The sequence below is a fragment of the Scleropages formosus genome, chromosome 21 (assembly GCF_900964775.1).
Source record: "Scleropages formosus chromosome 21, fSclFor1.1, whole genome shotgun sequence".
NCBI lineage: Eukaryota > Metazoa > Chordata > Actinopteri > Osteoglossiformes > Osteoglossidae > Scleropages > Scleropages formosus.
The window spans coordinates 22,995,200-23,136,526 of record NC_041826.1 but is presented as its reverse complement, the minus strand read 5'-3'; the positions used below and the strand labels follow the sequence as shown (position 1 = coordinate 23,136,526).

Below are 141,327 nucleotides of genomic sequence, written 5' to 3'. Positions count from 1 at the left end.
TCCTGGCTTTTCTTCTCCTTTCCTCAGTCTTTCCGTAATCTGTCTGCAAACAAATTCCCCGTGAAAAGGGGCCCTTTTGTAAAGGCCCTGTCTGCATTTTGTCCACCGATAAAGACACAACGGACGAGGGAGCGGGGATGGAGTGTGTGCCTGCGTGCATGCGTGCGTGGGTGCGTGTGCGTGTGTGTGTGTGTGTGTGTGTGTGTGCGTGTGTGTGATGTTCAGATTAAGCAGGGGGTTCTGAAGCCTCGTATAAAGGAAGGTCTTCGGTTAGTCGGCGATGGTGACAGCGGGGCCGCGTGGGGCTGGAGGGTGCGGGGGGGGGGGGGGGGGCTGCTGTGGAGAGTTGTTGAGATTTGCAATACAAGAGCGCAGCGGGGGGGTGAGGGAGGGAGGGGGCTCCGAGCGGGGCCGCAGGGGGGCCATTGTGACATGATTAGGGAATGGGACAGGGAAGAGTCAGTTCATCAAGGAGCCACTCGCCTTCCTCCCTTTCACTCGCAGATTAATTCAATACGCTCGTAGGCACGCAGATACACACACACACGCACACAGAAACACACAGAGAGAATAAGCAGCTCCCAAACATCGAGTCACGTGCGCACGCACCGTGGTAAACTGAGCGAAACGCCCCGATGGACATGAAGACGGACCCAGACACATGTGTGCCTTTCAGAATTCAGCTTCCTCGTGACTCTGTGTGTGTGTGTGTGTGTGTGTGTGCGTGTGTGTGTGTGTGCGTGTGTGTGTGTGTGCGTGCGTGTGTGTGTGTGTGTGCGCGTGTGAGGCCCAGCAATGAGCTGGCGATCAGTTCCAACGACTCGGCCGTGTCTCCGGTCCGTCAGCTCTCCGGAGCTCACCGTTACAACGTCTCCTGCGCTCGTTCCAGCGCTCTTCCGCTTTACCTTCATCCATCAGCGGACGTGATCGCGAGCGCCTGGAAAAACACAAACGCTTTCAGACGGCGCCGAGTCGTGCCGAGGTCAAAGGTCTCGCCGAGCGCTAATTATTCCTGGGACAGTGTGCGTTCTTGGGCTTTCTCTCATTAGAACTCCATCTGAATTACCGTGTTATTGCCGCCGTCTCTCCAATTACCTGCAATTACACCATTCAGCTCATTAAGGCCACATTTTGGATTGAGGTGATTATATCACTGTCTTTATGTCTTCTTTATTAATGTGGATAATGTGCTCGGCCGCCGCCGCCACAATAAAAACGTCGCTTCAGCTTTGCCGCTGCGAGGAAGCGCGGTGTTTGTCACGGCGGGGTGAGAGGGATCGCCGGCTTCGGCTCCTCTCTCCCGTTCTTCACATGTTCTGTGCCGCGCGGGTCTGCCGGTCTGCCGGCTCCCTGGCCACACGCTCCATGCGATCCGCACAGACACCCCTCGTCGCCATGCCTCCTCGGGCCAGCAGCTCTCCGCTGAAACGCGTCACAGCGACAACCAAAAATCACATCACAGCATCTGAACCGCTTGTCCCATACAGGGTCGCGGGGAGTCAGAGCCTAACCCGGCAACACAGGGCGTAAGGCCGGAGGGGGAGGGGACGCACCCGGGACGGGACGCCAGTCCGTCGCAAGGCACTCCAAGCGGGACTCGAACCCCAGACCCACCGGAGAGCAGGACCAGATCCAACCCGCTGCACCACCGCACCCCCCGACAACCAAAAATCATTGAATACTAATTGATTAATAGCCACTAAATGTTGGCTGTTGCCCTGTTTGAATGTGAACATTTTGCGAATGTACCTCTCATTCCACGAGCTCATGGAAAGGCCCTGCAAGTGCCGTCGTATCGCAGGAAATACCCAAGAGGCCTGTGACGGAAATGTATCCGTCACGTCTATTGTTGCTGTTATTTATTCGTTTAGCTGACACTTTTCTTCAAAGTAACTTGAAGCGATAAGGCACTTACACCGATTTACCCATTCATAGAGCCGGGTAACATTTACTGTGTCATTTCACAGTAAGTACCTTGATCGAGGGGACAGGACAGCGCTGTACGAGCTACGCTACCTGATGGAGAGCATTCTGATTCATGACCTCTGCCGTTATCTTTGGAGCCGTTGGCATCATCGGTATCACGAAATAATGTAATAATGTGGTTTATTACAATTAATTTCAGGTGTCGGTACAAAGGCATCGATAGCGATTAACTAAAGGCTTTAAATGAGAGGACCGTACAACGTCAGGAACGTTGCTTGGAGCGTTATGTAAGAAATGAAAGCAAAGTATTTTGGCTTTTTGCTTCAAGAAAGAGGCGGAAGAAAGAAAGTTCCGTGACATTTCACGTGCGGTGGGTAGCCTGCTTCGAAAGCACGGTGTTTTTCCGGCAAGGTCATATTTTTCATCTCTTGTGGCCCTGACAATGCGTGTGTGAGCGCGGTACCTGGGAGTGGAGAGGGAGAGAGAGGGAGGGAGAGAGAGAGAGGGATGGAGAGGGAGAGGGAGAGGGAGAGGGAGGGAGACAGACAGAGACAGAGAATGGGCGAGGTATTTAGACAATAAATCAAGTTCTAGTGTTGCCTATTTAGCATGCTCTCGCCATCAGCCTGTCACCGAAACCGTTAATTAATGAACTGATTCCACAATGAAGAGTTTCTGAATGAGCCCATTTAGGTAATTACGGCGAGGGGCCGTTTGGCCGAGCCGTTTGCCGGAGCGCCGCAGCCTCGGTGACAGCTGCGATGGAAACAGAGCCTGACCCCGGCGCACACCTACAATGGAGCAGCGCAAAAAGCCCCCATCTATATTTACATACTTGGACGCATGGCGCATATAGTGCGAACGCACATCCACGTGTGTGTGCGTGCGTGCGTGCGCGCGCATGGTCGAAATTATGAAAGTGCTATATTTCCATATTCGGTGCTTTTCGCATTTCTCGACGCTTAAGGCAAATAAAGCAAAATTCTGTTTCTTTTTCCAATAATAAAAAGATTACAAAATGATTATGATGTTCGGTGCCCTTTCCAGCATTTCAGATGATGGGATTACCAATTATGAGCAAACTGGGGAGGGGCCGTTCGCTAAAATACTCGGCATCTACGACAAGGTTCATTTCAAAGACAATAAAATGCTAAAAAGCATAAGATCCCTGCGCTCTTTCTTCCTTCGGGATGCGATTCTCTCCCTTATCACCGATCAACAGCCGTATCTTCACACATGATTCTCCACATGTATAATTGAATACCCCGCTTTCCCCCGTAAACCGGGAGTCTCGTCGGTCTCGGCGGTGCGTCTCAGCGCGAGGAATGCAGCTCGTCCCGCTCCTGCTCCCCGACAGGTGAGTGACAGGACTCCGGAGCTCCTATTGATCCAGCAACCTGACCAGAATAAACTGGAGGAAATGCAGGGCAAACCTGGCTAAGGTGAGGGCGACCACAGCGCTCCGCCGGGTGATTTCCAGCTCCCAACTCCGCCTCCACCTACGTGTGCAATGAACTTCTCCCTCATTTTGGGGGCAGAGCGAAGATCTGACGAAGATGTAATAACATCGAATATAACATTGGCACGATCAATTACTGACAGTTAAGGGGCACAAGAGCAGCAGATTTTGGCATCAATGTGTCCGTGAGCGCAGGGTGACAAAGGGTGCCGCTCTCCCAGGTGACCCACAGAGAAAGGCTTCCCAGCGGTTGGAGAAGAACGCTCTTGCTGGTTCGAGTCCAGAGAGTATGCGACCGGCACGCAGCAGCGATGGCTAGAGCACCGGGTCGGGATGGGGATTTGATAACCCTGGGTGTGGGTTCGAGGCTGGCTCAGTATGAGTAAGGGGCTCCGGTACAAATATTGACCTATAAGGGCTACATGGGGGCCCAGTGGGTGAAGCGGTGCCTCGCAGTTCCGGAATAGAGCGTCGCACTCGACTCGACGACACATCCATCCAAGGGTTAAATCCTGGGAAGTGATCTTCAACAAAAGCATGAGCTCAGCAAATAATAAAAATCGGGAACATTTTATGCTAAATGCTCAGCTGTACGGAAGAGTCGCTCTGGATGAGAATAAAAGGGTCTCCTTTTGGTGACAGTTGTGCCGTACGGATGAAACAGGTGTGACGGCGATGCTATCTGACACCAGTGCGCCACGCGCGTCGTCTCCTCGCTCGCGTCCCATTGCTGATCTCGCGCATCTCCGACTGCAGCATCGAGACGACTCGTCAGCTTCGGCCCGATAGCCTGGCGCCGCCGCGGCCGTCATGTCGAGCCGCCAGATTGCGCCGATAGCGTTTGCGCTCCGACGGCCAGAAAAGCTGGGCTCCCCCTTCGCCTCCCGGGCAAGAGCGCCGCAGACAGGGCACACTGACCACGCGAGAGGCGTGGAAAAAACCAAAGACCAAAAGCCGTACAGCACAGGCTTGGGTTTGAGAGCCTGTCTGCTGTGGTTCCAGATTAAAAGTACATTTACATGTATTGATGTAGCAAATGCTCTTCTCCGGAAACAAAAGTACAGTTCGGGGCGGCACGGTGACACAGCTGTAGCGCTGCTGTTTCACAGCAGTGGTACGAGAGGATGTGGGTTTGATCCCCGTTCAGTCTGTGTGGAGTTTTACATGTTCTCCCACTGTCTGTGTGGGTTTCCTCCGTGTGCTCTGGTTTCCTCCCACACTCCAAAGACATGCTGTTCAGGTTCCCCTGTGTGTGAGTGACAGAGTGTGTGTGTGTGTGTGTGTGTGTGTGTGTGTGTTCCACCGACCCATTGTAAGTAGTGTATCTAGCAGTGTAAGTCACCATGGTAAATAAGGTGTGTGGGCTGATAACACTACATAGAGTTCATTGGAAGTCGCTTTGGAGAAAAGTGTCTGCTAAATAAATGCAAATGTAGATGCGCACGGGTGATGTCGACACATGGTCAGAGGTGGTGGTGACAGATGGTGCCTTTTTATGTACCAGTCGGGAGACAAGTGTCTGTGAAGAGATGGGTTTGAAACCGTTTCTTGAATGCTGGAAGGGATTCAGCAGCCCTGAGGGACAGGGAGCTCATTTCACCACATCAGAGATGAGAACAATTGGGCTTTTGATTTTGGACTCCTTTTCAGTGGGACCAGTAAGGGACCAGAGGTGGAGGAGCACGGCACTCTTGCTGGGGTGTAGGGAGAGATCGGGTCATGTAGGTATCCGGTCCAAATCCATTGATGGTCTTGTTGACCGTGACCAGAATCTGAACTTGACACGGAAGCCAGCGGAGAGAGACGAGGAGGGGAGCATTACTTTCTCAACCAATACTTTTATTCAAAGTTATGAACAATTTACCCACTTACCAATAATTTACCCATGTATACCACATATATTACTGCAGCGATTCAGGCTAAGTGCCTCACTCAGAGTGTAGCAGTACGGTTTCTTCCTGGGACTTAAACCAGCAACCTTCGGATACAATCAGTGCTCACAGCCACGGTGCCACCAGCGAAACAACAGTGGGGAGTGTATGGTGTGTGGACCCATGATTGGAACGATGAGTGAAACTCACAGTGTCCGAGAGGCACAGGCTGCTCTGGACTCTTGCCTACCGGTGCGCAACGCTGCCGCGCCGTCCTCAGCGTCCCGTCCCGTCCCGTCCCCTGGAGCGCCAGCGTCCCGTCCCCCAGCAGTCCCGGCGCCACACCAGCGCTCTCCGGGAGAGGCGCCACGGCTCTGTCGCGTTCAATTTGTCCCTGTTAGAAAGCAACACGCCAGCGCGGCGGAGGCCTTTGAACCCGGGGGTGGCAGCTGACTCGGGGTGAGGGCGGGAGAGCCACGAGCTCCGCAAGCGGTGTGTGTGTGTGTGTGTGTGTGTGTGTGTGTGTGTGTGTGTGTGCGTGTGTGTGTGCGTGCGCGCGTGTGTGTGTGAGCGGAGGTTCGAATCGGGGGCATGGCGGTGTCAAGCCCCGGGTCAGCGCCCGTCAGGCCTCTCCCTCCAGCCCAGTTCCATTCACCTTCCTCTATTGACCGCTGCCACACAATGGGACTCGACTCAATACGACCCCACCTGGGGGGGATAATGAAGACGTCCACAGCGCCTTTTCTGAAGTGGCCCCTGTCAGTATCACTCTCCCTAGAGGGGGTGAGCGCCAGCAGCGACATTAGCAGATCTCATGCATAGCTAAGGAGGCGCGCGGTGCCGAGGGAGGTGGGGTGGGGCGGGGCGGGGCGGGGTGGGGGGTGCACATCCCGCTCCGGTGACACAGTGAGGAGAGATCGCCTGGAGAAACCGTATTATCACACTCCTCCAAAACGTGTTCCTAGTCACGCCGCTCCATGCATATATCTGCATTTGGGTGTGTGTAAGAGTGTGAGCGTGACAGGGGTGTGTGTGTGTGTGTGGGATCCTATGTATTTGGAAGCGTGAACATGGGGCACTTATTATAATGCTGCATCATCAGTTTCCAGTGACCCAGCAGCGCAGCGAAATGTGGAACTTGTACAGAAAGTGCAGCTGCTCCTCATGCTGAATCCGGAGCGACAAAACACACTTTTTACAACGGCCGGTTCGGGAAAGATGTCATTGTTACCGAGACGTAACAGTGAACTCGCTCTCTTGGAGCAAATTACACACACACACATTTTCAGAACCGCTTGTCCCATACGGGGTCACAGGGAACCGGAGCCTACCCAGTAACACAGGGCGTAAGGCCAGAAGGGGAGGTAACACACCCAGGACAGGACGCCAGTCCATCGCAAAGCACCCCAAGCGGGACTCGAACCCCAGACCCACCGGAAAGCAGGACCGTGGTCCAACCCGCTGCGCCACCGCACCCCCTTGGAGCGAATTAACTTCAGGGAAATTTCTGAGCAAAACCTGCACGTTCCTGCCCTGCTTCCGCACACGTTGCGAGGAACGCGCCCCACGAAGGGTTAAAGTCCGGGGGTGGCGTCGCAAACGGATCAATTAAGCCGCGTATTACCGTCACACACTTCCACGCGCCCCTGTGGATCGGCTGGCACTGCCCTTGTTACAAAGACACGCTGCGGAAGGCGCAGCGAAGGCCCGAGAGCCACTAGGACACGAAGAGGGTGTTCATGTTCGCCCGCAAACCTTTAGTTACTGGGGGGAAATGTTACTACGGTAATAACCATTGCCCACCAATGACCACAATGGAAAAATCCAGAGCATGAGGACTATAATGGACGAGTCTCTGCTCCGTTGGCCTTGAGGAGTCTATCGCATTCCGTCATCCGCGGTCGTCTGCGCCATCATTCACTCTCGCGGAGGTCATACGGACACGCGGGTCGGGGCCGAACGGACGAAGGCGGGACCGCATAAGCGCGGTACGCTTTGTGATGGTACCACGGTACCACGCCTGTAAAGGGCCCCTCTTGGAACCATGATCCCCTGTCCTACTCCTCTTGACTCGTGTGTCCAGTCAGTGACCTCCTCGAACCCTGCCCCTCCCTCTCGGGGCTTCTCTCCACCCGGGTATCAAGGGGAAATCAGGGGAGGAAGAAACGGCGCTTGTCTTTCACAAGACGCCCTCCTCGTCCGGCAGGCCTCCCTCCCTTCGCTCTGTGCCGCAGTCACTGCTCCTGTCTCCTCGCACCTCCCTTGAGCTCCTCCCGCCTCTGCCTCCTCCTCCGCCGCCACGGCTCCGGCGCTCCCAGCGAAGGGCAGGAGGACGATTAATTACCGGAATCGGCCGTTTTAAATCACGCAGAAGGACGGGCTGTTGTTCCATCGGAACGGGATCTAATTAAAGGAGCCTGCCTCCCTGGAAAAGCCGTTTCGTCAGCGTCCCACTGTCCCCTCGCCTGATTGAAATTTATGGAGCTGCTTGAGAAGAGCCGCCGCAGCCCATGCGCAGCCGGCCCGCTCCCGGCACTTAACTCTTCGTGGACCGTAAGGCGACCGCTCTGCCTGCGGTTCCCTCTGGGTGCAGAGCGGGCGCAGCCACTCTGCTCGGCCACGAGAAGCCAGCAGAACCCAGGTGGTTAACTCTTTGTGTACTGTATGCGCCCCCTACCCATCCTTACCTATGTCTTTCCATTTACACGCACACACACATATTGTCTGAAGTTGCTTGTCCCAAGTGGGGTCACGGCGAACCGGAGCCTAACCCGGCAACACAGGGCGTAAGGCTGGAGGGGGAGGGGACGCATCTAGGATGGGACGCCAGTCCGTCGCAAGGCACCACAAGGGGGACTCAAACCCCAGACCCATCGGAGAGCAGGCACAGGCCAAACCCGCTGCACCGACGCACCCTCCTTTTTTTGCATTGATAAGTCTTGAAATAACACAGTAAAAGTGAAAATGTACATGGTCTTATAGCATTTTTAGGTGCAACTTAATCCCATAAGCACAGGGTGGTGAACTAGGTACATTCTCAATGAGGCCATAGACAACTTCATTGGCACAAACTGAGCTGTAACATTTCATATTTACATTAATTTATTTAGCAGACTCTCTTCTCCAGAGCAACTTCCAGTGAACTCTATGGAGTGTTACCAGCCCACACACCTTATTCACCACAGTGACTTACACTGCTAGATACACTACTTACATCAGTGGAACATACACACTCTCTCTGTCACTCACACACTATGGATGAAGCTGAACAGCATGTCTTTGGAGTGTGGGAGGAAACCCACGCAGACAACATGCAAACTCCACACAGACTGAGTGGGGGATTGAACCCACATCCTCTCGCACCACCCAGGTGCTGTGAGACACCAGGGCTACTTGTTGTGCCTCCGTGCCGCCTATCACACGAATAGCTGTATAAAACTTTACCACAATATCCACGATTCCTGATCACTTTTCTAGTAATTTTTTTCTGAGATACATAAAAACATTTATGTTACAGGAGTAGTTGTGTAAAGGTTCGTCTGAACATGATCTTAAAGTCATAGCGGATGAACATTTACACCTTACATGAACTGAAGACATGATGGGCAAAGCGAGTCTGGAAGAGGTGAGTTTTCAGACCCTTTTTAAATGTGGACAGAGATTCAGCAGTTCTGAGTGAGAGGGGGAGGTCGTTCCACCACAACGGAGCCAGAACCGAGAACCTTCCTGCTTTACCTTTTGTGCACTGGACCACCAAGTGGGCAGATGTGGAAGAGTGTAGCAGTCTGGTTCAGTTGTAGCGGATGATCAAGTTAGTTTAAATACTACTAGAAGGACTAAGTTTACTAGGTACGCAATGCAGGACATATTGTTTGCAGAGGTGCCACATAAAGGTCAGTAAGGTCACACGTACAATGCGAATACACTGAACAGCCGGTATGTTGCTTTGTGTTTTTTATTGCAGTTTTTCGAGCGTAACTTTTGCTCAGAAGAAGAGTGTGTTGCATGACAGCTTTATGACGAGTCAGGCAGAAGCCAGAAAGCTTCCAGAATAGTTTTTCGAAATCATTTACTCAGTCGGTCAGTCCGTTTCCTTCTTAGGGTTAGGTTAGGGTCTGTCTATCTATCTATCTATCTATCTATCTGCCCGTCTGTCTGTCTGTCTGTCAGACTTATTCCCACGTCCCGTTTCCAAGTGACAGTGAAGAATGTGCCCGCTGGCAGGACTTTTTCTCTTGTGCCCAGGCTACTGCTAACCCTTCTCTCACTGGCTACTGTCCCGAGGGTTGAGGCAGTAGCCAGTGCCAAACGGTCCCCCAACCTCAAGCGTGCTTTGGCAGCGCCACCCAGACACACTGCCCAGGGCCTGGGACCTGAGACAGCTGAGTGTACTGCAGCACCACTGGGAGCGAGAGGCAGAAATAGAGCGGGCGATGAGTGGAGAGAGGGGGCGTCGGGGCCTCCTCTGCGCCGGGAAGGAGCCCGTCGATGGCCGTGCGAGTCCCGGCAGCCTGGGCGCCAACACACTGGGACTTGGGCCATGAGATCTGGACTCATTTCCCGTTGCACCCGGAGCAGAAAGCGAGGCTCCTCTCACCGCACCTTCACATTGAGCTCAGCGACCGCAGCGATTCATTCTGCGCCCGGAGTCGCGTAGCTGATGGCGTCCAGCAATTTCCCCTCTCGCTTCCACGCGGTCCGACGTGCTCCTGGGCGTCGGCGCTCGGGCCGCATTTCACCGTCGACTCCTTCAGGGATAGTGTGCAGAAGCCGGTTTTCGGGACTTTGTCACTCAAATCTCTATCAAGGCTTCATACCTCAGGTCATGTCAAGAAAAAAAAGGAAGGAAATTCCTCTCATCCTGCACTTGTCTTTAAACCCCCCCAGTAAGTAAAGCGGCCATGACTGCTCTACCACCCCGGGATACCTGTCCACAAAGCCTTACCACGGTCCGTCGCAATTTTTACACTTCAGCTGTCCCTTGTTCTGCCGTCATCGTGGCCTCCCTCCATCCTTCCAGCCTTCCATCCATCCACCCCTCCACTCTTCCATCCCTCCATCCCTCCACCCTTCCACCCCTCCACTCTTCCATCCCTCCACCCTTCCACCCTTCCATCCTTCCACTCTTCCATCCTCCATCCTTCCATCCCTCCATCCTCCAACTCTTCCATCCCTCCATCCCTCCACCCTTCCATCCCTCCACCCTTCCATCCCTCCATCCCTCCACTCTTCCATTCTTCCATCCTTCCATCCCTCCATCCCTCCACCCTTCCATCCCTCCATCCCTCCACCCTTCCATCCCTCCATCCCTCCACCCTTCCGTCCTTCCACTCTTCCATCCCCCCATCCCTCCACCCTTTCATTCTTCCATCCCTCCACCCTTCCATCCCTCCATCCTTCCACTCCTCCACCCTTCCATCCTTCCACTCTTCCATACCTCCACCCTTCCACCCTTCCATCCCTCCATCCTTCCACTCTTCCATCCCTCCACCCTTCCATCCCTCCACCCTTCCATCCTTCCACTCTTCCATCCCTCCATCCCTCCACCCTTTCATTCTTCCATCCCTCCATCCTTCCACTCCTCCACCCTTCCATACCTCCATCCCTCCATCCTTCCATCCTCCACCCTTCGATCCTTCCACTCTTCCATCCCTCCATCCCTCCACCCTTTCATTCTTCCATCCCTCCATCCTTCCACTCCTCCACCCTTCCATACCTCCATCCCTCCATCCTTCCATCCCTCCATCCTTCCACTCCTCCACCCTTCCATCCTTCCACTCTTCCATCCCTCCACCCTTCCATCCCTCCATCCCTCCAACCTTCCACCCTTCCATCCCTCCATCCCCCCATCCTTCCATCCCTTCATCCTTTCTCTCCCCTCTCATACTTCAGTCTGAATTTCTCCCAGTCCCCCAGTTCTCAGCTCTGCTCACTCGGCCGCCTCAACCCCACCCCACCCCATCCCACCCCACCCCTCCCCACCCCTCCTCCCGCCCTCCATCTCCCTGCGAAGCCCTCCCTCTCTCCCCTGCTCTCTTTCTATTTCCCCCGCACACGAGATTTGCCTAACAATGAGTCACAGCTCTGCCCAAGGTCAGATAAGGACCAGCAGCCAGAGAAGCCACTGCTGGCTCCTTTTTTTTTTTTTAACTCCACTATCTTTCCACCCCCCTCCTTTTTTTTTCCTCACCGCTTTCGAATTATCTCCGCGGCACATAATAATAATTACCCGGGACGGCAGCTTGGAGATAAGGGAGCAGGCGGGGAGGCGGCACACCAGCTAATTCAGTGTGTGCTGCGGTGCAGGAGCAGGGGGAGAGAGAAGGAAAGGGGAGAGACAAGAGCGACGGAGGAGAAGGAATGGGACGGCAGGAGAGAGATGGAGAGGGAGGAAGCGAGGGCAGGGAGAAGTGGAGGGAGGGGAAGGGAGAGGTGATGAGAAGGCAGGAGACAGGAACTCGGAAAGGAGGGTCAGACTGAGGTAGGAGCGAGAAGGTGGAGATGGGGGGAAAACAAGGAGAAGTGCGGAGAGGGGGACAGGGACAGAGTCGGTTCGGGGACGTCAGGGCAGGGAGGAAATGAAGAGGCAGGGGCCAAACAGCGGGTCCGATGGAACCCGGGAGAAGAGCAGAGGGAGGATGGAGGGATGAAGGAGATGCTGGTCTGGCGGGTGTCTGTGCGCCAGGGATGAGCGTGACCCTCGACCAGCCTTTGAGGAAGGAGCTTCTCCGTGGAGGAGGCAGAGCGCCGCTGTCTTGGCAGGTACGGTCAGAGCAGCGGTGAACCTTCTCGCCTCGTCCAGTACTACAGCAGCGCAGTATTGCAGCGCCGCTGTACTACAGTACCACGGTACGCTGCCGATGCCCAAGTTGCACACAGATTATTTGCACCTGCTGAAGGCTGAAGAATGGAGAGTCACGCTGGGTCTGGACATGCGAAACACACAACAGACCGTCTCAGAAGCTCAAAGTCTTCATGCCACCGAGTCGAACCTCATTTGAATGTCTGATGAAATTACATACAAAATTTCAACTTCCTCTGAGGTTTCGCATCTTGAACCACCTCCCACATTGTACCTTCATGTTACTGACATCATCTGTGCCCTTTAATATAGAGTCCAGGTCAGGCAACGCGCTCAACGGTTCAACCGGCAAAGCTCAGACCACAAGATCTAAGCTCAGGCTCCGTCTCTGGATTGACCTCTGACCTCCGTAGACCCTCAGCTGCTCCATCTAAACTTAAAAGTTTATTTTTTCATGCAACAAGCAAAGAATCTCAAAGATATGGAAATTTAAGCTGCTTGACTTGGCTCATGAGTAACTGGTTGGAAAAAAACTAACAATAATAGTAACTTTACACCCAAGAAATTTCTGCCAGCATGATGGTAAAGCCCTAGTAGCAAAACAAACCGTCTCGTGTGGCGTCAAGTGGGTGCAGTGGACCGATATGATTTTTATTGAAAAACAACCTTTTCTAATCACTGTTTTGTCAGGAAGACGCTACGGCCGACTTCAGCAGCTGCCAAAAAGGAACAAATGCGTAGTTATTTGTCGCAAACGCTTTATTCATAGCAGGGCTGTCATTTAAGAACAGTGGGGGAAATCCTGAGTAACAGTAACAATAACAATAACAACAAGAGTAATAATAATAATTGCAGTACCAACGTGACGGAGGGCCGTCAAACTGCGCCCGGGGAGTCGCAGAGCTACAAACGTGCCGGTTACGGCGATCTTTTCAAATGAACAATCAATTTTCACAGATTGCCTACGGAAAGCGCGAATGATGTCTGAACTGTGGTAAGTGGCCGGGGGGGTGGGGGGGAGCACTCCTGCACTGGACAGATATTTGGAGGAGCAAAGATGATTAGGAAAAGGCAGAGCGAGGTGGTGATCATTATCAGTGTCGCATTATGGGCAGCGAACGCTGCGAGATTAGAGCCCAGCACCCCCCCACGCAGGCTCCCCGAGTTCCGCCAAGCATCGTAATTCCCAGCTAAAGCCGCCTTATCTCTGAGCTCAGGCTCTGTCTCTGGGTTGACCTCTGACCTCCGCAAACCCCCAGAGAAAAAGATCCTCTTTATTTGGCCCACCGGGTACAAGCCAGGGCCGAGACATCGGCCCCCAGCATCCCTTCGCCGCCCCAGCGGTCCTCCTGCCTCCGTCCCCACGGTCCCCCCCACCAGGTCCAAACAAAAACCCATTGCTATGGAAACCACTTAGCAGGCACTTGTAAGCGAAGCGACTCACACCGCTACCTGTTCTACACTTTATGCGCTTCCGTATACAGGCGCTTTTATTAAATCCGTTCAGGTTAAACGCCTTAAACTCTCCTGGGTTTTGACCTTTGAGCGACACTCATGTTCTAAGCCAGAGTGCTGCTTCTTGTGCGCAGCATCACGTCGTTTGATTTGATTCATTCACCCAGCTGATACTTTCCTCCAGAGAACCTTGTGGTGTTAAGCTACTCGCACTGATTTACCTGTTTAGACAGATGGGTAATCTTTACCGTTTTAGTTCAGTGTCAGTGCCTCGATCGGGGCACTGCAGCGGGATGCGGGATCCGAACCCGGCCCTTCAAATCCAAAGGCGACGGTACCCAGACGGACCTTGCGGCCCGACACCGCGACGCGCCACACGGCTCCCTGGAGCTTTCGACTTTCCAAGTCACATCAGCCAGCGGTGGGTGATGCAACACAAACGTGCACAGTGCTAAACACACCTCCCGACACGGGTTTACTCTCCATCCGCCGTGTAATTCTCTTAGAGAGACCCGGCTGCGGCTGCGCTTTTTATGCTCTAAATCTGTGTGCGTATTTTTAATAAGAACACGACTCTCATCAATGGAAGAGCGAGGGATGAATGGGATGAGTCGCTCCTTATGCCGTTCGGAAAATCCTCGCGGGCGCTTTAAAGGAGGCCACCGATTGTGTCCCGCCGCCCGGCTAAAAGGAGCGCGGCGTCCACTTGTGGCGGCTCCGACAGCCGCGGGGAGAGCGCCGCCGGGGGCGGGGCTGCGAGCGGGCGGGGGTCCCGCTCCCGCTCAACGCGGGTCACCGAGGAGAGGCCCGGGAGAACAATGCAAACACGGGCCTTTGAAAGGGAAGATGGGAAGTCGACATCTGTTGGAGATGACAGCGATTGCTGTTAAAATGCAATCTGTCTCCGTCCCCAGCGGCGTATTCAGCGCGGCCCACGCCTTTTCACGGGAGCACAATGTCACCGAGACACTCCCAACTGTCACGGCCGCCGCTGGCCGGCCGCCTTTCGCCACACACGCGGCAGCGTACACACACACGCGCACGCACACACGCATACACACACACAGACAAAGAGGAGCCCGCGGACCCGGAGTGACCGCGACTCCCTGGCGCGCCTACGGCTGCTCCTGTTTGTTTGTTCACACTTTATAATAAAGTGAAAATGAGTCAAGTGTTTTGAGGAAATCAGTATTTGCCTCTGACTCTGGCGTCTTACGCCTGACCTCTGTCATCAGTGCGTCCGCTGTGTGAGGGTTCCTCTTCTTGTACCGGGGGCCTTCGTTTACATTTCGTTTCATGCGTTGCGAAGGAGTTAAAGTTCCTTTTCAGATGATGCATAATGGGAAGCTGAGTTGCAGTGTCGAGTGACTTGTACTGTTTGACTCATTTGTGCAGCTGGGAATTATTTGTAAGGTATCAGTTCAGGGTAATAAGTATCTTGCGTGAGGGTAGGAGAGCGGGGGGTGGGATTCGAACACGGGACTCTTCAGTACGAAGCAGCATTTGTAAGCGCTGCACCCCCTGCCGACACTGTGGCCTCTCAGGTTGCCGGGAAGTATTTCACAGTACAGGCTTCCCTCGCTTTTACAACAATATTTCACAAACAGCTTCATTTTACGAACAGGGTGATCAGTGTAAGTAGTGATAAACAATAATTACAAGTATTGCCTTGTTAGGTAGCATCACAGCAATGATAATAATAATAATAATAATAACAATATATTAAGGAGTTGTGAGACACCTGCTGTGCCACCATGCCCCCGCCCATGAAAAATAGAATAAAATAGAAAAGAGAAAAAGAAAATATTAGTAATATAAACAACGAGTAAAATGATGAAAGCGGATGGGAAAAGGAGCACACAAATGTATTCTGGAGAAGTGATTATGAACATGTGGGTCTTAAGCCTGGATTTAAAGGTGTCAAGAGCACTTCTGATATTCTGGACTTGATTCTGAATGAGACGTTTACTGTGTTGAAAAGATAAGACAGCAATTTTACACGTTCGGTGAAAAAATAGGAGAGAAAATCTTTTGTGGCTTTGAAAGGCATTGGCCATTGTTTCAATTTAAACTGATGGTAACGAATTTGTAAAGAGTTGGTTTTACGAGAATTCGCTTTACAAGCTGATCGTCAGGGACAAATTTTCACTTGTTACGCACGGGAAGCCTTCGTTAAGCCTGTACAACGAGTCTTATGTCCCTCCGCAAGATGTCCAGCCCAGACTTCCTCCAGTCGTTTTCGGCTTCTGATTTCGTACCTGGGTGCGCGTGCCCGAAAACCTTCTACCCGGTGACTGTCCGGCATGTGAGTGTGTGAGGACACGCACCGAGCGCGGGCAGCGATGCTACTGTCTGTCCCTCGGAGTCAGAGGCTGACAGCTATCGGTGGTCTCCATGTGCCACCAGGGATAGATAAACGGGGCTTCACCGGCCCCTCTGCCAGGGAGCAGCTGATTTATTAGCTCGGATTAGCTCCTCTCGCTCACTGTCGCTCGCCCGCTCCCCTGCAGCCCATGTCTCGGCTGTATTGATGGGAAATTAGGGCTGTCTGGGAGAATGATAGAGATGGTGGGGCAGAGAGACAGAGAGAGGCGAGAAGCTGGACACTGCGGAGGCCCAGGTGAGGTGGGGACAGACTGCTGTTGCCCCCCCAGGGACAAGGAAAGGTGCTTTGGAGAGGGTCCAAGTGGGCACAGACAGTATGGTAAGGGGGGAACTCCAACCAGCAGAGCTCAGTTCTACAAATGTGGGCATCATCGCTAAGCGCAACCCAACCCCCTACACACACACACGCACACACACACACACACACACACACACACGCACACACACACACACACTGCTCCGCCATCCACACTAACCATCCACACCTGCGCAGGCATGACGAGGGTGCTAGACAGAGGGAGGTGCAGTAGACCCCATAAATGGGGCGGTGGGGGTTATATAAATATTAAACAGAGTCCTCAGCCATTGTTCCCAGAAAGGTGTTGATTGTTTGCACAAATTTAGGTAGACAACATTTGTCCTCTGCCATTAGCCTGAAGTCCACCAATGGGGTGAAGAAATCCTTCTCCACAGTCACACACAGATCATGTTCTCATAATATACACCCAGCAGGTATTTAATAAGGACCCATGGCTACGATGAAGCACAACCATGGCTCATTAAAATATATATGCTATTTTCCTCAAAACAGGTTTATTATTCAGTACAACGGCTTTTTTGCCTGGTACGCTCTCGTTTGACCGTCACAACGGTATTTTATTGTGCGAAACGGCTTGTGTCGGACGTCCTTTGAGACACGCGCGCCCGTCTCGAACCCAAAAGGTTTTTCTCCTCCACTTAGGTTAACCTGGCTATTTTCTAGCTACATCTAATGCATTATCCTCTACTTACAATGGAAACAATGTTCATCTCCTCCCTTAACAAAACCAAACATGTGCTTTCAAGCTCCTATTTCCTATGACGTGGACAATCTCTGCCAACCGGAACCACTCGTTAAGGTGCATGCAGATCATTGCTTAAATTATTATTCTTTCCAAAGCAGCTCACTGTGTTATGCCACTTCTAGCTAATTATCCATGTACACCTGGATAATTTTACTGCATCGGTTCAAGGTAAATACCTTGATTAAGGGTACTACGGCAGGAGGTGGGATTCAGAAATGGGCTTTTTCACATTCTTATAGAAAAAGCAAACATGTAAACTATTAACAGTTATTTAAACCATGTAAACAACTTTCATAGTACGAGTACCCTAACATTACAAAAGCCTTAAAGCTGGTGAAATGAAGCTCATGTACTGTGGCATCAAACATTTCTTAGCAACACGACACGGCACCCCAACAGCACAGAGTGAGAGACACGGGATGTGATGTAAAGAATTTTATTTCTGTAGATCATAAACAGAGGCGAGATAAATCATCAAAATGTCTCAGTCAAGGGTGCCCTACGCTGGATGTCCTAGGGGGTTTTGTCCTGGGGGTTCGTCCGACACTCGCACCCTAGGCTGGATGGACTGTGGACCTTGGCAGCCCTGCATTGGACAAGTGGTTATTGATAATGAAGGGAAGAAGAAAACGTTACTTGTTACAAACTCGGTAAAATAAGTTGGCGTTATTTTTGCTCTTATTATTATTCTGCTTAAAAATATCTTTTATTTTGGGTTTTTAAATCAATTTGAAGAATTTTTCCCCATAGCAAATGATGGTAATTTGACCACCTCGCGACGGGAATTCATTTGAAACATTAGTGAGGGGCACACGCGCGCCCAAACGGCATTATTCCTGCCGACGGCCAGTTCCTGCAACTACGCGGATGTTACCGAGTCGTCTCAGCCTTTAGTAATGCTCACAGGGCACAATGAAAGCCGTTGCCTGCCATCCTCTACTACTTGTAAGATACTGACAAAAAGAATTAATAATATTGTTTTCTTCTAGAATATGTAACAATATGTGTGAGCGGACAACAAAATGCAATAAGCAAGAAGGTGATGCCTACGCTGCAGCCAAAGCTGCAACATTGGCAGCGGTAAAAATGATGATCCGTCTCATGTCGCTCATCCCCTCCCCCCGTTTTTTCTCATTCCCCTCACAGCCCCCCCATCCCACAGCTCAGCCCAGCCCAGCTCAGCCCAGCCCAGCTCAGCCCAGCCCCCCGGTCTGCCCTTGTGGCTAGGAGCCCGGGGCGCTAATTGCATGTCACACTAATTTCTGTGGAGCAGGGGAAAGGCCAGCCTGGGCCCATCGCTGTGAAATTCCAGCATGCTGTCACCTTTTAATTACGTGAGATAATGAGAGCGAACGCTGGAGAAACCGAGACAGATGAACGAGAGAGGAGGGGACAGGACCGCGTTCGTATTAACATTGCAAATAGAAGCGAGCGCCACGAGGAATGGAATGGCACCTGCATCGGAACCGGAAACGGCATCTGGGCTTGGTCCGCCCGCCAGCAGGGCCTCCTGTCACGCGTCGTGTCAGCAATCGGATTCCACACAGTTCCTAGGGCACTTTTCTCACATGGACCAAGAAGAAGACAAATTTACATTCATTCGTTGACCTGACTCTTCTCTACAGAGGGACTTACACTGGTATTTACCCATTTATACAGCTGGGAAATGTGTACCGGAGCAGTTCTGGGTAGGTACCTCAATCGAGGCTTTTACAGGAGGAGGTGGAATTCAAACCCGCGAATCCAAAGGAGTCCAAAGGAAGCAGCTCCAGTCACTATTCACTTGCCACAATCTGTCTGCAGGACCACAGTCAAGGCTTTTGAGAAATGAGCCTTACCCTGTGCTACAACTCTGCCATAGACCATCAGTGCCATGACCTGTCCCTGCAGAGCTCACGCTCTGACATCGGAGAAAGTGTCAGAGATACGGTCGCCTAGGTAGCAAACATGAGACCGAGCGACGCTTTCCCCTTCGGCTTCTTCTCCCCCAGCGCATCCCTCTGAGGTTGCCGAGGCTGGAAACTCAGAGATATTACCACGGGATGGTTGCGTGACTGTTACGGACAGCGTCTCAGCCCGTGAAGACTGGCAGAGCGGGACGACTCTCGGCGCCAGGATTCGCTGTCGCTACAGTGTCCGTGGGGAGGCGCAACAGGGTGCGACGGTTCACTTCGGGAAGCTCCGGCGGCACTCGGCTCGCCGTTTACAAGGCACGCGGCTTCGCTGCCTTTGCCTTGGCGCTCAAACTCGGCACAGGGCTGAGAGCGACTGCTGAGCGCACACGTGACGAGCCCCGCTCTGCTCACGGGGCCACGGGGGGCCGGAAACAGGGAAGCAGCCGAGCGGGAAGACACCCGCAGCTCAAAGCGTGAGCCAGCAAAACACCGCGTGGCTAATTTGCCATACAGAATCCATTTGTGGTGGGCTTTTTTTGGGTTGTGCTAATTATTGAATGCATATAGATGAGCGGAGGGGGAGTGGGGGGCTTAGCACTGTCGATGGCAGTCACACAGACGGATCAGGTGCTCTGGTTTCCTCCCACAGTCTGAAGAAATCTGTTTCGGGTGAACTGAGGGTGCGTGTGTGTGTGTGTGTGTGTGTGTGTGTGTGTGTGTGTGTGTGTGTGTGTGTGTGTTTCGTGGCTCTGCTATATCAACATGTCAATGACTGTAGGCACTTCAGTGCATTGTGTCTGACTGTAAGTCGCTTTGAACTAAGGATTTGACTAAATACTAGTATAATAATCACTGATATTCGCTTTGGAGAAAAACATCAGCTAAATGAATGAATGTAAACATTACAAAGAAAATCACAAATCACTCAAAGAGACAATATTATAATTTATGTAAATGTAAATATATACTTCACTGACAAAACGGGCTTTTTTTTTCTATAAAATGACTATTATTTCTAATTCAAAAACAAAAATATTGTTTCTGTCTTTTAGTGTGACACTGCATCATCATGTTACAAATGATCACATCAGTAATATTGGAAGATATGGATATTTTTTCGTTAATTTGTTTCTTTCTGTTTATATTTTCTTCACTTGTCTATTTTCAGATGTCTTGTTTTGGAGGGAATATCGTCGACGTTCCACATCCTGCCACTAGTTGGCAGCAAAGAGCCCCAAACAGAGTCACAGTGTGGGAGCACCTGCCTCCAACTCTCGTCCAGTGTTCACAGCCCACGTGCGAGGTTTGTGGAGCTTGGTCCATAGTCAGTAACAAAAGGACAACCGCTGCCTACTTTCAGAAAAAATCTTCATTAAAAATGAGCTCGTGAAAATGATGCATGCATTTTTTAAAAGTAGTCTCAATTGTAATGTAGCTTGATGTTAACGCAAATGCTGCAAGACAAAAATTTGTATTAACGCCTGATCTTTAAGTGTTTTCCGACATGGGGAAGCACGACGGCTCAGCAGGCTCTGTGGCTGGGCGGTCCTGCACTGGAAGGTGACCGTCCTGAAACACCACGGCGCCGCCCACGCCTCCCCCGCACCTTCGTGGGAACAATAGCCCGTTTAGCTGGTCGCGTGTGTAGGCGTGTGGCCCGGCGAGTCGGAAAAACACAGCCATGCTTCACTCCAGCACAGCCCGTGTCTCCGCAGCCCTTTGACACCACGGATGTGAACAAGCAGCAGATGGAACTCCTGCAAGAGCTCTGCAGTGGGCTGGTGAGGACATCTACGACTGCCATCACTTCTCCTAGGGTGTTACACACACACACACACACACACACACACACACACGCATGTCCTCAGGCAGTAAGACAAGGTGCGATCTTCAGGAGGGACTGTGGACAAGACCTGCAGGACGAGGGCTTAGGGATGAGGGCCGCCGCGGCCAGGCCAAACACACGGCCGCTGCGCGCGGACCAAACCATATCTCGTGCCCCAGGCCTCACATCTGCCATAATTACCACTTATTAATTTTAAATTACTGCTTCAATGCATTGCAAGGTTTTAATTCTGGCCATTAATATTAAATTGGATGTGATTAATTTGGACGAAGAGGGAACGGACTGTGAGCCGCACCCCTGATGGACTCATTAGACAGCAGACACTTATCACGCTCGCGCACACCGCGCCGGACCAGCCGCATGGCCGCACTCGCACGGCCCCACCGTTCACGCGCAAACGCACGCGACACGCGTCGGTCACGCGTACAAGTTCACTTGTCCGTTGCAAAGTCCGCGAAAGGAGAGCGGACACGCATTCGCAGCAGAGCACACACGCCTCGCACGCAAGCCATCCGGTGCGCTGCTCTTGGCCTCTTTTGTTAAATGTTTCTTGTTACTCAAAAGCACAAAACGGCACCGTGAAACTCGTGAAAATCAGTCTCCGGTTCCGCAGCCGACGGAGATGCGCGCGCACGCCGTGCCTCTACTCCGCTTATGCTTTCCTCAACAAATGTCTGCCTGGAACCTTGAGCCGGCGCCGTGCGTGCGCCCAGACGCCGGCGCTTTGTCTGATCGCCGGGCCAACCGTGACCGAACACGCCGGGAACATGTTAGAAGAACACCCCACCTAGTGGTCACCTGGCACAATAAATCACATGTGCGCTGGACCGCTGCTCTGGGAGGAGGGGGGCTGGGAGGGGCCTGCTTATTTTAATAGGGCAAACTTTGTTCCGTCCTGTTGCGTACTCGTCCTCTTTTCTCGGGGTGACTCGTGCCCCGTGGGACCGTGGCCTTATTTCGACGGCACAACAAGTGTCCTGCCTCAGATCGGGCGAATTCACGCGACTTCACATTTATGCCGTCCAAAAAACGACAGCAATCGACTTGTACGGCAGGTGGCGTAGCGGTTGGCGAGCTGGACCCACGTTCAAATCCCACTCCAGCAGCGGTACCCTTGATGAAGGTACTGACCCTGAATTGGTAAGGTAAAAATTACCCAGCTGTGTAAAGGGGTGAATCGGTGTAGTACTTTAACGCAATAATTCCCTTTGGAGAAAAGTGTCAGACGAACAAAGTCAATAGTGTGGGTTTTACAGCATGTTATTGTGGCCCTAAACGAAACCCGTCCGGCGCCCCCTGCACCCCCTGTTTTTAGTGTTTCAACTGTACCGATAAGCTTTATGAGTGCAAGTTGGAACAGTTTGTATTGCAAAATATGTCCGTTCTATTTACTGCAGAATTTAAATCCTGTTTAATTTTTAATAAGAATAAGAGCAGGATTTGATTCTCTGCTGCTGCTCTAGGACATACTGGGCGCACACTTCGGAAAAGGAATTGCAGGGATGGAGCTGTAAAAACAGTGTTAAAACAGCGTCGACATACCGCGACGGGCAGAGCGGCATGGGGGCACACGAGGCAAGGCTGTGGACAACCATCAGGGAAGAGGAGGCCCCCACCACACAAAAACATACACACACACACACACACACACACACACACACGCACACAGCCTTTCAGGAGCCTAAAGTGGCGCTTGTGAACATGTGAAGTGTCTGCAAATGCACGGGATCCAGTAATTCACCAATTTCCCTCATAATTAACACACAAAAGGAGGGAGGGAGGGAGGGAGAGGAGCCTGGCATGGGTGGTCCAGGCCTGGGGACAGCAGCAGGCGGGGGTGGTCCTAAACACACGTATACAGATAGACGTGAATAGATGGTTAATTGCAGGTAAACGAAAAGCGGCACCGACAGCTCGGCTGGACTGGTCCACGGGCTCCGGGGACACAGCGGGACCCCAGAAGACACGGCGGGCGGCGAAGCGGCGGCACGACCGAGGGGACGTGTGCGCCGCGGTCGGGCTGTTGGGTCTCGTCTCTCAATATCCTTTTTCTTTCATCTGCCTGACCTTCATCAGTCTCCCTTCGATTTCACTCCAACGAGGAAAAAGCCATAAAGTAAAAGTACAGAATGTGTAAAATGCACAAAAATTGCTGTGTCAAGATGCAGGAATCTGATAAAGACCTAAATAGACCGGAGGCTGTAATTGCTGCCAGTGGTGCCTCTACTCAATATTGACCCGAAAGCGCAAATACGTACTTTTGCGTTCAGTCATTTTTCACTTATATTTGTAATTAACTCAACATTGATTGATACAAATGTATTTTCACTTTTACAGAAAAGTAAAATTTTCCTCACGATCAGGCTCGCAAAAGCCAAGTGGAATCTATTGTAATTCAACTTCGTAAAACAACGGAACACGAGAAAGGTGCTGTTCGTGCATGGATGCGTATATATGAAATGCTTAAATATGTTAAACTGCGTATGGACAGTAACGGAGGAACGTTAACAAATTATTAAAGGAACTGAACTGTTAACTGCTCCCTAAGGCATGTAAAAAAAAAAAAAAAAGACTTTTAAATGCAAGAATGTAGGAAAACGAGCATTCCAAAAATGACAAGCTGATCTCATGACAAGTCCATAAGCTGTTTACATCGTCTTGTTAAAATCACAGTATTTACGGTTTAACGTGCCGCTTTGGGTGAGAACATGTGAACATTTTGTTGAATTCTGCCCAGTGAATGGTTTTGCCAAACCGCTGGATATGCTTGTACTCTAATTATGGAATTAGTTCATCAATGTAACTTGTACATTTTTATGCAATTGTGGCGTTCCCTATGTCGGCAGTTGATACTCTCAAGTGTAAAACAACAGTACATTATATTACTGTCGTGAGATAAGGCTCAAATGGGCAGCAGTGTTTGGTTGCTAAGAAAGACAGAGATGGACAGAGGGGTCGAGCCTCTCCAGGTGCCGTCCAGTAATTTTCACAAGGCGTACCTGCTCTCCGAGTCCCGACCCTACAAATGGTCCACCCCGCTTAATTTATTTACTCCAGCAGAATTGAATTCATTTAGCAGCAGTAAAGGCATGCAGGGTTTTCTAGAACTTAATCACTTGTTTGTGTGAAAGAGTAACCGTCTCCCTCCATAAAGGCTTCCAGTAAAAGCAGAAGGTGTGTGTCCAGAACCTGAATCCACATTTAAAATTACACTGTTCCTTTAAATAGGCCCCCCACTCCTTGGCGGGGCCCCTCCTTCCCATTCTTTTTTATTCTTTAATACAACCCGAATTTAATAAATATATGCAAATGTGTGCAGCGATACATAGCGACTGTAAATCAGGCGGAGATGAGCTTTGAGCGGCGCGCAGATTGAGGCGGAGAGCTGACCCCAGGTTAATCATTTTTTACTTCTCAATCACATTCAATATCGCTGTGCGGTTGGGAGAACGTGTGTATGTGCATGTCAGTTGCAGAGGAAGTGCACAGCACGTGTGTGTGTGTGTGTAGACGTGTGAAAATGAGTGTGTCTCAGCTCGAGCGCGAAACTGAGAATATGTGGATGTGCACTTTTATTTTTTCTGCGCACTTTCTATTTTTTTCTTCTTGTATGCGTGCCATGTTCAGCAGCGCATCTCACTCCAACTGCTCAAGGTCCCTGAGATTCGCTCACGCTGCCCCTTGGACTGGCTCGTGCCACCTTCGGCACCATCTGCGCCTCTTTTTACCACCTTCGCTTCCACGAGGACACTTTCTTTTCCTCCATGTGCCATGGCTGAAACCCTATGCGGATGACCATATCTTTTCCACAATCATAATTTATGTCATGGCCAATAGGGTCATGTCCCAAGCACTTCTCAAAAACACTAATTCCGTCCACAGTGTTTTAGAAAAGTTTTCTCGGGTTTTTCGTACGTTTAGTTTTCCCCAAGATTTAAAATAAAGACTTCGGCCCTGTATATAATTTGCTTACTGAGCGTTTTCATCCCAAAGAGACATGAAGTACTTACAGTTGCCACAGGTTCTTTCGTGAACAAAGCTCGGCACTTGCAGAAGCACTTCAGGGAAAGTACCACGTTGAACAGTGCAGCTGCTTGTTCCCTCCCGATTTCAACAAAGAACCTTCCGGTCCCAAGTCCAGCTCACCGGATATATAATACCCCATCTTTACTGGATAGTTTTGTCGGCAAGTAGCACTTGCCATCCATTACCGTGTACGTGAAAATTTCCATACGGAGGTGTACAAGAGCCACACAAACATCTGCAGTCGTGAGATCTCTCTGACTTGGGCCTTCCGTTCATTTCACTGTAATTGTTCTTCAGCACAGTGGGAGCATCTACGGTGATGGACCAAGACGTGGACGTGTCACAGGACGCCTGTGGGCTTCCAAACCAGGACCAGCATCCAGCAGAACTATCAGGCACGTACAGCACTTGGATGGGTTATAATCGTGGTTCACTGGGTGAACCTGGGAAACGTGTTTTTTATTATTTCTGTCCATTAGGTTAACAATTTTGCCAAGTAGTTAGTGATAGAAAGAAATACTTCCATACTGAGTGACAAATAAGCACTGATTGATATTTCTCCCTTTCGCTTGGTGACACAGCGTTCAGACGGAAAACGGCGAGTTTGGCGTTCAGCTAATAATCAGAATTATCCTCCAGAGACATCAGTCCTTTTTTTGCAGTATTTTTTACCGCAGTGAGATTCAGACAGCAAAGCAACGGGCCAGCGGTCGCCTGAGAAAAGGTTCGACTACACCTGTAGTGTGCAGTTACTTTTTTATCCGTTTGTCTTGCGGCACTAGTGACATGAAGGAGGAGGAGTAAGGATTCGAGGGAGACCAAGGTGAGCAGAGATCTGTGAAGCAATTGCGGAGAGCAAATAACATCATGGAAGGGGATGGAAAAAGCTGCCACTGTCACTGGAGTCCCCCAGGGAGCAGAACAAGGAGCTGAGCTGTGATTGAATGCCCTCCCTCTGCCCCTCAGAACTGCTGAATCCCTCTCAACATTCAAGAAGGGTCTAGAAACACATCTCTTTATGACGCACTTCTCTCCAAACCTTCTAGCCGCTCGATGAAGGTACGTTTACAATTTTTAACAAATAATGTCTCTCTATCAAGTCTACATAGAGCAACTCATGCAATGTATGCTGGTAAAACAATATGAGACACGATGCAAACTACGCTCTAAGAATCACGGGCGATGGACAAGAGAGCCACAAAAGCAGACGCCAGCGTATCACTTATTCACAACTTGCTTGGTATTGTAGCTGCACTTGTGTGATGGCCACAAGCTATAGCCACGACATTTGAATTTGTGTGCTATGACACACGTACAACAGGAAGAAGCTCTGCAGTCATACTATAGCTAAAAACTTCAAGTACGCATGTGCCGCAAAAACAGCTTTCGGCATTGATTTATTTAGCGGATGCTTTTCTTCAACGCAGCTTGCGATGATTTAATCATTTATACAGCTGGGTTATTTTTTCTGGTACCAATTCAGGGTAAATACCGTGATCATGTGGTGCAGTTCGAACCGGGGTCCTTATATTAAGCAGAGAGGAGCTTTATAAACCCTGGTATGCTTCCTCGAGCTATAAATGTTGCAAATTATGTTCTGCTGAAGGTGATGGAGCAGCAGGTGGAACGGTGCGTAACAGTGGAATCTGGAGCACTAGCTCACGCCCCCTAGAGGCAGATGCCTGAATTGCTTCTGCTTTAAAGCCAACTGGTCAAATACACTGCGTTCAACTGAGCACCATGAAGGCAGTTGTGGACAGAACCATCCGTTACCATTTTTCCTGGGCAGTACGGTCCAGAAGAGGTTGGACATTGGCAATGTCGCTCCACTCTGCGCTGCGTTTAAAGGGGAAACCGATGTGGTTCGGATAGGACCGCACACGGTTTGATGTAGGCGTTCTGGAACGGTACAAGAAGACCAACTGAGGAGCGTTGCGCGAGGACAGCAAACATGTTCGAGAGCACCGCACACCGGGAGAACAAACACACTGCGCGAGTTTTAATGGTCAGCAGTTGGCGTAGTGCTTGGAGCTGTACGTTGCAGTGGGAAGGGTCCTGGTTCGAATTCCCTCTCCGTCCAGTTGCTACCTGGAACTAATATAGTGAAAATGACTCTGCTGTACAAATGGGTAAATGAGGGTAAGTCACTTAGGAGAAAAACATCAGCTAGATGCATAAACGTCAGTGTGTCCATTCCTGCAGCGATAGCGAGTCTGTGATTTGAGCAGAGCAGGTGCTCTTCGGTGCTTTGTCTCCTCGGGTGGCGCGTGCGAGGACAGGTCAGACGGGAAACGCGTTCTCCAAGTTGGGCCATCGAGGGACACTTTGGTCACCTTTGTCCCCCGGCTGTCTCTGTCCCCCGGCCCCGTTCGCCGCCGTCCCACACGCGCTCACAAACTGCCCGTTCGTTCCGCTATATCGGCTCGGCGTGGCGGCCAGGCCCTGGAAATGGCTTTAATCATACGTGTGCAGGATGGGGGGTGGTGCTGAAGGGGGGAGAACGGGAGCCTATTTGCATGGAGAAAATTGGTTTCACGCGAGGCCGGAGCGTCTCCCGCCGCACGCAGCCAAGCGGCAGCCATTAAAATGCAAAGCCTGCTCACTTACGGAAATCTTGAGCGCCAACCCCAGCCCAGCCCACCCAGCGAATCCACTTCGGAGCGTGGACATCGACGCTGTCCTATAGCTCCAAACCCGAGCCGCAGCCTCGCAGCCGGGGACGGTCGGTCCTCCATCCCGCCCTGCGACAGTCCGCCGGGCTCCAGGAAGTCCACCGGATCGCTCGAACCCTTGCCTCAGGGGTGGCTTCAGGTTCCTTGAGGTTATTTCTCCTGAAGCAGCCCGAGTACTTTTGTCTTCATCCCTCAGCTGGAATCGGTTTTGTCCAAAATGACACACACTGATGGTCCGAGGGAGAGTTTTGGTGCAAGATGCACTCGTCTGAACTCCCTGCGCATGTATGTGTGTGTGTGTCACAGCATCTGGACAGTACAAAAATGTCACACAAACACGTGCGCACTAAGGGCGAGGTGGAGTCGCCAACTCTCCTTAAATGCGCGTTTGGGAGGAAACCCACGCAAACTGAGCCACGTTCGAACCCGCAACCCAGCGGTGTGAGACGCCAGCGCTCCCTGCGGTTCCTCACTGCTCCATCTCTCCAGTTAGACGCAGCATGTGACAGCTGCACTGGTCAGGGCAAAATGCTTATAGAAACAGGACTACAGTGAACACCCATTGTGCGCACAACACACACATAAAAATCAATGCACGTCACACACAGTGTGTGCTCACAGATTTCAAATTTCAGACACCACACACACACACACACGCACTCTCCAGGCACAAAAATCTTGCACACGCAATATCGACACACGCCAGTCCTTCAGATGCTCACGCACGGGTGTCTTGGACACTGACACGCTTACGCTCACAAACACACACACGCACACACACGCGGTTCTGATGGGTTCCTCTCCGCGGACGCGCAGCCGTCATGTCGTCCTGCCATAGAACCGATCTCCCTCCCTCTCTGTCCGCTGCACTGACAAAAGGCCTGTCTCTGCCCGCCTAAATGATTTAAGTTCTAATCAAACATCATTTAGGCTCCATCTCAGAACGGCCTCCTGGGAGCCCCTCCCACGTGGCCCGTCGCCCAGGCAACCACCGGCTCATTTTAGAAGTGTCAGTTTGCATTATTGTCTTCACGCTTCCCAGTGATAACCTCAGCCGGTGCTGCAGCCCCAGAGAAACTAGCTCTCTCTCTCAACCCCATCCCCCCAACACACACACACACACACACACACACACACACACACACACACACCCGTGGCTGCCATTTCGTTGTGATGGAGAGAGAGCTACGTACAGATGGTCTGACATGTGAGCTTTGCAGTAGCGTCACTTTTCCGGAGAATTCCCTACCTCTGTATGTTAACTAAGGGGTGTGAACCCCCTGTAGGCAACAGCTGTGTGTCTGTGTGTGTGTGTGTGTGTGTGTGTGTGTGTGTGTGTGTGTGTGTGTGTGTGTGTGTGTGCGTCGGGGGAGTAAAAGCAGGATGGAAAAGGTGTGCAAAAGAGCTGAATTAGTACAAAGTAAGGAGGCAATCTGGAGCAGGGCATGGGGCCTTCATTTGCATATTAAAATGAGGACCGTGCTTTGTGTCCAGCTCCAGGTGTACAAGGCGACCTGTTGTTCACATGGCCAGGTACACTATCTCCCTGCCGCACACACACACGCGGAATTTCCGTGTGACAGTGCGAAAACAATGGCTGCGGCCTCGGTTGCCACGAGCAACGCAGCGGAGGAGCCGCGGCGCCGCTGTGCAGTCGCAGGTGCGCCATTCTCACCCGGGACAAAGTCGGGAAGCAGAGTCGCTCCAAAGCTGGCGAAATCGTCACGCAACTTCACAACCGCCAGCTGCACGCGATGCGTCCTCGCGCGGCGTTGGACGCGACACACCGTGCCGGCGAACATCCAGCACGGAAAATTGAACATATCCAATGCTGTTCCACAATTCGAGATCATTAGCACTTTCGTGTCATGTTGATACCGCTCGCAGTATTTGATTTTTATATGAACTTAAAAAAAAAGAAGTGCACTGATTTTATCAGAGCTCCTTATTTATGAGGGGAAAAGAAAAGTAAACAGAAATACCTTGTTTTGACGGGTATTTACGAGATTTACTGTCCTCTTCAATTTACGATCTTGTTTCCAATCCGTTTCAAAAGATTATTTTAAACATTAAAATATTAATCCGAAATTCAGAGATCGTATTGGGCTACTCTATGCTAAATTAGGATAACCGCAACGGTCCCAACTTTCACACTGCTACACCGACAGGCCGTACATACTTCCTTACCGGGTACCTGCGCACACCTCCGTCGAAGTGCGTACGGACAGTTTCCGGGAGTTGGGCATGTGAAATATCGAATGAAACGTTGTCGGGGCAAGGAAATATCGTTAGAGTTCGTCGTCAACGAATCGCGAGACGTGCGCCCCGGCGACCTGCCTGCCCATTAGGGGCCGAGTGGCGTTTGTCCCATTAGGCTCAGCGGCCCGTAAATGAGAACGTTTCCGCAGGCGTCTCGCACACGGTCCGAGAGCAACTTGGACGCGAGCGAAGAAAAAGTGTGAACGGTGTCATCCGTTGGCAAAATGACGACGGTCATCCGGAGGATCGCCTACACCCTCATCTCACGCACCGAAGTCACTCTTTGTTCGCGGACACGGTCCCGCGGGCGAAGTCAATACCCTAGTTCCCATTCCCCGAATCCGCGCCGGGCCTTGAATTTGCGCCTTTCGGCATGTTCGCGTTCACGTGTGCACCGCTCTTCGTTTCCACGCGCTGCTGGCACCGTAGTAAGTTCCGGTACCAGAGCTGCCTGCTGCTATTCTGAAGGACGTTTTTCACAAACGTTACAAACAACGTCACGCGTTCCGCTGAAAGGTGTCGCTCGGCACTAACGCACCCCCGGGTCTCCGTATCCTCAACCTCGTCCCTCAAAAACCACGTGACATGAAATGCTCAGAGATGCTTTTTGTGGAGGATCAGTTTTGCCAAATAATCCTTATTACATTTATTTAGCAGACACTCTTGTCCAAAGCGACTTCCAATGAACTCTATGTAGTGTTATGAGCCCACACACCTTATTCACTGCGGTGACTTACACTGCTAGATACACTACTTACACTGGGTCACTCATCCATAAATCAGTGGAACACACACACACACTCTCTCTCTGTCACTCACACACTGAGTGAACCTGAACAGCATGTCTTTGGAGTGTGGGAGGAAACCAGAGCACCCGGAGGAAACCCACACAGACGCAGTGAGAACATGCAAACTCCACACAGACTGAGTGGGGATCGAACCCACACCATCCAGAGGCTGTGAGACAGCTGCGCTGCTCACTGTACCACCGTGCCGCCCTATTATTATCATCATCATTTAAAAAAACAAACCTTAATTAGCTCAAGTATCGCAGCACCTGAGTAAAACATCAAATTTGAATTTAAATTCCAACTTTTGGGAACGGATTTCCCTCGGCTTGAGCAGCCACAGACCGCCATCTTTCAGTTCACTGAGGACGCGAGGGTTCGAGGGGTCGCCATTCGAGGAGGAGCCGTGATTCCGTCCACTCCTGCGTCCCACTGTCCTGTTCGCTCTCCAATTGTAGCTTATTAAGTCTGATTGAGATGTTGATTCAATAACTTTCATAACTGAGCTGCTGGTTAAATAATATTAATAACCTAGCGGATGAGTCGATAATTCAGTGAAACTTCAAATTAAAGTACGGGCTAAATGTAATGCGAACTGTGTCAAACCGCATTTGTGTTGCGTGGGACACTTCCAGCAGCTGCATCAACATTAGAACATATTTTTCCTTCCGAAGAATGAATAATACAGTGGTTATTATTTCACCGAGTTACAGCTATGAAGAGCTTCGTCTGTCCGTCCGAACCGCTCGCCCCATATAGGGCACGGGGAACCGGAGCCTAACCCGGCACACAGGGCATGAGGCCGGAGGGGGAAGGGACACACCCAGGATGGGACGCCAGTCCGTCGCAAGGCACCCCAAGCGGGATTCGAACCCCAGACCCACCTGAGAGCAGGACCAGGACCAACCCGTTGCGCCCTCGCACCCCCTTACGAAGAGTTTTGTACCTTGTAGAAATTTTATATCGGGGAAAAAAAAGGAAACACGTTAATCCAGATGAGGCTCGGTAGCGATTTACTCAGTTTTGTCTACATTTCAGAGGTGATGAAATTAATTAAATATCTTCTGTGCGACAAATGCGCCTCTTCGATCCTCAGAAGGTCAGTTTTGGAGAAGTGAGAAAATCAGGTAATTTTCTAAGGTGATTTCTTTCAAAATCTTTGAATCGAATCGGTCATACAACAAAGTTTAATCAATGCGAATGAATGAAGGAGCGAGTTGTGTCAAAAAGCCACACACACACACACACACACACACACACACACACACACACACACACACACACACAGGGGTCATCAGGGCCAGATGTGAAAAGGCCCACCACTGAGCTCCAGTTCTCGTGACGAGGCCTCCTTCCTCCCAGGGCTGTTGTTCAGAACAAGGGACAATGCAGTATTCTTACCGTGGTACAGAACCGAGTACTTTTACTGACATTTCGACACCTTTCCATTGAGAAGCGGAGTCTTACCTGACCGATAGCAAAGGTCGCTGCTCATTGCCCAAAATGCCAGCGTAAACAAAAAATCACTTCTATTTCCATTTAGTTGCTCTTCTCTGGTTAATTTTTAAAATATATTTAATAATATCTTTTATTTTATTGCAATAAAAATATTTTCTTTGATATATTTCTTATTCTAGTGAAGAACTGACCCCAGGAAACACGTTTTTGAAGCCCCACAGCCATTATATTAGAAAATATCGTAATGTATTCCATTCCATTTTCCAATGCATGCTGAATGGAAAAAAAATCCATGTAAAATACTGTAAAATAAGGTAAGCAGCAAGTAATCAAAAAATGAACGCACTTCTTCCGAAAACATTATTGATAGGGGAGAAATACGTAGGTTTTTTTAGAAATATAGGTTTCGAAATAATTGGATCCCCTGTTTCTAATACTTAGTAGAACTTACTCTGGACCAGACAAGAGCACAAAGCCCTTTACTGGAGGATTCGTCCATCGGGTGGCGTCTCGGACCCCGATTCCTCCACATCGACCTTCTCCAGATCCTCAACGTCCTCGGGTCTATGCTGCTCAACTACCCTCTTCGGATGGGACCGCGGGTTGTCCGTGAGGTTTAATCCGGCGATTCCGACGGCCTTTCCAAAGCAGCGATTTGGTTTTCTGCCAGAACTTTTCTTTCTTGGCTTTGACGTGGCTTTTGGATCAACTGGAAGGTCCACCAGAGTCCAAGCTGGAGCTTCCCGGCTTTCGGTCGCTCGGTGCCGGCACTTTGCGGAGCTCATTACGCCATTGATTTTGACATGGGCCCCAGAGCCGGTGGCAGAAGAACAGCTCTACAACATCAGCAAGTCTCCTCCATATTTCACCGAGGGCGTGATGTGCTTTTCTCGAGCGAACCCCTCCGCTGATGCCGAACACAGTGATGGAGCGGCAACAAATCAGGACGAGTCTCGGATTAAATCGATTTCGGACCAGAAATTCTTCATCTCGGTTCTTCGTCCGCGTCTACAAAACTGACCCTTGGTCTCGTGGCGCAGTCATTAGTTGGAAGCACACGAGGAGCATTCACACCGATCCACATACACACACACACGAGCCACAAGATTTGACTGCAACATCATGTTTTATGTCGCTCAAGCCGTCAGTCCCAGTTTAAAACACAAACACCTCCAAACTTTAATGATGTAACTGTAAATATGGTTTGCAAGTGTTGGCTCAATCTGAGGTGTGAAAGCAGTGTAGATAATTGTCAGTTACTGTACTTCACCGCTCTTACTCACATCCACTATGTCTTACAAGTGCAAACACGTTAGACCTGCCACCGAACCTACTTTGTTGCTGCCTTGCTGAAGAACGTTCATTTTGGAGTCGTGTCAGCGGAGGATCTCCAACTTGGGTTGTTGTGAAAATGTGAAGCTACTTACTCTGATTTACTCACTTCCACCGCAGGGTAATTTTTACTATATCAGTTCAGGATGAGTACCTAGACCAAGGGTATTAAAGCAGGAGCTTGGATTCGTACCACCGATGTAGCGCAGAAGGTGCTTGTCGGCGTTTTCCTGAGTTCGGCGCGATGAAACACTGCAAGCCAAACTGGGGTCAGAGTTGGTATTAGGGTTACAAAAGATTGGGAAAGAGGGGTAAAATGTACCTTGGGTGTGACTTAGCTAAATTCACTTTTAACTCTATTGTTCGTACTATAACCACGGCTTCCCACACTAGTCATTTTTATTAGTTTACACACACTTTGTTGACTTGGGAAAGCATGCTGGGTCCTGATATTACATATGCAGGAGTTATGAATTTTTAAAGATACAAACATTTTTCACCAAATTAATTTTTCCCCCCACTTTTTTTTTTTTTTGTTTCATTTTTACTCCGTGGCTCAGTGATGGCAGCCTGCTTTTCCGTGCTCGGCCATTAGTTGGCAGCGTAGCACCCGAGAACATTTACATTTCTATTTATGCGGTATTTGTTCATTTAGCTGATGCTTTTCTCCAAAGGCGACTTAAGATGTTAAGGTTACAATTATTTTACCCATTTATACAGTAGGGTAATTTTACTGGAGCCATTTTAGGGTAAGTACCTTGCTCAAGGCTACTGCAGTCGGGGGCGGGGATCGAACCTGCGACCTTTAGATCCAAAGGCAACAGCTCTAACCACTAAAAGAAAACAGCAGGACTGTGGACTACATTCATCCAACTCACTTCTGTGGTGTTTATGGTTTGTGTCTGGCGTTCAATAACACCAAGGTAGTGATCAATAAGAAGGTGAGGAACGTTCACCTTTCACTCAATAATCAGCATTTTTTACTTTGGGAAGATACACTCTGGTTTCGGTCCTTTTCAGTCAATTTTGCTTTAGCTCAAAGTTAATGAAAGTGATGAGTCTTACGGCATTTCGTGTCCATCATTGCTATATCTGAGACTTTTACAGAACCTACTTCATAAATAAATTGAGGCCCATCTCTCCTATTACCTTTTCATTGACGGCGTGGATAATGAAGACGGCCGAAAGTGGCCGGAAGCTGACAAACGCCGCACGTGTTTAAGAGATTAATCAGTCAGAAATCAGCATTTAATAGGTCTTGAGCACAACATATTTTTCATATTTTATCATTTTAAAGTTGACCTAATTGTAATGTTGTTTCATCCTAATAAAACACAATAAACTGTCAGCTGTGTCTCCGGCGCTTTCAGGACAAAATCTGGACCCGCACCGGACGAGCGTTTGATGAAAATTGAATAAAGTCAGAGTTTTTTTCCAAACCTATTACAGCTTTATCTGAGGTTATTACAGAATATAGCGAGTGAACAATTTGAGGGGCGTTTGTATTATTAAGCTTTTATTGATTGTGACATAGTGGTAAAAGTGGACTTAGGAACAAAAGACTTTCAGTGTGTGTGTGTGAGAGAGAGACTGGGTGCCCTTCGATGCACTGGTCTCCTGGAGGTGTACCCTTCCTCGCAGCCCAAGCTTCCGGGATGGACTCTGGGCCGCCGCGCTGCGCCCTGGACAAGCGGTTATCGACAATATACGGATTAACATCAGTGTAAGATGCACACACCCGCCGCGTGCAACTGCGCCTGGGCGCGTTTCTGCTGCAGACCTGCCGCTGCGGCGTGGGCCTCCTGCCCGGTGCCGCCGGTCAGCCGGTGGACTCCTCGAACCGGCAGCCCGCCTCCTATCGCTCCCGTTCCTCCCTCGGCCGGTGATCGATAGCTCCCCCCGTCAGCCGGGCCCTGACAAATGTAGCTGATATTAATGAAGAGCAACAAAGCTCCGCGAGCAGCTCATATAAACCTGCCGCAGCCCAGAAGGTTAATATTTGAAGGAAGGGGCCATAAATATGGAGAATGGGACTTTTAATTAAATAAGCAGCCTTTAAAAGGACTCCTGGGCCCAGCGCTTTTGTTTAAACATGATTGATTGAGTGCTATCTGGCGGCACAAGGCCATCCGTCTCCCTCCTCACCCCCCCACCATCGCCACCCCCGCCCCGCGCCGCCGCCGCGCCCCCGGCTGGCCCGTCCCCGTCAGCGCTCCCCCGGCGATGTCCTTCCCGGCAGGCCGTGCCGCCCGCCCGCACCCGTCCCAGGCGCTCGCTCGCGCCCCGCCGCCTTTGTCTATTGTGTGCCGCTCGCTGGCCGAACGCTGAAGCGGCGCCGCCATATGCTCATGTTTAAATATGAAGGCACTTCCCGAGGCGCGTTCACACGTGTCACCGGCACGGACACTCGCTCGCTTGTAGACGCCTCCCCCGCGTTCGCACCGCCGTGCACGAGGGGCGTGGCCCGCTGGCGGAGTGCGGCGGACACAAAGACGCACACTGCCATCTTCAGGAGCGTCGGCAGGGGAGCGCGGGGGGGGGCGATAGGAGGCGAAAGCACACGTGGTAAAGCGCGGAAAACCGTTTCCACGTGGTGCACCGGTGGACAGGGGTCACAGGGCAGAAAGAGAAGGAGGAGCAGGAAGAGGGCAAGACGTGTCCAAGACAGGAGTGTCGGCGATCGTTATTATTATTTTTATTATTATCATCATCTCCCAGTGAGAGTGTGACGGGCTGCCCCTCCCACGGCTCGGCTGACAGGTGAGAACGGTCCGCCACCCTGCCCCCGGCATGCCGACGTGCTCGGATGATTCCTAGCTATGAAGTGAGAGCAACGGGAGCCTCGCCACGGTAACGGTCTCACCCCCCCAACCCGGCCCGGCGGCACGCACCCACAGCATCTCATTTGTTCCCATTTCCATGCCCGACAGGGGGCGCCCTGGAGCCGACACTGCCCAGCGACCCATCCAAGTGGAACAGATCACCGCCAGCTGAGCTGCCCCTCTGTTTTGGAGCAGGCAATGAGAGTGTGTGTGCGTGTCTGCGTGCAGCAGGGATGGACTGTGTTTAGGATGAGCTGCCGGCGAGGACGAGAAGGAGCCGAAGGCCAGGCGGCCAGGAGCCGGGTGCAAGATAAGGGAGGGCCTCCACGCACCATGGTACACAGAGTAAGAGCAGAGGGATGGGGGGGAGGGGGCAGGTAGCACATGGGGCCGTATTAAAAATGGAGCAGCGGGGAGCAGAACGGGGATTCGCTGTAATTAGATGACAAAGTGGCGGCGGTGGCGAGCGCAGGGACCCGCTGGAGACGGCACACGGGTCACACTCGGCCCCGGTGCCGCCGGGTAATTTGTAAGTGTCAATCACAGCGCCGCCGGGAGGGCAGGGGAGGGAGGGAGGTGGCGGCGGAGCGTGGGGCGGCGAGGCGCGGTGATGAATGCCGAATGCCTTCGGACAGGACGAGGTGTGAAACCCACACAGTTCGGGTGGGGAGGGCGGGGCCACGTGCACCTACCCCCCCCCAACACAAAGTCGCTGGCAGAACTGTGAAGAGGCGCAGATGTGTTTGTAAACAGCAGGCCTCCGACTGACACCCCCCATTGCACCCGAGCCCACGTGACAGCTATATTGGCAGCGCTGGGTGCTCTTGCCCCCCCAACAGGGGCGCTGCTACGGGGGGGGTCACGCTCAGAGTGCCCCCTCCACGGGTCCCCGGTGAAGAGCCTTCTGGGGAAGTGGAGTCCAACGGAAAGGCCTCGTGAATCGGATCAGGTGGGAACATCTTCTGCTGCCACTGCTGTGCAGTAATGCATTCCAATCCTGCTGGAAGGAGAGAGAGAGAGAGAGAGAGAGTGTGTGTGTGTGTGTGTGTGTGTGTGTGTGTGTGTGTGTGTGTGTGTGTGTGTGTGTGTGTACTACACACTTACACCCAGCACATTGTCTCTGAACAAAGAGTTGCTGTGTTGCTCTGCAGTGTAAACCATGTGCTTTTTGTAATGGCCAGCAGGTGGCGCAGTGCTTAGAGCGACTGCCTTGGACCCAGGTTCGAATCTCGCCCCCCCCAAGTCAGATATCAAATAGAGGACTGACAGACACGCTCCTGGAGCTGTCTCGTACGTTCTGAGCTCGAAACTTGAGATTGTAACCGGAAGGCTGCAGGTTCAGATCCCAGGAAAGGGTCCCCCGTTGAACCCAGGGACTGAACCGGAGCCGCTGTCCTAAACACAGTTCATTCGCAGGTCACCCGACACTCCAGGGCGTCACAGTATTATTTTTAAATATATTTTCCGGAATTGTGTGTTTTTAAATGGAGAATAAAGAGAAAATGAGAAAGAAAAAAAAAAAAAAAAATCAGCAAAGTGGAAGACAAATTATTAAAAACAAATATTTGAGTATCTCGAGTGTTTCCAAGCACACAGCGGTAAACACAGTAGTAAACAGAGTAAACAACGCACAAACAATACAGGCCCAGGATTCATGACATAATTGATAAGAAGCTGGCAGAAGTGCTTTCTATGCATATTCTTTTTTTTTTTTTTTTTAAATCAAACATGTAATTTACATATTACAGGGTTACTATCATGTGGAAATTTTTTTTTTTTTTTTTAAAAATCTGAATTATGATATGATGGAATGAGAGAGGGGGGTGCAGTGGCGCAGTGGGTTGGACCGCAGTCCTGCTCTCCGGTGGGTCTGGGGTTCAAGTCCCGCTTGGGGTGCCTTGCGGCGGACTGGCGTCCCGTCCCGGGTGTGTCCCCTTCCCCCTCTGGCCTTACGCCCTGTGTTGCCGGGTAGGCTCCGGTTCCCTGCGACCCCGTAAGGGACAAGCGGTTCTGAAAGTGTGTGTGTGTGTGTGTGGAATGAGAGATGAATGGATGGGAGAAGGTGCACTGTACAGTGTGGGGGGGTGTAGATGTCACTGGGTTTGTTCAGTGTTGGGGGAGGAAGGGGAGTGTGTGCTTGTGGGGGGGGGCACACAAACAAGCACATAAATCAAAGAAACACACATCCGATGCAGCACACGCACAAACTCCTACTTGCGTGGACACACTCTTTACACGTGCAGCCTGCGTAAACATAAGATGCCATGTACACACACACGTATAGAAAAACAAACAGCTATATTCATATAACGATATTTACCTACATACTGAGCTCCTTCAACACAGGGCTCAAAGCGCTGCACCACCAATACTAAATATAATGCAATTAATAATTTGATAAAAAAACAACATGCAGACACACACGTAGACGCGCGCACGCACGCACATGCACACACTCAACTGTGTTCCCTCACAGGGTGTGACCGCCCCACCCCACCCGAGCGAGAACGGTACGTGTCGAGGGTTCGAATGGCGCGCGTGACGTCAGAGCCGCTACCCCGCGCGTCCGGAGGTTGGCGAAGAACGCCGGTCCGGGGGCACGGCGGGGGCAGGGCGGGGGCAGGGCCGCGGGGGGCGCGCTGCGCGAAATCGCTCTAATGAATTCCTGGCGACGGCTCTGAGCGAGAAACAACATGTGTTGCCGCAGCTCTTTCGGAATCGCAGAACGGGGGGCGTCCGCACGAGCGCGTGTCGGAAAGCGCGGCGGCAAACGCTCACCCCGGCAGCCGCGGCAGGACTCGGGGAACGGAACGTTGCTATAACGTTGGTGCGGCAGCCAGTCGCAGGTAAATATAATATCGCAACCAGAAGAGCAGGTTCGCGACAGTTATTATTCATCTCCGAAGCAACTTACACCGATTTACCATGGCATCTGCGCTGCTGGGTAATTTTTACCGTAACGGTTTAGGGTACATTTACCTGACGCTTTTCTCCAAAGTGGCTTGTAATTATTTACCCATTTATAGAGCTGGGTGGTTTTACTGGAGTAATTCAGGGTAAGTACCTTGCTCGAGGACACTACATCAGGAGGGGGGACTCGAACCAAAGCACTTTAACTGCAGCGCCGCAGCTGGTGCTGCTACAGCAGCCCCACAAGGTCGCATCGGCATCCAGGCGGTATTGCGAGATGCGGTAAAGTCTCAGTGAAGGCAGCAGGTAGGATGTAGGGTTGCGACCCAACGCCCCAGCAGGAGCTACGGGACTCTACATAGGCGCGCATTGCTTCGCCGGACGAAGGGTGGCGGAAAGCGCCGTGAGGGTAAACCCTCTCTCTCCGCCTGGTGGCTCGCACGGGTCTCGAACCTCAGGCCACCGGACCACCTTTCTGGAAAAGCTGGCGGTGAAACGAAACTCTGGACCCCCAAGCGAAGCCTCGCTGGGAGAGGATCCACAAATCCTCTTCGGCCGTACTTTTCGAAAAGGGCAATAAAGTGAGGAAAAGTGCCCACGCAGCTCTTAGAGCTCAACGCAAAAAGACCGATCTGTGTCGCTTCCCACATAATTGAATACAAAAAAAACAACAACAAAAAAAAAAATTAAAATGTAGCGCATCCAACACCTTTCAAAATCTCTTTTAATTGCCAGGAAATGGAGTTCCCATCACCGCGCTGTTTTGTTTACCCACTAACCTCATCGCGAGCTCCTTGACCGAAGCGCCGCGCCTCGAACCCGTTCCGCCGTCGGCCCGTCGAGAAGCTTGACTCGGCCGCTGGGGCCCGCGGAGGAAAGCGGCGGATGCGAACTCCTCCAACTGGCGCTCAACAGCTCTCCAACGGCTCGACTCTGCAATAATGACTCATGCGGGGAGCGCGCGCACCGTCGTCGGCGCTATAATTACGCCCCCCGATCTACTAAATGAGGCGTACACATGAGCGTAATCAATGCACAGCGAAATTAATTAATCGAAGATTGGAAGTGCAATTGACGAGTGCTCCAGATCCTTCACGTGGCGGCGCGATGCCGAGGGAGAGGCGCCGGCGCGTTCGCTGTAGGCCCGTCACCTTCCGCGGTCGAGTTCGGAGCGACCGCAAACATCTGCGGTAACCTGGCACTTTCCCCCGAAGCGACTCGCGGCGTTTTACCCATGTTTACCGCTGGGCGATTTTACCGGAGCAGTTTAGGGTAAGTACCTTTCTCAAAGGTTCCACAGCCGGAGGTGGGATTCAAACCTGCAACCATCAGTTCCATGCACTACGCCATCAGCTGCCCCCAACTGAAGCTTAATATTTATGCCTTTATTTGATGCTTCTTTCCAGAGCAGCTTACAATGTTTTACCTCTTTAGAGCTGGGTAGCTATTACTGGAGTGGTTCAATGTGAGTACCGCGCTCAGGAGTATTACACCTGGACATGGGCTTTGAACCTGGGAGGGAAACGCATTAATGACTGTGCTGCTCAGCACATCCGGAGTAAACTGGTCACTCGCCTCCGTAACTTGAAAGGTGGATCAAGTCAAAATCTTAAATTCTTTCGAAATTCTACATTTACGATAATGCATTTAACTGAAGGGCTGCGGTGGTGCGTCAGGTTTGGTCAAGTCCCGCTCTCTGGTGGATCTGCGATTCGAGTCCTGCTTGGGGTGCTTCGCGATGGACTGGCATCCCGTCCTGGGTGCGTCCCCTCCCCCTACGGCCTTGTGCCCCGTGTTGCCGGGTTACGTTCCGGTTCACCGCGGCCCTGCTTGAGACGAGCGGATTCAGACTGCGTGTGTGGCACAGTGCCTGGGTGGTGTGAGAGGACATGGGTTCAATCCCCGCTCACTCTGTGTGGAGTTTGCATGTTCTCCCTGTGTCTGCATGGGTTTCCTCCAGGTGCTCTGGTTTCCTCCCACAATCCAAAGACACGCTGTTCAGGCTCCCCTGTAGTGTGTGTATTGCACTGATTTATGGATGAGTGACCCAGTGTAGGTATTGTATCTAGCAGTGTAAGTCACCGCGGTGAATAAGGTGTGTGGGCTGATAACACTACATAGAATTTGTTGGAAGTCACTTTGGAGAAAAGCATCTGATAAATAAATGTAAATGTAGTGTGTGTGTGTGATTCTTCACTCCAAACTGCTTCCCTAGACAGAGCCATCGTGTGCCAGGAGGTGATTAGATCACCTTCGATCCTGGATGTGTGCCTACGATGAGGCAGCGCGACATCCAAAAATTTCGCAGTACTTACGCTGGCAGCCGTCCCGAAGAGCACAAAGGAGCCGCTTCTCCACATTAGCGAACGCTCGGCAAAAATCTCCGCTCCGACTGCGTGCTGCTGGTGGGATTTGCGGAAAGTGCCGGAATAAGACACTTAAAGAAGCAAATGGGATTATGTGGGCTCCACGTCGGCGCCGAGGACTACAGGAGATGTGGGACGTGCATAATGGGATCCTCGGACCCACCGTGGGACTCCAGGACAGATGGTGACCATCAAAGAGCTTGGAAAATCAGCAGCAGACCCCCCTCCCCCCACACCAACACCCTAAACGGGAAGACTGGAGTGGACCGAACGACAAAGCCGCCCTCGCTCCGAGCCAGAAACGGAGCTCTTCTGAAGAGAGCTCAGGAGACGCGGCGGAAAAGGAGGATCGTTAGAAATATGCGACTTCTGTTGAGTTCCACAGGCCTTCTGTGTATCCCAGCGTAGTAAAATAAAGTAAGCATTGGTAGAGAAGATTGGTGGTGTTCATAGCTCAGGTTGTGGATTCAGACGCTCGGGTGTTTGCCGAGCTCGGCGCTCGGACCGCAAACGTTTCATCGCCGGTCGAGGTGCGTCACTGGTCGAACACCTGAACATCTCAGTAGAGAACAGGTGTTAAAAAAACCAAAACGCTCCTCTCGAGTGGACAACGGTCACGCTAGATCACGTCCGCAGGTCACACAGCATGCGGAGAAGCTGCGGAACCCTGGCGCCGCGGCCGGCCGGCCAGCCCTGGGGGGTCCGAGTGGGGCGGTAGAGCCCTGAAGGTGGGAGGGAGCTTTTGGCCACAGCTGGATTGACGGGTGACAAAGCGTACCAGATCGTGGGACAAGGGGACACTGGCCTTTATTGAGGAGCTCTTAGCTTGGGTGAGGTGTTGGGAGGCCCTTCTGTCTCTTGCAAAAATGGGGAGTCATGGCAACCGGGCGTTTGTCCCCGGTATCGAGAGACTTTTCTCGTGTAACCTTTCCGGTGCAGCGAGGAGCTCCAGCAACAGCCTACGACCATTCGCACCCTCTTCCCTCCGTCACACGACTGAGGTTTTTACCTGTCGCGTCACCGTTTTACCTCCGCTCAAGGTGCGGCCGTGGCTCGGGACACAGCCCTCGGGGTCACGAGAAATCATCGTTATGAGGGGTTTCATTTTATACGCCTATTTTGATTTACGAAGAATTTCTCGTCATTTAAGAGGAACAAATTTGGGTTCCGCACCAGAACCGCCACGAGGTTTATTTTGCAGTTAGAGTTTGACTTGTACTGTGTTCTCACTCCCATCCCCCCGTCCCTTATTTTCTAGTTTCGCCTCTTACCGTCTCAGCGATCACGACCCCAACTGGACGGTCCGAACCATGTCCGCTCGTTCACCGAGTGTGAAATCATCTTCACAGTTATCACTGATAGTAAAAGATGAAGCAAAAATTCAAAAATGCTTGCTTAACAAGTACTATAATATGTCGATGTTATTGCCGTCATGAATAAGAATGCCTTATTTTGCTCAATTTGTAAGCAACTTTTTTTTTTATTACACATTTATTCATTTAGCTGATGCTTTTCTCCAAAGCAACTTACAATGTTAAGGTTACTATTATTTACCCATTTATACAGCTCGGTAATTTTACTGGAGCAATTTAGGGTAAGTTCCTTGCTCAAGGGTACTTGAGCCAGAGGTGGGAAGCGAACCCGTGAGCTTTGGGTCAAAAGACAGTAGCTCTAACCACTACACTAGCAGCTGTTTTTGTTGAGGAACCTCTTATTTTCCAATACCAAAGAACGGTCATTTGGTCTCGCGAGAGGAACCTCCCCAGTGGGGTGACTTTGTGGAACGAAGTAAGACCGTTTAGTGAGGGAAAGACGTTGATCCTCAACACCAGTGACTGAAAGTCCTCAGTTAAAAGTCTTTCAATCTCCACCACAACGTACAAATAAAGGTACAACAAAGTAACTTAATTACATAAAATATTATTTTAAATACTTCATTACTAAAATTATGAAGCTAAAAAAAAAAAAAAAACTGCACAAATACTTTGACAAATATCTGTAGAATTTCAGACGGCTGCTGTGCGAACATGTGCTCGACTCAGACATTTACACCCAAAGAGCAAAACGAAGGAATCAAAGTGGATGAGAGCGACCTGTAAAAAAAATGACAGAAACAAGACACAGCTGGTGCAGAGATGTGGAGGACGCCTGGGCAACTGTGTGGGGAAAGCAGAAGTCATCACGCCCCATTCCTTTACATGGCTTCGGGTCCATTCTGCATGACGCGCTCGATCTCCTTGCTCCTGTTAGCAGCCCAGTTCAAGCAGACGTTGCCTTTCGTGCTCGTCTGCAAAAACGTGAACGTCCGCGGAGAGCACGAGCACATCGAGAGGGTCGATTCTCCTCCAGAGAGCGACACAAAGCGAGCAGCCATCCGCCCTGAAAACGAGGCCAGCGTCTCCTTGTTCAGGCCTCCTCGTTCTCCTCGCCCATGTCCTCCAGGATCCCCGCCTTCAATTCAGACAGCTTCCGCTTCTTGGCTGCATCTGCGAGCGCAGGAACGGAAACATGAGGAAATGCTCTTTCTAAGTCAACATCCATCTTCTAAACAAACTGCCGCAATCCAACGAGAAACTGCCACCGCAAACAAGCGCCGGTTGCGAACACCGTGGCTGTAGACGAGCGCGAAGGAACCCGGCCGTCACGTCAAAGCTCTGGAGCGGCCGAGCGCGAGCCTCAACCCCAACCCAATGAAGAATGTGTGTGAGGACTTGTGTGGTGTGGCTCATTTATGGTCCCCGTCCGACTGGACGCAACTTGAGCAGTTTTGCAAAGAGCCATTGGGCAAAAAGTGCAGAGTCAAGCTGTACAAAGCTGACAAACTTCTCGAAACAGACTGGAACAGGGGGCTGTACTTACTGCCAACGAGCATTCTACCGAATACTGAGCTGAGGGGGTGAATACTTACTCACCCAAAGGGGTGAATACTTATGCAATTGGTTATTTTATGTCTCATGGTCATCATTTGTTACAACGTATTTGTAAGCATTCTGTTGATCAGTGTCAAAAAAGCCTATTTCACTGTGGCTGAATGTTGTAATATAATAAAGCTCGAAGTTCAAGGGCAGCGGATACTTTGTAGAGGTACTGTATTTTCAATTATCGAAACCATTATTAATAACATGGGGAAAAAAGAGAAGCCTGACTTTCCACAGACTTTATCTGCTTATACAGCATTAGTTTCTGTCCGCTGTCCTGCTGAAACGGGTTTTAAAACGGCCAACTTCCAGCGAGAACGAAGGACAGGCAAGGAACGTCTAGCGGCATCTGCCTTATCTTGTTTTACGGCTTGCAATAAATCAACAAACGTGCCAAAAAGAATTTTTATATATATATATATATATATATATATATACACACACACAAATTTATATAAATGTTTCTCAAAATGTAGAGAGCGTAGCTGGGCTGAGACGACAAAGGGGCTCCGCGCAAAGTCAGAGCTGTGCACCGCAATAGGGGCAGAACACACCACTGTCTTCTTTTTTGTCTGTGAAATCAATAAGCAATAATTAGGTTTGATTTTTCTTTTCACAGTTCGAGCGGCTCCTCTCCCACTCAGGAGAGCTGGCGCGGCAATCTCATTTGCTTGGCGGTAATGAATAGGCGTGCGGCCGCCACAATGGGGCCGGGAAATTGGATTTGAAAAGCAGTAATAGGCAAACGTCTCGCACCGGAGCGACGGGCCGCGGCGCGCGCCCACTGAATCCCTGCCATCATTAACGTCAACAATAGCAGCCCGGTGGGGGACGTGAGCGGAGCGGGGCGGGGGGGGGGCGGCAGTACTCAAATTTATTTTGAATCTTTTACTCATCTACGCTGTGGTCCATGTTGAGTGGCGAGTGGAAGGGAGCAAGAGGCCAATGAAAACCCACCTTGACATGTAGGAGAGCGTAGGACAGCGCGTCCCCTACAAGCAGCCCCGTACGGGACAGCGGGACGAGCTGGAGCCTCAAGGGGGAAACCCCTCCACGAGCCCTTACGCACCCGGACAGGTAGAGACAAGTCCGCTGTCCAACAGCAGTCTAAGGATGTTCTACAGCAAAGATGTGACATCCAGAGCTCAACAATTACACCCGTGTCTGTTCATTCCGAGGCACTTTTTAGAGGGATTTACCCATTTCCACAGCAGGGTCATTTTTACTCTATCGCAGCACATCAGTGGGGGAGGGGCATGCGTGCGGACCGCCGCGTGTCACGAGGGGGCTCGTGCTTGACGGCCACGTTCATCTTCGCTCTTTCGACCGCCTTTCCCGGTCCCTCGTCCCTCCGCCGGTCTCCGCCGTCCCTCGCCGGAGAGGGGGAAGGGACATCGATTGCGGCCGAGGAGGGGACGCGCAGCTCGGTCCGGATTGATGGAGGAGCGAGATGCAGACGCTCGCTAAACAAACATGCGGAGAGGGTATTGAGCGGGACTGCGACCCCACACCCCACCGCCCCCAGGGTGCCGACCGTGACGCAGCGCTGTCCCGTGCAGGTGGATCGGTACACGCATACGCACACCGTGACAGCGAACGGACTTCGTTCCTCACCCGAACCTAGAAACGAGGAAGTCGCTTCTATTATTCTTCGTTATTTCTGTTATTTATCATAGGAATAACAAGATGTTCCACCGACAGCCTTGGAAAGGCAGCCGAATTTCACCAGGATAAACGGTGGCAGAAAAGGGACGGGTGGACGCCCAACAAGTAAAAAAAAAAAAAAAAAAAACAGAGCAAGATGACAACCAACAAATGTCGCAAATTACTTCACTGTAATGTAAAATAGTATTAACACGGTAAACTTTCACCGCCATGAAGAAATACAAATGAGACGTGAAATAAAAGACATAACAAAAGTACATAAATACTAACGGCTATAGGATATTAATAAACAGCCGTTAACTGAGCGGTTACTGACGACGAATGAATGAAAGATGAACTTTAAAAGACAAGGTAGGAATAATTTGTTACGCTATTAAATACTACGCCGTTTCTTCCGTAAGAAATGAGGGTAATTTGAGCCCCTCGCAAAAAGGGTTCTCCTACCAGGGCGACTCCACGTGACTAATCCACCCCTTCTGTGAGGAAAGGGCGAGGAGACAAAGAGCCGCACCGCAACGGCCACGTGCCGGTGCTGGAAAGACGGGCCGCGGAGCCTCACCGTGGAAGCGCTCGGCGGTCTTCCTGCGTAGAGCCTCGATCGTCTCCTCCGAGTCGGCCCACTCGAGGACGAGGCGGCGGCCGTACAGGTGGGTGCTGTGACACAGGCTGCCGAACGCTTTCTGCGTTGGGGTGGAACACAGAGTGGAGTGAGCAGCATGTCTCCCGCTTTTGGACCGTGCACAGAACGTGAACCATTTTAAACATTAACACACCTCGCTTTTCAAAATAAGCCTGTCCTACAGTCATTTTTTTCTTTTTTCGTACTGGAGACAGCATCTACATTTACTTTATTTATCAGATGCTTTTCTCCAAAGTGACTTCCAATGAACTCTGTTGTCAGCCCACACACCTTATTCACCGCGGTGACTTACACTGCTAGATACACTACTGACACTGGGTCACTCATCCACACATCAGTGGAACACACACTCTCTCTCTGTCACTCACACACTATTGGGGAACCTGAACAGGATGTCTTTGGAGTGTGGGAGGAAACCAGAGCACACGGAGGAAACCCACACAGACACGGGGAGAACACGCAAACTCCACACAGACCGAGCGGGGATCGAACCCACGTCCTCTCGCGACAGCAGCGCTACCCGCTGTGCCACCGCATCTGCCGTCACTGAAGAAACTGAAGAAAGACGTTAACAGAACAGGCTCTGCGCGCTGCTATAAGGACAACTCAGTAAACACAGTTGAAACATTGAAAGTGCAATCTTTAAAAACAGGTGAGAGACCTTCTCTTAGTGCTTCGGTGTGTTTCGTCTCCCGAGTGTGTACGTACTACTGCTGATTAGGTCACACACCCCACCCTGACCTCGCAGGGCAGCTGTACCAGCGTCCCCATATTCAAAAACTCTTGTTTAAAATGAGTAAAGGGGATAAGAGAACCATTTTCCCCGCAGGTTTAACACGGAGCGACGCGTCGTTTGCTTTTCGGCCTCTTTATTTCACGTGAAATCGGTCAAAGGAACAAGCCGAGCGACTCGAAGGCACACAAAGGCGGTTCTGGGGCAGACTCTTCATCTCCCCTCCTAGGGGTTCCCCACCTCCTTCATCGCCCTCAACTCGCCGTCGCTTAAAAACGCGGCTCTTACCCCGTTTCCCCAACGCTGCTCTGGATTTTGTCAGCTGTGCTCACACACCACATTACACTCTCCTTTTCGATTTGGATTTAAAGTGTTTTCCACATCAAGCTACTCATAAATCAGCACCGACTAATGAGCATATCTTAATGCGACTATTATACTGTATATTTACATATTAATATGACTGTATTAATATGTAACATATTAATCTGACTATTATTATATATTAATAGGACTGTATGACTGCAGCACTTCCATTGGATACACATATAGCTTTTTTGGGAAATCTCATATATATATATATATATACAGTATATATACACCATATTACATACACACACCATTTCTCAATTAAGTGTTTGATCCAATCGCAGCACTCAATTACTTCATTATTTTGATATTGCTGACACCTGTTTAATGATAAAGTATGTTTGAAGACTGCGCTATTTTAACCTGCATTCAAGTATCTAGCTATTACAGTTTTTATAGGGAAATGCATAAGAGCACAGATAATTAAATGCTAATTACAGCAATTATGCAGCTGAATGGGGCTGAATGAAAACCAGGAAAAAATAGTCAGTCGTCAAAAAGAGTCAATTTTATAATCAAGAGCAGCGAACGCCTTGCACGGAAAATGGAAACCGATGTATTATTAGCGTTAGTCGTGACGGCCGCAAGTGACGCGCAGCGTGCGTTTCCGAACGGCGACACACACCGAAGGGAGATCGGGATCTTTTTCGGAACAGTCACGTCGCGCACCAGTCGGCGGCCTGTCGGAGAACTCCGGGAGCGTATCTTGGCGTGCGTCCAAACCGCGACGCAAGGTCCCGGCTTGGATACGAGTTTCAAAAAAAAGGAATTAAATAAAATAAAGAAAAACGGTGCAGGATTTCGCGCTTCCCCGACCCTCCGCTCCGCGGCGGCGCGGGCGTAGGCGTCTGCCGCCGAACCCCTCGCACCCTCCGTGGGCAAAGATGCTCATCTATTTGGTGCTACCGGTGAAGGTGCCACTTTACTTAAAGAAAACAGCAATTAGGCACCTAAACTGCTGGCTGTTTACAGAACCTGACAGCAGCGTGTGCTAATAGGGGGGTGGGGTGGGGTGGGGGGGCGCTTGACAGGGTGCAAACGCGGCGAGAGCAAACAGCTGTCGCAAGCTCATCCCCTCCGCACGCTCGCTCATAAATAATGCACGCGGGAGGGCCGCGTTTATCTTGTCGCCGCGCGTTCGTCAATAAGCTTCGATCGGCGGACGAGGGCCGGGGGCGCGACGAGCGGCGTGGCGGAGCGGGCCGGGCTCGGCTGGGTTTTCCTGGGACCGAAAGCCACGAGCTCCGCCCGCTCCTTCCAGCTGCCGCAGCAGGACAGAGGGCAGGACTCGCGCTCGCACCCCAGCACACAGCACCCCTCGCATTCAAACATCTCTACGTAATAATCGTGCGAAGGAAGCGCTGAAGCTGGGAGGGGCAGAACTGAGCGATCCGCACCTCCCGCGGCTACGAACGTGTCCTTTTGTTTAAGGAGCCCCGATCTGGCAGACAAAAACATGGTGTTTCACGGTAACCCCGCTCTTTACGCCACACGAGCACTCGTGACCCGTGCCAGGGGGCAGCTTTAATTCCGGCTCCGTGACATCGAAACGGGGGTGCGGCCACTTCCCGGCGGGGTCAGCGGAGGACCCGCCGAGAGCGAGGCCACGGGTGCGAGGGAGACGAGGGCGACTCACCTTGGCGTCTTGCTTGGTGAGGAAGTCGACGAAGCAGAAGCCTCGGTGCGCTCCTGTGCCGCTCACCTTCTTGGGAAGGCGCACGCTCTTGAGCTCCCCGAAGGTGCTGGGAGACAGAGAGCGCTCGTCAATGAAACGTGCCAGACGGCGTCCTTCACATCCACAAGCTGATGGTGATTTTGTCAAAGCTGATGAGTGGATTTTTAAGAAATTTGAAGAAAAGAAAAGAAAAAAAAAAAAAACACCAATGGAATGTCAGTCTGAGCTACATTAACCCAAGATGAACATCCCTTAAGATTTACCACGCTTGCACCTGTATGGATTTAGAATCGGTGCGAAGCGGCAACCACGAGAACCCAGGGATGCGGAGATTTAATGAGCCAATTAAAGAGCTCTACGAGACGATGAGACAAAATGCAACGTTTTCTTACGAAGCTGGTTGTCTGCGGAGTTCTGTTTTTGGCTAATAAACACACGCAAGTGTAAAATACCACGTTGGGTTCTGAGACACGTGTCCTTAAGGACACCGTCCCGGTAAATCAAACTCCTTAGAAACACCTCAACCGTCCTACAGCTAACTTGTCCATTATGTGACAAGAGGAGGGTTCATATTTAAGAAAAACTTCTATGTGCCGCGCGCCAACAACAGACACTCTACACTCAACTGAACAACGCTCCCCAACTGCACCTTTCCTTCTAGCTACTTGGCACCACAAACACGGCGAACGACACCTGGAATCATCCACTGCATCCGTCATCTCCGTCTTTCCCGCACACATTACTGACATGGTGGTTTTCACCGCCCCCTTCATGAGGTACAAGGGAACCCGCAGGTCATCGACAGACGAGCATCTTCAGCAGTACATTGGTCCACTTGCACTTCTCCAAGGACCTCTTAGTGCCTGAATGATGCTGAGCTATCTGCACTTCTTTATCCATCCAACCATCCATGCATCTGCTTACTCAACTATCCATCCATCCATCCAAAGAACAAGGGTGTTAACCATCAAGAGGAACCTGGCAGATCTCCTCACTAGACATGATGTTAGGGAGAAAGGACAGTGAAAGGGAACACCTTCTCTCTGTGTGTTAACGTAGGGAAACATCAGATGCACAGAGATGCCACCTCCGTGAGGTGGACCCGCTCGGGAGAAAGACACCTACATGATGTCCTTCGACGGCAAACACGACATGGGCAAACTTCACACGCGCTACCTGAGCAACCAGCTCTCACACCTCTCGGTCGCGCTCGTTTCTACGCGTAGCCATGACGACAGAACACGCACAGCTATGCAGTACAGCTGAATGCGGAGCTCTTTCTGGGGCAAAAATGCGGTAAAAGACAACTACAGGCCAGCGGTGCGCACACTCTGGCCTGGTTCTTATAAAGTGTTTCCGATTTACATTTTCTTGCGGGTCCGTGGAACATCACATTAGGCAGGATTACATTTCATACGCCGACGATCCGCCCGCCCTCGTTTAACCCCTCAGGCCTCGGCGCGCTACTGGAGGCTCTTCCTCCATTCGGGACCGTTTTGCGAACGCAGGCAGAACGCGCTCGAGTGTCCGAGTCTCTGCTGCAAGACATCCACCGCTTTGCACCCACAGTAAAACAAGGTTTATCGAAGGTTAATTGTGGCCGCGCAGCCAACGTACCGGGACACGGCGTCCGCAACACGCGCGAACAAATATTCGTGCGAAAGCTGAACGAATAAGTCGATTCGATACCTCATCAACGTAACTATCTTTCGGCACATTTCTAGGGACTTGGGGGCAGCTGCCGCTTTGCACTCAAAGGAGGCTGGTTCGAATCCCACCTCCTGACGTAGCACCCTCGAGCAGGGTACTTACCCTGAGGTGACACAGTAAAAATTGCCCAGCTGTGTACAGTATATGGGTAAAACAGCGTAAATAGCTTAACACCCCCTGACCCCAGGCTCCAGACTATGCATCACGATGAAATAAATGAACAATAAAGAAAATTAAAGCATGAAGTGCATCTCAGTCTACGTGTTGGGGCTCGGATCGGAGGCGGCGGACCGCATAAATAGTAGTTTGAACCTATTAATAACCGGTATTAATTATCTTGGAACGGACGCACAAACGCAGGATATCCGGAGACCGAATCCGAAGGGGGTTAAGAGTACTACGAATGATGAGAAATATTAATTAATTTTGTCTGTATGATAAATCCAAACGAGTGTCCATTAGAGGCGAAGCTCCTTCCGCTCACAACCCCGGCACGTCACCTGTGTGTCGGACGCTGTCGTACCCGCACGCCCGCAATGCTGATTATCATTTCCATAAAATCAATTTTGTTCCCCTTTAATAACACCTGCTTAGACGCTTGTTAACTAAACAAACGTATGGAAACAAAGCAGTAAAATACGCAAAAGTGTGTACCTACGTTTCTGTGAATTTGGACTAATCCCATTAGCTAGTCGGCACGGCTAAGAATTAATCCGTGTTCGAACGCACGGGTAATCTCTGTTTTGCCTGTCTGTATTCAGGGTCGCGTACACACCGCAAAGCTAAGTGTACGCCTGCGCATGATGCGGTAACAGCAACAACACAGCGACAGCCCCGGCCACGCCCCCGAATAGCAGGTCACGCCCCCTTCATTGTAGGCCACGCCCCCTTCAATCGCCCGGCCACGCCCCCTCGGACAGCCCTGCCCAGAAGTGCCTCGTTGGCACGATGAGCACCAGGTGCGGCCTGTTGGTCTGAAAGATGATCTTGGTGGTTTTTGTTCGTTCTTTATTTTAACAGTTTAAGAGGAATTTAAAGGACCGACTGTGTCTGTGCCGCACAGATACTACCGTATGCTCATCATTTCTGTTCCCAGCACTACTGTACATCGTGCAAAAAACCAAACTCCAAAATCAGCCTTAATAGCGGAAATTATTTACAGGCCACAAAGTAGTCAATACGCAACGTCCTTTAATTATTATACAGTTAAATTATAATTCAAGGTCTTTATCACAGTGCAACTTCATTCTATGACAAATTAGAAGGAATGTGCATCTGCATTTTCATCCAAACACACTGCTGTTTGGTGCTCATGCCTTTCATTTGCGACATTATTCTCAATATTTTAATTGTATTACCTAAGCCAGCTGTTGCACACGAGCACCATTTTTTATTTTGTTTTTTGTAAATGCTTTTTAAGTGCTTATTACCACTGAAGAGGTGACTGATGTGATTTCCACACTCATGGGCTCTTCTCATGTATTTAAGCTTGACTGGCAGCTGGTCCTCAACCAAAATGCACCCTTTACACCCATTCCTTGGATAACGATGCTCTTACCGCCATTATTAACGACTAATACAAAGGCACAAATGCAGCAGCGTATTATTTCTAGTTGGCGCAGCGCCGGTGACTCAACGGGCCGATCACCTCCACATATTAAACTAATCTTTCTGTTCCTTTCTTGACGTGTGGAATTTCACTGACTAAAGATTTCTTTTGTGAGCGTTACAATTTATCTGTAATTCATTTAAAGGTTGTTTAAATCTACTCGGATCATATCAACAGCGTACCTTTCGTTCCCTCCATTAAGGCTCGCTAGATGGGTCAATAATTGTTTACGATCGTATAAAATATAGACTCGGATCAGATTTGTGTTCTCCTCATATTGTACCGTTCTCTTATAAACCATGACGCTTTGACTCAAACTTAACAGTTTGATAAATAAATGTTTCTCCAAAGCGACTTCCAATGAACTCTATGTAGTGTTACTATCAGGCCACACACCTTATTCACCGCGGTGACTTACACTGCTAGATACACTACTTACACTGGGTCACTCATCCACACATCAGTGGAACACACACGCACTCTCTCTGTCGCTCACACACTATGGGGGAACCTGAACAGCATGTCTTTGGAGTGTGGGAGGCAACCAGAGCACCCAGAGAGGACATGCAAACTCCACACAGACTGAGCGGGGGATCGAACCCATGTCCTTTCGCACCGCCCAGGTGCCATGAGACAGCAGCGCTACTCGCTGTGCCACCATGCCGCCCACTTCGAAACACAAGTGCAACCGGAAACGTGTTCATAACTCAATCCATCTGTTACTCCTAAGTCACTTTTACCACGAAGTCGCAGTCAGTAAAAGACAAATAACACAGGTGTCACTGCATTTAACAACAGGTTAGGTCATGCGAAACCTGAAACAACATGAAATTTAAAACTGCTTACAATACCGGAAAAAATCATCCATGTCCAAATATTCCACAAGAGTGAAAAATTTTTCCCGTACAAAGTGGTCCAGTGTTCCTCGGCCACTTTCTCGGACCACTTTGAGCTTTTCTCGCACGCGTGACCAGCGAAAGCTTCATCCTTCTTCACGGACCCTCATTATGGGTCGACTGGAGCGCTTTGCGCTTCCGATAACGCGATTCCCACGGCCTGCTCTAACACTGCATTTTCCCTCCAGCTCACCTGGACGCTCATCCATCCAGCAACAGCGGCCACGCGGACACCCGCCCTGCCGGGAAACACACCGCGGACGAATCTCGCGATACCAGACTGACGACGAGGAGAGCAGGCGGAGATCAGGCCAGTAAGGCACGGGCGGCCAGAAGCAGGCACTCCGGGGCCAAACTCGCAGGCGTCCCTTCCGCGGAGAGCGACGTTCGCGTCGACCACCTGCCCCTCCACGGGAAGCACTAGGGGGCGCTAATGAGCACACTGCGCTGTACAAAGAGGACATGCTGCAAACAGGTAGAAGCGCAAGGCAAACGATGAGGACATGAACGAGCTGCCAAAGGGCACCTACGGAGAGGGCTGCGTGGAGGTGGGGGGAGGTGTGACGGTGCGATAGCGGCTTTCGGAAATAGCACCTGCGCCTCGGGTTCCTCGGTACCTGCGGGGGTAGCCAGTTGTCACGGAGACGGCGTGCAAAGCAGATGGGCGGCGGACATGCGGACGGGGGGAGTAGGGGGGTCCCACCTGGGGAGGTGGAGGACGACGGCCGGCGGACCCTAAACCTCGGCTTTGAATGCACCTGAGCAAGGAGAGGGAGGAGCTCGGGCGGTGCCGGCAGCCAATCGCGTGTGGCTTTACCGCAATTATAATTTATAACACGGAACCATCTGCGGAGCAGCTGAAGGTGAACAGAAAGACGAGACCGGTTTCAACAAAAGTAATTAATAATACAATTTTTTCTTTTAAGATATTTCATGCTCTCATTGATTTTACGAGCAGCAGAAATGAGAAACGGCGATGTAACAGACACGAACAGTCACGGCGGCCCATATCCCTGAAAAAACATATTTATCAACTTACACATGTATGAAATTCACCATCGTGTGGGTCATTAATCGGCAGAAAATCCCACGAAAGCAGCGAAATAATAACCGGTGGGCAAAGGGAAATGTACCGGTTCAAAAACGTCAGAATCGAAACTGTAATTCTGTATTTACACGACGAAAGAGTCGATATGCCTGTATGTGGACTTCATACAGACCGGCAGAAATGGAGCCCCCGTGCACTACAGTGATGCGTAGCCCCCGCGACACGTGCTGCACACGTGTACAGGTGAGGCGGGAGGGGGCAGCCAATGGCTGAACCTGCACGAGTGGGACATGAGCAGGGAAGGAACGGCGCACCCGCCGCGGTAAGACGAGCCGCTCCGATGGCGCGTGACACTCGCACCCGGCGCAGCCGCAGAACACAGCACCTACCCACCTACCCACCCCTCCCTCCAGCACCTCACACCTTTTGCTGGGTCAGGAGAGGCACACTGCCCCCTGGTGGTGAACCCTCAAACTGCAGGCTGGCTGACATCCGGAGCCCGGGCTCCGCCGTGAACACCGCGCTCCCCGGACACCGCGTCGCAGATGACGAAGAAAGCGGGAGATTCAACAAAGAGCGAGCGCAGTCTCATACTGAGAACATCTGCTACAACACGTACCTGAAAGACTGATCCTGAAGCACTTCTCCCAGTTACAGCTGCGCAGCCATGACCGAGCAAAGGCGGACACCAGCGGCAGGAAGAGAGACTTAACCCCCCCCCGCGTGCGAGTGCGCCGACGAGGCCCATTAACCGGTGTGCGGCGCAGAGGCTCAGCCCCATCCATTACGCCACGAGGCCCATCGGGCCCGGCCGCCCTCCGCCGACGGCGCGCCGCACACGAACGTGACGAAGCGCTGCCCCGCATACGGCCCTGCAGCGCCGGGAGGGTGCGAACACGGAGCGGAGCAGCCCGTGGCTCACGTGAGCAGCGTGTGACAGCACATACACACGAGCAAGGGAAGAGGAACATCGGTGCCACGCTGTATAAGTGTCCCCCTTCGCCCAATAGAAACATACATTACTGATATATAACTCATATAAGAGGATTCTGTTAAAACGAGAGTTTATGAATACATAGGAATGCTTCAATTTAATAAATTAGTCTGAACCTGAAACAGGTGTAGATATCAAAATTTTGGATACCGAAAGCTAATTTCTCATTATTTTAAATGGGGAAAAATAATAATGGGTTCCCAGCCAATCCAAAAAAACCCTAAAAATTTCCCCAAAAATCAGAGGAACGCTGCAAAACACATAATCAAACCATGATTTCAGCACGATATAAACACTAACATTTCAATTTACATTTGACAATTCAGCAGATTTTTCTCCAAAGTCTCACACTTCTCAGAAAACAGCACAAGAGCGCAATACACCTGTTGGCTTTGATGTCCTGCTTCCAGACTGTGGTTGGAGAACTTTCTGGGGTTAATGCCCCAGGGTATTTCTTACTTTTCTTTTTAACTGATCAGCTCTCTGCAGGATGAGCAATAAAGTAGGCAGGGATTCATTGAGCATGCTGTGTTAATTGTGAACATCTTCCTAAAACTGCACAATGCTGCTAAAATGCACAAAAAAAAATCCATTAAATGAAATATCACACCCGCTATGCCGACAGACACTCCTGTGGAATTTCACACACTTACCGTAATGCTCAACTCTCATAAAGCAACACACTCATATTCCTAAAACCCCAATAGACAGAGAGCACTGGACGGAGACACACCAACTGCTCACCGCACTTTGCTTCACTTGCACGATGCACGACTTGCTTTTTTTTGGACACGCTTCAGATTAATTTTGTTTTACAGGTATTTCTTGTTCTGTAAAACGAAAGCTGTGGAGCCAAGAGCCACTGTACTGAAATTCTGGTTAAAGAGAGTTCGTAAATTCAGGGATGCTCTCTCCTTTTCACACAATGAGCTTATTTAGCAAATTTGGGCCCATCGTATTCACAAGGTGTTCAAAAACAGCTGATGTAAAAATACCAGTGACTTCTGGTCCATCTTATTATTCCAGCCAATGGAACAATTCGGTCCCAGAGCAGTGCATTTGCGATGAATCAAGTGCCTCCTTGTTAGGAGTTGTACACTTGGAAATCACTTTAAATATTACATTTTTTCTTTTTTTTTTTATCTGGGTTTCATTTTTCATTTTGGTTGTCACCCGCGGTACGGTCATGCACAGATAAACCACATTAACTGCGTGTGTCTATGTGTTTGTGTGTGTGTATGGGAGAAGATACGTGGGGTGAGCTCACCCAAACAGCTCACGGAGCTCCTTCGCAGTGGCCTGGAAGGGAACGTTGCGCACCAGGATCTTGGAGGTGGTCTGCTTCCTGGCCGTCTGCTTAGTGCGTGCACTCCTGACAGCTGGCCTGGGGGGGGGAAGGGGGACACGACCGTCCTGAGCGAGAACCATAGAGGATGGGCTGCTTCCCAGCGAGAGATAAAAAGTAGCACGCTGCGCGCCTACCTGGTGGCCCTCTCAGACAGCTTCAGCTCCAGCTGGTGGTCGTCCACAGTGCAGTGCTGCAGCAGAAAGGAAGAACCAGGGTCACCAACACACAGTCACACAGGACAAACCAGGGGCAACAACAGTCGCGTCCAGAGCAGCTACAACTCCTGATGCTAAATGATTAAGAGCTGAACTCAGCCCTATTGGTGGTACTAATTTTGTTGTTCATTTCAGAACGAACAAATGGACAAAAGGAGATTAAAAGACAAGGTAGAAATAACTTCTGCTTCACAGAACAAATTAACCCTGTCATGTGCGGAAGGGGTCCGCATGGTCTGGAACAATTATACATTTGCAATTCACTTCCTCATCCAACCCAGAGGAGGTTCTACCGTACAACGTTCTGCTAAAGGTCCAACCCAATGTACCCAACGGTGACTAGCGGTGTTGTTCTGGGGAGCTGAGGCTACGGTGCTGGATCTCCTGTCATACCTGAAGTTGCCTCAGGGCCTTCTGTGCAGCCTTGGGGGTCTTGTACCGCACAAAGCCGTAGCCCATAGAAAGGAGGTCACCTGGCAGGAGGAGATAAACACCGTCACCAGTTTCCGGCAGGAGACCCAACACACACTTGGAACACACCCGCACTACGACAATATGACCGTACCGCTTCTCTGCTTCTTCCTGGAAACGGTGCAGGTCTTCAGAGCACCGCACTTGGAGAAGACCTGAAATGATGGCACATGGGGGGGGGTCACTACACCAGGCCCTGCACATCCAACTTGTCCTACAGAAGCAGAGCTGCAGCAATGCAGGCGAAGCCACCTCAGCCAGGGTCTCCTCGCTGGTGCTGAAGTTGAGGTTCTTGACAAAGAGTGTACATCCTGGCACACTCTCCTCCTCCTCCTCCTCCTCATCGCCGCTCGCAGCCGCATCAGCACGCTGCTCCTGAGCTTCTGATGTGGGGCGTTGGGAGCAGGACGAGAAAAACGCTCAGGTCAAACGCAAGCACACCTTCTGGCTCCCGCTGGAGCTGTACGCCGTTACACTGCACTGCGCACACACCCTGCGTAAGGCCACTTTATCGCACACTTATTGCTGGAAACGCGCAAGTCTTACGCCGACGACGTGACACTGCAATCTCATCCTGCTGGAGGTCACAGTGCTGCGGCAAAACAGCTGGATGGCGCAGTACCGAGTAACCGGGAGCAGGGGAGCAGGTGCGATTACCTGGGTTGGACTCTGCAGGGGGTTTTTTGGCCTTCTCCTGAGGAGGGGTGGAGAACACACCGGCGGGGGCCCATTCCAAATACAGGGGCACGTGCTGGAACTGCAGGGCGAGAGGGGTGGTGCGTGACCCGTGTGCTCCACCACCACAAGCAAACGTGACACTTCCTCAACGTACAAACGTATCTGGGAAAAGAAATCTAACTCCATTTGCTGGTAACTGCAACCACTAAATCCCCATCAACGAAAGCTTAAAAACAAAGACGTGCCTCCATTTATCATAGGGAAGTTCGTGTAAAAACTGCAGGTAAAGGTGTCATGAATTAAACATGTGCTGTAACACCACATTCGACCCATTTTCATCAAGCTCGCCCTATACGGGGCTGCGGGGTTCCAGAGCCTACTCTGGGAATAGAGAGCGTGATACAGGGAACGGGAGCTGTGCCGCTCACCTTGGTGTAGGCCAGCCGGGTGAAAGCCCTCTTGGCCTCCGAGAACTCCAGGAACTCGACGATGGCCGTGAGGCCGGACGGCGGCAGGAGAACGCGTCCCAGGGAGCCGTGCGGGGAGAACACGGCCTCCAGCTCCGAGACCTTGACTCCAGCCGGAAGGTTCTTCACCAGCAGCACAGCGTTACTGCGGGGGCCCGCAGCCTGCAGACCACACACCGTGATGTGGAGGGTATGGGTGTTGGGGGGGGGGGGGGGGGCCCAACAAAGCAACACTGTTCTATGTAACTATCGATGTAACAATAAAATACATAAACAGGCTTCTCTTGCTCAATCTAACAAGCACGATACAGATGCTGCTCAACTTACGATTTTTTTGGCTTTACGATGGTGAGCTGGCGATAGACATTCAGTAGAAACTGTACTTTGAATTTTGATTTTTTTTTTCCCCCCAAGAAAGCGATATACGGAGCGATACTCTTTCGCGATGCTGGACAGCGGCAGCGATCCGCATCTCCCGGTCTGCCACGCGGTCACTAGTGTACTCAACCGATACTCTACAGCGTTCTGTGTTGCCAGCGTTTTCTTGGGTGCCTCCTCGTATCTACGTTGTGTTTTGTGCATCCATCATGTCTACGAAATGCCCGTCTGTGTCTCCTGCTACTGGTGGGAAGAAGAAGAGGAAAGCAATAACTGTTAAGGAGAAACTCAAGGTAATCGGCCAGCATGAAGGCAACAAACCCGTAACGGCCATGATGTTCGGTAGGTTTGGTGTATGGAATTCATTTTTTACTTATGATATTTTCGACTTACGACGGGTTTTGCGGAATGTAACCCCATCGTAAGTCGGGGACCACCCGTATTTAAAAAGCTATTAAGTCATACTTTCCGGAAATGCCTAAGAAGAATAGAATTTTCAATTTTAGCTCTGGTGACATTGAGTACCACACAAATCTCAGAATTTTTTATAATTTCTAACAATAATATAAAACAGTTTTAAAACTGGAAAAAAGGTAAAAAATTCTCATCTATCCACTTTAATCCTAAAGCAATAAACTACACAGAATTCTCTTGAAAAGCAATATCGTGACAAATGACTCGGTCGGTTTTATTATTCTTTTGTCACAAATGAAAATATGAATAGATAGCAGAGAGGAATTACAAGCATTAAGAGGAACTCCAGTAATTTTGAGAAGTCTCTTGTTAGGCAGCGTCACAGCAACGATCACGTCCACTTTACATAGCGATAAAGTAAATAACAGCAAATTACGATGGAAAAAAAAACACAAACAGGCTACAAATGTAGTTCACAATAAATATTACGTTTTTAAATCTTAAAAACTCAGGCAGAAATGTTGAAGGAAAAAGGGTGAATCATCTGTGGCCCAGAAATGCATCTTGTTTGCCCATTTTAATTATTGTTAGCTAAGAATTAATAATTTCTCCGTGAAATTATTAGCTACCAACAATTAATTTTCCGACAACTCGGCTTGCAAAGAGATTTTCGGGAACAAATTTCACTCAATATGTCAGGGAAGCTACAGCTGTGTAGCACATACTAGAGTATCACCGCTAAGGTAGTAAAAATAAGTGTGTAGAGAAGTGAGCCACCAGGAGGCAGCAGTGAGGGGGTGTCATGTTGGAGCCCATCACCAAATACCATACCTGGCTAAAGGAGTCCAGGCAGATATGGTTGTCCAGCAGGAACTGCCGTGTCTCCTGGACAATCTGGGTCTCCCCCAAGGCCATCCTCACAGCCAGACTGCCCTGGGACTCCTACAGGAGAAGGGGATGATGGGAACAATGGTCAGGAGCTTTATGTGAGGCCCACTGCACAATAGTGGTTAAAGCTCACCATGGCTACAAAGCCACAGCGTGCAGGACGCACTCACGTGGTCGAGGACTTGGCTCTTGGTGGTGCTGTACTTCTCGGCAATGGCGTCAGCCACCGCGTTCGTGCCCAAGAAGAGCGTATTCCAGTTGTGCGAGCTGGGTGGAAAACAAAACACTACTGCGAGGCTCCACAAACACGCCCAGAGTGTGACGTGTTCCAGTCAAACACATCACTGGTCTCACCCCACTAGTCCTCCCCCACTTCCACACCCTGGGAGTGTTTTGTTTTCCTCTCCTCAGCTGCTGGACAGCTCACTTTCGGTTTTTCCACTCACCGAAATACGTATTTAGTTGTTAACTGCTTCATTTTTCTGCGCTACTGTGTGTCTGTTGGTTGCAGCACAGGTTTAACAAGGATTGTCATCAGTTGGTTTTCATCCTGCAGGTACCTAAGCACTGGTTTATCAGCTAAATCAAGAACGCTAATGGTGGCTGAAGTGATACTCCTGGGGACGTGGTCACATAGTGGATTAAGCTGGTGTCTCAAAGCTCCTGAGCTGCTCGGTGGGTGTGGGGATCAAGTCCTGCTCAAGGTGTGTGGAGTTTGCATGTTTCTCTTTTTGTCTGCACCCCCCCCCCCAGTTCACCGCATTATCGGAGAGGTATGGTCACGGTCTCAGTTTTTCTTTTTGGCACAATCTTGTTGCAAATAAAATGTTTTAACAAACAGAGCGGGCGCGGTGGCGCAGCGGGTTTGGCCGTGGCCTGCTCTCTGGCGGGTCCGGGGTTCGAATCCCACTCGGGGTGCCTTGAGACGGACTGGCATCCCATCCTGGGTGTGTCCCCTCCCCCTCCAGCCTTGTCCCCTGTGTTGCTGGGTTAGGCTCTGACTCGCCACGACCCCGCTTGGGACAAGCGGCTTCATGTGCGTGTATGCAAACATTTTAATGCAGCATTTTCTGTGTTGTAAATGTATATTTCATGTTGAATGTACTTGCAAATGCTGTTTCATTCCAAAATCCTGCCCTAGGGTAAAAACGACCAACACTATTAGAGAGGTGGAGGAGCCTGGTGTGAAGAACACAGCGATTCCTTCTAATTCTGCATTTCCACAAAAGTTTCATTTTACACGCTGAAGACCGTATGCTTGAAAATCACTTTAAATATTTAAATGTGCTTCATATTTAGCTAAATACCCAACCACTTTTTCTGACTATTTCTTTGGAACATAAAAACAATACTGTGACCCACCTGGTGCTGCCTGCCTTCTGCTTGGCATCCCTCTGCTTCTTGAAGGAGGAGGACCCGGGGCCCGAGGGATCCTGCTCTGCCTTCTCCTTCTTCAGCGTGGAAGGCAAGATATGGAGCATACGGCCCTGCGTGCACGCGCACACACAAAGTCAACATGGATCATCACAAGAGGAACCGGCGCTCTTCATCGCTGTGAACTCATCACGCTGCATCACAGAGCCGCTCGGCATCCACACACACGCGTACGCGCAAACACGCACCTGGAAGACGTGGCCGTCGAGCTCCGCCAGGGCCCGCACCGCGTGCTCTGGGATCATGTACGTGACGAAGGCGAAGCCCTTGGGTTTCTTGGTCAAGCCGTCGATGGGGAAGTGCACCTCGGCCAGCGGCCCTGCAAGACACACGGCGTCAGTGTCCGTGCGGTCGTCGCAGGGACTCCCGGGCAGCGACGGGGGGCGGGCAGCCCTACCGTACTGCGCAAAGATGTCCGACAGCTCCCGTTCGTTGCAGGTGTACGGCAGGTTCCTCACGAAGAGACGGCCCGACTCGGACACCTCCTCTTCCTCCTCGTCCTCCCTGATCTGCCGCTGGAAGCTCCTGTTCTGGCCGCCCTTCTCCTCGGTACAGGGGGCCCTCTTGCTGCTGCCGCCGTCACCGCTGGCCTGGAACACCTCAATGTAGCGCCCCCCTGTGCACAGAGATTGTCACTGCACTTACCACCTGTCTCTCCCACAGTGTGAGTACACAAAAGAATAGAAAAGGAAAGAAAAAAAGAAATATGGGAGAAACCAGGCTAATCATCAAAGGCACCACGGTAAGTTCTATAGCCTTGATTACTATGCTGGGCCACATCCTCCAGTGCAATGTGGAGACTTCCACCCTTTATACTGGGTATATAAGGAAGGGTAACTCCCAGGGTTGATTACTACGCTCCTCCCACTTAGAGTGATGCAAACAAGCGCGCCCTTATTATTTCCTTTTCTGCAAAACTCACCTTCACTTTACTCACATCTACTGACTTATGAAGAAGCAGCGTGATGCACAACATGTGCAGAATTTCTGCAAGAGCTCACTTCTTTGGATTTGTGCACCAAACAATGGCAATGCCAATAAACCCGAAAATATTCATAATTAATCTTAATATTATTATTATTATTGCTCTTACTACTTTGCTAAACCAGTGTCTTTGTCCAAAGGTGAAGACAGAACTCAAGAGTTTGTTGAATAGCGGGAGTGTAGTGGGTGTGTAACAGCAATCCGCCCTGCCTACCCTACACTACGTGTGCGCGCACGCATGCTGCACCTCGACAGGGTCCGTCCACCCACCCATGTAGTCTTTGTCCTTGCGGAGGGCCTTCTCCACCTCCTCTGCGGAGCGCAGGTCCACAAACACGTAGCCTAACCACATCCAGGGGTTGGGGAAGAGTTATGGGTTATGTCATCTCTCACACAGGCGTCTCCAGGTAGCATCGACCATCGTCAAACACACTCTCTCCTTGTCTATACCATGCTTTGTGTACCACGCACAACACAGAACGACACAAACGCACCGGCCCCTCAAGTTGCAAACACCCATGTCAGCACTAGGTCCAGGACGGGACGCCAGGGGCATTTAAAAAAAAAAATAAATAAAAAAATAAAGCACCCAACACTCAGAAGCCGCAGGGCGCCCCCTCCTGGTCATACACGTACCCGTCTTGTTGCCGTAGGCATTCCTCACGATGCGGATGGCGACAGGCTTCAGCGGGGTCATGAACTCACGCACTTGTTGCTTGCAGGAAAGAAAAGTGTCGGTTACACAGCGCAGCAAAGCGGTTAAGAGGCCGGACTGTCGATTACAAGTCGCAGGTGGGGCTTTGCTGGCGGACGGGTGAAGGTGGCTCTGGACGAACACAGCTGCTAGGCAACACAGGTGCGTTGTGTCCCCACGAAGGCCCCCTTCCCCCGGAACGCCGACTTCTCCACGAGCAGAACACGAGTTCTGGGGTGACCCTGTCAACGAGCAGTGAGCGAGGCGATCGCGTGGAACTTTCCACCGACCGCAGCAGCGGACTACACTGGTCACTCACCTCGGTGACGTTGAAGGGAGCCCCCCGCAGCTTGACCGTGAAGTCCGTGGTGGGTTCCACCTGAACAAAACACGCAGTGAGAAGGATGAGGTGGAATGCTCAACGTCACTCTTCCACACTGTTTATTAAGTCCACATGTGCAATAGAAAAAAAAAATAAAGTTTTACATTTAACTTCTGTTAAACATAAATAAATGCAGAAATTGTATAAAGAGTTGCTTTTTTGGGTCTATAGATAAACAACTGTGCACAGAAACTTAATTTTCATGAAAGTTCCACATGAAGGATTTAGCGCGCCTAAATAATTTTTTTCAAAAATGACCTCATAATGTAAACTTACTGTGTGTCAACTGACTTGAGGACGACAAATAATTCAAAAGAAGAAGCAAAATGTTGCAAACAGAGGATGTAAACACAATAGCGTCAGTGCACACGTGAGACCGTAGAATGCTATACACAACTGAGAGAGTGGGTACACAGTTCCCACAATGCACCGCATCTCACGGTCTCTCTCACACAGCCGCTTAGCATGATTTTCGAATACGGTTTATCGCAACGAGATGAATGTCTCAGAAGGAACGAAAAGTGTTACGAATGTCACATGTGGACATTTGAGAATAAACAGGCTATGGGGACGCTGAGTAACAGGAGATGAGTGCATTTCTCTAACGCTGGTGACAATAAACAGGGGAAATAACTAAGAAAGAACCAGGGGACCCCACTGAAGACCAGACACTCCGACTGGACGCTGTTAAATCTTCCCACAGTTATTTTCCCTCACTGGCCACAGTGATATGGGAACACAGGAACGGACCTCTTGCTTTTTGTCCATTTCACCGTGTTTGTCCTTCTTGTTGCCTCTCTTTGCTTTGGCCCTTTGTGCGCTGTCCTTGTCCTCACTCTCAGAGGCACCGCCAGCCTGGAGCTGCGCGAGCAGTTCTTCCTTGGCATCCTCGTCGCTGTCCTGGCCTTCTGCGTCCACGCTCGAACCCTTCACTGACACCACCTTAGAGCGCAGGTAGTCCATGTCAGAAAGGCTGCTCTCGAGCGCCTCCTTGGTGGGGCCTGTGGGAAGCGACAGAGGATGTGCAGCTGAGCATCAGAGATAATGAGAATGCCAACAAGAGAATGTAAATTATTACTATTTACAGCTGGTTATAGATATCCTTTCATTTACAATGTCTCTTTATGCAAAATTTCCGTATAACAGCTCTTGACTTTTCATATCCAATCTGTATCTAAAAAACTTGCAAGTTGCACATTGTGCCAGAGAAGCAGTAGTACAGTAATGTACTGTCGTTGGCACGTCTGCATCCAGATATCGCCGTCTTCAGGTGTGTTATGAATGCGAGTGTGCTGCATGAAGAGAGTGGGGCATTATGGGAATGCCTCGCGATGCAATTCCATGGGTATGTCTGTTGACCATATTTGTTGCATTATTTAACCGAATTATTGCAGAGAGAGCAGAGCAATTAGCAGGAAAAAGTCAGCTGATGGTTTTTCTGGTATGTATCTACATTTTAGCAGCAGTGTGCAGTTTTAGAAAGCTGTTCACAATATAAATGCAACATGCTCATAGATCCCTGCTTGGTTTATTGCTCATTCTGTGGAGAACTGATCAAATAAAAAGTGGGAAATACCTATAACTACATAAATGTGTTTTATATTGTTCTTAAATCATGGGTTGATAGTTATATACGTGTTTGACTGTGTTCTACTGGAAAATTTGTTTGGGGTTTTTGGATGGGCTGGGAACACATTTTTTCCCCCATTTAAAATAATGGAAAACAGGGTTTTGGTATCCAAAATTTTGATACCCACACTGTTTTTGGGAACGGATTAACTTTATAAATCGCCTGTATTATTACTGTTATTATTATGACTACTACTAAACAAAAGCCTCAAAAAGCAGGCTACTAACGAGAGCTGGAGAGCAAAAACAGTTCGGCTTTGTACCTGACCAGGTAGTTATTTTCATTCTGCTTCCAACAAAATAAAACCTTATACGTTCGCAATTAGCAGACGTCTCACGTCTCCGTTTCGGACTTAAAAATAGCACATTTTTCATAAACTACTAAAAACGCCCGTTTTCCAAAGTTTGAGAGACAACAAGAAGAGAACTCGACACGCAAGTTTTCAAACACACACAACGCATATAATAAAGATGCCGATTACGCTACTTTCAAAAATTCCCAACAAAGTATTGCACAAGTGTGTACATTTTCATGACTGCTGCATGAAGAACTCCTGGACACTCACACTCGTCCTCGTCCTCCTGGTCCTCCTCCTGCTCCAGATCTTCATCGGACTCATCGGAGTCAAAGTTGAGGTAGTCATCTTTCGCGCCTTTGTGTTTCACCTTGTCCTCCTGCCTCTCGTGCGGCGCAGGCTGTGGGTTCGCTGCCCGGGTTGGGGTGTCGTTGGCCCAGGTGGGAATGTGCGCTCGGTTCTGGTGCACGGCGAGGAACTCCTGGAAGTTCTCGTCCTGCTCCAGCTGCAAAAGAGCATGCGAGAGGGACACTACAGACACCTGGGGGTCGTGAGGGACACCGGGCTGAGCGGCGAGTCCCCACCAACTCGCCCGGTGAAACACGGTAAGCGTTCCTTCCACACTCTACAGGGTTCAGCGAGAGTCACAACCAATGGGAAAAGGTCTCAGTTACCGCTCCGAGAGCCGAGGACTCCTCCTCCTCCTCCTTTCTCTTCTTCTTCTTCTCCTTCTCCTTTTTCTTCTGCTCCTCCTGAAAGGAGAGATTGAGCCGTCAGCAGTTTTGCTCAATGAGACCGGAGAGAAACACGGTACAGCCGCGCGGCGGCTGCGGTCGCTATCCGGCAGCACTACCTCCTGTGGCTCCTCCTCCTCCTCAGTGGGCGTGGCCGACCGATGACTGCGCCTGCTCCAGGCCCTGGGCTTGGTTGGGTCTCCGAAGGACTTGCACCGCTCCACCTGCAGCGCGGAGTCAACACGGTCCCGGTCAAAGAGCAGGACGGGACACTGCGCGCGCGCGCACGCACGCACAGAGGTCCCCAAGGGAGGAGGTACGAGCGCGAGCGGCCCGGTGGCGAAGGCCGCTCTCACCGAGATCCTGGACGTGTCCACGAAGCTCCTGTGGAAGTGGCGCGTGGCGCGCTCGGCGTCCTCCTCCTCCCTGAAGCCGACGAAGGCGAAGCGTCGGAACTTGCCCTCTTTGGTGAACTTGAGGACGCAGTCGGTGAGGGTGCCGAAGGCGGAGAACATGGCGCGGAGACGTTCCTCCTTCATCTGCACACAACATGGGATGGGGACAGCAGGGTCATCCGGGGACACAGCGGACAATGAATGTGGGCGATGCAGACAGTCACACGCTGGATAGTGCAGAGACACACTGCGGACACACACTGACTGGACAGTGCAGAGATACAGACAGACCCTGGACAGTCACTGCGTGCTGCAGGGACACAGTGGACACACGCTGGACACGCTAAACACCTAAAGTCCGTCCCAAAGATCTTATAACAAAGCGACAGACATGATGATCATCATGACATGTGTCTCGGCAACAACATTAGTGATTAGAGATTAGTGAGTACACATACACACAGAGTCAGAGACACACACGTGACACGCGCGCGCGAGACCCAGAGACTAGGGCGCAACGCGCGAGCACCGCACTGACCCCGCTGGGCAAATTCTTCACGATGAGCCTCGACATCTTCCACGCTCCGTTTCGTCGTCACGGCGAAAGAACGGACAGAAAACGCGCAAATGAAGCAGCGTGGGAGAGTCAGGGCGCCGCCATCTTGTCCCGTGCACGCGCGCGTTACATGACGTACACCGGCGTGGCGCGCGAGCGAGTGCACGCCAGTACGTGGCCTGCGTCTTACGTCATGCGTCCAACATTACGCGAAGGTACGGCGTAAATACAACGCTTCAAAATTTAAATACAGAGCAATATAAATATACAAATACCCTCGATCCCGCTGCAGTGCTCTCGATCAAGGTAGTTCCCCCGAACAGTAAAAATTACTCAGCTATATAAATGGGTGAATCACGGTGACTTTGAGCAACGCTGTAAATCGCCTTGGTGTGACGCTGCACTTGCGACTGTTTCCAGCAGAGGGCGCCACATTCCACAGAACGCAGCAGTGCGCTCCCGCGGTCTAGCCGTTGCCATGGCAATGACCTAACCGTCGCTCGAAATTTACTCCACGTTTCAGACAGACGCACAAGGGGAAATAATAAAATAATCTTTAATCTCTCATTTTCCCGAGCAGTGTGATCAATAAATAACCCACGTCGTTTCAAATACTGGTTTCTTTTCACCATAGAATCATATTATTATTATTATTATTAATATTATTATATATTTTGAAGCCACTTAATGGGCAGGAGGGTAACAATGCCCACTAACTGAGCTGAACTGTGGTACCTGAACTGGAACACCATGCTGATGCACATGAAATGTCATAATTTTGTCAGCGGTTCAGTGGGTCGTACCAGTCGTGAGAGCTCTGACAGTAAGAACTTTTTATAACAATGTGTCTCACTGGGCTCCTCCACTTGTGCCGCGAGATCCAGCGCCCTGCTGGGCCTCCAGTCTGGGCTGCGACAGGCTGCTCACCTGGGGGCGCTAGAGAGCACAGGCTGAGGACACACAGGTCAGGGCAGGACAATGAGGGTGTGACTCAGCTTCTCTTGATGGGAGAAGAGAAGGTCAAGATGACGCAATATACTTTGATGTATTGCATTAAAACACTGAAAATGCCACTAAATGGCACCTGGGTTCAGACAGGGCAATGGGGGAGGTGAGCTGTTAAAACCGGGCCCTCAGGGGACACTGTCTCTCTGGGATCCTACCAAACGTTTTTTTTTTTTTTCCTCAGGGATCAGCCCACTGAAGGTGTCTGGTTCCACACACTGTCCAATTGGACAGGTAAAAATTTCTCCATTCATCATTTCCGATGATTTAAATCTTTATTCAATAAATAAATGAATCCTAAAAACTGTCATGGGGGGAGGCGTGGTAGCACAGTGGGTCGGACCGGGTCCTGCTCACCACTAGGTCTGGGGCTCGAGTCCCGCTTGGGGTGCCTTGCGACAGACTGGCGTCCCGTCCTGGGTGTGTCCCCTCCTCCACCAGCCTTACGCCCTGTGTTGCCGGGTAGGCTCCAATTCCCCGCGACCCCGTATGGGACAAGCGGTTCAGAAACTGTGTGCGCGTGTGTGTAAAAACTGTCATGCCAATAATAAAATCTAAAATAAAACAATAAGAATCAACAAGACCAGCTAATATAAAGACTGCATGACAGAACCTTTAAAACGCTAAAAAAAAACACACCCCAAGGCTTTAAAGCATAACTAATTAAACGGAATTTACCTGGTAACTTCACCGCTCACTAAACATAAAATAAAGTGAGTAAATTAAATGACAATAAATAAATGAATTAATACAAGCCCATCACACACATAGTCATTTACAAGTGACTACTTAAAAGTGCAATAAATTATAAAAATGTGCAATTAAATAAAGTGACTTATAAAGGATTAAAAACCCCTATACCTAACATAAAACACATGAGACGCCACAAAACACAACACTTATATTCACCAAAAATAGGGGTTGCGGTATTTTGTAAGTGCGAAAGGACGATCCTACCAGACTTTAAGTGGAGTAACTGCTTTACTGGAGTAACTGTCTGCACTGTAAATCACTGCAAGGTGGGTTTCACCAAAAAGGGATGGGCTACCGGTTAAGGGTTAGGGGTCACAGTTAGGGTTAGATGTTTGGATTAGGGTTTGAGACCAGGGAGAGGAACACACAGGGCAAAGTGGACCCTTTGACACACCGTCTCTCTTCCGGTTCCTCCCTCCCAGTGACGCCGGCCTTCCTGCCGTCTCTCCACACCGAGGCAGCTGCTCACGGAAACGTGATACGACGCATCGTTAAAATGCTGCTGACTCACGGCAGCGTCCTGCCAGCCCAGCTCCGTCCGTCCAAGGTGACCTCCTGAGGACCAGGAGCAGTAAAAATAACTCCAGAGGTGGAGCTCACCGGCCCGATCCGCCGCTCTTCGGCGTGACCCTCACCGTCTTCGCGGAGACACTTTGAGTTTGTGCTGTGGTGCAGAAGTGGAAATGATATTTTTATGCTTTGCTTTGCCTTCTCTGGACCCTGTTTGTGTGAGGTTCTCGAGAAGCTTAATGTCTCCGAAGAGCTTTTTTTTTTTACAGCTCTACTCGAATGAAATCTGACCCGTATAATGGGCAACAGGGGGCGCAGTGGTTAGAGCTCCTGCCTTTATGCTCAAAGGACCCAGCTTGGAATCCATTCTCCCAGCTAGCCTTGATTGAGGTGCTTACCCTGAACTGATATAGTAAAATTGATCCAGCTCTGTAAGGAGCAAGAGGGGGGTAGAGGTTAGAACCACTGCCTACATGTTCAAATCCCACCTTCTAATTTGGAGCAGCCTGGATCAAGTTACTTATCCTGAATGCTCAAATAAAAAATACCCAGCTGTGTCAATGGGTAAATCAACGTAAGTAGGCTAACATGAATTTCTGTGCAGAAAAGAATAAGGCAAGTAAACGAAGGTGAGTTACACATGTTGCACATTGTGTTATTGTGTCACAACAATATGTGTGCATGGAAAGGAGATACACTTATCGACACAATATTTTGTTTCTTAGCTGATATCTGTAGAGTTAATACAGTAAATACAGCGTGACAAGGATAAACATGTCACATTTGGGTTAGGATTAGGGTTGGGGGTTAGGGTTAGCCACAGTGTACCACATGGCAGAATATAAAATAATATTCAGGGTGTTGCAGAGTCATCAAGCTCATTGTGCAAAGGATGTGTGTACTGTGTTTTCACCCAAAAAATACATTAAAAAAACAGAACACACACCCAACTCAGTGTAAGAATCCAGTTAAGTCCCTGCATGTATGTAAGGGTTATATATTAATGACATATATTTTAATGTGTTCATTTACACACATAATTCATTGTAGCACTATAAGGATTTCTTTGTAAGTTTGCGCCACTGTTTTACCTCGTGGTGCTGTTAGTCCATTAAGGATGACATCATTTCGTTTCATATATGATCTCTGAATGGTACACGTGTCATTGTTTGCAGGATATACAGGGATGCTGAAGAAGGCATCTGGCCGAAATGCATCCGTCACATTACAAGGTGTGTAAGTACGCATTTCGAGAAGCTCAGGTGTGCCCTGCATCCTTGCTTCCGTTTCCACCCAAACAAATAATTTTTCCATTATTAGTCCACACATATTAAGAATCAATGTCTGCCCCCATCTGTACACTTCCAACCTGCAATAATAACTGAAGCGTTTGGACAGTAGCTGAGCAGGTACTCAAGTGCAGCGGCTGAAATAAAAAAGCACACAACGCCCTTTCGACGCCCCCATCTACTGATGCTCCTCCTCAGCAGCACAGGCAGGGACACCGACACCTGACAAAGTGGACACACCTGACTGACGGCTTTCCGAAGGGGAAATAAGCAAATAGGGAGAATTAAGATCGCAGCGACTGCGAAGGTGCCGACTGAAGCGTTCTGCTGGAGAAACGGCTGACTGCTCTCCGCTCGCTGGTCTCCGGAGACCTCGGCCTGCGCCTGCCAGCCTCCCTGCCGCAATAGGCTTTCCGTGCATCAGCAAGACGCAGCGTGCCGCACAGATACACACGTACACAGCGTGCATGTGTACACACACACCACATCAAAGCTCAGATGTGAGAACAGCTCACTTCTACTTGCACAGTCAGTGATTACAGTGACAAAAACAGGTTTGCTACCTCTCCTGGGCAGCTGTTTATGTGCAGCAATCTCCACCAATTCATAAATCGAATCACTGGTATCAACATTTGATAATAACTAATATTGTCACCATGGAAACTGAAATAACGGCTCATCTATAATCGTTTTGGTTCACAATCCTAGACGGTCGCAGTCTGGTTTGGACTTCTGAGCAGAGGAAGAAGAAATGGATGAAAGTATGGCGCATGGAATTTTGGAGGGAATAAACCTTTGAATGACTGCCCCTAGCGGTGGCAGTGCGCACTGCAGCAGGTCGCTCCTCACAAGACATGTATTAATTATTACGCTCATTCATTTCAGTCGAATAAAAGTGAATAAGGATGGGAAAAAAGTCGGTATTATTCAGTGGCGACCACGGCAGAGCAGGGTAAAATAGTGTTTGTGCGTTAATGTACCCCAAGCACAGGAATACGGGCTGTTTGGCGGGTGGAACTCATTTCATTGTGTAAATGTTTATTCTTTTGCTGTCGGTGCCAGGGCCATTTTCTCCATAAATGTGCTTTAGAAAATTACCCTGCACAGGTTGACGGGAGCGCGCGCACCGACTGAAACCGCTTACTTCTTTAATTCTGTATGAACTGTGATGGATTAATATTTCAGGTCGCTCGGTCATTGTGAAAACTGTTGGAATCTCCTGACTGTCGACGTACTGGGAGACCAAGAAATGACTCTGTCATTATTTCGGTGCTCAAAGATAGACCATTATAATTATTATTATTATTATTAGCGAATTAAATATGGAAATTATTAATTTTTGAAGCGAACATTTTGGACCAATAAGCGTCATCATGATGTGTATCGCTCAGTGGAGTTAGACACTTATAGGAGGAGACAGGGAGGGACGGACGCTGCCCCACGGTTACAGCCTATGTGTATGACACAGTGACATTCTTATAATTATTCTCATTAGTATTATTGTTGTTACTGTGACGGCTACTATTACCGATCTTCTTCTTCTTCTTCTTCTTCTTCTTCTTCTTCTTCTTCTTCTTCGGCTGATGCAGCCTTTGTCCAAGAGCCAGCTGACGCCAAGAAGAGCGCTCCTCCGCGGAAGAGTCCGGGCGGCGCAGAAAAAAAGCGGCGCTCACGTGGCAGCTCGCGAATACGGGCTGCAACAGGTGGCGCGCGGCTCCTTTAAGGGCGCGCAGCCGCTCGCCGGCCGCCGCGCATAAAAGGGGCGCGCGGCCGCTCTCCTGCCGCAGTGCCCATCAGCACCGTCCCTCATGATGATGAGCTACGCGCTGGACAACCCGTTCGGCCCCGCAGCCTTCCGCAAGGCTGTGGGCGAGCCTCCCCGGAGCGCGCCGCGGCAGCCCGCCTCCCTGGGCTCGTCCAGCGGCTTCCACTCGCACTCGTGGTCGCGGGGCTCCGCGAGCTCCGCGGTCCGCCGCAGCCACATGTCGTCGGCCGACAGCCTCGAGTCCTTCAACGGGGACGCGCGCTCGCGCAACGAGAAGGAGATGCTGCAGGCGCTCAACGACCGCTTCGCGGGCTACATCGACAAGGTGCGGCACCTGGAGCTCCAGAACAAGCACCTGGAGGCGGAGGCGGCGGCGCTGCGCCAGAGCCAGGCGGGCCGCGCGGCCGTCGGCGAGCACTACGAGCGCGAGCTCGGCGAGCTGCGCGACCTCGTGCTGCAGCTGAGTCGCGAGAAGGCGCAGGTGCAGCTGGAGCAGGAGCGCGTCGACGAGGACGCGCAGCAGCTCAAGCAGCGGCTCGAGGATGAGGTGCGCGCCAGGGAGGAGCTCGAGGCCGCCACGCGCGCCATGGCCCGCTACATGGACGAGTCGGGCTTGGCGCGTCTCGAGCTCGACAAGAAGCTGCAGTCGCTGCAGGAGGAGGCCGCCTTCCTCCGGAAGAACCACGAGGAGGAGGTGGCCGAGCTCCTGGCGCAGATCCAGGGCGCGCAGGTCACCTTCGACGTGCGCGACGCCATGAAGGCCGACGTGACGAGCGCGCTGCGCGAGATCCGCGCGCAGCTCGACGGCCACGCGTCCAAGAGCTCCGTGCAGGCGGAGGAGTGGTTCCGAGGTGGGTCCCCACGTGGAGCCGCCGCGCAGAAACAGCGAGTCGCGGCGCTGTCCGAGGTGCTGAACGCGCGGGGGGTGGGGGGTGGAGCGCGGAGCGCAAAAGCTGGCGGATGCGGGGAAGGAGCCGAAGGGCGGTAATGACGCGCACATACAGTACGAAATATGCCCTGATCGTACCATGAATGAAGGTGATCGCAGCCCCGAGCAGCGTCGTTTTACCGTACTCAGTAATAAAAGGTCACTCCTGCAGCGAGCCCTTAGTTTTACCCCCCTTTTACCCGGAGCAGCAGTCGTGTACAGCACTACTGCGGCGGGACCGAACACGAAACGAAAGGAGCACTGAGGACCGGAGCAGAGCCGTTGGACGGTAGAGAGGGAGAGCGAGAGTATGAAGGAGAGTGTCGTGCGCGCCACTTGGGGTCACATGCAAGGTGACAGTAGGTGCACGAGCAAAGTCGCCATTTGTGCCCGTGACCCACGCGGAGCTCTTTCCTTCTTTCTTTTTCCGTTTCTGGTCAGTGCTCTCATTGCCCACATCGGTAGGCTGGGCGCATGGAGGCAGGCGGAGAGGGGGCGCGCCGCGGTGGGAACGCGCCTCCTCCGCAGTGCCGGGTGGGCTGGGCTGGGCTGGGCTGGGGTGGGGTGGGGTGGGGGGTGAAAGCTGCGCTTTTTGCCGTCGGGGGCCGCGCTGAGGAGCAGGGATGAGTCAGCACTGAGCCCCGGTCCTGATGCTGCAGGAGCGCATTACGCACACAGCTCTTCTTTTCACGCTCCACTTCAGGCACTGCCCAGTTTTTACACTCGTCATCATTGTCATGAACCTTCACTTTAACTGGCGCCTAGGGGACGTATCAATGTTCGTCCAGGCATTTTACACTGATTTACCTTTTTTTTTTCTTTAGTGTGTTCTTGTGAATTAATGGTACTATGGCAGAAGACAGTCCTAGGCTGTATTCCTAACATTACACCACCTGCAGGTCCATGATATAGCTTACATTAAATTTACATCTTTTTCTAAAGACTGATTTTTTTACTTATGTATTTACTACTACTACTACTAATAATAAATTTCATCATAATATTTTCCCACCCAACTGTGTGTGGACTAATATCTGCACACACTTTCCAGAACTGACGATAAAGGAGAATTTTTCGCTGCTTAAAATTTCTGCATTCATAAAGTTTAGTTAAAAAATTTTGTAAGTTATTCAAAGGTATACGCGGGGTGCGGTGGCACAGCGGGTTTGACCGGGTCCTGCTCTCCAGTGGGTCTGGGGTTAGAGTCCCGCTTGGGGTGCCTTGCGACAGACTGACATCTCGTCCTGGGTGTGTCCCCTCCCCCTCCAGCCTTACGCCCTGTGTTGCCAGGATAGGCTCCGGTTCGCTGTGACCCCCGCTTGGGACAAGCACTTTCAGACTGTGTGTGTGTGTGTGTTTGTGTGTGTGTGTGTGTGTGTGTGTGTGTCTCAAAGGTATACAGTACTGCATATCCTACCCTCTTTGAAACGCCATGTCATAGAATTCCGCCTCTCATTAATCTCTGTCCCTGTACCCGACACTAGGGGAAGCCCTGGGTACCATCGCCGGCCAGGCAGCCGCAGGGTGAGACTGGGAATTAAGTCGTAGTGCGTGTGTCCATGCATGTGTATTGTGAATTGCAAATGTGTGGGTCTGCCTGTGTTGGGTTGCAAATATATGTATGAGTGTGTTAGAGTTGAAGAAACATCCACACACACTTCATAGTATATTTTGACATTAACGAAAGGAAGCACAACATTTTACAAACTGGTAGCACCAGTGAACCAGTTTGAAGCAGAGAACTGAAGCTGAAAGGTGGTTTTGGGGCTTTAGAAAATAAATGGACGTTTAAAAAAGCATGCATTGGAAGATGAACTCATCTGTTTTTGATGGTTTTGTTTTTGTAATATTGTACATGCCTGTAAGGAAATTAGTGTATGTGGGACATGTCCTGTGTGCTTGTGTGTGCGTGTGCGCGTGTGTGTATGTGTGTGCAGCATGTGTGTTGTGGTGCTGCATGGTGTGCCAACCCAGACCGTGCGAATCCAGAGAAGGTCCCGTTCAGTCCTCCTCTCAGGCCCACAGTTGCAGCCAAAGCTGGAGAGCTGGTGCTGTATGAAGAAGACTGTCACCTCCTTCAAATGCACCAACATTTACAGTATTTCCCTGGAGCAGCCGTGTTCCCCGGACCAGCCGATCTGTGACTGACAGCCTCTTCCTGGTGTTAGGATTTCTGCACAAAGGACTCTAAATGTCAGACAACAATCGAGAGAGAAAATTACAAATGTTCTTTATGTACCTTTGGACAAGGTTACCAGAGGGTCACACGAATGCCACATCTTACCATGAACACATGGGGAAAAGAAGGAAAAGCAGAGAAGGACATTCCCCTCTGTCTGTGTGTACGTAATGAAGAACGTAACGGTCGTTGGCAATGCACACGTACAATCTTAGTGGCATATTGGCAATTTCCCAGAGCCAAATTATTCTGATGGGTCGCGCCTTCGGCGCTCGTTTAAGCGACAAGCCAGCAGCCCTTTACTGACATGTGTTTTGTGTTTTCAGCTTCAATCATAATCATCCCCGCGCTGATTTTTTTTTCCACAAGCGGGAAAAGAAAAAGTCAACTGGGTTTTTTTTTTTTTTCTTTTTCTTTTTCTAATTGTAACTACAAGAACAGCTAATCACTAGGCTGATGGTTCGTTTGCTTGTCACAGCACAGATTAGTGAACGTGCGGAACAAAAGAAATGGGGTTGCTGTTGGACTCCGAATGGGTGATAAGTAAAACCTGACTCGGCTGTGTTTGTGGCGCTGACCCGTCTCTGTGTTACCCGGCAGTGCGCATGGAGAAGCTGTCGGAGGCGGCGCGCTTCAACAACGATGCCATCCGCAACGCTCAGGACGAGATCTCGGAGCACCGGCGGCAGCTGCAGTCCCGCACCATCGAGCTGGAGACCCTGAAGGGGACTAAGGAGTCTCTGGAGAGGCAGCGCAGCGAGATCGAGGACCGTCACCACAGTGATGTGGCATCGCTACAGGCAGGCCATGCCCCTCGCTGTTTGCCCCCAGGCTCTGAGTGGTGCCACCTATGGCACTTTCTGAAGGGGTGCCACCATTATCACTGTTTTACTTGCGTGATTCACGTTCTGCTTACTTTGCGAAAGTAAGACAAAAACTGGGGTTGCTTCTAGTGTGATTAAATTTTGTCTTTTTTTTTTTTTTTTTTTTCTACTTGCATCGTGTTCTTACAGTGTCATGGTCCTGTTTTTTCAATACCAAATACTTTATCTTGATTTGAGCAGATTTACTGTAAGGTTGTAAACGATGGTCAGACAGTAGGCATGTGGTTAATGACACATGTAGCAATTCTAATGGCGTGTGTGTGTCTTTCTGCAGGAGACCATCCACCAGCTGGACATGGAGCTGAAGAACACGAAGTGGGAGATGGCCAGTCAGTTGAGGGACTACCAGGACCTGCTGAATGTAAAAATGGCACTGGACATTGAGATTGCTGCTTACAGGCAAGTGCACATCTTTTACGTAACATCTGCAAGGGAGCTCCTTGTAGCCCATGAGGTAACACTATGAAACGTGAATTCTGACCTACTGATATTCTTGTGAAAATACTGAAATAAATTTTCCTTTTGCCCTTCCAACAGGAAGCTGCTCGAGGGTGAGGAGACAAGGTTTATTTCTGGCCTGGGTCCTTACTCTTACATCGATAGCACCACCAAGATTTCCTCTCGGGTGAAGGTCAAATCTGAAGAGATCTCAGACACTGTCATTCTAGAGGAGCAGACTGATGAGACCCAGGTCACAGAGGAGGTAACTGAAAATGGTGAGGAGGGAGAGAAAGAAGGAGAGGAAGAAGAGGAGGGAGAGGGAGCAGGAGAAGGTGAGGATGAGGGAACTGGAGAGGGACAAGGGGAAGAAGAAGAAGAAGAAGCAGCAGAGGAGGGTCAGGAGAAGGGAGCTGAGGAAGCAGCAGAGGAAGAGGCTGAGGAAAAGGCTCAGGAGGATACCAAGACTGCAGGTGGAGAGGAGGAAGAGGAATCCAAATCACCTGCTAAATCTCCAGTTGCTCCAAAATCACCAGTAGTGAAGTCCCCAGAACCCAAATCCCCTGCCAAATCTCCAGAATCTAAGTCACCTGCAGCAAAATCACCAGAACCCAAATCTCCTGCCAAATCACTTGCAGTGAAGTCTCCAGAGCCTAAGTCACCTACAAAATCACCGCAACCCAAATCCCCCGAATCCAAACCCGCACCTGATACAAAAGCCCCCGAATCTAAGCCCCCAGCCGAGAAATCACCCACAGACAAGTCTCCTGAATCAAAATCCCCTGGAAAGAAGTCTCCAGAAACAAAATCTCCAACGCCCGAGTCCCCTGCTCAGGAGACAGCAGGGTCAAAATCTCCGGAAACTAAGTCCCCTGCAGAAGAGAAGGCCAAATCCCCCACCCCGAAGTCTCCCATCCAGGAGAAGGCCAAGACCACTCCAGAGGAGAAGGCCAAAGCAGCAGCTCCAAAGGAGGCCGCCAAGCCGGAAAAGGAGGAGAAGCCAACTGAGCAGCCCCAGGCACCCAAGGAGGAAGCCAAGAAGGAGGCAGAGCCCAAGGTGGAGGACAAGGCTGAAAGTAAGGCAAAGGAGACAGAGCCTGTGAAGAAGGCTGAGGAGAAGAAAGAGAAGGAAGAGGCCAAGAAGGAACCCAAGCCTGATGAACCTCCCAAGAAGGAGGAGGTCCCCAAAGCCCCAGCAAAGTCTGCAGAAGAAAAGCCCACCCCCAAGGTTACACCTAAAGAAGAACCTGTTGCTGCTAAGAAGGAGGACGAAAAGCCAGCGCCTCCAAAAGCAGAAGAGAAAACGGCTAAGGTGGAAGAGAAGCCGAAGGCAGCTCAGAAGGCTGAGGAAAAACCAGAGCCCAAGAAAGAGGAAAAGAAACCTGAACCTAAGAAGGAGGAGAAGCCCCAAGCAGAGGAGAAGGAAAAAGAAGCCCCAAAAGCTGCTGCGAAGGAGACTCCCAGTGCCAAAACGGAGAAAGCTGAGAAATCCTCCAGCACAGACAGCAAGGAGGCCAAGGTGACTGATGAGAAAGCAAAGAAGTGAATGTGAGGCGATGACGGTCACCAGTGGCAGGGCAGGGCAGGGCGACAGGACAAGCGACGCCAAAGAACATGCGGGGAGGGAGGAAGACACCAAGAAGCCAAACAGCCTTTTCTCAAAGTGGGTGGCCAAAGCAAGCAAGCAAGACAAGTAGGCAAGCAATAGCGTCTCTTTAGCTACTCAAACACGTGATGGCCAAACATGTTATGATAGCTTATATATATGATTGTAGTGAATGCAGAATGCTTTTATTACACTTGAATGTGACGACTGCCCCAAATAAGTGCATTTAACAAACTTCAGGCTGGGTGAAGGTATTGGTGAACACGTCTCAAAAATAGCTTTTCAAGTTAGAGCCTACAAAAAAGAAACCGACTGTGACCACGTAAATATGTATAGTGATTAATATATTTGCTAATTTACAAAAAAAAAAGCAAGGAGAGAATGTAATGACATGCTTGTTGTGCACCTTACGGTTTCTTGTCACTTTTAAAACGATGACGCTGTCTCTGTGTGTAACCAACTGATTGTTGACTGAGCAATGTATCCCCTGCTGAGAACATGCAATAATGATACAATAAAAAGAGCTGAAAAAGTACCGGAATGTTTCTTTCATTGAGCGCGTCCAAGAAAAAGGAGAAAAAAAAAAAAAAAAAATTGTGTGCAAACTCTCGGTTCGAGTTTCTCGGCTTTCAAGCTTTCGTTGCAAAATATTCGTAACGCGCTGAAAAGCTGATACCTCAAGTGCAGCCAAATCCACCCAGGTGAAGAGTGTTGGTTTGTAACGGAGCAAACCGGTTCACGGGAAATCTATGGCGCCGGGTGTCAATACTGCAGTGCGGCTGAACCCGGCTGGGCCGCGCTTCCCGGAACACGATCTCATAAATAATTCAGGCGGCGAATAGTAAGAACCTGCAGCGATTCGAGCTCCTGCTTGCGCTCATGTTAACAAAATAGCGATCGTTCGAGCATTAACCTTGAATCCTCGGCAGTTGTTGGCGCACGTCAGCGTGTCACTGCTCGAGCAGAAGGAGGCCCCACTTAACTGCTTCTCAAACCAACCCATCGGTGTTATGGGCAAAAACAAGAAATAAACAATACTAAAGTGTACAATAGCAGCAAAACGAAACCATAAACCATATTAACACGATGCTAGAACAGCTGCGTTGCAATCAAACGGTGCCGATGTCTAGTAATCAATACCAGTGGTGGACATTTTACGGTATCACTGATAACCGTAGAGCCTTAATCAATGTATTGATCACAGTGTCTAATACAACAGCAGAGGATATAGATAAATAATTCTTCACTGTTGTAAATATATTAACATGTCGAAGCCAAGTCATTGTCACTGATGTGCCGGAAAACCACCACCCCCGGGACGACCCCGGAGACACAGTATGAAAGCACCCACTGGCCGCAGAACCTCAGACAGAGAGATGTTCTCCTCACCTACTTTCCAAGGAAGGTGCAACTCTCGTGCGATACAAAAAAAGCATGTGCATTTGAGTCCGTCTGCCTGGTCTGCTGCATTTGCCATGACAGTCATACTGGGGCTTGATTGGATTTTATCTAGATTGAATAGTGCTGTTTCAGAGCCATTGCTGCTGTTTGGAAAGAGCATCAGTGTGAGAAGGTACAGCTGGAGCTGCTGGTTCAGAGCAGACAAGTGTTTGGGAATGAAAGTAAACGAGTAGAATTAGCTCCCTGCGTCAGTTCAGGGCTACTGGTGACGGTGCAAGATTTTTGAGAGCCCACTTAGGGAAGGAAGTCTAGGGTTCCAGCCGCCCTCAGAGACGCCTCTGGGTTCAGACATCTTGCTGCTCACAGAATCTTCTAGACAAGTCATGTTGTTGGGGTTACAATTCCTTGGGAAGAATGTAATGAAAAACACGGTGAAGCACGAGGGGCTTGTGGAGCAGTGCTGTCCAAAAGGCTGGGGCAAAGGTGTGTGTCCATCAAAGTAGGCTGTGGGGGGTCTTTCGGGAAGTCTCTGTCCCGGGACCATGGTATGCTGCGTATCAGACAGCCATATGCAGGTCCAGTCTGACGCGTCAAGAAATCTGCGGATTTAACCCCCAAATGGACTTTCCGGCGATCAAAGAGACAGAAGCCCAAAGCGTTTACTGCGTTTGTGTTTCTCTGCTAACATCCAGCTGCTTTTAAAAAACTTTTGAACTTGAGTGATGCTGGATAAAAGCAGCTCAGTAAATGAACACAAGTGTGGAATTCGATAAGGACTCAAGGCACAAAAATAGCTTCTTCCCTCAAGTTGTGTTCCTTACGAGCCTCCGAAATGCAAATCATAATCCGTACACTCCATACACTCCCCACACACACTTGAACGGAGAGTAAGGCTGTATTGGTTGGTCCAACACAAACGTCAAATTCCTTAAACGCAACAGGGACTCTGTCTATGTGTGTGTTAACAGCACAGACTGGGGTGTTTCACGAGGCCTCTGGGTACGGAGAAGAGCCTCTCCGCCCACCCGGGTTCCTCGTTTCAGTGACTCAGCAGACCCGGGGGGGGGGGGGGGGGGGGAGGCAACGTCACAGCGCCATTGAGCTGCAGCGCAGCACGGGCAATGAGAGCTATTTTTAGAGCCTGCTGTCATCTCCTTGTGGCTGCGAGCACTGAGCGAAAGGGGGACTGCAGCAGTAGATGCCCGATGAGTGTGTGAGCAAGTGAGTGAGTGTGTGAGTCGAGTCAAAGCAAAGTAAGAGTGAACAGGGACAGTGAGCTGTGCTCATCGCACCAGTGTGTGTGTAACCCACCTACACAACTCGTCCAACACATTGCGACAGTTGCTTAACTGCTTTTATTGTCCAAACACAGGTGCACAATTCTGTGAATATAAAACAGTGTAAAGGAGGGACACTGCGGAGGACAAAGACGACGCCAAGGGGGCTGGACTGGGGGCGGAGCCTCTCCCAACTGACACACCCAGGGCACTTCATTCTCAACGGTGGCTGAAGAAGCCCTGAGGGTGGTTGTACTTGAAGGGCTTCAGGCGGTTGGGACCCCTGGGTTAAGAAGAACAGCAAGTCTCACACTCATGCAGTCTCTCACACACACACACACACACACACACACACACACACACACACACACACACACACACACACAGCGCACGCGTACCTCACAGTGCGCAGACACATCTTTTCCCTGGGGAACTCGCGGGGGCCCTCAACGCTGTCGTCCTGCCGCTCCGTCTCCAGATAGACGTCCAGACACAGACAGAGACGCTGAAGCTGGTTCGTCAATAGCTGGTAACCCGGACGCGGCCCCTGCAGCTCGGCCCTGAACACGTTCACCTCGCTCTCCATGGCCTGCACACATGCATGCGCACACACGCAGGCAGAGACAGTCAGTCACAAACAAGGGACAACTGAGGTCACCAGATAGTGGTGTCACAAACAACAGCATGTTACCATGTTTTGTAACACTACTGTCAAGGTAAACTGATCCCCTACAATGACACAGAGCCATTCAGAGGAACTGCGTCCACCCCTCCCCCGACTGGGGCCTTAGTCTATAAAATGACCTGTTAGGCAGCCACTGTATGTTTATTTGTGATGAAAAAAACAAATTGCTTTGAAGATTAAAAATGTGTTCTAAATTTAGCAATTAACCAAAACAAATGGTAACACCAATATGTTTCATAATATATTGTAAAAAAAAAAGCCCACTGTGCTGAATAACAAGGCAAATGGGGGGGATGTGTGTGTGTGTGTGTGTGTGTGTATATTTTTTTTTTTTATTTATGTATATAAATTTCACAAGCTGCCGTAAAGTCTTTCCACTGTACGGGACTCTGTAGTATGAGCAAAGGGTGTACCACATTTAGTCAGCCTCCTGTTGAGTCTAAATGGTACAAACAGGGTAGAACCCAGAGCAGCACAGTGTGGAGAGGGACGGAAAGGGACAGCATACTCGCAAGTTGTCATCTGTCCGGCCGCTGCGCTCCCCCTTCCAGTTGAGCGACAGGGCAAATAGGGGGGTGACCTCGGGGTAGCGGGGGTTCAGCACAACCGCCGCCTGCAGGCACGCTAGGCGTAGGGGAGAGAAACACGCTAAGAGAGGACACCGCAAGTTCCCGCTGCCCTCTAACCTGATGCATACAGCACTGACCGGTGCCCCGTTCCACCACAGCCAGGAAGTAGAGGTCAGTGTCCTGGGCGAGACCTGCACGCGTCACGTGCTGGGTGTAAGGGAGGTCCTGTGGATCAGTAGAAGCCCCCATGGTCAGCATTGCTCACTCATTCTCTCTTTCACACACACACACACACACACACACACACACACACACACACACACACACACACACCAGACTCCTGCCATATTCAGTGCATACTGAGCAGCAGCAGCTCTCACCATGTATTCCTGGTGGGTGATGGTGGTCCAGCGGGTGAGGCGTGACACCACCTTGGCAGGGAAAAGGTGCTGGCACTCGCTGGACACGGGAACGATGCTGTGCTCTGCAAGGACACGATGACCCCATCAGTCACCTGACACAGGCAATCGCTGGTCACAATGGTGCGCTCAGCTAATGGAACGCTCATGCTCCCCGTCACTATGGAAACTGCAGCAGAAACCATGGCGTCACTTTTCTTGAGGCCTCCTATCCTCCATCTTTGCAACACACCCAAAACCGTAGCATACACCAGACCCTCGTGCTACACACACTGGACTTACAAATTTACAAAGACACACACGCTTTTCCTTTTACTTTCACTTGTATATTTCCAAAAATTTGTTTGAGTCAAAGTAACCTGTAATTCCACATCTGGCCAACAGCAGGCAGTAAAGTGTGGGACCCAGATCCTTCCACTCACTTGCAGTGTTGACAGCTGGTGTTTGGTGTCAGTGTTGGTGATTAATAACAGGAATAGGAACACCGCATGTTTACAGTCGTTAGCACTAAATAGGAATTTAGGGAGACTTTCTTCAACCCCGTCATCTGAAATCAGTTTTCACTGTAATATCAAAGGAGTTAATGTTAAAATAAGTCAGTTTTTTTTATTTATAATGGTAAATCAAAAAGTATTCACAGTAATATTTAATTTCTAGAACATTATTATGGATACATTTTGACTTATCCTCATTTATAACTACCTAGGCCAGAGATGGGGGGTGTGTGTGTGTGTGTCTGCGTATGTCACTGTGCCCCAAGGCCGTCTGCTAGCAGAGAAGCTCCAGGCAGAACTCACCCAAGGAGGAGAACTGCTTGTGCAAAGCGAGGCGTGACTGGAGTCGGCCCTGCAGCAGCTTCATGGTGCTCTCCATGTGGCTGGCGCTCAGGGACTTCCCTCCGGAGACAGCCTGCAGGCAGGGGTCAGCACACTGAGTTGCACACCCTCATGCAAAATTTGTAGCACAGGCACGCACGCACACATACACACACTTGTGTGCTAATTAACAGATAATGAATAACTGAGTAATAAAATTGTAAGCGTGTCTGTAAATGCTACAGTTAAAGGCTCACGTCGATAATGGGGTGAAATTCAGCAACGTTTCCAACAAAGAAAGGATTCAGTATGTTGCTGCACACAACGCACAACAGACGTAGCCAGCCACCAAACACGGTGAGCTGTCCTTTACCTCTGGCCTATCACTAGGGAACTGCAGCCCGCCGAGGTTCTGCACCCAGATGTACGGGTGACCCATCTCGCCCACGTAGTCCCCAAATGTGGTGATCCTGCAAAGAGAGTGCCCCCTTTCACCTGACGTCCCACAGCAACTGTCTCGCAGCTCACAGGAAGCCGTGGACTCCATCATTAGTTCCACCGCCTGTTCACCAAATTGTCCACACGCTCAGAGCACCACCAGGCTGAGCAGCGAGGGCCAAACGCCTGGTAGATACGAAGCCTGTACTGATCCGCGTGAGGAGCCTTACCCCACTTTATCGAACTGATAGCGGTTGGCAGGGTTCGGCGTCTCCATGCCTTGGTCATCGGCGTACAGACAGCTGAGCAGGGTGTCAGGGTTCAGCAGCTCCCTGCACCACAAAGGAACATGCATCAGGGGGACGTCGCACTGCAGCGCCCTGCACCGGCAACAGAAGTGAAGCACCCGGAGAACCGTACCCGGCACTGACGGCTCCCACCAAATCTGTGGCCGTGGACACCTTCGCCTTCACTGTCATGATGTTCAGGTTCATCAGGTAGTAGAAGTGGAGGTGGAGCACATTGCCATCTGTGAAAGGAGCATCAGGCGCAGTCAATGAACAGCCGGTGACTGGAAACCCGAGCGCTGCGGCGGGACACCCTCCCTTACGCACAGCTGCTGGAGCAACAGCAGGGACTCCAAAGCCTGCAGTACAAGCGCAAACACGGCACCGATCAATAACCAGTCAACGGGACCTTTCTTCCAGGGTACACTGGGTATCTCACTCAAGAACAACCACTGGATCACTCCCCCTGCACTCCACAGAAGAAAACAAAAGTTAGATACGTGAAAAGGAGGCAGGCCCTCGACCGCAACTGCGCACACATGGTCCAACAAGAGCCTTGTGCGCTGGAGCAGAAAGGCACCCCGTTATGATACGAGAGTACGCAGAACGCAGCGGTCGGGCTTTCGGGCAAGACGGCATCCCCCTTATCCCATGACAGCCCTGCTCATTAGCATGTGGAGGAAAAAGGCTGAAAAATGTGTGCCACCTAAACGCTGAACACTGCAAAAATACTGACGTGGAGTTTCTGTTAATGAATGAGCTTCTCGAACAGGGAATAAAGGGAGCTGCAGAGATGTTACATTCCATGTGTTATAGACAAATTGCGCTCTGTATGTAGAAGAGGTCTTTCTCACACACACACACACACACACACACACACACACACACACGGCCATTACCCAGATCGTACCGAATGCCCCTCTCCATTACTTCCTGTCCGCTACTGTTCTCTACCGGCACAATAGCTTTGCTGAGTCAGGCCATTTGCATTCATTACTTGAACACACTTTAAGAAATCCATTTCTGTATCCAAATTCAGCTCTCCTCACAAGCTGCACTGGGTTCAAACAACTCCTGCAGTCTCCATTACTACTGATTAGGGCGGTCACGTCAGGTAAGGAGCTGCCTGTGCCAGCAGAGGCGTAACCGTGGTAACGGGCAGCGTACTGCCCATTAAAACAGCACTACGCCCTCAGTCAGCAGCTCTGACCCCCGTGTCCTTGGTCTGAAATGCGTCAATTCCCCTAGCAAGGTGTGTCATCGCCCAGCTTAGACACACACACACACACACACACACACACACAAAGAGCTGGAGTGTGCCTCCTGATGGGCACTGTGAACCTGTGGCCAGCAGGTGATCCAGGAGGTTGCACCTTCCTCTAGAGTTCCCATCCTCTCCTGCATACGGTTACACTGTCTGCTGAGCAGCAGCAGCAATCAGGGTAATACTGTGGTGCAGTGCAGTATGTTCCTGCTGTGCCCCATTACTCCCGTTCACAGCAGCACGCTCCATAGCAGAGAAAGTATGACGCAAGATGCATGAAAGATGACTGACGACTGCTACAGTGTGTGTGCGCGCACACTCACATACTGGTCCACAATCTGAGTTAACTGACGCAGGGGGGCATCACACATGGGAAACATTATTATTCCTGCAAAGGGGGTCATATTTGCTGATTTCTCGCTCCGACGCTCCCCCCTCTGCAGCGTGACTGGAGGAGTGTGTAACACAAGCGGGCCTCACACACGCGTGACCTTGGAGCTCCCGCAGGCGTGCACTGCGGTGAAGGCCCCGCACTCTGCTGCGTGTGGAGCAGCAAGCCAGGGATAGTGTTTCGCCTGCAATGCAGAGACGGCCACTCCCTCCTTGCGTTGCTGCCTGCTGCCAGGAGGGGGCAGTGATGTCCCCGTCATCCTCACACACGCACACCGATGGGAAGCAAAGATGCTTCGCTAACCACCCCTTGGAGGATGACAGGAGTTCCAGGGGAAACTGTTACAACGAGATTCCCGAGCAGGAGCCAGGAAATGTGGAAAAGAGCCGACAGATTCTCATAAAGCTGCATCCTTTTCGCGTGGCCGCCATTAATGATTCACTGCAGCACCATCAGCGTGAAAGCTGGAATAAACAGGATATAATTAAGGTACAGATGACAAGACAGGAGCAGTTCAGCACTGCAGTAACTACACTCCTCCTCTAGTCAAGACACCACCACCAAAGCACCAGTGTCTCTGCAGAGAAAATGGCCACACAGACAAAAGGTTCAGCCCTGATGTGCAAAGGGAACCTTTAGGGCCCTTCCTGTCTCAATACGAGTACGCACACACGCGTATACATTAAAAAGCCAGCCTCAACAGAGGGTGAATCACTGCAAGTGGCTCAGTGTACAAACCTCACACTTTGTGGAAAAGTGTTCGACAAACAAAATTAAACAATAACAGCCATGTGTGACTGAGGTCAAACTTCAGTGTGGTTTAAACCCAAGGCTACTGTGTTATACATCCTGGTAATTTTAACAGTACTTGGGGTAAAAGCAAAAGTGACTAAAGTGCAAGAAGGACAAGGTTTAAAATCTTTAATAATATTGATTCATTTGTGATGGCAGCATATCAATGGTGGTTAATCTTAAGCAGCGCCTTTATATAAAGGAGTGTGTGTGTGCACGCGCGCGCATGTGTGTGTACCTGGACTCCTGGACACCACTGCATCCAGCACAAGCTGTCGTGCAGGTGCTCCCTCACCCACCTTTACACTTGAGGTCAACGCAAAGGGACAGCGGGTGGCGCTTCAGCATCTCCCTGCGCTTGTCGTCCAGCTGCACGCCGAGTGTCGGCCGCCGGCGCTTCTGGAAACGGACAGCGTGAGCGACATCCACTTACACACTGAACCCCATGGTGACAGTGCTGCCGATACCCCCCTCTGATGATATTACAATCCCCAGCTATGTATGGTTTGGGCAAAAAAGAAAAGGGTTCCCCCCCCAGAATTCAGAGAAAATCCCTGCAGAGCATCTCCTCGCAGTGGTGAAGGAAGTGATCGATTCCAAGTGTCCTTTTCCACAGGGTGAGACAGAGCGGCTGAGGAAGCAGCAGCAGCAGCACTGGACAGGAGCCCAGAGACACCAGCGACAGTGCACCCACTGACCCCTGAACGGGCTTCTCCGGCATTGGCGTACAGCGCCACCTCGTGGTCTGATGGGGCAGGACGCGCCATCACTCACCGTGTTCTGTGGCTCGTCCTCGGTGTCAGAGTCACTCTCGTCATCTGGGAAGGACACAGAAAAACGTGCGTGGCAGCACTGGTGGCGTGGCGCACACACATGCAAACACACGGGTTCGACAGCTCCTCGTACACACAGCATTCACACTGAAGCGGGGCACAGCGCACACCCCGCTGCTGCTCACCAACATACATCATATTAAAAACAATGGAAAAAATTCATTTGTGTTTCACGACACCTGCGTTTACTGTGCACGGAGCAGGTCAGCCCAGATACCGTGTTTTCACCATTGCCAGGAAAATACCACACAGCACCTGTCCTGTGGCTGCTGCTCTCCTCCCGCTCCCCACTTACCTTGGGAGTCTTCAGGTGGCTTAGACAGGGCTTTGGCCTCATCCACGTCTCCGCTAACGGACACACTGATGTTTTTGTCTGAAAAACACAAGCAAAGAGCGCTGACTCACACACAGCAGCCACAGTACTGAAAACACTGTGCCTCTAGGACTCCTTTACTGGCACCAGCACTTATGTTCCCTGCTAATGTGGACAACACTGGCAGAAGACGAGTGGATCTGAGGGCCCACAATCAGTAACGTGGTACGCATGACACAATGTGGCCGCAAAGACTCAGTTTCCCGCACAGCGAATACGAAAGACGACCGCAACACAGGGACGTGCCGAGAACACACTAGAGCTACATTTGGGAACAGAGACTCACCACAGGCCTGGCTGTAGGCATTCGCTTGAACCAGCAGCACGTACAGGGGCGGTGGCAGGTGCCTCGCCACCTCGTTCTGCTTCTGCACCTGCTCGAAGGGCATGGACAAGTACTCCTGCACCGGGAGGGAGGCCTACGGAACGGTTTGGGCATAACATTTCAAACAGGGCTTTCTTCAGGGCCCTCATTGCTCCCTCACACACAGATGCTCCAGCAGTGGGAACAGTAAGGAGTTACGGAGGAGGCATCATCACCACGGTAACAAAGAGCACCGTGTCACAGGTAGGGGCGGGGCTGCACCTGCATGATGGCGTTGAGGCCGGGCTGCAGGCTGCTCAGGTACTCCTTCTTCACCTCGATGTTCTTCAAGATCTTCTCCTTGCTGGCCAGAGAGTCCTTGTACTTCTCGGCAAGCCTGCAGCAAGGAGAAGACGCGAGTCACACCACAGCCTGGAACCTGGCGCCTGTCGTCACTGGGATACGGCTACAGGATGTGGTGAAGGACTGCATTCGCACCTGTGAATCATCTCAGAGCACAAAAGGGAAGTGTTTGCTTTGGAAAGTTTGAGCGGCACTCAAAGGAGAACGATGCGACACAGGACTGAGGGGAACACAGAGGAGAATTATTTGAACTCAGCCACCGACTGTAACCCTTCACCCTTAACGTACTGTCTGTGGCCTTCAGAAAGCCGTGAAGAGAGAGTGGTCTGACACACAAGACAGAGTCACACATCCCCTCATGCAATCAGTCAGTGCCACTGATCCCACAAGAAACGTACTGCGGCTGCTTTACCAGGGTAACAAGCGTGGGTGACAAATTCTCCTTTACAACTAACACCGTTTTATGTGGTAAAGAGAGGCAAGGGAGTGCAGCGCCACACCTCTTCCTCTGCTCCAGCTCCCAGTCGAGACGCGCCAAGGTGAGCTGGTGAGGGTCCTCCTTGGTCAAGTGAGGACGCGAGATCTCGGGAGGGGCCTCCTTGAAGAACTCATCCACGCTCACCAGTTCGATCTCCTCGTGTTTGGACCTGGAGATGGACAGGAATTCATTCGCAGAATAGACACGCCCTGGAGACCTTCTATGTGCTCTGGAGCATCTCACTTCCGGACAACAAAAGCAGGTTATCGATCGCTGAAGGAGGTCCTGCTGTTGGACCCTCGAGCAATGAATGCTCTGAGCGAGAGATTCAAGAAGCGAAACGTGTGGAAGAGCAAGCAAGACCTCGGACGAACGTGCTAGCATAGGTAGCGCCTGCTGACATTCCCTCACTGTAGCGGTGGACTCACTTGAACTCGAGACACTTGCTGATCTCCTTCTGGAGGTGCATGACTTCGTAGAGCAGGTTCTGCAGCTGCAGGTGCAGGGCGTCCACCCGCTGCTTGGCCTAGAAGGGACGGGATGGGAGACACACAGAGCAGATTGGCGAGAGCCACACTCTTCCGCTGACACACACCAATTGAAAACGACATTTATTCGTGGGGACACCCTCCAAAATAATCAGCTATTATTAGAAAATAATCCAGTTATTTCCACTGTATTTTCAACAGTGTCCACAGCGACAGGACCAGGCTCTTAGCATTTGAACATATATGGTACCATCGTCCCTCTCATGTACCGCACAAGTGACACTTGTTCTCTGCTGGACAGGTGTCACAGCACAAAAATCTTAGTTAAATAATGGAAAAAAAAAAGTGTTTCATTAACCAGTTTATGGTATTACATAATATCTTTAGTTATGAATAAACAACATATTAATTTTCCAAAATATTTCAGTTTATTCAGTCCTTTCTTTGCTTTGCCAACCCATTTGGTGCATGGAGGTTCTCGGTTCTGGCTCTGTTGTGGTCGAACAACCTCCCCCTCTCTCTCAGAACTGCTGAATCTCTGTCCACATTATAAAAGGGTCTGAAATCTCACCTCTTCCAGACTCACTTTGCCCATCATCTCTCAAGTTCTTGTAAGGTGTAAATATTCATGCATCATAACGTTAAGATCATGCTCGGATACGTCTTTATGCAGCTACTCCTGTAACGTAGGTAAATGTGTATCTCCAAAAAAAAATCAGGAGGAAGGTTATCAGGAATCGTTGATATTAAGTTTTATGCAGCTACTCGTGTGATGAACATTACTTAAGTGTTTGTGTATCAAATTGCTGTCTGAAGGACTCAAGAATCACATTTCAGCATCTAAGTGTTTCTTCCTGCTAATGTAATGAACACACTATTTTCTATGGGATCTTCATCGCTTTGGAGAAAGCGTCTGACAAATGAATACATGTAAATATCTTTCTGTGTGACCTGTCACTGTAACCAGCAGAGCAGGGGGGGCCGACTGACAGACACACACAAACACAGACTCGCAGAGGGGAGGAGGGCCTCCTGTGTTAGAGCCATGGGGACAGGTGCCATGTGCGAGGAGAGACAGACCTCGTGCGTCTGGTCGCGACCCCGCTTCAGTCTCATGTGTGCCAAGCGGTTGAGCTTCTTCAGCGTCATGAAGTGGATGCAGCCCTGCATGCGGCGCTCCTCAATTTCCACGCACTGCAAAGCAGAGAAAGACACACACTCACACACACTGATGACAATACACAGTGACACAGTTGGTAGCACTGCTGTCTCACAGCGCCCGGGTGGTGCGAGAGGACGTGGGTTCGATCCCCACTCAGTCTGTGTGGAATTTGCATGTTTTACGTGTGTCTGCGTGGCTTTCCACTAGGTGCTCTGGGTTCCTCCCACAGCTTAAAGACATGCTGTTCAGGTGGATTGCTGACTAAAATCACATTGTGTGTGTGACCAAGAGAAGGAGTGTATGGATGCCTGACTCATTCTAAGTAGTGTATCTAGGAGTATAAACCGTGGGTAAATAAGGTGTGGGCAGATGATACTACATAGTGTTCATTGAAAGTTGCTTTGGAGAAAAGGGGCAGCTGGACATGGTGCAGTGTTTGAGGGTGCTGCCATTGGACACAAAAGGTTGAAGGTTAGAATCCCACATCTGGCTGTAGTACCCTTGAGCAAAGTACTTAACCTGAATTGCCCCAGTAAAATTACTCAGCTGTATAAATGGGTAAATAATTCTAAGTACACACACATCAGCTAATTGAATAAATGTAAAATACATAAATAAATGTAACTAAATCAAACACTTTAGATTTATCTACCTGACACTTTTCCCCAAAGCAATATGTTAAGCTACTTACAATTTATCCATTTACACAGAGAGTAATTTTTACTGTATTAGTTTAGGATAAGTACCTTGCTCAACAGTACAGCAGCAGGAAGTGGGATTCTAACCTGTGATCTTCGGGTCCAAAGGCAGAAGCTCTAACCACTACACTACCAGCTGTAATAATGTACTACAAATTTACTCATTTACTGCGTGTGAGCCATTTAGTCGAGGACACCTACACCACACGCTGCTTCAATAAGACGATGCGCTTCATGAAAGATCACAGTCACCCCGCACGGGCTCTTCCCTGCCATCTGCAAAACGGCTTAGGTCTATTCGAACCCGCACAGCTGGGTACAGGAACAGCTTTTACCCCACTTCTGTAAGACTATACAACACTAATCAATGTGCCACCTTTAGTAACTAGAGTTGGACTGCTCCACCCAAGCACATTGGTAAATTACACTGTAACTTCAAGCATTCTCATTCTCTCGTTCTGAGTTCTCTGGCTGTCAACTGGCATTATTGTTACTACTGTTACCATTATTTATTGCTGTTGCTGTTGCACTACTCACTGCCATTGTCATTATTTTGTTTGTGCAGTATTTCTATTGTCTCTATCTTTGTCCATGGTCTGTGGAGAAGCATTCGGGAAGAATTTCATGATACTTGTACCTATCATGACAATAAACTTGAACTTGAACCCACCCGGGTCTTTCGGCTGCAGAGCAGAACAGGACTCACCCCGTCTTTGGCGCCGGCGACCTTCAGCTCGTGGATCTCGGCCATGAGGCGCGCCAGGCTCTCGCACGTGCACTTGTACAGGTCGTAGTCCTGCGTGGGGTCGCGACCCTCCAGCTCCACCTCCTCGTTGTAGAGCCGCACGTCCTGCACCTGCGAGACGCCGCGTCCGTTAAGTTACAGCTGCGGTCACGCTCACCTGGATGACACTTCTCTCAAAGGGACCCAGTTTACCCCGGTACACAGCAGGGCCACGTTTACCTTGTGTTCGCTCAGGCACCGCCATCAGGTACTACGGAAGGTGGTGGAATCCAAACCCGGGTCCGCTGAGCACAAGGCCGCGGCAGCTCTAACCACTATGCCGCCTGCTGCCCTTCGCAGGGATACAACGCTAACTTTACTCTGATTTACCCCTTTACGGAGCAAAGGAGGAGTTCTGCTGTACGAGGTCAGGGTCGGACCCTGGAATCCAGGCTGGATCTGGGAGCACTACGTACTAGTAGTAGTCACTAGGCGCCACCTGGAGGCCGCTAAGCGCTGTAAACAGTGTACTACTACTAGTCTAGTGGGGGGTAAAACAGAGTGTGAGCCTGGGTGTCGCCGGCGCTCACCGCCGGCTCTCCGTCCGCGCGACCCCTCTTCCCCTCCGGGGTTCCGCCCTCGCTGCGGATCACTTTGGGCTTCCGCTTCTTCGCCGCCTCCGCCGACATGATGCCGGTGGCCCGACTCGGTCCGACTCTGCTCGACTCTGCTCTTCTGCACACAGCCGCGGGAAACACACACACACGACGACGTTGACTGAGTCACTCAGTCTCACTCACAAAACACAAACATGAAACAACGGACTGCGGGGGTTGGCGCCACGCGCACTCACCTCTGTGAGGCGAAACACTAAAAAAGCGGCGTGAAGAAACAGCTAAACTCCTCTTTCTCTCTCCGTGTGTGTTACGGCGACAGTTGATCCAGAGCGCGCGACAAACTGCAGGAGCTGGAACGCATTTCCGGTCTCCCTGCAGGCCGAACTGCAAGGGAGCGCTGCGCTGCCGCCCCCTGGTGGCGCGGAGGCCGAACGAACGGCTATTCGTGAGACCCCCGTTGACGCGCCTTTCCGGAGCCAACAGGGACCCCCACGTGGTTACGGAAAAATGTGTGATTTTGGTGCGTCGAGGCTAATTTCTCACTAGTGACATACTGTGAGAAATAAATGCCTTTTCTTCACCTCTATCTCTCTGTCCTCTCTGTTCTTCTGGTGTGACTGTGTGTGTCGGACCTGTTAAGAATGTGCGTGCAGATTGAAGTTCCTCTACTTTTCTCTCTTTTGTCTATCATGCTGAGGGCAAACGGACGCGACTGATATCCTCCTTATGTGTATAACCAATCACAGTGTTATTACCTATAGTCTTGTCCCTAGACCTCGACTCACTTTCTAAACCAGTGAGAACTTATTTCTTTGTTCTGCAAAATAATATATAATCTTTGTGCACATGATCATACAATAAACTTGAGGAGGAGGAGGAGGATTTGGAACGAAACACGGCTGCTTGTTCTTGTGTCCTGCTCCTCCCAGTGATCACTGGTCTCTGTAGTGGACGGCTCTGAGGTGGCAGAGACCACAGAATGTGACCCTGTCCTCTCACCTGATCCCGGAAAGGTCTCTCCACTGGTCGCTGGTGTCTCTTCACAACTGGGATTCACAGTAACATTACGGGTCTTGACTGGTCACTTGTACTTACTTTCACATTTTTCTCCAAAGTGACTTCCAATGTTAAGCTACCTACAGTGATTAGCCAATTCCTACAGCTGCGTAATTTTACTGGAGTATTTTAGGGTAAGTACCTTGCTCAAGGGTACTATAGGAGTAGGGGATTGAAACCAGCAGCCTTTGCATCCGAAAGCTCTCACCACTTCTCGAAGAGATGATATGCAGAGAACAACGTTAAGGGAGAGAAAGCGAATATATGGCAACAGATGTCTAAAGGACATAAAGGATCATAGGCCAACAAAGAACCTCACTTTAAATACTGAAAATTCCAGAATCATAGCACCTAAAAATTTATAAGTCTTAATATAGTTATGTCACTCAAAATGCATACAAAAATACTTAATTATGCATTCCACATAAGTACAAATTAACATTCGTACTGAAAACAACCTTTTGAATTTTAGAAATAAAGAAACTGAGCGACACACCATCCAGACCTTCACAGTTTGTGTTCTTTATTTGTGATGCAAAAGGCATAAAAGGCATTGAAGGCCAATGACAATGCAAAATGTGCACGCTTCCGCAGTGACCTGTCCACAGCACTACATCCTCGAGAGAAGCTGCTGTTAACTACAGTTGTAGCATATTAAAAGCCTATTTATGGATGTACAAGATCCAAGTGTATATTTTGTACATTATTCTTTTTAAATCACATTTAAATAACAAAGCAGGTCAATCATTTTCACCAATACCTAATATTCATTTAATACAATGATACTGATGACGAAATCACATAAAATACACAGCTCCACACGTGGGCACGTCGTTTTTGTGCACATCTGTATACTTAGTGACAAAGTGTCCGATACTTTACACCTTGACCCACACAGACACATTTGGACTGTTCATCAAGAAACACATGAGAAAGATGAGAGGTCACTGGACCGAATTCAGCGTATGCTTTCCAGAAGCACACGCTTCCGCTGGCGGATCCAACACGTGTGTGTTAAAAGCGACGCTTTCACTCCAGTCATTTGCTGAGGGGCTCGACAGGATGTGGCAGATGCGTGAGCCGGGGCCAGACTCGCTACCGCAGGATGTCCAGGTAGCGGACATCTGCGTACAATGCGTTGATAAGGAGGGCTAGCAGGCGGCTCCAGTCGTGCAGACAATGTCCCGGGTACCTGATGAAGCGGCAGGTCTGAGCCAGTGCTTCCTGGAACTCCGAATACTGTTTGCTGCTGGCCATTGAGTCCAGGGCTGCCAGCGCCTAGGAGACGGGCAAGGACAGCATGCAGCCAAAGACTATATGAAACACTTACAACATATATGGCTTTACCGTGTTTTCTTTTTTCTTGTGACTAAGAAAACAGATGTCAGTTTAAGGGTTTAAATACTTGACCTCCTGCTGTACTCACCTGCTGAGTTCTGGTGGAAAGCGTGAGGTCGGCTTCAGGCTGGAGGCGCACCTGGCTTTCGGACGGCATCTGGGCGAGCAGGAATGCAGAAATACCGCGGGCGACAACCCGGAACCTGAAGGACAGGGCGCGATAAAGCACACGTTCCTCTGTGAGCGCAGCGTCGAACACTTGGGCCACACTTAAGGACCAACTCCCTGAGACATGCTGCTCCCAAATTATATCAGTACTAATGCAGCAATATCATCTTTGCCCAGCTGTAACAGCCCCCAGTGTCACCTGGGTGCCGATGTGTCCCTTTACAAAATAAACTCCTGATGAAGTCACTGACATCACTCTTTGGGTAATGATTTTAATTATTTTAATCATTAAAGGAATGTCTGTGATGATGTGGCAACGCTGCTTTTGGGAATTACTCAACGTGCGTTATAATGAAACTGCGCTAATTGGGGTATTTCTATACTGGAAATGGGAATGAAAACATGTAACAACAATATATCAAATCAGTACATCTGGATGCTGAAGGAGTAGTTACTATGTATTTTTATCTGACCTGGGCACTGCTATAAATAGTTACTATAAATGTATGCTTTTCTATTCCACCACTGACAGCTCTGTTTTGCTGTTGAGGTCCTGAACACTAAAATGTCCTCACAATAGTGTTTTTATAAAGCTTAGATACATAAAGGAAGAAATATTTGCCCGGATTCAGCCGTACCTGCTAGTGAGAGGGGACTTTCGCCCGAGGCCAATGGCCCCCAGGATACCTGAGCTGAGGCGGTCCTCGCCCAGCTGAGCTATTCTGTTCTGCAGGCCAGACAGCAGGAGGCCCAGACCACCTTCCTCCCCCTGTTCCACCTGCAGGACAGCCAGCTGCAGGCTCTTGTGCCACCACAGGAACAGCTTTGCCTCGTCCTGCGGGCCACTGCAGCCGAAGAAAAAACATTTCCATTGGCTACATCATGTATTTGCGCATGTTCCTGAGTTTAAAAAATGTCTAAACCTTAAACTTGCATTATTCTTAATTATTCTGAAACACAGCCTGGCTGCTGCAGACAGTCAAACAGTGTATTACTGCTCCAGCAGAAGGTTCACACACAAACAAGTTTTCCATCTCATAAGACTGTAAATCTGCACAGAAATGTAAAGACAGAGTGCGGTTTCACAGAAAACCCAGTCCTTCATTTCGAGAGATGCTGTTCAAGGATAAGTTACTGGAGGTGCAGAGTGCTGACATACTGTGGAAATGCAACATCCCCTTTGACCTTTTCCCACCTCATCGACTGACTCTCTCCACGTCAAGCATTTATACGAGACGGGTTGAAAAAGCCGTCCTTGCTGCTCGTCTCCCCACCGGCTTCCTACATATAAGGTTGTTACCTGGGGAAGACCTGGCTGATCCAGGTGTTAAGCAGCGTCAGAGTCCTCTTCTCATTGGCAAGCGTTTGCTCGAGGTTGAGCTTCTGCAGGACGTAGACGTAGAGAGTGAGCAGACTACTCATTGAAAGGCTCTCCTTGATGAAATCATCCACCGTCAGCTCAGGCACCTGCAGCGAGGCCAGAACCGGCCCCCAGCCACAGTACTGGTCCACACAGCACCCTGATTGAGAGTGATGAAGGCAACCATTGAGTTTCTCTAGGATTAATGAAAACACAAGATTCTGTACCCCACACTGTACAAAAATAAAACAGATGCATGGCGGTGTTGCAGTTGTGCTGCTTCAAGCCAGAGAGCTGTGAATTACATTTATTCATTTAGCTGATGCTTTTCGCCAAAGCGACTTACAATGTTAAGCTATTTACATTTATTTACCCATTTACACAGCAGGGTAATTGTACTGGAGCAATTTAGGGTAAGTACCTTGCTCAAGAGTACTACAGCCGGAGGTGGCGATCGAACCTGCGACTTTTGAATCCAAAGACAGTAGCGCTAACCACTACGCTACCAGCTGTCCCTAAATAAAACTACAGTTCATCTGTATGTGACTGAAGCTGGAGTGATGAGATATTGGAATGACCAAACAACTCAGTGTATCATAATGTTTTTTAAAATACATTTTTGGCAAAAAAAGCAAAGTGCAAAAATTTTTACAGCGATTTACTTTTAATAAATGCAAAGTTTTTTTTTATTATAAATGTAGATCTGGTATGGAAGTATCGTAAATGCTGCCTCATCTTCCTACAGGGCATCATGACCATTAATAATTTTTCTCTGAAGTGGTTTATAATGGCTAGCAAGCAAAAAAAAAAAAAAAAAAAAATCAATATTCTGGTGGTGCAGAAAAGAAAAAGCAAAAGAAAACAGATTCAGAAAATGAAAGTGAAAATACTGCTTTGTAAAAAATACTATACTGTATTTACATTACTCTTATTTTAGCACGAATACTATGTGAAATTAGTGAAAACTAAAACAAAGTCCTATCATACAACAGAGCATTCATGCGTGTTAATTGTTTATATGCCATTATGGTTTATATAATACAGTTTAAAGGGATCCGAATGAACGAATAAACGAATTTGCAACTTAATGACGAGGTCGTCAGGACGGAACCCCACCTTAAACCAAGAAGCATCTGTATTATATGACACTGGGATGACCCGTCCCACCCGTTAGCATGATCACGTGAGGATGAACTGTGCGTGCGTGCGTATATGTATAATGTAAGTTTAAGCACTAAATTGCAGACTGAATACAGAGCAGTTCAGAATGTACGTCGTCACTATGGTTACACCACAAAGCCCCACACAATAGCAGCAATGTGTCACCAGCTCCACAGTGTGGAACAGCATCACCCTGCCCACCTACCGTGTGAAAAGTAGGCCGAGATGCAGGCTTCCGTGGTGCGGGCCATGTGGCGCACGGAGGCCAGGCCACAGCAGGCGGCTGTGAGCAGAGGTAGCGCCAGGTGGGCGTGTGCCTCCTTCTGCACCCAGCTGTGCAGTCGAGCCTCAAGGCCCTCGGCGGTCGAAACGCTCGTCGTGTTGAGCAGAACGAGCAGCTCTGCGAAGAGGCTGGAGACGGCCCTGTGCCTCTGCTGCACATCCGTTTCTGAAGAGGAAAATGAGTGTGCTCACACACGCGGCACACGGTCAGTGTTGCACCCAGAGCGCCGGCACAGCTGCACGTGGTCTTACCTGGTGGACTGAAGAGCACAATACACTCCAATAGCTTCTCCAGCTCACATTCCAGGGATGACAGACTGACGTCGCCACTTTGGTCCAGGGATGTCAGGAAAGTGACCATGAGCCGAATGAAGGACTGGCACTTTGGGGTGACGCCCTGACAGCCACACAGCGTCGTCAGCAAGCAATATGGAACTGGTACCTTCTAAGAAGCTCTTTGTATTTTACCATTTGCCACCAAGTGTGGGGCCCAGGTATCTGGGCGTGTAGTTACACTGTACAAGCAACAGGCAATGAGTCCAGAAATTATCACAATGTCATTAGGCTACCAAAAAAAACTAAAAAAAAATGTTGATTTTTCAATGCCGTGAAGTTTATTCCATCATACCGCTAAGAGGTACCTTACCATGTGACGAATCCCCTGAGCAGAAGGGCCAAAGCCAGCCGATGTCTGAAGCAGATCGATGATGAGCTGTGACGAAGAGTTCTGCCTCAGGACCAGTGTAGGTGAGTAGCGGGTGCTTACGTAGCCCACAACGTTGTGGTACGAAGACAAATCCACAAAGTGCCAGGGCAGGGAGCTCGACTGGGACAACAGACTCAACAGGGGTGACTCCTGCAACAGTTTCAGACAACGGCCGCATACAAATTTTAAAACGTACTGCGGTGTACTTCACAGACAGTTCTCTAAGCTTTTCACAGTACTTGGGGCGACAGGTGGTGTAGTGGACACGGCTGCCCCTTGCAGTCTGTAGGTCCTGGGTTCAAATTCCACTCCTACTCCAGTACCCATGAACAAGGTACTTACCCAGAAATGACACCATAAAAGCAGCCCTGCTGTGTAGGTGGGTAAATCCTCGTTGGTAGTGCACTATACAACCCTAACATTACAAGTAACTTTAGAGGAAGGTGTCGGCTGAATAAATACATGTACACAGGGTGTCTCCCTTATGGTGTTTTCTCTCCCACCTTTACACATTTTTACCACTGTATATTTTATTGAGGAAATTCAGATGAAGCATCTTGCTCAAAGGCACAAGGTTTGAGTGAGGCTTGTCGAGATTAAGTGTGAAGGCTCCTTAGAGCTTCTAAAGTTCTCTTTAAGATTTGCGGTGAAATTGACTACGTTAATAAAAACTTATCATTCAGATATTAATACTGAAATATTAACAAACAGTGTCTCCAACAAAGATGTTCCGAAGTGCCCACAGACACTCACAGGTTTGCTGAGCAGGTTTTCATCCTTGGCCAGGAAGACCATCATGTAGAAGAGGTACGTGACCATGGTCTGGTCGGCAGAACTCGGCTGGGGGCCCAGGGCACCTTTCAACACGCTGAACCAGTTAACCTGACAGAGCAGCTCTCCGATGAAAAGGAAGCAGCTTTTTGGACTTCCTCTCTCCACCTGCACCGCACATACAAAGCAAATGGTTCAAACTAACAAGTACTGCTATGTCATTACAATGCAACATTTTAATTGTTAATAATAAAATGCCACTAGAGAGGCCAGCAGGTGACTGTTGCAATGGGGCAGTGGGCGCAAACAATTAAATCATTATGAACTAGTTGTCAACATGTGCGATTGTCTCATCACTGACCCCGTATTTCACCACTGAGCTGTACGGAGTGTAACGTGAATCATATTCTGCACATGGACATAACTGAGTGCAAAGGAATGGCTCATGTAAAGGACAGTGTGCCTTTCACACTGTCATCTTTATTGAGTGGATTACACTGAGAGACGAGCCTGGTGTCACCCTGTCTTATCTCTCTGAAAGACCAGATGCCATGAAGACGCTGGGTTGAAGTGAGCAACGCAATGAAAGTTGTCGGATTTATAATTACACAATTATCGTGATGATGGGATGAATCTGAGCAAATCTTACCAGGTTTTTACTGTACAAATGTAAATGTTAGAGCGATCCCAGCTGAGACCATTCCCCACAACACTCTTACATGAGACTGAGGGCAGAACACACATCTGTATGAAAGTGATGTGTGAAAGTCACCGCTCAGCTCAACACGGTCAGTTATCTGGGGGTCTGACAGTGAGCTGCATGTAACATATATTGTGTCTAAAATGTAAGTACTCAGCTGAGAGACGGTCCTTACTGTAATTGTACATCATTTTAAAGACACACATTTGTAGTTGCAAGGGTCACCTGTGGCTCCTCATTACTAAAACATCCAAATATCACTCAAAACTATATTATTGACATAATCACAGCACGGAGCTTTAAAATACACAATATATAACAACATAAAACAAAGGTGGTGTTTCACAGAGACTTATAGTGATGTGGCTACAGGCTGTTTCTAACATTGAAAAACCGGTTCATGAGCGCCGGGTCAGGGTGGAGGTCGCTCCATGGCAGGTGGCTGTACGCCGAGTGATAGGTGTACAGCAGGTACTCCGGCATCTTTGGGGTCGTGCAGGTGTCGCAGTAGTGCATGAGGTGCAGCCACAGGGCACCTCTGTGTTCAGCCAGCATCCGGCCTTCAACAGGGGAAGGTGGCAAAACACGTTACTGACACGCTCACACGGTCCATCCTGTTCATCACACAGTCTTTACATCGTCGCTGCCGCCTGTCTTACCTTTAAATTTGCTGCGTATAGTGTTAGTGCACTCGGAGTACAGCTTCACGAGTCTGGCTGCCGCAGCCGTGTCCGTCTCCAGCCAAGGGTAGCAGCGCGCGTTGCTGGGAAAACAAAACATTACTCGGAATGTGGCAAAAAGAGCTCGCTCTCAAGTGTGATGTCAATGTGGTAAATGTTACAAATACCTTTCGTCACTCGTGTTCAGCAGGAGAATCCACGGTTTGAAAAGGGCAGCAGTTTTTGAGTGCAGATCCAAAACCGCTGAAACAGACATGTACACAAAATTAGGTATGTACAATTATACATATAGAATTATGTACACTATAAGCAGCAGGGTGCTGAGAGTCGAATTATAAGAACGATTTTAAAAGTTTACACTGTAAATAAGTACTGCCTTCCTTTACCTTTAAGGACTTTCTCACTGCCCACTGGCTCCTTAGCGCAGGTGTTCAGCTCCACGTCGACAGCGTATTCCACCAGGTACTGCAGCAGTACTTGGACATACTCGATGTAGGGACCCCACTTTGAGTACAGGCCAAAGCTGCGGAAATCTTCTTTAGAGAGGCGAAGTTTTAAAAAGAAATTTGATAACCACTCAATAGTTTCAGCAACCTAAAAGAGAAAAAAAAATTACATTTACAAGGCATTCTCTAAACTTATATTAAAAAGCTAGACTTTATTAATTTTGTTTAAATATGATAGAATCAGAAAGAAAAATTAGTTCCAGGCATCAAATTTACCCTCACACTATTTTCCTTCACTGGTTTACTCTGAAAACAATGTTTTAAAAACAATTTTAAAATAACATTTCCATTAAGTGGTTTGAGAAAAACCAGAATGTGCTAAATCAATGGCTTGACGTAGACTAAATTTAAAGTACCAGCTTTTAGTTCTACAACGTAATTCACGAGAACAAAAACTACTTAGCAGATTTTTATGCCAATGAACAATGTGGATTTTCGAATGATCTTTGGCTCATAGTCTAATTTGGCAGCGCTCGCAAAACATTCCCGTAAACAAAAAAATCCACATTACAGACTGACTTTATACTCCAAACGCTGTAAAGAATAACGTGTTTGTTAAAATTTCTATAGTAACAATTCCTAATGTTCACAAAACGGTCATTTTAGAGACAAAAACTTAATTTCCAGAAGATCTCATGTCTTCTTGGAGCACAAGTGACGCTTTCTCTTATGTCCTGGTTTTGAAGCCTGCAAAGCTGATTGTGAACAAACAACCACTATCTGTATACATTCTTAGTTCTCTACCCACATGCTGATGAGAGAGGCTGACAGGGTCCGGGTCCCGAGTGCATCCTGGGGCTTTGGGGGCATTTTTCATGGACTGAGGAGAGCAGCCCAACACCTGAAGGGAGGCTCTCCAGCACTCTGGACTAAGGAGCTGCTCAGAGGAACCTGGGAGGCAGAAATAGTCCTGAGTTAGTAACTTTTGAACAAACTCAAAGGGCTTAAGGCCAAAAAAATTCAGTACAATACTTTGCAAGTATTTCTACCTTACAAAGTCTGACAGTACACAAGTAAAGATGTGCAACCACTGCGGCAGATGGAGACATAAGGTTGATATTAATAAGTAATAGCAAGAGATTAAGTTAACTGAATTAATGTATTAGTTACTCTGCATAAGGAGGCGCAGGCAGTCACTGTAGTGGTCGGGGAACTGGTAGCAGAGCAGCTGCGTCCAATGCTTGCAGAGCAGGTTGAAGGGCATGAGGAGCTCTGAGTCGGGCTCCAGGCCGCAAACGGAGAGGCCCAGATGCACGAGCTCCACCATGCGACTGCGTTCCGAGAAGGACGGCTGTGCTGAAGCCAACCACTGCAGCACGTCAAACTACAGCAAGGCAAAGGGAAGATGGTGAAATAAACTCCACCATTAAAAAAAGATGAAATACTCTGGGTCCTCGTGTTACAGACGTTTTATGTACAAATCCTTAAACATGTGAATGTTTACGGCTCATGACTGGTGTTTCAAAGTGTAAGTGATCGATAAAAAGATGATGCATACTAAACATACTTTACTTTAGTTTCAGTTTTAATTTTAAAGTAGCTCAAAATTAATAAAAGTCTTATTGTGGTTTTTTTTAATTTATTATAGCTGTAGTCAAGACTTTTCAGAACCTATTACAGAAAATAAACAAAAGTATGTTTCATATTATGCTTTTATGGTTAGTAGACAGTGAGGCAAGCTGAAAGTGACCAGCTGATGATGAACATCCACAGTTTACCCAGTATGATGCCCTGTGTTTCCAGGGCAGGCTCTGGAATACAGGAACCCAGCACAACATGAGCAATTTATGAAAATGGAATAATGTGTTATAACAAATTTTAATTGATTGCAGCTTTATCTAAGGTTTTATAGAACCTATCTCATGAATAAATTTTATTGATTGTGATGTAGTCGTTGGATTTAATGTTTTCGTTGGAAACTGTCTTCCAGTCTCAATTCTGTTTATAAGTTGAGGACCTAGCATATTTGTTTTACCAACAACTAAAGTATAACTTTATACTTCATAGATGTAGGCCGCGTTAACAAAAATATCACAGGTTTAGTCGTTTAGCATTTGTACAAATATGTCTGTCAAACATTAGCTGTATCTGCCATTGTTCTTAACTCACCCTGATGTTTTTTTGTCTCATATTTTGGACATATTACTGTTGACAATGAAGGTTACGTAAAATTGACACAATAAAAGAAATCATATAAGTGAAGCATGTAAATTAACCTTAGTGAGCAGCATAAAGATGACGTCCCCACTGTCAGTGCCCAGGGAACTCACAACCTCTTCATACATATCCACCAGCCCCCCTGGGGAGGCGTTTGGTGTGAAGTACGGGGACAGCAGCGTACACAAGTGTCCATTCAACAGAATTGTCTTCAGCATACGCCGGCACTCCTGGTGCGAATCCCGAATGAACACCTGACATGTGGTATGCACAGGGGGAAAAGAGAACCGATTAAAACCCGACACTGGTGAGTTAACTGTGAGTGACACATGACGCGGAGAGCTTTACCTGGCCCAGGATCTCAATGCAGGAGGAGAAGAACTGGCGTGTGGGTGGGTGACGCTGGGTGTCCTCACACACAAAAGACACGACTTGGTAAAAGGCTGAAATGCCGACCTTCTGTGCAACAGGAGATGGAAGCACTTTGAAGTTGTTGACAAGGGCCCTATGCAGACAAAGAGAGAAAGCTGTCATTTTTTAAAGCATTATGTCAAGCAACTTGTACAGCCGCAGTTCTCCAGAGCAGGGAAGAGGCACTCACGTGATGAAGGTCTCCACGTGCACAGCAGCCTCGGCCACGCTTTGCGCAGGGGGCTGAATGGCATCTGTCTGCAGCTGCCTGATGTCACGCTTTAGGGCCTGGATTTGGTTTTGTACCGGTTCCACCTTATACATGCCCTCAAACTGCAAGGGGGACAGTGACAACAAGCACACCTGGTCTAAACCAAGACTGCTGGAGCAGCTGGTAGCATAGCGGTCAGAGCTGCTGCCTTTGGAATCAAAAGGTCACAGGTTCAAATCCCACCTGTAGCTATTAGTAGCCCAGAGTGAAGTTCTTACTCTAAATTGCTCCGGTTTCCTCCCACAGTCCAAAGACACGCTGTTCAAGTTCCCTCCCACAGTGTGTGAGTGACAGAGAGAGTGTGTTTCACTGATATATGGATGAATGACCCATTGTAAGTAGTGTATCTTATAATTGTATTGTGTATCTTATAATACTTTTTAAAAAAATTGGTGGGAGGGTATCGGGAATTGTCTATCCTGTGTCTTATGCACCTACTCGAACCTTGAACCTCGGTGCAGCAAGTGGCCGGGAACAAACTAGGTTTTCTTGAGGAGACTTTCATGTCTGCAGCAATGTCTCCATCTCTTAACATAATGCACAAATTGTACATCTCAGCAAAAGTATATCGCTTTGGACAAAAGCATCTGCTAAATGAATAAATGTAAATGTAAATGTAGTGTATCTAGCAGTGTAAGTCACCTTGGTGAATAAGGTGTGTGGGCTGATAACACTACACAGAGTTCACTGGAAGTCGCTTTGGACTAAAAATGCACAAGTTTCACATGATTATCAGCTTGCCAAAGGAGACAGCACCGTTATCCAAGCTCCGAGTGTATGGCTACATACATGCCACATATAGGGCCAAGCTGACCTTCACGGTGACATGTGCAGGCCCCTGGCACGGTTGGCCCCCGCTGCCCTGGCACTCCAGCTGCACGGACAGTTGCTCCTCGCGGTTGATGTACAGCTGAGGCAAGGTCTCCAGAAGCTCGCTGTCCAGAGCCACCTGCTGGGTCTCGCGCAGCACCGCCAGTCTGAACAAACACATTTGCATCTGAACCATGACCGTACGGACAGGTGGACCACTGTCTGTAAAATGTTATGTACATACATTTTTAAACTCAGTAGCGAATAGCAAATCCAGTGATGACACCACAGTCAAGAAGAAATATCTTAAACCTGATAACATAACGAATAACATAGTAACATCAAAAAAATTTTACATGCAGCTTTTGGTCTCTTAATAAAAATGTGCTTAAATAATTACTTAATAGGGTAATTAAAATTTACAGCATAATATCAAAAATTTTAATTAAAATACATGAACTGCAGGATTTAATATTTAAAATTTGGTTCAACTGAATTTGTGCTGTTCAAGACATACAGTGGCTCCTCGTGTCAAGTATTTTTGATGGTAAAAAGATTTTCTAAGTTACTTATTGCTTTTTGATTGCATTTTTTCCAGCATTCTATCTTCTGAAATTCTTGTTGTGGAGCAGAGGCAACATATGTTTCTGAAACAAGCCATTAGTTGGCAGTAAATGCACACAAACAGAATTCCACACGACAGGCTGTTGAATTCAACTTGCTTCCAGTGTTAACAGTTTATGTCTAGTGATCAATAACATGATGATGACCACTGCATATTTACTGGAGGAATCAAGTCAGCAATCAGCATTCAGCAAGAGTTTGTGGAGAAGGTATTTTTATTTCAAGTCATTAATTTTAATGTAGCTTAAAGTTGATAAACATGTTAAAATGAAAAGACAGAACATTTAGTATACGTATAAGATTTCCACAGAACCGAACAAGCAAATCAATTAAGGATGTCTGGTTTATTATTTAAATATTATTTATTATTAGTATTAATATAGTAGTATTAGTATATTATTTATAAAATTTTTACTATTGAAAGGTGAAAGTGGCCAGAAGCAGATGCATATCTGACATGCTTATGTAATGAATCGCTCAGCAAAAAGGACTGAAAACGGAATAGTGGAGACTGTGACACTTTTTTAAAATTTATTTTTAGCCATTTTGAATGTATTTTAAGGTACTTTAGTTAAAAGTTTAAAAAAAAAAAAAAAAAAAAAGGCATATCAGTAACCACTCAGCTACAGCAAACTCCTGCATACAAAGCAAGTTTGCTAGGACCTGGATTCAAAAACTCCCAGTGCAGATTATGTAGGCTCATGAAAAAATGAGCAACATTTATCTTTATATTGAGTTAAAGTTCAGACATGTATCTTTCATTTCAAGCAAATCCCGATTTAGGAGCTAGTTGAGACCTAAACGCTTTGTCTTTGTGTCTCTGTGCACAAAAAAATCTCAGTTTGAGAAAGAAATTTACTTCATGAGTTCTTACTTTGCTTGTTGCTGTAGTTTGCTAAGATCTTCTTGGAGGAGCTTGGAGGACAACGTCTCATCAGAAAGGCAGTTTGGTGAAATATCTGGTATAGGTGCACTCATTGGAACCAGGTCCAGGGTGGGTTGGGGGGTGTCGTGCTTCCTCAGATTTATCAATATTCGCTCTCTGGCTGCAGGAATAATATGACAATGATGATGATGATAAATCCACATTTCTCAGTTTTATTCCCATTAATACTTGTGTGGCTTTATAACTATTTTTGGCACATCTGATGAATTATTCATGGTTTTCTACAAAAAGCCCAGTAACACACAGGCAATTTTTGAGGCTGCCAAGCAATGTTTTAAAAGCTGGACATAGGGTGCTAACAAGCATTTTGTAAAAGCTTCACTGCCAGTGCTGACCAGTGCTTTGGCAGAAACAGCAATTTATTTTTCCTTTGGGTGATACCAGGACCTCTCAGCTTTGCAACAATGAGAAAAACAAAGCATACCAAAATGTACTCAATTATGACATGTCAGCTGTGTCTAAAATGTCAGCCCCTACACCGAAGGCTCTTTATGTCAGCAGCACATGGGAATTCAACAAAACCTCATCTAAAATAACTGGTGGAATATCAAAAGCTCTGTAATAAATTAAGGCAGACAGCCACACACCCAACAAGGCAATATTCACCTCTTACTACTGTAATTTAACAGGATGCGGAAACTTACCAGCTTCAGGATTCATAATATCAGTGAAAATGGAGCTGGTGTTCTTCACATAGAGTGGTTCCGCCCTCACTTTTACCCAAATGCTCAGTACTTTCGTAAGTTCATGTTGAACACGCTCGATGTCCAGATATTCCATCCACACACCCTGAAAGCAAACAAAATATTGTTGGTATATTGAAAACTGTATTGCCCTATTTAAATCTATACTGTCAGTGCATAAAATGCATTGCTACAGGACCATCCCACCTGATCGCTTTGCATAATTTTGGCCAGGCGATAAGGATCATACTGCTTTGGCAATGAGGGCAAATACACTTCCTGTCTTTGAAGATTTTCATCTTCCAGCCATACCGCAAACACACTAAAGAGCCTATAAAACAACATGGGAAGAATATTTAGTTCTTACCTAATTGTTTATTTCTTATTAAGCCAATAATATTTAGTTTCCTTGCATTCCCTACGATATGTTGATGACTGCTAAATATACTGTTTCTGTTAATGCATATTAATTTCTGTACTTTAACACCTGCAGAAAAGCTATGTTACTTTGGATAAAAGCAATGGATAAATGAAAATAACAAAAAAACTAAGCCTCACAAGCAGGAACTCAGCTGTGTCACCTGATGAGGTCTACGCTCTACTATGTGTGACGTCAGGATACCATGGCCTTACCTGACTAGCTCCACGTGCAGTTCAGGAGAGGTCATGTACTGTGTCGATGGATGCGGGGAGGCATGGCCCGTCTCACAGGTGGATGAGGGCACCTTGATGGCCTTGCTAGCGGCATGATGGAAATCGGACACCTCCACCAATCTTTGTTTGAGCTCTTTAAGAAGGCCAGCATGAGTTGAGCTCTGAAAATATCGCTTCCCAATGCAGCCTTTGGCTTCCATCCTAGGGGTACAGGACAGAGCCGCTGCAAAGGTCAGTGCACAGAAACACACAGAAAACACACAACCTGGCATGAATATTCCCAATCTATAGTTCATGCTCACAAGAGTGGACTAATGGTGGGAGACAGGGATCAGGTCATCACACTCCCTCAAATATGTGATTTGATGTTTTAAAAAAGAAAAAAAAGAAAAAAAAAAAAATTAAATTTAAATAAAGAAAAATGAATAAAATGTATTTTTTCAAGTTTTGCACAAATTGACATTTTTGTTGTGTCTAGCTACACGCTTGCAAATCAGTTGAAATATGTCATTAAAACTTTCATTTCACCTGATAATATTCTACCATTAGAGAGAAAAACAATCAATGATCTTAGGGAGAGCGAGGGGGCTGGTGGAAAAATACATGATTAATTCACAAAAAAAAAAAAATGCACTGAAAGTTGCAGTTTGCTTGAAAATCGCCTTAAATATTTCAGTTTTTCTGTTTTTAACCATTTGGGCCACATTTTATTCAATGGAATAGTATATTTAGAAAAATATAAAGTGTGATGCACTAGACTGTTCATTAAGTATGATGTCACCAGAGGTCCACTCATGTTCAGATGAACTGCACTGTTAAATGGCTAACTTTACAACAGATGTGTTTACGTTTATCACTATAATAGTCTGGAATTGAGTGCATAAATAGAATCTAGTGTACAAACGGCAGGTACCCAAACTCCGGCCCAGGCTGGCGCAGGTACAGCTGCAGGAACTTCTGCCACACTAGTGGGAGGAGAGGGTGGTCGGCTGGTGTGGCCAGAGCTTGATGTGCCCAGCGGTAAATCATCATCCTCTGCAGCGAGGGTGCCACATGCAGCTTGAGGCGTTGCTGCGCTTTCTTTCCGGAAACCGAGGTGCAACTCTCAGTCAGAACACATTTGCAGTTTCACACTTGACAGACATAGAGCAGAAAGCTGGCACATCTTTGCTGGGTTCTATGACAGGTGTGTCTCACCTTGAGGGCCTGTTCTGGGGAGAGGCCCGTGTTTGATAGCATTTCATGTTCCATGCAGGGCCGCAACTGAGAATCTTCTTCAAAGAGACTCTCCATGCTTAGAACGAGCCAGGAGAACCAAACCTGGGAAGATGCACTCATTTAGCAAATGACTGGAAGGCAAAGAAGTGAACAATGAGAATGGAGAGTGGAAGTCCAACCTCTCTGGGAAGAGCATTTCCCTCAATGAAGGATGGAGTGACGTTTCCAGCCACAAACCAGCCCACAAATGAGGAAAGCAAACCTCGGTCCCCATGGTGGCCCAGAGCATTCTTTAGAAAGGGGAGGGTAAAGAAAAAATTTTGTATTACTCTTGCATGACACAGGACACATTTGGCCAAACAGATATTAAATGTAATTGTGGACACCTTGTGCTGCTGATAGAGAAGTTTCTGCACACACTCTTCCTGTTTGTACAGAACAGCAGCTTGACACAGGTGGTCCATGATGTAAAGAACACTTTTGTCCCTGTACCAAAAGTCCTGAGTGGTCATAACCTGAACCCAGAACTCCAGCACTGCTGCTGGTCCAACTTGGCTGTTTTTGGAGCTCTCCAGCAGGTGGGCCTGAAGGACACAGCAACAAACATTTACCATGTAGTCAAGTGACCTTCAAAATTAATCAACAAGCTCAACTACTGCATTGTGTAATGAAGGAAATGGGCAAAAAGGCTGGGAGTAATTGAGAACTTGCAGGACCTGTAATCGGTTGTTGAAATGTTACTAATATTATGAAGGGAACGTATATATTTTTGACTATATTTACATCTATGGTTTTAAATGCTGCCATTGCGGGTGTGCAATTTCTGCAATTTAATTGGATGCTTATTAATGAAATCTAGAAATTAATATTTAAAACTAGTTTAAAACAGCTGGGTTGAAATGAAGTCTGATGGATTTGAGAAAGGCAGTGATGTTCCTGTATGAAATTGGTCAAAACCGTTTTCTGCAACTTGGTGCAAAAACAAAACAACAACTTGTTTTGTGTCCTTCTAAAGAGGATGCTACCGCATCCAATACCATACTACTACACTGGCTCCACCCACTGCTTTGGGCTACAGTGACAGCTACAATGCTGACACACAGATTTTTACATTGTACCATTTTCCCAACATGCATTTAAAATAAAAGTGATGAAGCGAGTCCAAAAACCCTCCCATGTCATACACTAAGTGACAGTACCTGTATAACACTATTGAGGAGCTTGACATTTTCTCCAGAGGAGAACTTTATGAGGTGCTGAGACACCTTGTGGGTGACTTGCTGGGCCACTCCCTGTGGAGCACCGCTGTCAAGCTGCAGAAACAGCTGGATACATTTCAGGAATCTGACAAGGAAAGAAACAGTAACAGTTCTCCTTAGACAAGCCACTAGAGGTACTATTATAGTGCTGGTCAGAAGAAACTGCTGGAAATCATACAGAGAGCAACCAGAAAGCTCCTACACTGTAAAAAAAAGGAAGCAAAAAACTAAAATAAAAGGGCCAAGAGTACACAACCATTCAAACTAAAAACTATAACTAAAAGCAACAAAAAACAAGAATTGCAGTTGAGGTATTAAAGTGAGTTCAAAGTGAAAGTTAAACGGGAAAAGGAGGGACTGCTCTTAACTGCTCATTGTTGAGCAAGTAGAACTGGCAGGGATACGTCAGGGGCAGAAGGTTGTCGAGGATCTGGACCACAGCTCTGAGGTGCCGGTACTGTACCAGGGTGTGCAGCAGATCAATGCCTTCGCTGCAGAACTTCTCCAAGCTGCAGAGTCATGAAAGACAGGGAGGCCCAATACAGCGCTGAATATGTTCACACAATACTGTAGAATAAAGACTAATAAACAATAATCACTGAGACTTTAAGAAGGATCTACTGCAGTTTCTGTTCAGAAACTCCTGCTAGGTGTGCACTGATCTTGCTCGGTTTGAAGAACCTGTGTCCTATGGTGGTCATTGCAAGGGCTAGGAAGCAGCCGATCGGGAGTCCAGCTTTCACCGCTTTGAGGACAGGGTGCATCGTGGGTGAATCCGAGAGGTCCGGGACGACAGTGCTGGTGCTGGGCTTCGGGGACCAGGTCTCCTGGGGAAAGCGTTCGTTCACGTGAAGCTTCAGGCGCAAAACCATATCCCAGGCCCACTGGCTGAAGGAGGCCTCTGGGGTGTTGCCAAGACGGACCACGTTGGCCAAGTAAGAGACCTACATATTCAAGGAGCAAAAGACAAAAAATTAGTGAAAAAAACTGACGACTAAGTCTCCAGAGGTTGCATAAAATGTGCATTGTGTCAAAGCAAGGACTGAAAGGACAAACACGCACTACTCGCTTAAAAGAAACATACTTGTTTGATGCCCTCTGAAATAATGCCACCATATGGTTTGTCTGTAAGGTATTTCTGGTAGGATTCAGCCACCAACAGTGATACTTCAGTGTGTAACTGAGGATCAAGGGCCAGACAGCCATCCTAGAAAGAAGACAAAACATAACCTCATTCCAAAAAATTGAGTCTTTTGGCACCAGACCTTAAGGTTCCACAATAGCTGAGGTTGTTCACCTAATGAATTCACTTTTACAAATTTATGGTGTTATTTTAATGATATACTTAGGTATTACTGCTTCATTTGCTTGTGTGACTCATTCTCATTTCCAGAACAAACAGATGGGAGCGACTGCCACAGCCAAACAAACCTCACCCAGTAAAATCCCAAGACAACTGACTAACTTCTCTATATAGCATACAATAATACACAGGGAAAGATGTTCAACCCCTCGTGCCAAAAACTAAGGGGGCTAGACAAACCAACCATGCCACAATATACCATCCCTCCCAAAACCAACCAATTCGCTTCACAAAAAAATATATCATGGGCAAACACCATCCTCCTTGCCGGGAGCCACCGCGTGCACTTCGTTGGGGTTGTCAAGTGGGCACCTTCCTTCATTGATGTTTCATTGAATTGAGCCCACTACACCTCCAGAAGGCTCAACGGCGAGATCTGGCGTCCCAGACCCACCCCCCTCCATGCCCACAGTGCCATCCCAGCGACTCCACCCACCAAAAAAAAAAAAACCCACCCCAACCACCAACAACCAACCAATACACCATACCAGCATATGGAGGTGACAACAAAACTCAAACCATTGATGTTCACCTAGGTGAGTACTCCCCACTCAAGTGTGCTTCCCCCAAACACCCTGGTGCCTTCTCATCCACAACCACTGACTAGATCTTTCTGCTACCTCTGACAAGCCTTTAATGGCTGCTCTTAACGACTGACCCCTAAAACCAAACTCCAACAGCAGCGACGTGGTTGATTTTGCAACAAACCCTCTAGTACCGATCTCCACTGGTCTAATAACGCACTGCCAGCCTCGCTCCCTCACCTCACCAGCCAACTCAGTGTACTTCAATTTCTTCCTCTCAAAGGCATCTTCCAATGAGTCTTCGAAAGGTATTGTTAATTCAATGAAGTACACTATCCGTGCGCCCTCGGAGTACAGCACAATATCGGGTCTCAACGCCGTGATCGCAATGCACTGCGGCATCTGCAGTTGTTTTCCCACGTCCGCCAACAACTTCCAGTCACGCACTTCACCCCATTTAAAACTCGTATCACCACGACCACGCGCGTGACTTATAACACTCTCCCCCTCCCGCACGAAAGAAATAAGCTTCCAAGGCTCACCTGAAGAAAGCCCCAGTTGAGGCTCTCCAGAATGATGCATGCAAGCTTGTTTTCCACTGTGGGCAGGCTGTAGTCCAGCAGCCAAGAGCGGATCACGCTGATCTCGCTGAACACGGGCCTCCACAGGTGTAATGGCAGCTCCTTAAACAAGTATAAGGACACCTGGTGACACAAGAGAGAAAAGGACAATTGGACACACAATCCAGCCATGGTTCTGTTCGAAACAGACAGATAGAAAGTGCTTTAGATGCACGGTCTCCCAGATCGCAGGGGCCTGAAAACATGAGGAAGTCTTTGGATGACTTGGAATGACTCGGTGCACTGTTTGTAGTCACAATTTGACAATGACAAATAGCAGAGATACCCTTTAACCAAGACTCAGCCTGGACATTAGGACTGCTGTGCAGTCACTGATCACTCCACAGCCAAAGTCTACTGGCATGTTGATTTGTTAAATATTTCAGAGCTGAAATCACACCCACCATGCCCACTTTGTCTATCGTTTCCTGGACCCTCCGCAGCAACACTGAAATGATGTGAGGATGTGCTGTTGCTATGGCAGCTAGTAGCTCACGCCCAACCTTGGAGAAGGTCTCCCTTGTAGCTACATTGACATATGACACCTTGAAGGAGAGAGAATAGGCCAGAATTTAAATACACCAAATATGTCTTTAACATTTAAACATGCACAATAAATTATTCTGAAATCCACATAAACAAATAAAGAAACAAAGGTGTTCCAGCAATGCTAATAAAAAGAACTGTTTTAACGAGGACAGCCCGGATATGTCTGTTTACTTAATCTTTATTTGTTTCAAGAGCTGTTGTCACAAGTCCTTTACTTGTGTAAAATATCATCGGAACTAAGGGAATTAAGACAAGAGGACCATGAATGCTGTTCCAGTATGTTCTGAGGAATACTTAATTGTGAAATTACTAACACACCAAACAGAACTGTTAATAGTATGACAGAACCCAGAGAACAAGAAAAAAGGATTTTTTTTCGACAAACCTCATATATTTGCAGCACAACAGCGCACACAAACTCAGCGTCTTCGTCGTGGCGCTTGGGCTGCGCCATATGTGCAAACGTGGTGAGCAGACAAATAGCGTCGGAGCTATTCATCTCCGAGAGGCAGCACACAAACTTCTCCCGGTGTTCACAGTCTGCAAGCACACATGTGCGGGGCATTAACAAAAACAGTCATCTATGCCACTTCCCAAAAAGATTGGCTGCCAAACCTCGTCCTGGTGAACAACAGGCTGCCTGTACTTTTGCACCTGATCAGTCATAACGTTGTAATCAGTCTCAATAAGTGTATTGCTAAAAAAAAATATCAGCGATCTTTAAATGTTTTTCAGAAAACTACAGCAGTTTTGCCACACATGGATTAAAAAAAAAGGTTTGCGAAGTTCACAAAAGAGTGAAAGCAGAGGACGGAGCTACTAAATTAATAAATACATGTGAACGGCCCTTCAGTGTTGAATGAGTTTAAATTTACAGCTAGAGGCTGTATAACATGGTGTTTTACAGGAGCACTGCCACAACTGAGTGGCTCACCTCTGACGCTTTCAACGCAGTTGTTCAGACTCGGACTGAGGCTCAACCTGTCCAGGTCTTCTGTTTCTGTACACTGCATGATGTAGTAGATCTTCCACAGCATGGCACTAGACAAAGTCCCATAGGGCATCTCTGACATGAAGAGCCAGATGCCTAGTCTGCCAGTTTAAAAACAAACAAAAACAAGACAGCCATCAAAAGGACTCTTGAACTCATGGCTAATCAGGTGTGAATACTTGCTTTCGGAGCAAGAAATTGGTTACTAGATCGTTTCAGGGTTAAACAGCACAGCATCGTATTTTCCTTCTGTTACTCCACCTCTTGGCCCTGAGCACATGCAGCACCGCCCTCAGGAACAAGTGGTCAAACTCCACTTGAAGCTTCTCCACAGGAAAGGTCTGCTCCTGCGCCGTGGACGTGCCTGCCTGCATCACACTGATGTACTGGGCCCAGTGGTCGCTCACGTAACACAGGGTCATCCTGTCTCAAGATAAGGCAACACGTCATTGTCCCCACAACGGTCCGACATGTGCCACATGAGGCTTATTCCCTGTAATGTCATTGTCACACTCACCTGATCATGTGACCAATCCGCTTCACAAACTGCCTGTATCGGGCACGATTGTATGTCTGCAGCCCAACAGCCAACAGCTCAACAACAGAGGAGGCAAAAGCAAAGATCTTTATCATCTTCTGGCTCGTTGTTTCTTCAGGCTGATAAGCACCTAAGAAGGAAAGACAAGAGAAACACATGGCTTTCGCATCTTCTTACAGCATGTGACCTGTTCGCATTTGGTTAAATTCCAGTAACTGAAGGTGCTGCTTTACAGAGACTGCCCACACATACACATACACATACACACACACACACACACATAGAAACCACTCGTCCTGAGTAGGGTCACGGCAAACCAGTGCCAAACCCAGCAACACAGGGCACAAGGCTGGAGGGGGAGGGGCACACACCCAGGGCAGGACACCAGTCCATCGCAAGGCACCCCAAGCAGGACTTGAACCCCAGACCCACCCCACCGGAAATAATAGACAATGAATTCATTTATTTATATTTAATTCTACTTTCTTTGCTGTTCTACTTTCAAAAATTTCTGTAGGTACCAGAGTAAACCAACCCATATTTATATTAAATACATTACAAAAGAAAGAAGTGTGGGAGCGCCTTCATTTAGCTGTTTCGGCTGTTTTAACTTTTAACCTTTTTAAACTTGTTTTAATTTTAATGCAGCCCAAAGTTAATAACACACGTTAGAAGTATGCATTAAATGTGGGTGACACGGTGGCACAGCAAGTATCACTGTCCCTGCTCAGTCCATGTGGAGTTTGCATGTTCTCCCCGTGTCTGTGTCGGGTTCCTCTGTGTGCTCTAGTTTCCTCCCACATTCCAAAGACCTGCTGGTCAGGTTCACTCAGTGTGTGAGTGACAGAAAGAGAGAGTGTGTTCCACTGATGTATGGATGAGTGACCCAGTGTAAGTAGTGTAGCTAGCAGTGTAAATCACCACAGTGAATAAGGTGTGTGGGCTGAAAACACTACATAGAGTTCATTGAAAGTTGCTTTAGAAGTCCCAGAAGGTATTTTCATTACAAAAAATTTGACACAGAAACTTTTGCAAGACCGATCCCATAAATAAGCTGAAAGTAAATAAATAAATAAATTTAGCTTGAAGGTAAAAATAACAGAAGTGCTAAACTGTGATTACTTGCTTCCCATTTGGGATGTTTGTTTATTATAAATGTTGACGGTAAGTGTGCATCATGTACATTTTATTGACTGTGATTTAGTGCTAAAAGAGACTTTGGAGCTGGAAGCCAACTGATCCAGTTGAGTTCTGGTCCTAATTGTGCTTGTAAGTTGAGGAGCCAGTGAGCAGGAATCTGTTTTCTTAATGCTTTGTTTACTCGTGTTTCGTACCTTGTAAGCTCATTCCTAGTAAATGCTTGAAAAGCTCATCAAATGGGAACTGGCAGAAAAAGGTAATGAGGTCATCCTCGGTAAGAAGCAGCCAGCTGGTCTCTGGGTCCTCATCCTGACAAGAATGAAAGGAATCACGTTCAGATAGGAAATCAGGTTTTACTACATGTATCCCATGGTTTTAAATCAGTAAAAAGGTGCAGTCTGTAAAACAACAATCCAACATGGGTTACAGAAAATAAAAAAAGCCACTGTAAAGTATTTCCCCCTTCCTGACTATTTCTGCAGCCTTTTGACAATCTGATCCTTTCATTATTCCTGGGCATGTATGAAAGGAACTTGAAAGAAAAATGACACTAGTCAGCTGCTCAAATTATCAAAGACCAATGTGGACATAGCACGTCTACTGACCTCCTCACCACCCTCGTCCACCAGAGTCCAGTTCCCAGAGCCCGGTCCAGAAGTGCTCTTTCTTTCACAGGGCTTCATGTGACACAGAAAGTTTGCACGGTTCCTACGGGCCAAACACACACACACACACACACACGCACACGAAATCAAGTAGGAGCTTAACTGCTATGTGACCTTATTAATGATGCTAATGAGTGGACAGTGCCCCCTCCCCGAGACAACGCTGCAGCTGGAACAGTGCTCACCTCACCGGTGACATCAGTATAGCTAGTGCCTGCATGAAGTGATACACTCCAGATGGATTATCCAAGACTTTAACCTGTAAAACATGGTGAACTCCTTTTAAAAGAAATTACAACTACTGCTAACAGTCGACACTAGCCTGAGGGCCAGTTAATATCTTGACTCTATATGGTGCAATTTTGTGAAGCAGGTTAACCTCACTTTAACTGAAGGGTAAATGTAATTATATTAAAAAAATCCCTCCACTAACTGTCCCTCCTCTTTAACCTGATAAGGTATCTGCTTTCAGTTAATTTCCAATGTGCCATGTTAATTCTTCTTGTTAAACCAAAATTCACTAAAACTGCAGCACGTTCAACTGGAGAGAAAAGTTTACAAGTACTCGAAGATGTGTTTGGATGCACTTTTCATGTATTGCTTTCAGGGGTGGTTTATTAAATATTGTGTATTCACAGTGGCTCTGCACCTGGAGGAACTGTACGGCCCATTTCCCCACTCCTGCTGGGCAGCACAGAAGGTGGTTAAGAAGGAACAGGTGATCTCCAACTGAGCCGACTCGGTGCAGGACTGACACCTGTTGAACAAAGGGTATCCAGGTAGAACGATGTTAGCTGGGTTAAAAAAGAAAAAGAAAAACCAAGCCGATCCTGCCTTTCTAGCAGTGTGTTAGGCATAATAAAAACACCCAGTTACATGTTACGTTGATGATTAGGGAAATAACTGCATAACTTCAATGCTGGCAAATAGTTGTTGTTTTAAAAAGATGCCAAATCATGATGTGTATCACGTTCAGCCCCAATGTGAGTGAGAACGCTCGGCGAGGTACCAGTTTCCGAAGCCACATGTGAATATCCTCCTGGAACTGTGTGTCCTCGAACGCCCTGCGGGTGAAGCTGAAGAGCACACTGATGCTCTCCTTCAGGGACTGCAAGCTGGAGAGCTGCACCTTGGACTCGCTCCAATCTGGCAGAAGCACACACAAAACACACACACACACACACACACACACACACACACACACACACACACACACACACACACTATGAAAGAGCACACAGATACTGCAGATGACACTGCCTACACCAAGAGAGAGAAACAAAAACAGAGCTCCAAACACAAGTGACGGTCCGACCCACCGGAGGCAGGCTCCGCTACTGCGATGTTCCTAGTCACGGGGTTTTTGGCAAGGAGCTGGTAAAGATAAGACTCAATCTGAAGGCGTGACAGCACTGCTGTGTAAGTGTGCAGCGCTACCGTCTGGTGCAGAAGCTCTGCCTTCATTTCAAACTGACGCTGCAGCTCTGACAGCACAGCTCTGTTGAGCACAACCTGCTGGAAACGGTGGTACCGGGAAACTTTGGCCTGGTCTGCACAAACACCCTGTGGGGAAGAAAAGGAAGCTCAGCAAAAACAGCACTGTACAGCAATAAAAATACTCTGTAGGGCTTACTTTAATATTTGAATGAACTTCTGGCTGCATAATTACAACAAATTAATTTGAACAGAAAAAAATGTGAAAAGTTCTACAACTTTAATACTTGTTTATTGTATTTGCACTCCACAAAGCCCTTCAGCTGAAGGTGCTTCTTACATTTACAGTCTTTTTCCAAAGCAACTTACAATGTTCAGCTTACAATTATTTACCCATTTATACAGCGGGGTAATTTTACTGGAGCAATTTAGGGTAAGTACCTTGCTCAAGGGTATACAGGCAGAGTGAGGCTCGAACCTGCAACCTTTGGGTCTAAAGGCATTAGCTCTACCCACTGCGCTACCAGCTGTCATTTCTTGCAGATTTACTATTATTTAGAAAAGTCAACACAGTGTTTCAGCATCTCACTTTCTTGCACACAAAAAGGTTTCGGGTACAATCAGAAATGGATCGGAAATCACTCTGAAGAGACCACTGCAACTGAAAGCTGAGCCAATTAATATGAGCATGTTATGTAGGAAGCGATCCATCCCTTCACCAATGATTCCTGCTTTAAAAATGGTAACAGATGTGATTATGGACTTCATGCGTGCTCTGAACATTTTTTCTGCCCTGCTCACTAAAGATCGAAACTAAAAATGGAAACAACAGGCCACAGAAGGCTAGACTGTCAAGTGACATGCAGTCACCGAAAATGGTGCAATGTGTATTTGTGTTGTGCAACATGGGCCTCATGGTGACAATCTCGTTATTCTGCTCTGTTCCCTCAGCGTGGGTAAATGCTGACAGTGTCGTTTGGTGAAAAATGCGCAACGTACACCCATCTATTTGCATGCACAGCCCGTCACACATGTAGCTCCCACCTGTAGGGTGAGCTGCTCATCTCGAAAGCTCCACAGGCGGTTCTGGCTGCTCTTGCAGTCCGAGTTTGCAGCCCGCAGCTCGGCTTGAGCCTGGATCAGCTGTTTACGGCACCGGCTGTAATGCAGTAGCAGCTCATGCAGCTCGTGGCCCTCCTGGTGGGCCCCGCATTCAAACTCGGCTGCATGGAGCTCCACATTGTGCAGCCAGGAGCCCGGCTCCCAGAGTCGTAGCTGCTCCCGAGTGAAGGGCTGCACGGCGGGAGGTGCTTTTGGCAGCTCTGGGTACAGTCTCTGCTGCACTTTCTCAGCTTTGGGTTCGAGGAGCTCTGCGGGTGCCAGACCTGGTGGACAGGACTCCTCTGCTAGCGGCAGCCCTGTTGGAGACAACTGATTTTCTGTGATGGGAAGCACAGCTGGGGCTCTAAGTTCCACTCCACACAATGGTCCCGTCTTGCTCTCCTGCTTCCTCGACATAAACTGCGGCTCCACAGATGTCTCAAGGAGTGGGATGTTACAGTTTTCAAGTGTCCAGAAGTTCCCATTTTTCACGATATCGCCACCATCCGCAAGCTTCGCTGAGGTCAGTAGTGTTTCTTCATGGTTTGTCGATAAGTTATCCCCTCTTGCATCCTTAGTGTGTTCTTTGTCCTCTCCACACATGCACTGCTTCACATGGTCTCCGTATGGCTCCAGGGCACTTGAGTGCGGGGGCTCAGCAGCGTGCGCTGTGTCCTCCAGCTCTGGGACGGGCCGCTCGGTGTTCGCGGTAAGAGGGATGTCGCTAAAGGCACCGCTGGCCTGGACGCACACAGACTCCACATCTTCAAACAGAGATGAAGAAGCTGCTCCACGTTCACCATCCACAGGCCCATAGTGCACTTCCTCACGTAAACCTTTACACCTCTCTTGTTTTTTGTCCTTAAAATAAAAACAACAAATGGGTGGGGAAAAAAAGTGTTGTTATTGACATTTAGGCATCTAGTCCTCTTTGTCCAAGGCCAAATACAAGTATTAACCAATTTATGCAGCAGAGTATCAATTGAGAGTAAGTTCCTACCTCAAGGGTACTACAGCAGGAGTGGTATTTGAACCAACAACCTTGTGATTTACAGGTCACTGCCCAAACTACTTTGCTACCTGCTGGCCCTCATAGAACCCATAAAGAATACTTTTCAAAAGTATTAAAAGCCAAATGTAACAAAAAGTGATATATATTTGTTATAAATAGACTTTAGGATGTTACTTAAACATGACAAACGGAGAGACATGATGATTTGTTGATATTAAGACGAAAAACAGTTCATGAACAGCACTGACTGTGACCGTCTACCTGAGACTTGCGAACCTGCTGACTCTTCTTTTTCTTCGGCCTCACAAGTTCTGCCATCTTTCCAGTTCCCCGAGGAGCTCCGAGATTAATATTTCAAAGCGCTGCTTTCATTTTTTTTTGCATCAATCACCAGGAAAAGCATTGGAGGAAAGAGAAGAACACAGTTTATGACCCTTTGCTGCGGTAAAGGTGAAAGTCCAACTTTAAATATGTTACCTCCCACAAGCTACTCATTTATTACACATTGACATTGTCCTTACACACTGTATTTAATAGTATTTCACTACACTGACTGTATACTGTTATACTACTGTTATACACTGCTATACTATTACTATAGTGAAATAAACAGTTACAGTATATCATTATACACTGCTACACTGACTGTACAGTGTGTGTAATAAAACAGTTACACTATAATAATAACAACACTGCACTGACATCATCATCATCATGTACGGCGACCCTCCCGTTCACCGTGCGGCAATAAGGGCTAGAGAAAGGAAAGGAAAAGGAAAGAATGATCTGAGTAAAACAAAGCCTTCGGCGAAGCTCGGAGTCGGAAGGGACGACATGTCTCTCAGCCCGAACTGAACTGAACATGACTCGAGGCTCGAGCTCGTCAGTGAGGTGATTTTTACCTTCCAAAATGACACATTATATTTTATTCGGGAGGAAGCCGGAAGCTTTCAGCTCCGCACGCCGACCATACAACGGGCTGTTTCTTATGTCCCGCTTCCCCAGTTTCTATATTAATACTACATTTCCTTTAGGACTGACTTATCTTATTTCTTTCTGACGTCTCTATACGTTCTCCCAAAACAATTTACCAAAAACAGTGCAGTCTATCACCTCATCCGTCGCGCATTTGCTGCGCTCGACTGATGAGAACTTCAGCCGTCGCGCATTTTCTGCGCACACACGTACGGAAAGCACGAGTTATCAAAAATGTCTTCAGAGGCTCGGCATGTCCAGTAATGGCGCATTTCTGTTATTTGTGGTTTGCTAAAGGTACACTAAGGTGTTTTCTGTGTATCTTGTACTTTGATGATTTTTCACAACTTGCTATAACTTAAGTGTTCCAAGAGCAATTGTCCCTTTCAAGCAAGACTAAGTGTCCCTCCAATATTCATGTAGGTTACTGGCTCTAAACACAACTGTAATCTTTCTTCATATTTATGAACTGCCATATAAGTGATCAAACTTACCAAAATTTCCTAAACATGACTATAATAGAAATATAAGACTTTGTTTTAAAGGCAAAAAATTATTAAAAAAAAAAAAAAAGAAGAAAGAATGCTAATTCCCCTACTTATAAACATCTGATGAAATCATATCTGCATTTCGCATGTCCTGTGCGGGTTCCTGCAAAGGCGGAACACCAGTATGTACGTTTCTACACAGGCCCTCTGTCACCATGGTAAAATCCACAGGAGGTTCTAGGACATGTTTACCTTTTTTTTTCTTTGTAGATTGGGAGTTTTTTTCCCCTCTCCTCCACTGCCAGCTGACTCACTATATTGCTACTATATGTGTTAGGAGATAAGGGGACAGCTGGTAGTGTAGTAGATAGCGTTACTGCCTTTTGATCCAAAGGTCACGGGTTCAATCCCCACATCTGGCTGTAGTACCCTTGAGCAAGGTACTTATCCTAAATTGCTCCATTAAAATTACCCAGCTGTATAAACGAGTCAATAATTGTAACCTTAACACTATAAGTCACTTTGGAGAAAAGCATCAGCCATGTGAATAAATGTAAATAAGAGTAATACTGGATCACTTGGCCCAACCTTGTTGAGCGCTCTGTGTCGCTCTGGTGAGAAGAGTGCTCTAGCTACCAATATTAATTGAAGTGAACTGAATACATTTCTAAAATCCATTATGAGTGGTTATTTATGTGTTAAACAGTTTCACTTTCATAATAAAAATGGGGCATCATTACATCAGATTTTTCTAAATGTTTTCCACTTTATTAGAAATATCACAATGCTGATCACATACATATTCTGTAATTTAAATATAATTATTACATAGATAATTATAATTAAATCATTTAAATAATATGTATCCATTTTTAAGGCTTTCCTTTTACCTTCTGTTGGGAGACTGTAAAGGTGCAGGACTTGGGAAGACAGGGACCAAAACCCATCCCTAATGTCACCTTTCCATGGACCAGGGGAGCGGAAAGAATGCGATAATATAGTCTGAGAAAGCACACCAGGTGTACACACAATATTTTTATTTTCCTTGTGTTCAAGGTGCTTTGGATATGTTTTTATTTCTGCTTAACATGTTCCCCTAAAGTGCAAGGCTGTTAAGGTCAAACCTTGGTCGGCAGTGTAAGATCTTGTGTTGGCTGAGTGTTCTTCTGGGTTTCTACATAATGGCACAAAATGACACAGCGTTCCCAAACCTGCAGGAACATGCATGCTGGCAATATTGGCATAACATCTGGATGCAAGTGTTGCTTTCCTCACCCTCGCAGTCCACGGTGCTACTAGGGGCCAAGCTCTCTTCTTTGACGGGCAAACGGCTGAGGATGCTGTAGTCCACAGCCAGCGCGGCCAAGCCGTAGTCGGTGAACAGCACCGTCTCGCATCGGCAGGTGGGGCAGCAGGTGAACTTATACCTGGGACAAGAGTCAAACAAGATCTGAAGACACTCCTCACACACTGAGTGCAGGCAGGAGAGCACCCGCGGCCGTCTCCCGGTGAAGTTGTAGGTGTTACCGCAGGAGGGGCAGGTCGGCGGTTCGCCCGGTGCCGCATCAGGAAGGACCGAGGAGGAAGAGCTCAGGGTACGCTGGCTGACTGCTGTGTCCTCCATGTTGCAGTGTAATGGACCATGGTGATGTAATTCAGCAGCGCTGGAGCTCTCCTTCCCCTCGAAGGCTTCTCCATGGCGGGAGTAGGTCTCGGGACGGAGAGTGCGAGGGGACGTGCAGGCCTCGGTGGGTACCGTGCTCTTGCTTACACCCGGATTTTTACGTCCGGCCTCGCTGACAGCAGCGGCCCCCTTGCCGTCATCGGTAATCTGCGGTTGGGAAGTGTGTTGCGGAGGTGGCACAGCCGAAGAGCTCCTGTGAGGGAAGTTCTCCAACGGGATGATCCTCACGGTGTCTACTGGAAGGCTTGTGACCTTACAGCAAAGGCAAGACATTTCCTCCACTAGGCTGCGGGATTGCTGCTCAGCTCCGCTCCGCTCTTTGGCTATGGTGTCATTTTTTCATGGGTTACCTTCTCGACGTTTCAGCTTTCGAGAAGACGTGAGGCCACGTTGCTATGCCCGTGGCGCTACTGGACACGACCATTTAACCTTTGAGCCTGAAGCCAAAGTGCAGCCCCAGTTACCTTCTGATGTGTGCAGAGGATGTGATGAGTTCATGTTCCTTCATGGGCCCTTGCTGTTTGTGGAGGGACTCAAGCTCAAGCGTCACCCCAGGTACCCGATGAAGGAGTGAAGCTGACGTGTTTGTCCAGATGTTTGTGTCTGGCAGAGGGGGAAGCCGACGAGCTGCAGTGTCATTCCAGGTGACTCAGCACCCAGATCATGTAACTGTGAGGCAATTTCTGGAAAAGGAAAATAATGAGCAGAAGAGGATCCCAAAGTAATATTTAAACTTTTCACTTGAGCAACAGAAATTAATTAAGACACCCTCAACTGCATTGTGCATGCAGTTATTCAACATGTTCGAGACACAAACAAGCATTTACACTACATCTATCAGACACTTTTGTCCAAAGCAGGAGGGTGCAGTGAGTTTGGCCAGGTCCCACTCTCTGGCAGGCCTGGGGGTCAAGTCCTTCTGGGGGTGCCCTGCAATGCGCTGGCATCCCATCCTGGGTGTGTCCCCTCCCCCTTCACCCTTGCATCCTGTGTTGGCAGGTTAGGCTCCAGCTCACCGTTTCAGACAGCATGTATGTTTTGTCCAAAGTGACTCCCAATGAACTCTATGTAGTGTTATCAGCCCACACACCTTACTCACCATGGTGACTTACACTGCTAGATACACTACTTACACTAGGTCACTCATCCATACATCAGTGGAACACACACACACTCTCTGTGTCACTCACACACTATAGGGAACCTGAACAGCATGTCTTTCAACTGTGGGAGGAAACCAGAGCACACCCACACAGACACAAGGACAACATACAAACTCCACAGAGATTGTGCAGGGATCAAACCCACATCCTCTTGCACCACCCAGGTACTGTGAGACAGCAGTACTGCTTGCTGTGCCACCGTGCCGCCAATGGACAAAATCATGTACAAATTCTGTTAACGAAAACTACATCAAGCCCAGTCTGTCAAGAGCTTCAGATCAAGGGATGGAAGTGTCAGGTTGGGGCGTAGAAACCGAAAACAGTCATTTCCTAAAAACGGACTTTAAGGAGTAAAACGGTGCAAAGAACACAAGAAGAGCCGTGGAGAAAAGTGAATCAGCGTGAGGGTTTCCCCTTGTTCACAGGAAATTGAGTTGAGTTGAGTACAGTAGGTAACAGTCTCTGCTTGCTTCTGGGGGGGTCCAATTATATTAGCAACAGGATGCAACTTCAATAGATAAATTTGGCACTGTTTAGCTAGGCACAGTAAACTAGCTTCAAAACTTGTCCAATATCTAGCAGATGTTTTTCTCAAAAAGCATTTTTTATAATTTCCATTTAGCTGATGGCTTTATCCAAGGTGACTTGCAGTGATAGATACACTACAGTAAGGTACTTACACACATGTGCCCATCCACACAACAGGGCTGTGAAACAGCTTAGAGTCACAGAATTATCCGGAACATGTTTTTGGGCTGTGGGAGGAAACGGGAGCACCCAGAGGAAACCCACACAAACTGTAAGACGACCTGCAGACTCCGCAGTGACTGAGCGGAGATCAACCCTACATGCACCTCCACTATTTACTGTGCCACTGTGCTGTCTTGCGTGCAACTCAGAGTAAAAAAAAGAGCATTTAGCATCAGGGTAGGCGCTTTAGATGCAGACACGCGATTGTCCAAGCACAGCTCGTTTCCCAAAGTAGCACCACTTTTCGCAGATGCTAACAGCACAAGTAGCTGCATGTAGAAGTAAGTCTGATAGGAAATAGACGGGTGACTGTAAAAGATGCTGCGACAGAGGTTGGTGCAGATTTGACTGTTAGGCAATCAGGAGAGAAGTGGGTCTGAAACATATACGTTTTGAGATCCTTTCTGAATACCGAACGGGATTCAGCAGCTCTGAGGGACAGAGGAGCTCAAGCTGCCACGCTGAACCCATGGACTTTCGATTTTGCTCTTGTTCTGTGTGTGGGACCACAAAGCAGCCAGAGGTCGGGTACATGGTGGGTGTTTCTGGTGAAGAAAAGCACCCGCAGTCTGCGCAGAGTGACAGTGTTGCAGCTGAACTGACTCATAACACTTGCAGCAACTGTGTGTTCTCTTTTTTCATTTTTTAGTTTACACATTCTTTATGTGCAAGTTGTCAGTTCCTACTTCAAAACAGATGGAAATATTAGAAAAGGGTCAGTTTATGTGGTTCTTTTTAATTTTGCAGTTTTAGAATTACATATGGCTCGATGGGACAGCAGAAGATGTTTGAGCATAGAAATGATATGTCATTCCATTTAATATATTAATACATTCCATATTTAATATATTTCATTTAATTTTGGGACAGCTGGTAGTGTAGTGCTTAGGGCTACTGCCTTTGGCTCCAAAGGTTGCAGGTTCGACCCCCCCCAGCTGTAGTACCCTTGAGCAAAGCACTTACCCTGAATTGTTCCAGTAAAATTACTCAGCTGTCTAAATGGGTAAATAATTGTAACATTAAGACTGTAAGTCACTTTGGAGAAAAGCATCAGCTGAAGGGATAAATGTAATATTCAAATATATTTTTGTCAAGTTGCACACAGTACTTGACGAAACCAATCAACTAATAGCCACATTTTTGTCAGTTAAAAAAAAAAAAATCCTTTTTTTCAAACCCGTGTCTCCATCACACACAGAGCCAAACAACGTATTTGAGTAGCTGAGGGACGGCGCTGTTAGTTTCAGGGAGCTGCACTGTACTTGAGAGGTAAAGAACAAGGTAGGTGGTAATGGACGAAGTGCAGTCAGCTTCCTCGCTGCTATTGGGACACCTTTCTCAAAGTCATATTATTAATTTGTTTTTCACCTAAATATTAATAGGCAGCTAAAGTAAAGGTGGTGGAAAAAGAACTTACCTCACATGAGCTTCTTTCTCCCAAAATACCGTGGTGATGTCAGACAGGTTATGCACCAAGCAAAAGGTCCCCAGGTCCCCTGTGTGCTTCTAACTTTGCGCTTGTCTTCAGCGTGCCGTCGCTGCCGTGGCCGCGGTGACTCAATCCGCTTGCGGCTTTTGTTTCCTTCCTCCCTTTCGCTCACTGCCTATACCTCCTCTTTGCCTGTGTGGGCGACCTTTACATCGCAGGTTCACAGCCCGACTGCGCTGCAATTTTCCATTAACAAGGTGAGTAAAGTCCCTGGAGGAGGAGTACCTACTCATAGCGTGTGTTCCACTGATGTATGGATGAGTGAGCCAGTGTAAGTAGTGTATCTAGCGGTGTAAGTCACCGCGGTGAATAAGGTGTGTGGGCTCATAACACTACATAGTTCATTGGAAGTTGCTTTGGAGAAAAGCGTCTGCTAAATAAATGTAATGTAAATGTACATTTGTATCACTCTGGGAGTGACGACTGACACAAGTCTGTCTTTCTCTCAGCACATCGAAGCCACAACCCGGTCCTGCAGATGCATCCTGCATAACACCTGCAGGATCGTCCTTACCTCACTACTGACTCTGCCCAACTACTTGTCCAGGCCGTGGTGACATCCTACCTGGATGCTACTGACATCAAACCTCTGCAGCTGATAGAGAATGCTGCTGCTGCACGAGTTGTGTTTGACTTGCCGAAGCGTTCCCGCGTATCTCCTCTACTCGTTTCTCTGCGCTGGCTTTCCATAGCTGCCCGGATCAAATTTAAGACCCTGGTTGTTGTCTACAAATGCATCAATAGAACTGTTCCCAGATATTTACAAGACTTGATCAACTGCTACACCCCAACCAGACCCCTTCGCTAGTCTACTTCTGCTCACTTGGCGGTCCCACGCACGAAAGGTAAAGAAAGCATGGAGGTTCTCGGTTCCGGCTTTGTTGCAGTGGAACGACCTCCCCCTGTCACTCAGAACTGCTGAATCCTTGTCCGCATTTAAAAAGGGTCTGAAAACTCACCTCTTCCAGACTCACTTCGCCCATCATCTCTTAAGTTCATGTAAGGTGTAAATGTTCATGCACCATAACTGTAAGATGGTGCCCAGATAAACCTTTACACAGCTACTCCTGTAATGTAGCGTAAATGTTTATATGTATCTCAAAAAAAAAACAGGAAGCTGATCAGAAATCGTCGATACTCTGCAAGTTTTATGCAGCTGCTCGTGTGATGAACATTGGTTCATATGGCAGAAAGAAACTAACTGTACTTAAGAATCACACCTCTTTCTCCTAATGTAATGAACACATTGTATTTTTGTTGAGATGTAAGTCGCTTTGGAGAAAAGCATCTGCTAAATGGATGCATGTAAATGTACAGGAACAATAATACTAGAGGAATCACAGAATTCCTACACTGGTTACCGTGGCTGAAACAAACCGAGCAGCAGAACCACTTTACACCTTGCAAAACTGAACTCCGGTGTAACAAAATAGAAAATGTGGCAAAACATCTGATGTCTGTAATCAAAATATTTCGAAATGTTGAAATATTGTCATATGTTTGAATATCCCTCTCCAGAGTACAGGCTCCCCTCTTATAATAAACAGAATTTAGACTTAGAAATAGAGAGAATAGAGAGAATTGGTACCACAAAACTCACATTATGGCCTATTAAGACACACTGATGAGAGCAGACAGGTCAGTTCTAAACACTCGGCCTGTTGATGTTGAGTAGCACACACCTCTGCTCGCCTCACTCGTGTCATAGGTGTGTGTCGCAAATGACACCTTGTGAATAGTTCTGCAGAGAGGGGTTATGAGCATTACGAGTGATGCCGTGACATTCCCAGAACAGCCCTGTTAGGTGGTGTTACAATAATGCTATTCTTTATTTCACACCATACACCTAAACACATCTTCTCAAAACACTTTTCAATAAAGGAGAAAGATATGCACTACGACTCCAGAGCAATATACAATAAATTCGATAATTTTTAAGATCCGACTCTCAAAGACTACAGAGAGGTTAATGAGGATCCTGAATTTCTGCAGGGCGGAAGGAAAACGCTTTTTCATTCATTTAATCATTAATATGTCTCTAAATGACGCTGAATGAAAATAAACAAGCATAATAATAATCTCATTTCTGAAACATGCTAATCTTGATAATTCTCGCAAACTCTCTTGCTAATTCTCACTAAAACGTGCTAATTCTCGCAGTCTGCTGTGGTCCATCTTTTTCTTTTTTAAACTGTGTGCAGTTTGCACTTTTCTTCGTCGTCTGAGGCCGTGCTGCATTTTACTGCATTTTTCATAACAGCGGTTATTATTGCTAAAATTTAATTCCAACTAATTCAACAGTAGGGGGCGCAGTGGCACAGCGGGCTTGGCCGAGTCCCGCTCTCTAGTGGGTCTGGGGTTCGAGCCCTGTTTGGGGTGCCTTGCGATGGACTGGCGTCCTGTCCTGGGTGCGTCCCCTCCCTCTCCAGCCTTGTGCCCTGCGTTGCTGGGTTAGGCTCCGGTTGGCCGGGACAAGTGATTTCAGTCAATGTGTGTGTGTGTGATTCAACTGTTTTCCTGTAGATGGTGACAATCAAAGTACCCTTTACAGGACATGCATGGTAGACACTCTCCTTCCATGGTTCATGACGGACTTCTGACCATAAGTCACAGAGCTCGGTAGCGCACACATAGTTCACATAGAGGGGCTGCATCCTTTTGCACAACAACTAATTAGTGATACACTGATTTAAAAAAAACAATTCTAATAACTCAGATGAAGACATTTAACTGCTCTGCAAGATTAAATTAGCTGCAGTAATAATAATAATCACACACTGGCTGAAACCACTTGTCCCAAGGAGAGTCGCTGTGAGCCAGAGCCTAACCCAGCAACACAGGGCGTAAGGCTGGAGGGGGAGGGGACACACCCAGGACAGGATGCCAGTCCATCACAAGGCACCTCAAGCAGGACTCAAACCCCAGACCCACCCGAGAGCAGGACCTGGCCAAGCCCGCCATGCCACCGCGTCCCCCTCTAAAAATAATAATAATAATGATGATGATGCTTCCTAAAGTGCCAGACAGATGTGTTCCGCTTTTTATTTAAGAATGACTGTCAGGTGAGTTTTGGTTCTCTGTGGAATTGTGGGTCGGGTGGGTTTTGATTTTCTGCTCAACTGAGGCCAAGATAGCTGAGCTGATGCCATTCCCTTCCAGACTCAGATGCTCCAGGGGCCAATTTGTTCTGCTGAGCAGTGCTTCCGCGATGGCCAGACCTCCTTCGTCCCCAATACTGTTATTGTCCAGGTCAACCTTCCTCAGACCTTGGTTAGATACAAGCATTTCGGCAAACATCTGAGCCCCGCGATTGCCCAGACCGCTCTCATCTAGGATGATGTGGATGAGCGAGTCGTTGGTCCTCAGGCTGCTGAAGAGGTCTTCCCAGGCCGTCATGTCAGCATGGGCGGTTTGGGCCAGACCGAGGTACCGCAGGTGTGATGTTCGCCTCAAGTAGGCTGCCAGTGCCCTCAGGCCTTCGCCCTTGACTCCGTTGCCTCCCAGGTCCAGTTCCACAAGGGAAAAGGGTCTACGAGCAGGGGCGGACCCACCTGAGGACCACGGAGGACACTGACACTCGGCATCCCCGCTCCGCACTCGGTGCCGGTCCTTGAGCTTCGTCAAGCCAGCCAGCAGAGCGCAGACTCCAGGGTCTCCCAGCTGGTTCCCAAACAGGCTTATAGAAAGAGAAATGGACGAGACGTCAACACATCGCATGAGAAATGAAGATGCGAGCGTGAAGGCTCTTCGTGAGATGAAAGCTTTTGCCTCATTGTGACTCACAGGAGACCTGTAACCTTACGCTTGACCTCCAGGATGTCAAGCAGGATCTCGACTCCGGGAGGTCCAATGTGATTCAGGTTCAGGTTGATGAGCATCACTTCAGACTGACTGCTCTTCAGTGCAGTGGCAAGGATGTCCAGCAGCTCATGGGTCAAGCCTGTGTTCCTCAGAACCAGCTGGTCCACTTGGTCACTGGACTGTAACATGGCTGCAACAGCGTCCACCTACCGGAAACACATATATTTAACGATGTGAAGTGAACTATGACCTGAATTTACTACGGTAAGCATATTCATACCGCTGTATGTCATGATTGGTGCAGATGGGTAATGTGACACAGACAGGAAGTAGGTAGCACAACACATTTGGCTTGGAAAGCGTGAACGTGTCCATCAGTTTCCAGTCAGAAGTTTGAGTACACTGTCAGGAAACCGGGTTCTTTCGCAAAGATTTCCGCCGACAATTTTGATCAGGAAATCACCCCCCAGGTCTTCCCGGTTGCTCTGCTGCAGTTCTCAGAGACGTACGACGCTTATATGTTTGCTTTGCTTACACTTTTCTGTCCAAGAGAACATCTCAAAGTGAACACGACTCTGACTTTCACACACATTTTGCCCATACCTGCTTTTGAAGATCTTGGTTCTTCTCTGTTGCCTCTTGGCCAACTGTCAACATGACTCCAGCGGGACCCCTGCCAAGACCTGTAACATCCTGCGAGGGATGATCTGCATCCCTGACCACATTCTGGAGCTGTTCCTGCTCCTCTTCCATGATAATTCTCCGGGGTGACCCATCTGAGGATGCCCACTCATGACCTTTAGGCTTCAGCAGCAAACCAGGGTCGCTTTCCAGCCCGACACCATCTTCCAGGCTGCTAAGTGGAGCCACGGTGCCACGGAGAGACACCTCACCTAGACGAAACAGCACAGTTTGGCTGTTTCACTTTTGTGCTCATATTCGATTACAAAAACACACGATGCTTCAACCTGTGAGAGAAAATTGTATCTATTGTTTCTTTATTTTTCGTAAGGACCTTTGTTCACCTTTGAACTATGAAGTAAGGATTGTTTGTGGTTGCTGCAGAAATGTGTGGTGCGAGTGATAGGGCTGCGTTTGCAAGGACACATTATAACTGCACCCGGTCTGCTGCTGTGAAATGATAAGATAGCAACACCGTGTGAAAAACCTTCCAGTGGGAAAGAAGGAACTAACCCCAACACCTCCATAAAAGGAACACACAAAAGAAGAAGTTATAAAGTGATGGCATGGTGGCACAGTGCCTGGGTGGTGTGAGAGAATGTGGGTTCGATCCCCGTGCGGTCTGTGTGGAGTTTGCATATTCTCCCAGTGTCTGCGTGGGTTTCCTCTGGGTGCTCTGGTTTCCTCCCGCTGTTCAGGTTCCCCCATAGTGTGTGAGTGTGTTTCACTGATGCATGGATGAGTAACCCCTTGTAAGTAGTATAGTCACCTTGGTGAATAAGGTGTGTGGGCTAGTAACACTACAGAGTATCTGTTGCAAGTTGCTTTGGACAAAAGTGTCTGCTAAGTGAATAAATGTAAATAAAGACTGAACTAACAGTTGTTACTAACATCACCTTGTGGTGTATCTGTATTCTGCTTACATTTATTCATTTAGCTGATGCTGTTCTCCAAAGCAACTTACAATGTCAAGGCTGAAATTACCCACCACTGGTTAATTTTACTAGAGCAACTGAGGGTAAGTACCTTGCTCAAGAGTACTACTGCCACAGATGAGGCTTGAACCTACAACCTTTGGATCCAAAGGCAGTCGCTCTAACTACTACGCCACCAGCTGCTTGTCTTTGGTGTAACTCTGCCAGGAGGCTCGCCCGTGCACACATTTTGCATTAAAGGTTTATGTAACCTGAGGGAGAAGTTGATGTTGTTCTTTTCTACCACAAACCACACTGTACTACCATTGGCAGGGCGACCAAAGTCTTCATCGGTCAAGTGCTTCCTGGCCTTCTGGGACGATCTGTTCGTCGTGTTTTGGAGTCCGCTGTCGCTCTCTTCACTGAGCTCCACCTCGGAAGTGGAGTCGTGCCCACGGCAACGCAGGAAGGACAGCTTCTCTACGAGACGTTGCCTCTCCTCCACTGAACAGACACACAGCAGCTTTAAAACACGTGCGACAGACCAGATGTTTGACTGCGGTCCTTATCAAACAAGTAGTTCGCTACTCCCATCGCTGCTTCATGGCCTCTTAATGATAAGTGATAAAGCCCAATGAATGTGAACAATCTGTTCTGATCTGCTACTAAACAAACCCCCTTGAGTCATTACCTTGGGGGTCTCAGAGTTCATCGACCTTCCGCTATCAGCTCCAGGACATTATTATATCATGACCACTATTAAATTCCGTTATACTTTCAAGTTTATATCTGGGCTGCAGCCATCTAAAGGTGTATCTAAAAGTGTAGTATGTGTGGAGGCAGTTTTCCTAATTGCTGTAAAAACATGGTGCACTTCCATACTCACCACTTGCATGAAAACAGCTTTGTTTTTCTGCACTTCGTCCATCGGAGATGCCAGTCAGACTAACCCAATTTTGGCCGTTCTCCATCTCCCCCTTCTCCTTCTGCATGGCTAAAGACAAGTCCAAACACCGTGTCCAAATGCTATACTGAAACAGGACTGACTGATGAGCTGCTGCCAAACGCTACAATGAGATTATTGTTCAAAAATGTCATTTTAAATAGGTAAAAACTGTAAATGAGAAGTTGAACATAGGAAAATACACACACTGGCTAAAACCACTTTGTCCCAAGAGGAGTCGTGGCGAACCAGAGCCTAACCTGGCAACACAGGGGGCAAAGGCTGGAGGAGGAGGGGACACACCCAGGACAGGACACCAGTCCATCACAAGGCACCCCAAGCAGGACTCGAAGTCCAGACCCACCAAAGAGCAGGACCCGGCCAAACCCGCTGCGCCACAGCACCCCCTCATAGGGAAATAAAAAGCCAAATCTATTTAATAGATTTCCTGGAGTACAAAACAAAAAAAAAAAAAATCTGCCTCTAGGGATCCAAGTGTCAGTCACTGCCCCACCCCACCCATCCCTCTAGCCATTCTAAATAGAAAAATAAAGAGTGCCAGTAGTAACAGCTAATAGAAGCAAACCTGTACCACTATCTATAACATTGGCACGGTCACCAGAAGCTTTAAAAAAAAAAAAAAAAAAAAAAAAAAAAATCAATGGCCATGTACAGCTGATCTCGTCCACCACAACACGCAGCCATCAGCGCCCATCAACACGGAGTGCTGGTGTCACAGCCGGTCTCATCAGCTCTCGTCAAATCAGCACGTTTTTCCTGCCATCCACCTACGATGCCCCTCTGCCCACGTGGCCTCGACTCACCCAAGTGCGTCTTTGGGCTCCTGGACTTCTTCTGATGAGCGCTTCGCAGATCCACAGCGGGAGCCTCAGCTTTTTCTCCGAGTTGATGCGAGGACCGATCAGGGGCCGGTTGCTCCGCTCCAGTCGACATCCGCTCCTCGCCAGCGTCTGAGCTCCTCGCGCTCTTTCCCCGTCTGTGGCGTTTTGCCCTCTGCTTGTGCAGCTCTGACCCTTTGCCACTGCTGCTGAGCTCCTGGCTGTCGCTGGACATGGCACCGGTGCCCTTGGGGGACTTTTGCATCTGCTTGTGTAGTGGCTCTGGTTTTCTCACTGCCATAAACACAGGTGAGCAGCACCAGCTTATAACAATAAAAAAACAAAAGAGGGACATGTTAGAAACAGAGAGCTCCTGCTCTATTTCAATTCAGTTCAGCCAACCTTTACAATCACTTGTCCCAAAGCAGGGTCACGGCAAACTGGAGCCTAACCAGGCAACGCGGAGCGCAAGGCCGAAGGGGGAGAGGACAGGACGCACCCTGGGTGGACACCGGTTTGTCGGAAGGCAACCAAGCAGGCATCGAACCCTAGACCCACCACACAGCGGGCACTGCTCAAACCCACCACGCCACAGTGCCACTTCAGCTCAGCTCAGTTCAAATCAAATTAAATTAATTTTTACAGAGCACTCGCCACACAGCGATACAGAGTGCTGAAGAAAGGATCAAGAGACATAGTAGTAGCAGTAATTTTTAAATTCCGTAAATTGTTCAGTGATGTGTTCTGAGTCTTTAGTTTCAACTAATCAGTCGCGTTTCACTAAAATGATCAGGAAGTGAGGGAAAAAAACAGCACGCTCGAGGACTGGAACTACCGACGTCACTCTGCAATACTTACATTCATTTATTTAGAAAACTTTTTTGTCCAACGCGACTTCCAATGAACTCTATGTAGTGTTACCAGCCCACACACCTTATTCACCGCGGTGACTTCCACTGCTAGATACAATACCTACACTGGGTCACTCATCCATAAATCAGTGCAACACACACACACTATAGGGGAGCCTGAACAGCGTGTCTTTGGATTGTGGGAGGAAACCAGAGCACCTGGAGGAAACCCACACAGACACAGGGAGAACATGCAAACTCAACACAGACTGAGCAGGGATCAAACCTACATCCACTTGCACCACCCAGGTGCTGTGAGACAGCAGCACGACTCACTGAGCCACCGAGCCACCGTGCCACCCACTTCATCTGACTTCATTTCATAAGTGAAAGTGTTTTACCGAAATCACAGGAATGAGGTGAAAGAAAAAAAACAGTGAGACATTTCTTTCCTTGGAACAGGAGCCTCCGCTTCACCCCTTTGCTCTCACCTCTGTCGGAGTTGTTCTCCATGGAGCCCTGGGAGTTCACTTTCCTTCCATCCTGGGGCAGCTCAGTGGGGCTCTTAGCCTCCTGGGTGGTTCCGCACCTGAAAATGCGTCACAAGCTGTTAGACTCAACCAGTTCGCTGAGGTTAAACCGCGCAGCTGCACTCTGTTACCCTTCAGCACACAGCTGTCTCAACGAATCAAATCAAAAAAAAGGTTCTTTTCATTTTTACCATTTTTTACCTTGCTCCAGCTCAAGTGGAAAGTGGGAACAGCGGGGCTGTAGAAGAGGAGGGAACAGCCAGCAAAGAAATGGATGTTCAAGCCACATCTCTGTTTCGGGATGAATTTCGGGTGATCGCTTATTACTAATGAAACTGTGTGACATTTTCACGGACACTCTTTGGAGTTTTGTTGCATTTTAACTCTGCTGTGAGATGTTTGGTTTTTTCCGAGTTGATCGTGTACAGGTGTGTCGTCGGTCAAGGTGTCAGTGTCTTGCTGACGGCTGTTAGGTGCTGCATATGATCCATAAGAGTTATTGTTGGGTGAAAGGTATAGTTTTGTGTCGTGCTACGTGGTGCAAGGTGAATTTCGGATAATTTATTTGCGAAGGACGGCTTTGTGGATGTGATGTTGGTTTGTTTGATGAAGGTTTCGGTATCGTGATGGTTACTGTGTAAAGTATCTTGCGGAGATATCTGTGTTTTAATGCTTTATTCAGATTCAGTAACTTTCAATAACATTACTATCTACCTAATTAATTAATTTAAATTATCTGTGTCTTAAATGCATCTCTATATATGTTTGTGTGTATGCATGTTGTGTATTATGTGGTGCTACAAGCAAAAGAAAATTTCCCTCTGAGATTAATAATGTTCCCTCCCTCCATCCATCCATCCATCCATCCAACCCTTCTCCCACAGTTTCTCACCTGCTCTCACCTGTGACAAGGACGCCCTCCACTGATCCCGGACACTCGGAAGGAGCTGCCTCTGCCCTGCTGGAACTCGGGTATGTAGCCGAACTCGCAGCACGAGCTGACCTGGAAGGCCATGACGCCATTGACATACATGGCAACGCTGAAGGGGAACCCCTGGTGCCTCCTGGAGATGAACTGGAACTGTTCTAAGGGACGGCGAGACCACAGTAACTTTCACTCTGATGTTGGGGAGGTGGAGCACAGGAGGTGATGGAGACCCATCACAGACGTCCATGTGGGCTCTGCGCCTGCGCTGTGGCCGTACCCCTACCCCACGGTGCTGTCCCTACCTCCTGGCCTCACGCAGCCCTTAAAAACGCAGATGTTCTTGCCCTGGCTGATCTGTTGCATCATCACCATTTCATCCGGAGATGCTGTGGACAGTCCCTTCCCCAGGTACGTCATGGACACGATGATGCCGGACTGTCTGATGGCCCTCGGGGGATGGCAGCATCCCTGTCGGGAGGGAAAACCTCACTGGGAACCCGTGTCTGGGGGATCCACCCCAAACCAATGCAGATACTGCTATTATTAAATATCACAGCAGTGAAGGCAAGGCCTTTGTCTGTGTCGTCCCACAATGCACTGCACCTTGAGCTCTTTTCCACAAAATTCATCTTTTGTTTTTGCTGCAGCTCCCTGCTTATTCATGCTATTAATCCGAATGTTGTTCACTGAGTGCGATTTTATTGTTGTGTCTTCAGTCATCGTTACCGTTCAATAACTGTGGACGAGATCGATGGTGGTGTTGGTCCCCTTTTTTCTGTCGAATACGCTGGAAGGATCCAGTCATGTTTTCCTGATGACTCTACCACGGCTCTGTACTTTCATTACTGATTACTGTTATTAACTCTCATTGAGCTGAAGTCATTGTCCAAAGCAACTTACAATGAAGCAGAATATTTTCCCTGAAACACATGTCTTTGGAGTGTGCGAGGAAACCAGAGCACCTGGAGGAAACCCATGTGAACATGCAGAGAACACGCAAATGCCACACAGACTGAGCAAAACTAATATTTTGTGGATGATAGCAAATACATTCCTTCATTATGATGTTGCTGAACGGACAAAAATACTTACAACAGTGAAATGAAGAAAATCCTGCATTAATTATCAGCAAACAGTGACCATCCATATATTTTGTTCACGCCAACTGATCTTTTCATGTTTCCATCATATGTGTAACGTTCTGCAGCACGCGGCAACAACCGTCGTGATTCTGTGCTCTTGTTCCTGCTCACCCGTAAACACAGCTTTGAGCGCGCGCTGGGGTTCTGACCTACCGGCCTGCTGACGTCCTGGCTGGTGACCAGTGAGGAGAAGGAGCCGGAGCTGCGGCGTCTGCGGTGCAGCTGGATGGAGGACTGGTTCATAGCGTTTCCCATAGCACGCAGGCTAGGCCACTGTGGTGCGACTCCTCTCATGAACATCCTGGTGGCCCTGCCTTTTTCTGGGGGCCAGGTTACAATGCCCACCTGAGGACATGAGCAGATGTGGGTTCAGGCCAATAAAACCCGTGGAACAGTGTACATGTGTCACACCACTTCATATCTGTTATAATCAATGGCAAGACCAGCGAGGATCTGCACTTGTGTGATGTATATCACCCAGCATTTCCCACCGTATACCAAGCAAAAGGTAGGAACGCGAAAAACTAAAAGACTTCAAGTCCGAGGCAACCGCGCAGTTGAGGCTGAGCTTCTCTAATACCAGGAGAAGATGGATCGTTTAACACCTAGTGTGAGACACAGAAGCAGGAGCACCTTGGGGATCTCCACCATGTTTGGGTCCTCCAGCAGAAAGACTCTTCTCCTGCCGTTGACCACACGGTCAAGGCTGAGAGGCTGGACACAGCTGGCCTTGGGCGTCCTGCCCTCTTTTCGGCATTGAAAGGGACTCTGCGGCAGGAAGGCACTTCCGGTCAGCTTGGTTTAAAACTCCTAGACAACACTATATTATATTATTAAATTGATATGCCATGTAGTTGAATCCTACTCGTAACATGCGGGTGTTGTTGTGTATTGAGTGTGGTATAAAACCAGGGATAAGTGTTAATAGGCCACTCTTAATAGTAACGTGGGTTAGAGTTTGGTTGGCCAGGTGATATGTATAGAAAGTGAAGGAGAGTTGTTGCTTGCACGTGGTTCAGTAAAAAAAAGAGAAAACATAATCCGTCGTGTCTTATCTTTATTCGTGTTCGAGTGTAATAAATACACCTGCAAGACACGACACAATGCAACGAAATTATAGTGGTATTCCCTGAGTTCTTTAGGCAACAATATAAAGCATACACAATAAAAATAGAAAATTAAACAGTTTAAACAGATAATAAATGCAGAAATAGATAATACAGTACAATACAGTAAAAATCAGTGTGTGTTCAGCTGTTTCACAGCTCTGGGAAAGAAGCAGTTTTTTTATTCTTGTGGTGTGGGAGTGAATTGTCCTGTATCGCCTTGCATGGGGGGAGCAGTTTAAAGAGGTGGTGTGCAGGGTCAGTAGGGTCCCTGATCATTTTGGAGGCTCTGCTCTGACATCTGCATAGATAGATGTCTTTGACTGCTAGTAGCTGTGTGTCGATGATGTTTTGAGCCGTCCTGATGACCCGTTGCAGAGCCTTCTGTTCTTCTTTTGTGCAGCTGGCGTACCATGCTTTACCACCACTCTCCACTGTACACCGGTAGAAATTCACGAGAAGATCCTGCGGCAGTCTCGCTCTCCTCGGTCTTCTCAAGAAACAGAGGCGTTGTTGTGCCTTTCCAATGACAGTAGACGTGTGTGTGGCCCAAGAGAGGTCTTCCGTAATGTTCACCCCCAGGAATTTGAAACTGGGGACTCTCTCCAAAGCCTCGCCATTTATGAGCACAGGACTAGGGTCAGTTCTCCTTTTCTTCCTAAAGTCCAACACAATCTCCTTTGTCTTCCTGGTGTTAAGAATGAGATTGTTGACGGAGCACCAGGCTTCCAGGTTTCGTACCTCGTCCCTATATGCCGTTTCACCATTGTTTGTAATCAAACCAATGACTGTCGTATCATCTGCGAACTTCACAATGGTGCTTGTTGCGTGGGCAGGTAGAGAGTCATGGGAGAAGAGTGCATACAGCAGAGGACTCAATACACATCCCTGTGGAACACCAGTGTTCAGGGTGAGAGTGGAGAATGTGTGCTTTCCTAACCTGACATTCTGGGGATGGTTGGTCAGGAAGTCCAGAGTTCAACTACAGACGGCTGTGCTTAGGCCTAGGTTGTGGAGCTTGTACACCACTACGTTGGGGATGACCGTGTTGAGGGCTGAACTGAAGTCAACGAAGAGCATTCTGACATACGAGTTCGGCCCATCCAGGTGCTCGAGGGCAGTGTGGAAGATGAGGCTGATTGCATCCTCTCTTGAACGGTTTGATTAGGCAAACTGATGCTGATCCAGAGTGGCAGGGATGACTCTTTTAATATGTGCCAGAATCAGCTTCTTGAAGCACTTGGATATCAAGCTGTAAGTGCAATCGGGCAATAGTCATTCAGGGAACTCACATTTTGCTGTTTGGGAATGAATGATGGTTGCAGTTTTGAGGCAGGTATGGACAACGGCGCTGGTCAAGGAGAGGTTAAAAATGCTGTCAGTTGGTCGGCGCATGCGCAAAGTACACGGCCTGGGACACCCTCAGGACCAGCCGCTTTCCTCGCATCGAAACCGCACGGAACCCTTCTAACCTTGTTAGTGTCCAGTGTCGGCGGTTGATGTTGGTCAGGTGGCGGTGTAGGCTTATCCGTTTTCCTACTACAGTTCTCTTTGTCAACGCGGACAAAGTTTGAGATAAGTTCCTGTGCTATGCATAGATTACTGTCTATAGGCAAATTATCGATCCCTTTGGAGTCTGTGAGAGCTTGTATGCCTTGCCACATACATCAGGGGTTGTTGCTGTTTTTAAAAGTTCCCTCAGTCCTGAGTTGATGGTTGAATTTTGCTGCTTTAATGCCATGCTTTAGATTAGCTCTGGCTAAACTATAGGCTGGGGGGTGCGGTGGCGCAGTAGGTTGGCCCACGGTCCTACTCTCCAGTGGGTCTGGGGTTTGAGTCCCGCTTGGGGTGCCTTGTGATGGACTGGCGTCCCGTCCTGGGTGTGTCCCCTCCCCCTCCAGCCTTACGCCCTGTGTTACCGGGTAGGCTCTGGTTCCCCGTGACCCCGTATGGGACAAGCGTTTCTGAAAATGTGTGTGTGTAAACTATAGGCTACCGTGTCACCTGTCCTTTAAGCAGCATCTCTGTTTTGGCAAATTCCTGGTCTCTCTGGT

The 141,327-nt window shown here is 48.7% G+C and overlaps 6 protein-coding genes and 1 long non-coding RNA gene across 15 annotated transcripts; 1 reads left to right on the top strand and 6 right to left on the bottom strand.

Moving 5' to 3' along the window:
* Positions 1–34,741: 34,741 nt before the first annotated feature.
* LOC114909273 (uncharacterized) lies at positions 34,742–40,673 on the bottom strand. Its single transcript, XR_003797191.1, has 3 exons — positions 39,750–40,673; positions 35,019–35,151; positions 34,742–34,920 (listed from the first exon to the last, which is right to left on the bottom strand). It is a non-coding gene; the product is annotated as an uncharacterized LOC114909273 (long non-coding RNA).
* A 2,770-nt stretch (positions 40,674–43,443) lies between these two features.
* On the bottom strand, positions 43,444–67,676 carry rbm19 (RNA binding motif protein 19). Its single transcript, XM_029247226.1, has 24 exons — positions 67,539–67,676; positions 66,962–67,144; positions 66,725–66,829; positions 66,546–66,623; positions 66,142–66,376; positions 64,697–64,947; positions 63,884–63,943; positions 63,507–63,585; positions 63,141–63,212; positions 62,284–62,502; positions 62,075–62,205; positions 61,815–61,939; positions 60,623–60,719; positions 60,396–60,506; positions 58,734–58,934; positions 58,285–58,384; positions 57,880–58,010; positions 57,722–57,782; positions 57,550–57,629; positions 57,076–57,131; positions 56,861–56,977; positions 49,298–49,403; positions 46,479–46,599; positions 43,444–43,822 (listed from the first exon to the last, which is right to left on the bottom strand). Exons 1-24 carry the CDS (start codon positions 67,572–67,574, stop codon positions 43,743–43,745), a joined length of 2,835 nt encoding a protein of 944 aa, XP_029103059.1. The 5' UTR covers positions 67,575–67,676; the 3' UTR covers positions 43,444–43,742.
* Positions 67,677–72,783: 5,107 nt separating this feature from the next.
* LOC108927516 (neurofilament heavy polypeptide-like) lies at positions 72,784–79,448 on the top strand. Its single transcript, XM_018740885.2, has 4 exons — positions 72,784–73,729; positions 76,586–76,785; positions 77,144–77,268; positions 77,407–79,448. The coding sequence occupies exons 1-4, from the start codon at positions 72,922–72,924 to the stop codon at positions 78,851–78,853; spliced, it is 2,580 nt and encodes an 859-aa protein (XP_018596401.2). The 5' UTR covers positions 72,784–72,921; the 3' UTR covers positions 78,854–79,448.
* A 2,203-nt stretch (positions 79,449–81,651) lies between these two features.
* On the bottom strand, positions 81,652–93,662 carry thoc5 (THO complex 5). Of its 3 annotated transcripts, none has more exons than XM_018740911.2 (20): positions 93,528–93,662; positions 93,265–93,409; positions 92,657–92,806; positions 91,171–91,284; positions 90,031–90,128; positions 89,625–89,771; positions 89,044–89,158; positions 88,744–88,876; positions 88,380–88,457; positions 88,026–88,069; positions 87,551–87,650; positions 84,938–85,163; positions 84,748–84,849; positions 84,453–84,549; positions 84,062–84,173; positions 83,226–83,329; positions 82,983–83,070; positions 82,785–82,900; positions 81,990–82,180; positions 81,652–81,874 (listed from the first exon to the last, which is right to left on the bottom strand). In XM_018740911.2, exons 2-20 carry the CDS (start codon positions 93,361–93,363, stop codon positions 81,811–81,813), a joined length of 2,178 nt encoding a protein of 725 aa, XP_018596427.1. In that variant the 5' UTR covers positions 93,364–93,409; positions 93,528–93,662; the 3' UTR covers positions 81,652–81,810. The 3 variants fall into 3 exon arrangements, with proteins under 3 accessions (XP_018596427.1, XP_018596429.1, XP_018596428.1); XM_018740913.2 differs by having other exon boundaries at positions 84,938–85,046; XM_018740912.2 differs by lacking the exon at positions 82,785–82,900 and having other exon boundaries at positions 82,963–83,070.
* Positions 93,663–94,857: 1,195 nt separating this feature from the next.
* Positions 94,858–122,154, bottom strand: epg5 (ectopic P-granules autophagy protein 5 homolog (C. elegans)). Of its 7 annotated transcripts, none has more exons than XM_029247225.1 (45): positions 121,892–122,140; positions 121,692–121,743; positions 121,251–121,351; positions 119,921–120,838; positions 118,762–119,005; positions 118,452–118,588; positions 118,092–118,199; positions 117,628–117,701; positions 117,383–117,485; positions 116,972–117,086; positions 115,617–115,767; positions 115,361–115,522; positions 115,043–115,200; positions 114,494–114,648; positions 113,964–114,104; positions 113,482–113,643; positions 112,137–112,259; positions 111,734–111,996; positions 111,421–111,561; positions 110,993–111,137; positions 109,973–110,377; positions 109,773–109,895; positions 109,489–109,655; positions 108,555–108,776; positions 108,129–108,252; positions 107,883–108,027; positions 107,167–107,338; positions 105,673–105,835; positions 104,778–104,920; positions 104,525–104,681; positions 104,236–104,430; positions 103,130–103,343; positions 102,768–102,910; positions 101,900–102,107; positions 101,681–101,756; positions 101,493–101,596; positions 101,218–101,393; positions 100,116–100,301; positions 99,303–99,512; positions 98,909–99,053; positions 98,580–98,822; positions 97,154–97,373; positions 96,492–96,698; positions 95,774–95,888; positions 94,858–95,625 (listed from the first exon to the last, which is right to left on the bottom strand). In XM_029247225.1, the coding sequence occupies exons 3-45, from the start codon at positions 121,305–121,307 to the stop codon at positions 95,443–95,445; spliced, it is 7,803 nt and encodes a 2,600-aa protein (XP_029103058.1). In that variant the 5' UTR covers positions 121,308–121,351; positions 121,692–121,743; positions 121,892–122,140; the 3' UTR covers positions 94,858–95,442. The 7 variants fall into 7 exon arrangements, 6 of the variants coding, with proteins under 6 accessions (XP_029103058.1, XP_018596418.2, XP_018596416.2 ...); XM_018740902.2 differs by lacking the exon at positions 121,692–121,743 and having other exon boundaries at positions 109,973–110,083; positions 110,180–110,377; positions 121,251–121,354; XM_018740900.2 differs by lacking the exon at positions 121,692–121,743 and having other exon boundaries at positions 122,081–122,154.
* A 1,202-nt stretch (positions 122,155–123,356) lies between these two features.
* On the bottom strand, positions 123,357–124,550 carry LOC108927529 (RING finger protein 208-like). The gene has a single exon (XM_018740903.2). It carries the CDS (start codon positions 124,407–124,409, stop codon positions 123,627–123,629), a length of 783 nt encoding a protein of 260 aa, XP_018596419.1. The 5' UTR covers positions 124,410–124,550; the 3' UTR covers positions 123,357–123,626.
* Positions 124,551–130,526: 5,976 nt separating this feature from the next.
* Positions 130,527–140,353, bottom strand: LOC108927518 (uncharacterized). Its single transcript, XM_018740888.2, has 13 exons — positions 140,264–140,353; positions 140,015–140,161; positions 138,801–138,935; positions 138,321–138,512; positions 137,328–137,493; positions 137,000–137,183; positions 136,059–136,156; positions 134,702–135,010; positions 133,821–133,928; positions 133,259–133,438; positions 131,943–132,232; positions 131,322–131,545; positions 130,527–131,214 (listed from the first exon to the last, which is right to left on the bottom strand). The coding sequence occupies exons 1-13, from the start codon at positions 140,351–140,353 to the stop codon at positions 130,584–130,586; spliced, it is 2,754 nt and encodes a 917-aa protein (XP_018596404.2). The 3' UTR covers positions 130,527–130,583.
* Positions 140,354–141,327: the final 974 nt, after the last annotated feature.

Coding starts and splice junctions, on each gene's coding strand:
- rbm19 (XM_029247226.1), bottom strand. CDS start 67,574: ATGTCGAGGCTCATCGTGAAGAATTTGCCCAGCGGG. Junction 66,624..66,724: donor AGGAGGAGGAGCCACAGGAG/GTAGTGCTGCCG, acceptor CTCTCCTTTCAG/GAGGAGCAGAAGAAAAAGGA. Junction 58,935..60,395: donor GCCTGGACTCCTTTAGCCAG/GTATGGTATTTG, acceptor TGTGGTCTGCAG/GCTGCGGGCCCCCGCAGTAA.
- LOC108927516 (XM_018740885.2), top strand. CDS start 72,922: ATGATGATGAGCTACGCGCTGGACAACCCGTTCGGCCCCGCAGCCTTC. Junction 73,730..76,585: donor GGCGGAGGAGTGGTTCCGAG/GTGGGTCCCCAC, acceptor GTTACCCGGCAG/TGCGCATGGAGAAGCTGTCG. Junction 77,269..77,406: donor ATTGAGATTGCTGCTTACAG/GCAAGTGCACAT, acceptor CCCTTCCAACAG/GAAGCTGCTCGAGGGTGAGG.
- thoc5 (XM_018740911.2), bottom strand. CDS start 93,363: ATGTCGGCGGAGGCGGCGAAGAAGCGGAAGCCCAAAGTGATCCGCAGC. Junction 84,174..84,452: donor TCCCTAGTGATAGGCCAGAG/GTAAAGGACAGC, acceptor CCCTGCCTGCAG/GCTGTCTCCGGAGGGAAGTC. Junction 82,901..82,982: donor TGTGGTGGAACGGGGCACCG/GTCAGTGCTGTA, acceptor CCCTACGCCTAG/CGTGCCTGCAGGCGGCGGTT.
- epg5 (XM_018740900.2), bottom strand. CDS start 121,307: ATGGCAGAACTTGTGAGGCCGAAGAAAAAGAAGAGTCAGCAGGTTCGC. Junction 108,253..108,554: donor CTGCACGTGGAGCTAGTCAG/GTAAGGCCATGG, acceptor GTTGTTTTATAG/GCTCTTTAGTGTGTTTGCGG. Junction 103,344..104,235: donor TCTTTATGCTGCTCACTAAG/GTTAATTTACAT, acceptor GCCTTGCTGTAG/TTTGACGTGCTGCAGTGGTT.
- LOC108927529 (XM_018740903.2), bottom strand. CDS start 124,409: ATGTCTTGCCTTTGCTGTAAGGTCACAAGCCTTCCAGTAGACACCGTG.
- LOC108927518 (XM_018740888.2), bottom strand. CDS start 140,353: ATGCTCTTCGTTGACTTCAGTTCAGCCCTCAACACGGTCATCCCCAAC. Junction 137,184..137,327: donor GGGCTGCGTGAGGCCAGGAG/GTAGGGACAGCA, acceptor GCCGTCCCTTAG/AACAGTTCCAGTTCATCTCC. Junction 133,439..133,820: donor AAGCTGTTTTCATGCAAGTG/GTGAGTATGGAA, acceptor GTGTCTGTTCAG/TGGAGGAGAGGCAACGTCTC.